The 144,179-nt window shown below is 46.2% G+C and overlaps 1 protein-coding gene across 1 annotated transcript; it reads left to right on the top strand.

Moving 5' to 3' along the window:
* Positions 1 to 65,664: 65,664 nt before the first annotated feature.
* Positions 65,665 to 126,567, top strand: LOC138580036 (beta-1,3-galactosyltransferase 5-like). The gene is made up of 2 exons (XM_069650279.1): positions 65,665 to 66,169; positions 125,951 to 126,567. Exons 1-2 carry the CDS (start codon positions 65,665 to 65,667, stop codon positions 126,565 to 126,567), a joined length of 1,122 nt encoding a protein of 373 aa, XP_069506380.1.
* Positions 126,568 to 144,179: the final 17,612 nt, after the last annotated feature.

Genomic DNA, 144,179 nt, shown 5'->3' with positions numbered 1-144,179 from the left:
GAGGGTGGGGATGTGGCAGCACCTCAAGGAGTCTGCGAGGCACCGGAGGGCCGTGACATTCGTCAGCATCTCATTGATGCATGCTTCTAGCACTCACGCCTGGTGGCTGATACATGGACACGGGACTCGTGGCACTGTGTGTGTCTGGTACATGCACAATATGGACTGTACGCCTATGATGGCCTAGTACACAAAGATCATTGTCCACACATCTCATTGGTTGATCGTGCACTGTTTATGGCATATGTGATATCATGTTGAACACCCTATCGACCCGCCACCCAAGTGAGCCCAACACACACCCTCCACCCTCCTACCTCCCCCCCGAACACCAGTGTCCAAAGATGCTCATTGTCAGTGGGATGTCGCTATTGCAAGCCCCCTCTGCGGGTGTCAGGGGCACCCCTGCCTGTGGAGCGCAGGTTCCTCCCAGATCTACGTTGGGGGCTGCCCTGGACGGAACTTGCAACGGATGATGTGTCTGCCTGCTCACGTCCATGCATGTCCCTAAGGGTTTGTGAGAGCTCAGTGAGCACACGGCGCACTGCAGCAAGTTCGGCACATACGTCTTTGGACGTCGCATGCAGTTCCCCCCTCAGGCTCTCGGTGCTTCTCTCCATTTGGACTCTCAGGCTCTCGGTGCTACTCTCCATTTGTGCCCTTAGTGTCTCTGTACTTCTCTCCATTTCTGCCCTGAGTGTCTCAGTTGATGTTTCTATGTCTGCCTTAGTGCGCCCACATTCATCGGCATGGTCCTTGAGGAGCGTGGCCAGTTGCTGCTGTTGCACGATTAACTGGTCGAGGGACTGTTGCCTCTGCTGGGCCATGGCCATTTGCGGGGGTGTCACAGAGGGGCTGTTGACCTCATGTTGCCTTGCCACAGGGCTTGTGGGGGATGGCCAGTCGTCGTCTTGTGGGTGCCCCTGCGTGGTATCCTCATGTTGTATGGGATGGGACAGACAGGGGGAATGGGACAGGTCATGGATGGATCTGACTTCGACATCCCCGTCTTCAGTGTCAGAGCATGCTGCCATCAATGGGGTGTCACCTATGGTGCTGCTGCCACCAGAGGCAGTGCCTTCTGTGGCATCCGTTGGGGGGACCTGTGGTGGTGGTGTTGTGGGCATGCTGGCTGCTGGGGTGCCTGTTGATGTTCCCTCCTCTGTGCTGCCACCTGATGTGTGCTGCTGCCGTGTCTTGATGCGTGCAGCTGAGGTGGAGGGTCTTTGGCCGTTGGTCTTGGCCCTCTTTGCAGGTGCGCTGGTAGGGGTGTCCTGATGGTCGTCGTTTGGATCAGACCCTGTGGTGGAGTAAAGGAGGGCAAGGGTTATTAATGGGTCTGTGGGTATTGGAATGGCATTGTATCACATGCATTGGGGTGGTACCTGAGGGTGATTTGGGTCGGGGCCTTGGAGGTGCTTTCATTTGTGTGTGGAGTGAGGGTGCAGTTGTTTGGCAGCCTGCAGTTAGGGTGTGCCTGCTGCACGTGTAGTGGGTGTTTTAGGGGTTTTTAATTATTTATGTATTTATTGTGAGTTTTAAAGTGCGCGATCAGGGCGATGTGTGTGGACGTTCTCCTGGACATGTGTTTCTGTTGCACTATGTGGACACATGGTACTTCACATGATTGGACATTGTGGATTTAGCATTGTTTTATCTGGCCCACCTACCTGAATCTTCGGATGTCTGCACTCCTTTCTCCATCCCTCCAACTCCCTCTATGCTCTCCATTCCGATGGTGGAGGCACAGATTTCTTCCCAGGGGGTCAACTTGATGGGTGATTCAGGACCTCCCCCGGTGGCTGTGGCAATGTTGCGGTTGGCAGAGAGTATGCTGCGGACGCGTATCCGCAGGTCGTCCCATCGCTTTCTGCATTGCTGTGGGTTGCGGGGTGCGGTCCCCACCGCACTTACCCGCTGTGCCACCAGAGCCCATATGGCCTTCTTGTTCGCAAGTGCCGTCCTGGTCATTTGCGTGGAGAAGACGACGGCAGCATTCTCCTGGAGGGTCTCTGTTAGCACGGTGAGTTCCTCACGGGAGAAGTGGACCTGCCGCTTGCGGTCGCACGCTTTCTTCGCTACTTTTCCCATTTTTCTTGGTTTCGCTAGGGTGGATGACGGGTTGGGGTGTGTCTCGGGGTAGTGTTTTTAGTGGTTGTGTGGTTTTTGTGGTTTTATAGGTGTACGGCGGGATGTTTCCCGTTCCGGGCCCATGTTTTTACTTCCGTTTCCGTATATTTCCGGTCACCGTACTTTCCGGTAGGCGCACTCTGCGGTGTCCGCTGTGATGGGTGGCGGTATTGCACCTAGGGCGCCGTACCTCGGCGGTGTGGGCCGTTTTGGGGTCATTTCCGCCATCGCGGACTTTGCACTTCCGCCATGCCGTGGTGCTCGTGCCCGATGGGTCGGAATGGGCCGCACTTTGCTCCTTCGTGCAATGGCGGAAACGCTATTTACGCTGTTGCGGTCCGGTCAGTCACTTTCCGCCAGGGTCGTAATGAGGGCCTGTCTATGAGAGCTTCCAGAATTCGTTTTCTGTGGTAGGTTTTAAGGGTTGAGAGTGATTTCTCTCCTGTTTTTATAAGGTTCTGAAGGACTCTGTGGGGGAACATTTTTTGTAAAATCAATGTTTTGGTAGGCTTACTTGTGGCTACATCAAGATTTATAGGTGCAGTGTTAGCACTAGTGGTAGCTGCAGTCTTTTTAATAACTTTCTGTTGAGTTTTACATTTTGAAGAGGATTCAAAGTTTCTTTACTGGAAGCCGCTTTTGTTTCCTTGATGACTGTATTGGCTGTTTTGTTTGAACTTTTTGTATAATTTATGCTAGAGGTGGATGCTTATCTTGTACACTTTTATTTTGATTTGCTCTACTTCTGCGTTGCTTTCTATGGAGTTGCTTTTTGATAGGCATTCTTTGGAGTCTGGTGGAGAAAAAAGAAAGTGTGGTTTGGGATGTTGTGCAATATATTTGTGCATTGGGCTTCAGAGTCTGAGTATGATGGTAGGCATGTATGTAGAGGTGTGTGATTGTGGAATGAGCTCTTTCTTCAGGTTGGGAAGACTATTCTCGTATTTATGTGTTACTATACTGGTGTTCAGATGACAATACAAAGTGTGCACCTGCTGAGGTGCAATCCGCAATACTGAATCTAATTGTGTAGGCTTAATAAATACAATTGTTTTGTTTTACAACACTAGCAAAGATAATTTTTTATACCACCTAGAACTATATGGATGCCTTGTCATGTATTGAATCCTCAACAAGACATAGCAAGATGTCTTGTTAATAAAGGAATATCTTGTTTTATGTATTCTGTGGGCATGTCATCATTCCAAAATGAGAACCTTTTGGAAGATGGTGCAATTTTTCTTTGTGATGGAAAGACTTTCACAGATTTTGGGCATGCAATATTTCTTAGTAATATGCAGAACTCAATCAGGAAGTTGTTGTGAAGTCATGTAACAAACAAAATCTGAAAAAACCCTCAAGAAAAGCCTATACAAAGCTCCAAAAAAACCAACAAAAAAGGCTCTTTTCAGAGCCAACATGAAAGGGGAAGTGGAGTACACTATTTACATTTTCATTCCCCACTATCATATTTTACAATATGTCAGAGGAAACCACGGCTGTTCGCGGAGTGTGCGTGTTACATATGGGGATTTTGAGGCTGAGAGGCATGTAAATGAGATTTTTCAGGTCCAGTGATTGGTCACTAAGGTTTAATGGGTGTGATGGATAAGGAGAGACTTTGGCAGAAAGTCTTTTTCTGAGAGGAGAGCAGATAGCTATGGCTGTGTTTTTCAGAAGGCAGATTGTCTAGATTTTGGGTGACTCATGGATAAATTGGTTGGAGGTACATGCAGATCACTGTGGAGTGGCTGCACATCTTGGATTCCCTCATGTGGTTGTGCACTGGCATGGAGTTCGTGGAATGAAGTGGCTGGACTTGGTTCCTCTTTGTGCTACTTTGGTGACACAGCGTCATGCAGACATTATTATTCATTGTGTCATTGTGGAGGGAACAGTTTAGGACACGTCTCTGGAATCTCCTTGCAATTTGAAATGAAAGAAGGACTTGGAAAGGTCATACACATATTTCCAAACTCCTGAGTAATTTTTTCTCGTATTGCACAGAGACAAATTTGGCTGCGTTCTTATTCATTTGGTCCACAAATGGAGAAAGCGAGGCGCAATGTCAACAAGGCTATTTGTGCCTTTTTGAGAGATGTTGGCATGTCCTCTTTCCACAATGAAAATTGTGTTTTGTAGTACACACATTTTTCACAGAGATGGAGTACAACGTAATGATGCTGGTAATCAGATTTTTCTGTGAAATATACAAATGCATTGCAACCCTTTTTGGAATTATAGCAATGCTTTTTCCAGTAGGAGTTGACCATTTAAAGTTTTTGAAACAAAAAAACACCACAAAAAGGCACTTTGTAGAGCCACCACTAATTCCCTGAGAAGATGCTATAGTTTTGATAGTGGAGCACCCCAAACATTTTAAATGTCTGTGGTCTGTCTGGGGACTTTCTAAAAATTCACAGGGCCCTGCAGCATTTCATTGGCACTTCTATTTTTAAACTGTGAAAGGCAGCTCTGAAAAGAGCCTTTTTTTGTTTTTTTTAACAAGACACAAAAGGAAAGAAAGGGAAGGGAGGATAAGGAAGGGACACCAACTACAGGGATAAAAAAGGGCATTTCGAGAGAGGAAGATATTGAGTGGGCCTTAATCAGGTAGTGGGCAGCCCTTCTCATGCTCCCGGACCACAGCCTCAAAAGCACTTCGAAGGGTCTTCCCCCTGCAGAGTACTGTGTCACCGTACATACACAATACTGCGACCATCGAAAGGTAAGCGTCTACTGGGTCGCATATGGCCCGTGAGGCACCTGGAGGTATGCGCTGCCCCACAGGAGTGCCCCATGGGGTGGCAGGAGCAGAAACAGAGGGTGATGCAGAGGAACTAAACCTACTACATTTATCGCAGGGGACAACCCTATGAATAGCCCCAGCTTGGAACGACCTTAGGTGTTGCTTCATGGAGGTAGTACCGTAACTGTAAAAACCTGGTTTGCCACAACTGAGCATCATCAGGCACTGCACCTTGTTCACACAAGCCTTGAGTACTCCTTCAAGAATGGGAAACTAACTCCAAACCCGAGATTCACGGGGGCTGCTGGTAGTAGGGATTTCCACTACCTCATCCTCGTCATCCTCTTCATCCGCCTCTGCATCCTCACGCCTGTTCCCCTCTCCAGGCCCTTGGGAAGGTGGAGGTGGTGGAGGGGAGGTGGTGCTGAAGTCGAAGCAGACATGGTTGCCATCTGGAGTGTAGTTCAGCAGGCAGAGGAATGGCACAGCAGACACAGCATGCACAAGATAGCAGGCAGAGGTCAGCAGCCAATTCAGTCTATAAAAGTCCGTAAGCACAGCACACTTGTAATGAGTTTATTTTAAAACATTGAGGTCTTGGAATATCAACTTATGTTGCCCTGCACCTGTGATGGTGTTGCATGCTCATGAAGGTACGGAGACTAACCCTTGCTCCGTGCTGATAAATAAATGAGAACACCTTCATCACTTGTGTAGCAGCGCCACAGTAAATGATACACGATACTTATAGATGTTATCGAAAAACACTTGATCTTTATTTTGATATATCTTAGTAGCCCTTTGGGGCATGGAGAAGGGGTACAGGTGCACGTGGGACAGTGATATTTTATTTTTTCTGTGATATTATTTTCTACAAAGTTCTTTAAAATAATAAAATTGGTCATTAATTTATCCATTTTTTGTTCTAAACGTTGTAGACGATTTTCCACAGCGCTTGTTTGATCTTCCATTAGTACATGATGTATTGTTTCAGTATTATTCGCATTTATTGTATGTTCTGTTAAAGAAAAATAAATGTGTTACGTACACACAAAATAATGTGTATTAATTAGCTTACTTAGAAAAGTACAGTGTCTACCATTACTATCACTGTTTTCACTCATTTCGTCCTGGGGGAAATCTGCTTCAAGCCATTGCAAAGTAATAGACATTTTTGTGTACAAAAAAGATCCATTATTTTTTAGCGTATCCTACTACAGAAAGTTCATAAATATAGGAAGTAATGTAGTGTACTTACCAGTTTCTTTTTTTAGTTTTCCTCTGACAGCTATGTAGGTGTGCTGTTGATATTTGTTGTGCATTGTTGTGCACTTGTTGAATAATGCATCAGTGAGGTAATTCTGTTGGAGGCATATGTACATTATTTTTTGGTATGTTCCATTATGTTTCATATGCTATGTAATTGCACTGTTGGTGTCTTACATATACAGTTTGCACTTTTTATTTATTTTTGAATGTGATTTTTTTTATGCTGCTCGTTAACCATGTTCAGTGTGTTTATTGCATGATCCAACAATGTAAGATACCCCCTGAGTTTTTGGATATTGTTGAGGTGGACCGAGTCTGTCCGCAGACATGTGATGTCATATTTGATGTCATGGGTGTTATTCTTAGCAGTGCACGGTGGTGGCGCAAGTTATGGTTGTTTAGCTTACCATAACTGGCGAATTTCAGGGGTTTTTGGTTTTACTTGTAACCATAAAATCCCTTTAACAAAGTTTTTTCACTGAATATCATAGGTTTTTAGTAGGGCAACTTAACCATAATGTCCCTTTAGCAAAGTTTTTTCACTGAATATATATATTCCTCATCAGCATTGCATTAGTAGTAGGGATCACAGCATTGCTAGGCTTGGACTGTGAATATATATATATAAATATATTCACAGTCCAAGCCTAGCAATGCTGTGATCCCTACTTAACAATGGACCAGTTGCCTCGCAACCTGAACACTTCACAGACATAGAAAAGGTACTTCTACCTCTGCTCCGATCCCTACCACATGCACGTGCTACCACAATACCTCTATTCTGCACAATTTACACCCCTTTCCTCCCACAAACATAAAAACCCACCCATACGTTACATTGGCAATTTTGTGAACCACGAATCCTCTTCTGCTCTGCGTCAGGCGGCGCTGCACAGCCACTGGCTCTCTGTTATTCGCTCATCTCTCCCCTCTGGACTGCGTGGACACCTCACTGACTGCGGGCGGAATAATTTTGAATCCGGCTCCCGACGTCCAATCTCCAGTTGCGCTGTCTGGTTGTCTCACAATTCCAGCGAGGTTCCTGCAGTCTTCTGGGTACCACAGCTAAAGAGGCAGCATCTGGCGGGGCTGACGTCACAAATGATCTCAGCAGTGCCTCAAACTTGTTAGGGAGGACCCCAGACAGGCAGAGTCGTGCTAGGGGTCCGTGGATACCCAGCTCACGGAAGGCCCTAACTCCTTCCCTTGTCCCAAGAACACAAGGTCCACACAAGTAGAAAGGTGTCACTGAGGTCTGAGGTTTATTACAGCCAACAAACCACAGGGAATACATGCACAGATAGAAGTCCAGGCACATCTCAGCAAACTCTGGCTCGCAGGCCAGTTTTCATACCTTGTGACATCACTCGCTAGGCTCTTTTCCAAACTCTATTGCCACTCAGGGTAGGCCACTGAGTGCTAGTTACCATATATGACTAATGCCATGAGAGCATTCCACTACCAATGGACAAGAGTGGCGGGAGAGTAACAATTTTTTCATGACCATTGTCTGGTCATGAGACGACTGCTCCTTCCCAGCCTCTGAATCTTAGCCCAGTATCAGTCACTTGTTTGGAGACCACATTTGCGAACTCAATTGCTTCTAATTGTATTTGCAGGGAATATCTTTTGCTGCAACTGGTGTCACCGTGGCTCAGCATGTGGAATGTCATTTTATAACATGGTGGCCTTGGCAGTACCCTTGTTCCTGCCACGGTAGTTCTGCTTGCCCAGCATCTTGTGAGGCCTGGGATTTCTTTCAGACGATCATGGCCGGCTAGATTTCCTAAGGCCTATTCTGGCCTCTATTACGTGTCTTCCATGGTCTCCATAGGCTAGTGTGTCATGGCTGCCAGGTCTCTCCAGTGCTCCTTGCATACCATAGGGTTATTTGCATGTAAGTATCTGCAAGCATATACACAAGCTTTTCTTACTTCTTGCATTTCTACGTTGCTGCAATGAGCCTGGTGGCAAAATAATAACAGGCCGATTCATGGAATTAATGTGCGCCGAAAATTCCGGCGCAGAGGTGCCAAAATGTGCGATTCACAGTAAAAGTGCGAAAATCGCAGTGCAACTGCGAAAATCGCAGGGAAACCAGTGCACATCGATTCATGGAAGCCTGTGCGCGAGAAAAATATTGGATGTGCGCTGAAAAAGTGCGCGGCGCACGCCGGCGCACAGGTCATCCAAAGGCGTGCGCCACGGCCACTGCGAAATCGCACATAGCGCAGGCGCACATTACAAAAGTAGGCGGAACACGGGGTGTAAAACCCGGAATGGGGAACAACGCGTGAAAATATGGGCGTCACGGGGTAATGGGGGCGTCACGCGGAACACCCACACGCTCGCCTACAACTCATATCTATGGAATCGAATAGGGCAAACCAGCGCACAGTCAAAGACGCGCACAGGGCCAAACAAGTACGCCACAAGAAAGCAGGCGGTAGCGTCCCTGCGCCTGAAATGAATGTGCACCAAAATGACCGCTAACAAAAAGCACCCATATACAGCTATGATGAATGATCCATACAGTGGCCCTCTAGGACAAATGAGGTGCAAAGGAGTACCGGCAAACACGGACACCCGCTGTGTTAAAAATAGCGTGTGCGTGTATTACGGGGTTCGCGGGAAGTTCCACCCGCGATTGGCCTGGGCACGTGTATTCCGGGGGCGGGGGGGTGTGAAGTTTCCCACGCGAATTAGCAGGGTACGTGTATTTCAGTGTGCGTGTGAAGTTCCACACGCAATTTCAGCAGGGTACGTGTACTCCGGGTGCGCAGCAAATTCCACAGGCAAATCCAGCAGCCTACGTGTATTTCGGGGGTGCCGGGGAGTCCCACACGTGAATTGGCCATGTGGGTCCTCTCAGCTGTTCCCTCTACACCCTCCACGGCCCCTGCAGGAGGCCCACGCCACAGGGGACTACCCTGCACCCCTGCACATGTCCTGCAGGCAGCCCATCCACCATGGCCATGCCCCCAAGCCAGCCCACATGTCACCTTGCACTACTGCCCACCAACGCATGTCTCCCAGCACCCCCACCCCCCAGCATCCAGGGGCACCCTCCACCAGGCCCCCACTCATGTCGCCCAGCACCCCCACCCCCCTGCATCCAGGGGCACCCTCCACCAGGCCCCCACTCCTGTCTCCCAGCACCCCCACCCCCAGCACTGTAGGGAACCCTCCACCAGACACCCACTCCTGTCCTCCTGGACCCCCACCCCCCTGCATCCAGGGGCACCCTCCACCAGGCCCCCACTCCTGTCCCTCTGCACCCCCACCCCCCTGCATCCAGGGGCACCCTCCACCAGGCCCCCACTCATGTCCCCCTGCACCCCTACCCCCCAGCATTGTAGGGCACCCTCCACCAGGCCCCCACTCTTGTCCCCCTGAACCCCCACCCCCTGCATCCAGGGGCACCCTCCACCAGGCCCCCACTCCTGTCTGCCAGCACCCCCACCCCCCAGCACTGTAGGGCACCCTCCACCAGGCCCCCACTCCTGTCTCCCTGCACCCCCACCACCCAGCACTGTAGGGCACCCTCCACCAGGCCCCCACTCCTGTCCCCCTGCACCCCCACCCCCAGCACTGTAGGGCACCCTCCACCAGGCCCCCACTCCTGTCCTCCTGCACCCCCACCCCCCTGCATCCAGGGGAACCCTCCACCAGGCCCCCACTCATGTCTCCCAGCACCCCCACCCCCCAGCCGTGGGATTTGCCTGGGTACGTGTATTCCAGGGGTGAGCGGGTAGTCTCACACGCGATTCCATAAGGGTACGTGTATTATGGGTCCGCGTGAACTTCCACACGCGATACCAGCAGGGTACGTGTATTACGGGGTTCGCAGGAAGTTCCACACAAGATTGCCCTGGGTACGTGTATTTTGGGGTACCCGGGAAGTTTCACACGTGAATTTGCAGGGTACGTGTATTTAGGTGTGCGCGTGAAGTTCCACACGCGACTGGGCCTGTGAGAGTGGGGTACGTGTATTCCAGGGGTGGGCGGGAATATTTACTCGCGACTGGGCACGGGAGAGCGTGTTACGTGTATTCCTGGGGTGGGCGGGAAGATTTACACGGTCGCCTACAACGCGCCAAAAATAAAAGGTCCAATCCTGAAACACGTACACCAGCATGAAGCAGTCGCACGTCCCGCGCAGCATAAAAGAGTGCGCAAACAACAAACAAGCTCAGACGCCAGGATGTATATACCGTTCCTAGCAGTAGTGGCTGTGGGATACCGCAGGAGGAGAAGAAGGATAGTCAGGGCCAGACTCTTCACACCCAGAAGCAGCCTATTTGGTATGCCTGATGACCAGGTGTATGGGAGGTACAGGTTTCCACCACACATAATACTCGACCTGGTTAGTGAGTGGGAGGATGACCTCACATCACCCACCCTGTGCTCCCAAGCACTCAGCCCCCTGGAGAAGGTCCTCAATGTACTGCACTTCTTGGCTACCGGATCATTTCAGCGGACAAGTGCCATAGTGGGGGGGTGTCACAGGCCACGCAGTCACGGTGGCTACACCAGGTGTTGGCCATCATCACTGCACGCCCATCAGTCCGCAGACACATATACCTGCCCAGAACACCTGCAGAAAGGCAGGCTGTCAGCCAGGACACAGCCAGGAGGGTGGCACAATTCCCCAAAGTGCTAGATGCCATTGATTGCACCCATGTGGCTCTACGTCCTCCCAGGGCATCTGAGCACATCTATAGAAACCGCAAGCACTGGCATTCCATCAATGTCCAGGTAGTATGTGATGCCAAGGGAATCATCACCTCAGTATATGCCAACTATCCAGGGTCCACCCACGACAGCTTCATTTACAGGATTCTTTTTAACTGCACACTTCCTTGGAGTGCGCTTCCGGTATTCCTTTTCTGAACTTTTAAATCATACAAAAATACATCTTTGATTGGTTATACACATCTTTGTTTATTATTTCCTTTCAAACATTAACTTCCTTCTTCAAATAACCATATCCCTTTTGTCTCTCAACACGTGTTTCTCCACGTTTAACGCACGTGGTTCATCAGGAGAGTTTTAAATTTTTTCGAATTCGGTAATATTTTCAACTTATAAATCCTTTTTTAATGTAATTTTTTCCATTTATAGCAAAACATTTATCCTTTCTTATCTTCCAGATGAAACATATATGGGATTTCTTATTTATCCATTTATCCGTAGCACGGATTGAGAAGGATTGAAGGCAATCGCACCGGGATAAATAAGAAATCCCATATATTTTTCATCTAGAACATAAGAAAGGATAAATGTTTTGCTATAAATGGAAAAAATAACTTTGAAAAAAGGATTTATAAGTTGAAAATATTACCGAATTCGAAAAAATTGAAAACTCTCCTGATGAACCACGTGCGTTAAACGTGGAGAAACACGTGTTGAGAGACAAAAGGGATATGGTTATTTGAAGAAGAAAGTTAATGTTTGAAAGGAAATAATAAACAAAGATGTGTATAACCAATCAAAGATGTATTTTTGTATGATTTAAAAGTTCAGAAAAGGAATACCGGAAGCACACTCCAAGAAAGTGTGCAGTTAAAAAGAATTGTTTGTTTAATATTGCAGCATCCAGGTAACAAAGAAATTATTCACTACTGCACAGTAAGAAATCGCCAATTATAGGAAAACAAAGCTGCAAAGGACTGCAAAATGTATACAAAAATTTCATTTACAGGATGTCAACCCTAAACCGGGACATGGAAGCTGGGCGGCATGGCGATGCATGGCTGCTTGGTGAGTAAAAATGCCACAGAACACGCATGCATGACAGATACAGAGTAATGCCAATACCCCACTAATGATCCCCATCACCACCTCCCCAGGGGACAGTGCCTACCCTCTGAGCACACACATGATGACGCCAATTCGGAACCCCATCACGCCTCCCGAGGTAAGATACAACACAGCCCATATTGCAACACGGGGCATAGTGGAGCGCACATTCGGAGTGCTCAAGTCACGCTTTCGCTCGCTTGACCGTTCTGGTGGGCAGCTGTTAAACGCTTCTCCAGTAGTGTGCAGGATCATAGTGGCAGCATGTGTCCTGCACAATGTTGCAACACGCCGGGGCCTGGCTGTGGACATGGTGGTGCCCCCACATCCCCAACCACATGCACTCCCGCTGTGCATGGGAGTGGAAAGGGCACTGGGTGAGGCAGCCCGTTCGCATTTGGTGGCTAATTACTTTACATAGAAAGCACACCCCTGTGGAGTGCACACAGCCCTGGCACATACCATCTGACAATCAATGATGACTCAATCTGACAATTCTGATGAATTAAGGGACAGTCAACTGTCAGAACCATAGCAGCCTGAGATTGTTCATCTGGAAGTGTCACAATGTGTGCATCCCTACCTACACAAACACCACCAATGCAGTGTCATCAAAAGACACCCTTCCATGCAGCAAAAATGAATACCCACTTGCAAAATACAACATGAGAACAGTGCCATGTCACCCAACCCCTCCCCGGCACGGCCACACAACACACCATGGCATGTCATGCAATGTGAGAGCAAACAAATTAATCCCCACAACATGACCCAAGTGTCACCAACTACAGTGTCCCTAATGGAAACTGGCCACACATGAAATGCTCACAGTAATGCAGGACCAACAACACTCATTACCAAATACTTACCAATAATACCAATCACCTACACAACCTCCAACCTACCATAAACATGACAGTACGGACTTAAAAAATTGGTAGCCTCACTACCTGATAATGCCAGCACTTCGAACACTTCCAACTATACAGTGTTAGCGCCACACAAAGTGTAGGTGCACTGCTTAAAACATGGACTCCAGTTCCAAAGTAGACCGCCTTGTGAAGACATGAGAAATGGACCTGCAAATTAGGAGGATGAGATGGATGCAGAGGCACATATCAATACACCATGCAGTGTACAATACAACAACAATATGCACTAGGAATGTATACACAGTATTGACTACAGACTGCCCACACATCAAATGGGAGTCCAACATCACCGTTTAAGTCAATGTCACTTGGGCACACCCTTTGCAAGCCCGTTGAAACGGGAAGCAGGAGGGGTGTGTGTCACACAAACCCAAGCATCTGACCCAAATTCAGGACAAGCCTGCATGTGCCCAGCCACAATACAGCGTATGCCCACGGGAGCCACACAAGGCAACACACTGTCCAAAAAATCAAGAATCAAAAATAAAAAAATAAAAAAAATGGCCATGAATGGGCCTGGTGGGGGGGTGGGGGAGGCCACCAAGGAGGTCCGAGGACAGGATGCACACCAAAACCCACCTGTGTGGATCTTGCGAAAAAAAACACCTCCATGGGCTCATGGCCTGCACAGCTACCCTATTGTGGGAGAATCGCTGCTGTCGCTCTCCTCACCCTCTGCAGCTGCATCAGGAGGTGGTGGCACTATGGGAGGCAGCCCACGCAAAGCCCTAGTCTGGTCCTCCATGGCAGAAAGCATGCGGGTGTGGAAGGTCTGGTTCTGGAGGATAATTGTGCGGAGGTCCCCATGCAACAACTCACGGGATGCCCGGACCTCCTCCCTAGTTGCCTGCATCTCAGCTGAGAGTGTACGTGTGAGCCGCTCCAGCTGCTGTTCTGTCCTCGTGTTAGCTGAAGCCTCAAGCTCAACCAGAATTGCCCTGAGCTGACGGAGTTCCACCCTCAGGGCTTCCCTGTGGCCCTAGGACTCAATAGAAATGGCTTCCCGCAGCGTCTCCAGTGCCACCTGCCTGTCCCTGTTGGACGCCAACATGTCCTCCCTGTGTGACTGGCTAATGGAGTCTGTTGCCTGCTGTAGTTGTTCAATTAGCCTTTCTTGGGGGACAATGGAAGTGGCCACCCTATCCATGGCCTGAGCCATCATCTCAGTTGATGCTGCCTGTTGGTTTGCCATACCGTATATGGATTGCTCCCATGCGGTATTGCCAGGTGGCGTACGGCCTCCGCATCGGCAGGCACCACACCTGTCTGGGGCAAGGCGAACTGCACCTTGCTGTGCCGGAACTGCCTGAGGCTGCAGGACTGCATTCCCCCTCTGATCTGCTGGCCCAGGAACAGGATCAGATGTAGTGGAGTGTGACCCTGCATCCGTAACCACCAAAGGCGGACCTACCAACACTGACATCGCCATTGAGGGTTCTACCCCTGGTGCAGGTGGGTTGGACAGTACAGAATCCCTCCCAGAAACACTTACCTGCGACGGCACTTAGGTCTCATCATCTGAATCGACACCTGAATAGAGCTAGGGGGAGGTGCACCCAGAGACACCCCTTGCGATGACGGTCTGCAGCAAGTGTGGCTTCTCACCCACCACCACACCACATCCCTCACTGGTGCCCGGTCGGGCCTGAGACCCCTCCTGGTTCTGCACCATCTCCACAACCCCAGCAGTATCAAGTGTGTCATCCCCTGCAAAGACATGAAAGAAAAGAAATGGGAACAGGCATTAGCACCATGGAACACAATTAGGGCTGAGAAGCAACAGAAACAGTACTTCATTGACACATGTACCACATGACTATAACCCTCCCATGCATGCACTGTCACTGCGTATGAAGGGGAGGCAAATGGCACACATTGATGACACCAAGATGGAAGACCAACAAATTTGCTGCATGCTGCCTAGCAGTGCCAACACACATTGGCCTGTGATTGGCATGTCCAGTACACATACATGACACATGCCATCACAGAGATGGCATGTACCCTAGCCATGTCACACATGTGACAATAGGACTGAGAAATGCCTAATGAAAGTGGTGAAATGCAGCCAATCAGCCTGAATGAACACAGAATAACATGCAACTATGTTGTGGCAAGATGACACTTCAAGGGCAACTGGCGTGAGGTTGGGCTGAATGTCTACTGTTGCCAGAAGGGATACTGCAACACCCAAATCCTGGTGCGCAGAATGTATTGGATGAAGAACATGGGTGACCCAAACCACTCAGGCACACACCCCCTCACCTGGCACTCAATCAGAAGCACTCACACACACACCATGCACATGGATGACACACACATGCATGTGCACTCACCGGACAATGCCTCGTAATCTGGCAGGTCTCCCACACCTTGGATCTGTTCCTCCGTGACGTAGGTCCCAGCAACATACTCATGTGGAGTAAGTTCTATGTCCTCTGCCGGAGACCCACCTCCAGTCACTAGAGTTGCGGCATGACTTGAGGCCAGCTTTTTCTTTGCCCTGTGCTTAAGGTCATTCCAGCGCTTGTAGCAATCATTAGCTGTGCGCCTCACGAATCCAAGGGCACTTATGAGTTCCGCAATGGTCTGCCAGTGTGCCTGACGTTGTACAGGTGTGGTATTGCATCCTGCAGTAATCACCATTTCGCTGTCATGTGCGGACACATACTCCACAAGTGCATCAAGTTCGGCCTGATTGAAGCTGGGCTTCCTTGGTGGGCTGGACTGTGTAGCCGTGTCTGGGGCATCAGCCTGTACTGGACGAGCACTCTTCCTCTTCCGCTTGGAAGGTGGTGGTGATACTGAGTGTCCTACGCCACTCTGGACACTAGGGGAGGGAGGCCCGGTTGACTGTGGACTAGGAGTGTGGGAATGAACACTCACCATGGGACTTGGTGCAGGCATTAGCTGAAATGTGATGTAGTCAGGGGGAACGTCAGCAGGATGGACTAGGACCGACACTGTCCTGGCTGGGAGACTCAGAGCTGGGGTGGATGGAGCCGCAGCTGCCCCTGCAGCCTCCCCAACCTGCCTACTCGGGGCAGCAGATGACATAGCTGCCCCTGATCCACATGGGCTGGTGACACCAACGTGCACCGCCACACGTGGCCTAGACATGCTGTCCTGGAAGTCCGCCATGGAGTCACCCTGTGCCAGGTCTGGTGCCACAATGGGCTGGTCCAACAATGGCTGAGCAGGGATGGTGTCAGCCACGTTACCCTCAACCAGGGGGGGCATGGGTGTCCCTGACTGGTCATCTACACATGGGGGGGCTAGGGGCACCCTGCAAGTCCTGGCCACATCCCCTACCGTATCCACCACGACCACCTCTTGTGACTTGCCCACCTTTGCCACCCTTACCGCGTGCTCGCCTCCCAACCATGGCACTGATGTTGTTGTGCGTATGGGAGTTGCAGTAAACTATTGTCCTGGGCAATTGGGGGTCAAAGGGGTAGGGTACTAGATGGAATTCGAACCCTAGTGCTCTAGCAAGGCTGTATGTGACCCCTGGAGGAAGATGACGGGCCACGCAACGCACAGGCACCCCGAAAAAGGGAGATAATGTGCACACAACCCCTCCTAGACCACATGCGTGGAAAAAAAAACCTGCACTACGCTGTGGCACCCAGAAACACAAAAATGAACGTATTTGTGTCACACGCAGCCTAGACTGACCTCCGAAGGGGTAGGCAACACACGGGGCAAGCACAGATGTCAAATACGTGCGCGACTCACCGCCTGCCAGGAAAAATCACGTGAAAAATACACGCGTGGCGCGTTGGCAACACCCCCGCCAAAAGAAGAATTGTACGCTGTCTGAGGAGACAGGAGAACAGGAGAAGTGAATGCTGTTTGAGGAAACAGGCCCAGGAAAAAGCCAAGAAGACAAAAAGCTGTCAGAGGTAACAGGGAGTACGAACTTGGAACGCCGTGAAGTAAATTGCGTGTGAACCGACAAGAAGTACAGATTTCACCCACTCGCTCTCCACGAAAAGCACGTACAAGGAAATGGCGTTCTACACGTACCTTTTAAACATGCCCACACGTCCAGCGTCACTGCACCCGTGTACAGGGAAACGCCTGCGCATGCACGTCATAGACACGCATACGCGCTGGTGGCCTTTGGGCCAATGAATTCACGTACATGTGCTGATGCGCTTACGCGCTAAGGCCCTTTCCTCGAATTACACGCAGACGTGCTGGATTTTCACGTGCCAAATCACTCCGTATCAAGCTGGCAACGCGTAAGCACACGGAAGACCACGCTCCTGCCCAGAAGGGTGAATTACTGCCCCCCCAGAGCCCCGAGCACGCTCCCACATGCAATCTGCTGCTGCCTGGTTGCCTGCTGCCCACGTGTCCTGCCATTTGCTGCCTGCACATCAGCCAGGGGTGCTGTTGCTGTGACCACCCCTGCTGGAACCGAAGATTCCTGACTGGGATTCCATTTCTCCACAGCCCTGACCCAGGACCCAGTTGCCCACCCACTCCTGCCTCTGGGGTTGTCATGTCGGGCACTGCAACATCTGGCACCACTGACAACCCCCGGCCAGAGAGGCAGAGGGGCACCAGCTTCACTGCCACCGAAGTTGGTGTCCTGGTGGAGCAAGTCATGGGGCAGTATGATGCCCTCTTCGGAAGTATGCGTGCCGACAAGGAAGGATGGACTCGGATCTGGACAGACATCGTGACTGCCATCAACGCGGAGGGGGTGGCAGTCCGACTATTCCATCATGTCAAGAAGCGCTGGGAGGACTTCAGGTCCAGGACCCTGAGCAAGGCCCGGCGCCTCTTGAAGGCAGCGGATGCTAAGAGGCGCCTGGGCCACTTGTCGGACGATTGGATGAGGGTCCTGGAATGCATTTCCCCAGCGCTCCACGTCCAGGACCTTGAGAGGCAGACCCGTCTGGAGTCGAGCGGTAAGTGTACATGTATCATGATTGTAAACTGTGCGTGTGGTGATGTGCCAGTAGTGTGCAGGTTGCACATGTGTTTTTATGGGGCCAAGTATGGGTGGGGGTGTACAGGGCTGTGAGGCTAACACATGCGAGGGCTCTCATGTGTGAGACATGGATGGTGCTTGTGTGTGTAGGCTTGCATGCCAAATGCAGTTGTGTGGGCACACATGTTTGGATGAATGTGTATGTAAGTAGGCATGTTCGTGATGTCACACATGGATGTTGTTTTCAGCTGCATGTATCAGCACTGTGTACATGTGCATGTGTGTGCATTTGACAAGGGTGCAACAGTGATGCAACATGGATGCATGTGACAGCGGGATGTGGAAGCATGATTGGCAGATGTGACATGGATTCCGATCTGAACACTGCGACAGTTGGCAGAGGTGTACAGATGCATGCAAGTGTGGTGGTGTGTGTGCATGTGTAGTGCACTCCCTGCATGTGTTGTCTGGCTCACCTTTGCCTGCTCATGCTGTTGTATGTGTATGGATGGTGCTGGCTGTTGCGATATGGCTGTGGTATGGCTCATGTGTGCGAGTTGAAATAACATTTGTGTTGGCGATTGTGATGCCATGTCTGAGGTTTGCCAATGCCACTCATGTACAACTGTCATGTGTATATGTGTCCATTGTAGAGTGCCCTGATGCCTGTGTTTTATTTCTCCCTGTCTGCAGCGTCAACTGATGAAGAGGGCGGAGAAGGTGCTGTGGAGCACAGCGGCGGGGATCGCACCGTCAGCCGGAGACGTAAGGCCCGGCTCCCCTCCCAGGTTGTGATCTCGTCGGGGAGTGAGGAGTCCGGTGCCGCGTCCCATGCCGCAGCTGCCGGGGGAGGTCCAAGAGGCAGAGGTCAGAGTTGTACTTCTCGGCAGCAGAAGGGGCAGCTGGGACCCCACAGGGCCCAACGGGGGAAGATGGCACGGAGGCATCCAGGTTGGTGGGGGGTTTGGTGGAGGAGGAGGCTGTGCAAGCAACAGAGACGGGGTCTGGAGGTGGGGATTCCACTGGTGCTAGTGGTGCAGTGCAGGACCAGGGACAGGAGACAGCACAGGCCGCCGCGGAGGTGCCTGTGTGCAATCCTGTCCCTGATCCTGTCACTGCATCATCTTGCACCAGCAGGGATGCCTACGTCCAGACCCGTTTTCATGCAGGGGATGAGCTCACAACAACTGGCCTTCCTCTGCCTGCGGACGTGGCTATCCAGGTCCGGGTTGAGCCTGTCCTGACTGGTGTGGTGTTGCCTCAACGGGCCATGCGAGGTGACCTGCAGTCTTTTCATGAGGAGACTGCACGTCATCTCGAATGGCTCGTTGACTGCGTCGGCCTACTGGGACAGGTCACCCAGGCCGGATTCCTCCGTTTGATGGGGCTTGCTCCGACCCCCTCCTCAACTGAACCCCCTATGTGCCAGTCGTCCTCCGTGCCATCTTCCCATCCATTAGTCACCTGGGTGCCCTATGGAGCTGCCTCTGACGGTGAGGCCAGGCTGGTGGAGGAGGCATCCCTGCCACAGTCGGGAGTCGGACGTCCAGCAGGGGTGGCCACATCAACGACTGCACGCCAGCCGGTGGAGGATGTGCAGGCAGCAGGAGCCAGGGCACGGGCACAGGCACAGCAGCAGCAGCAACGAGGTGGGAGCCATGATGGCTCGGGGCCTTCGACATCGGAGGGGCAGGCATCGGCCGGAGGGCAGGAGGACCCAGGACGGGAAGTGTCTTCCATGTGGCAGCGGTTGGGCCACTCCATAGATGCGGAGCGGCAGCGGGCGGAAGAGGCACGGCTCACGATGGTGAGGGGGGAAAACGTGTTGGCTGGGGGACATGTGTGGGGGCCTGCTGGCAGGTGCCCCTGACTGGTGGGGGGTGGGGGTGCAGGGGGAAATGAGTTGGACATGAGTGGGGATCTGGTGGAGGGTGCACCACAGTGCTGGGGGGTGGGGGTGCAGGGGGACATGAGTTGGACATGAGTGTTGGCCTGGTGGAGGGTGCCCCTGACTGGTGGGGGGTGGTGGTGCAGGGGGACATGAGTTGGACATGAGTGGGGGCCTGGTGGAGGGTGTCCCACAGTGCTGGGGGGTGGGGGTGCTGGGAGACATGTGTGGGGGCCTGGTGGAGGGTGCCCCACAGTGCTGGGGGGTGGGGGTGCAGGGGACATGAGTGGGGGCCTGGTGGAGGGTGCCCCACAGTGCTGGTGGCTGGGGGTGCAGGGGGACATGAGTGGGGGCCTGGTGGAGGGTGGCCCACAGTGCTGGGGGGTGCAGGGGGACATGTGTGGGGGCCTGGTGGAGGGTGCCCTGCACTGCGGGGGGTGAGGGTGCAGGGGGACATGAGTTGGACATGAGTGGGGGCCTGGTGGAGGGTGCCCCTGGATGCTGGGGGGTGGGGGTGCAGGGGGACATGTGTGGGGGCCTGTTGGAGGGTGCCCTGCACTGCGGGGGGTGGTGGGGGGTGCAGGGGAACATGAGTTGGACATGAGTGGGGGCCTGGTGGAAGGTGCCCCTGGATGCCTGGGGGTGGGGGTGCAGGGGGACATGAGTTGGACATGAGTGGGGGCCTGGTGGAGAGGGTGCCCCTGACTGGTGGGGGGTGGGTGTGCTTGGAGACATGAGTTGGACATGAGTGGGGGCCTGGTGGAGGGTGCCCCACAGTGCTGGGGGGTGGGGGTGCTGGGAGACATGTGTGGGGGCCTGGTGGAGGGTGCCCCACAGTGCTGGGGGGTAGGGGTGCAGGGGGACATGAGTTGGACATGAGTGGGGGCCTGGTGGAGGGTGCCCCTGACTGGTGGGGGGTGGGGGTGCTGGGAGACATGAGTTGGACATGAGTGGAGGCCTGGTGGAGGGTGTCCCACAGTGCTGGGGGGTGGGGGTGCTGGGAGACATGTGTGGGGGCCTGGTGGAGGGTGGCCCTGGATGCTGGTGGGTGGGGGTGCAGGGGGACATGCGTTGGTGGGCTGTAGTGCAAGGTGACATGTGGGTTGACTGGGGGGCATGGGCATGGTGGATGGGCTGCCTGCGGGACATGTGCAGGGTAGTCCCCTGTGGTGTGGGCCACCTGCAGGGGCCGTGGAGGGTGTCGAGTGAACAGCTGGGAGGACCCACATGTAGGACTGCCCGGCACCCCCGGAATACACGTAGGCTGCTGGATTTGCGTGTGGAATTTCCCTCGCACCTTGGAATACACGTACCCTGCTGAAATTGCGTGTGAAACTTCACGCGCAATCCAAAATACACGCACCACGGACAATCGCATGTGGAACTTCCCGCGCACCCTGAAATACACGTGCCCAGGGCAATCGCGTGTGGAACTTCCCGCGCACCTTGGAATACACATACCCTGCTGAAATCGTGTGAAGAACTTCCCGCGCACCCCGAAATACACGTGCCCAGGGCAATCGCGTGTGGAACTTCCCGCACACCTTGGAATACACATACCCTGCTGAAATCGCATGTGGAATGGGTTGAAAGGGTTTTGTAACAAAGTGCAGCAGCAAATGTATGAAAATGTTTTGAAAACCAAGAGAAAACAATTGTCCTACCTTCCCGCATTCCCACAGGTGTCCCAATGAAAATGGTACCTCACGTGTGAGTGTACCTACTTGGGCGCAAAGGGAAAAGGCTAAACCACTGGTAACCCCAAGTGTTTCCGCAGAGCAGATTTTGTGGAAATTTGCTCTTGTGGACAACATAGAGATTTGGGCCTGGGGTGTCACAGCCACCAAGGAAAATAGGGAACCCTTTGCATTTTGAAAAAAAGGACACCCGTGAGAATTTACAGAGATCTGACATGCGCAAATTGCCACAGAATGTATTACCTACAAGCCCCGGAAAAAGTCCACAATTTGGTGAGAAAAACTCAATTTTCAGACAATCCCCACCGCCAAACCACAGAAACACACCACCACCAACACATGTCCTACCTTGCTGCATTCCAACAGTTGTCTTGATGAAAACAGTTCCTCACATGTGTGGGTACACCTACCTGGGTGCAAAAGGAAAAACCTAAACCACTGGTAACCCCAAGTGTTTCGGGAGAGCACATTTTGCAGGAATTTGCTCTTGTGGACAATCTACAGGTTTGGGCTTGGGGTGTCGCAAGCCATCAAGGAAAACAGGGAACCCCATGCATTTCCAAAAAGATTACCTGTGGGACTCCACACAGGTCTTACTTGTGCGAATCGCACCAGAATGTATTACCCACAAGCCCCAGCAAAGTCCGAAACTGGGCAAAAAAATACATTTTTCAGACATTTCCCATCACCAAACCACCGACACATGCTGTTAACAACACATACCCTATCTTCCAGAATTTCCACAGGTGTCCCGACAAAAATGGTACCTCACATGGGTGGGTGCACCTACCTGGGCGCAGAGGGAAAAGGCAAAATCACTTGCAACCCCAAGTGTTTCGGCAGAGCAGATTTGGCAGGAATTTGCTCTTGTGGACAAACTAGGGATTTGGGCCTGGGGTGTCGCCGCCACCCAGGAAAACAGGGAACCCCATGCATTTCCATAAAGAAGACATCCGTGGAAATCCACAGAGGTCTGACTTGCGCAAATCGACCCAGAATGTATTATCCATAAGCTCTGGCAAAATCTGAAATCTGTCAAAAAACATACACTTTTCAGACGTTTCCCATCGCCATTCATTAAGGTTGTGCAACATGGTTGCAGATTGTGCACATATGCATCCACGTGTATGAAATCTGGAAGATTTCATTTATAGGTATATTTTTTCTTTCTAGGATTTTCAGTAAGTACATTAGACATTCTTGTGGATCTGCCTGTGTGTTTATGGTGCATTTGCCCATTCCTGCTCAGTAGTCCAACTATTGACTTATTTCTGAGACACTGTGGGGGTAATTCATAGAATTTAGCACACAAGTGGCGCACGCGGCTGGTGCAGAGTGTGCATGTGCAAATCTCTGTGCCAGCCGCGTTTGCTTAAATCCATTTCCGCGCACAGCGTATTCATGGATTTTAGCTACCAAAACCAGCCGTGGAGCACAGTGGCGCAGCGACCCTGCAGCAGCGCCAGTTATGCCCCCAAGAACGCCCCTCACACAGGGAAAAGCCATCAAAATCCCCAATCCAGCACAAAGGGCTGCGCTAACCCTGTACCAGTATATATGGCCGCCATACAGCACACGGCAATCGGGGAACGTGTATAACTGGGGTGCGCGGGAAGTTTCTCACACGATTGGTCCTGTGTGAGTGGGGTACATGTATTACTGGGGTTCGTGGGAAGTTTCACATGCAATTGGCCCTGTGCGAATGGGGTACGTGTATTACTGGGGTTCGCGGGAAGTTTCACACGCGATTGGCCCTGTGCGAATGGGGAACGTGTATTACTGGGGTTCGCGGGAAGTTTCACATGTGATAGGCCCTGTGCGAGTGGGGTACGTGTATTACTGGGGATCACAGGAAGTTTCACACGCGATAGGCCCTGTGCGAGTGGGGTACGTGTATTACTGGGGATCGCGGGAAGTTTCACACACGAAAGGGCCTGTGCGAGTGGGGCATGTGTATTACTGGGATTCGTGGGAAGTTTCACACGCGATAGACCCTGTGCGAGTGAGGTACGTGTATTACTGTGGTTTGCGGGAAGTTTCACATGCAAAAGGTCCTGTGCGAGTGGGGTACCTGTATTACTGGGGTTCACGGGAAGTTTCACACGCGATTGGCTCTGTGGGATTGGGGTATGTGTATTACTGGGATTCGCGGGAAGTTTCACACGCGATTGGCCCTGTGCGAGTGGAGTACGTGTATTACTGGGGTTTGTGGGAAGTTTCACACGCGATTGGCCCTGTGCAAGTGGGGTACGTGCATTACTGGGGTTCGCAGGAAGTTTCACACGTGATTGGCCCTGTGCGAGTGGGGTATGTGTATTACTGGGGTTCATGGGAAGTTTAACACGTGATTTCGCTGTCAGAGCGGGTACGTGTATCTAGTGGGTGCACGGGGAGTCCCACACGTGAATTGGCACATGTGGGTCCTCCCAGGTGTGCCCTCCACCCCATCCACGCCCCTGCAGACAACCCACAACACAGGGGACTACCCTGCACCCCTGGGCATGCCCCCAGCCAGCACACATGTCACCTTCCACTAGTGATCACCAACTCATGTCCACCTGCACCCCCCAGCAGTGAGGGGCACCTGCCAGCAGGCCCCCACTCATGTCCCACTCATTCCCCCCTGCACCCCCACCCCCCAGCAGTGACAGGCACCTGCCAGCAGGCCCCCACTCAGGTCCCCCTGCACCCCCACCCCCCAGCAGTGAGGGGCACCTGCCAGCAGGCCCCCACTCATGTCTCACTCATGTCCCCCTGCACTCCCACCCCCAGTAGTGAGGGGCACCTGCCAGCAGACCCCCACTCATGTCCCACTCATGTCTCCCTGCACCCCCACCCCTCAGCAGTGAGGGGCACCTGCCAGAAGGCCCCCACACATGTCCCACTCATGTCCTCCTGCACCCCCAGCCCCCAGCAGTGAGGGGCACCTGCCAGCAGGCCCCCACTCATGTCCCCCCCTACACAAAATAAAGAAGCACAATCATGGGCCACTTCTACACCAAAAAACCACATCACGCCACCCCATTCTTGAGACGCAATGATTTCCCATTCCACCCCACACTCACATGCCTATCTCAAGACATGTACATCAACACATGTCCGTCACACAGATACACTGGTTGGCATTGATTGTGTAAACACACATTTTCACATGCATCAACCCAATGAGCGAATCCCACACATGGAAATAAAATATGAATATGTATTATGTACAAAAATAAATCAATGAAATGAAATCATGCAAAAATAGCAAACATGAAATGAAAAGCATGTGCAAAAGATGAGTGAATGAAAATTATAACCAATCCAAAAACATTTGAAAGAAAAACAGTCCTCCACCTCTTGGACCTACCCTCGGCAGCTGCGGCCTGGGATGCGGCACCGGACTCCTCACTCCCTGACGAGATGACAACCTGGAAGGGGAGCCGGGCCTTGCGTCTCCGGCTGGCGGTGCGATCCCTGCCGCTGATCTCCACAGCACCCTCTCCGCCCTCTTCATCAGTTGACACTGCAGACAGGGAGAGATAGGACACAGGCATCAGGGCACTGTACAATGGACTGATACACACATGACAGTTGCACATGAGTGGCAGTGTCAAACTTCAGACATGGCATCACAATCCCCAACACACATGTCATTTCAACTCACACACATGAGAAATTCCACAGCCATATCATAACAGCCAGCACCATCCATACACATACAAGAGCATGAGCATCCAAAGGTGAGCCAGACATCACATGAAACACAGGGAGTGTGGTAGACATGCACACACGCCACCACACTTACATGCATGTCTACATCTCCTCCAACTGTTGCAGTGATGAGATCGCCATACATGTCAGATCTGCCATTCAGCCATCTACATATCAGTTTTACATGCATCCATGTTGCATCACAGTTGCACACTTGTAAAATACACACACATGCACATATACACAGTGCAGATACATGCATCAGGAACCATCATCCATGCCACAACCATGCCAATGTACATACACAGAAATTCAAACATGTGTGCTCCCACACCTGCATTTGTCCAGCATGCTTACCAACACATACACCATCAATGTGTCTCACACCTGAGAGGACACACATGTGGCAGCCTTACGCCCATGTTCATACACATCCCTACATGTCCCTACAAAAACACATGTGCAACCTGCACACTACTGGCACACCATGACACGCACAGCGTCCAATCACCCTGCATGTACACTTACCGCTCGACTCCAGACGGGTCAGCCTCTCAAGGATCTGGACGTAGAGTGCTGGGCATATGCGCTCCAGGACCCTCATTTGGTGGTCCTACAGCTGGCCCCGGCGCCCCTCGGCATCCGCTGCCTTCGCGAGGCGCCGGGCCTTGTTGAGGGTCCTGGACCTGAAGTCCTCCCAGTGCTTCTTGACATGATGTAAATCGCGGACTGCCACCCCCTCCACGTTGATGGCAGTCATGATGGCCATCCAGATCCTGGTTCGTCCTTCATTGTTGGCGCGCAAACTTCCAAAGAGGGCATCATACTGCCCCAGGACTTGCTCCACCAGGACACCAACTTCCCTGGCACTGAAGCTGGTGGCCCTCTGTCTCTCTGGCTGGTGGTTGCCAGCGCTGCCAGATGGTGTTGTGCTGAACATGGCAACCCCAGAGGCAGGAGTGGGTAAGCAACTGGGTCTTGGGGCTGGGCTGTGGAGTGATGGATTCCCAGTCGGGACTCTTCGGTTCAAGGAGGGGTGGTCACAGCAACTGCATCCCTGGATGACGTGCAGGCAGCAAATGGCAGGGCACGTGGGCAGCAGGCCATCAGGCAGCATCAGATTGCAGGTGGGAGCATGCTTGGGGCTCTGGAGGGCAGTCATTCGGCCTTCTGGGCAGGAGTGTGGTCTTCCGTCTGTTTTCGCATGGCCAGCTTGATACGGAGTGATTTGGCACATGAAAAAATTTCACGCCAGCGTGTAATTGGAGGAACGGCCCTTAGCGTGTAAGCGCATCAGCACACGTATGCGTTTTCATTGGACCAAAGGCCCTTAGCGCGTAAGCGCTTCTCTGATGTTACACGCACGGGTGTTTCCCTGCCCGTCTGCGTGTGAATGCGTGTAATCCGAGGAAAGGTCCTACGCGCGTAAGTGATGTGACGCGCGTGGGCATTTTCCTCAGCACGTGTTAAAGGTGAGCGGGGCCAGCAGTTCGCTGTACGTGCCTTTCATGGAGACCAACGTGTGTAGCTGCTTCGTGTTGTTTCGCACGCCATCACATCTTCACAGCGATCGAGGACGTATCTCTTCTTTTGGCGGGGGTATTAGCTACGTGTGTTTTTCATTATCACGCTAGTCAGAAGGTGAGTTGCGCACGCTTTTTTTCCCTCTGCGGGTGCCCCGGTGTATCGCACCCGTTTTCGAGGTCATAGTAGCCTGCGTGTCCCACGCGTACGCGTTTTTCGTGTTACTGGGTGCCACCGCATACTGCGGGAGGTTGATTCCACGCACGTAGGCTGCAGGGTTGTGTGCACGGTTTTACTGCAGTTTTGGGGTGCCTGAGCGTAGCATGACCCGTCACTACATCACCGGGGTCACATACAGCCTTGCAGGTGCAGGGGGGCTGTTAACATCTTGCATCCCACCCCCTTCACCCAGGTCAATTGTGGTGTACACCTCCCATTGGCACTACTCCATCTGTGCCGGCACTACTCCATCTGTGCCATGGTTGGGAGGCCACGAAAGGTGAGGGGCGCCTCAGCTGGGCGTACTCCTCCTGGCAGGCGTGGTCAGGGATGTGGCCGGGGTGACCAGGGAGTCGGGGGACTCCACGGTGTCCAGGGTGGCCGCAGAGGGGGAAGAGCAGGATGCGCCACTTGAGCACAATGTTGTGCCATAAATTGGTGCAGTCATGCCACCACCCCCTGTGGTTCCGGGAGATGCAACTTCTGCATCTGGCACTGGAGCCCGTGGGACCTGGCAGTCCATTTCATCAACTGCCATGGGCCCAAGAGTAGTGGTAGCTGCAGGTGCAGCTGTGGACACCACCACCCAGGCTCAGGGTCTGCCAGTGCAGGGTGCGTTGGCGTTTGAAGAGCCCTTGGAAGATTTCCAACAGGACAGGAGGGAAACCGCAAGGGCACGCAGGGCTGCCCTGATCAAGACACGTGTCCCTGGGGCAGTAATGTCATCTGCTGCCCCGAACATCCGGGTGTTGGCAAATGCAGGGACAGATGCAGCCAACAACACCCCGGTTGTGAGTCTGCCAACCAGGACACTTGCGGTCAATGACCTTGCCACAGCGGATGTTGATGTGCAGGGTCCATTAGAGGGCACCCAGCTGCCACTGACACAAGTCAGCCCTTTGGTCGTCCCTCCACCTGCCACTCCCTTGGCTCAATCCACCAGTCCCACTGGCCATACTGATCAGGGCGGCATCAGCTAGCCAGGGTCTGCGCCACAATCCAAGAGGAGGAAGGTTGCACCTACAGCACAGGCTGGGACCCCACACACAGCCACAACCTCCTGCACATTGAGGAAGAAGCCTTTCTGCAACCAGGAACTGGACTTCCTCGTGGGCTACATGCGGAAACACAGCCGTGACATGCTAGTGGGTGCTAATTGTCAGACTACGGCTGCCCACCGTTATACCGACTGGAAGCAAGTTGCAGAACATGAGAGTGCATTCGGCCATGAGGAGCCCACGGCGAAGAGTGCAAAAAGCATTGGAATTACCTCAAATGCAGCGCTAAGGCTAAGCGTGCCTCAAATTACAACTTGACTCTGGTGACTGGCGGTGGGCCTGCACCGGAGGAGGAAGACCTCACTCCGCATGAGTCACTCGTTGCGGAGTTCATACCATCTGAATCGGTCGAAGGAGTGGGAGAGATGCCAGACTTTGATGCCCAGTCCGGTGAGTGTTGATGCGTGTTTGTCGAGGACGTGTTTGTTTTACTTGTGTGATGTGTTGTGCATGACTGCCACTACATGTCACGTGAACATGTTTATGATGTGTGAGTAATCATCCTGACGCATGTCTACTCTGCTGGATGGTGGACATATGGAGCAGACAGGGACTGTCCACATCACCACTTTTGCACCATAGTCACATGCTGGTTACCAGTATGCCCCTCCGGTCCATGTTCCAGCTCACCGGCACTTCTGCATGTAGCGTGGGGTGAGCTTCCTCTCAGCCCAGGAACTATGCTTAGCATGACTGACGTGCATGTGTCCTCTGCCTGCAAGGGGGTAGCCAATGTAGGCATGCTCCCTTGCCCCTCAACCCCCTGCTGTGCACCCCAATTCCATCTTAGCACTAGTCTGCTACAATGTTGCCGTTGGTTACTTCCCTGGTCATGCCTCCTGTGTACATTCTAACATCCAGCGGCCAATCTGCCAGACATATCCATTGTGGTACATCCTTAGTACTTGATGCAGGGTGTCTCACTTGGACTGTGAAGAGGTCAGATGCCCCGCAGGGACATGAGTGCCCATTCGTGCTGCATGTGCATTCCACACATGCCCATATCTGTCCATGACTGGATGATCACTGTTACACAAGTCCATGATGACCCAAATTGCATGGCATTTCATCTGCCTTCCCATGTCAACTGTGGCTCAGTACTCAGCCATGTGTCGCCATGCTGCCCAGCTTCCAGGGCCCGGCTCAGGGCGGACATTCTGCATATGAAACTGTCATGGGTCGAGCCGGGTAGTTTGCATAGACAGAGGTGATGATTCCGTTTGCATCGCATACCACCTGTACGTTGATGGAATGCCAGTGCTTGCGGTTTCTGTAGATGTGCTCAGTGGCCCTAGGTGGACTTAGGGCCACATGGGTGCAATCTATGGCACCGAGCACTTTGGGGAAGTGTGCCACCCTGTAAAAGTCCTAGACAACGGCCTGCCATTCTGCGGGTGTTCTGGGCATGTATATGTGCCTGCGGGCGCGCTGTTATGATTGCCAATACCTGGTGTAGGCAGCGTGACTGCGTGGCCTGTGAGACCCCACCCACTATGGCAGTAGTCCGCTGAAAAGACACAGTGGCCAAAAAATGCAGGACATTGAGCTCCTTCTCCAAGGGGCTCAATGCTTGGGAGCAGAGGGCGGGGGATGTTAGGTCATCTTCCCACTCCCTGACCAGGTCTAGGATGATATGGAGTGGAAACCTATACCTGCCATAAACCTGGTCATCAGGCATCCCAAAAAGGCTTGTCCGTGGTGAAAAAATGCATGCCCTGGCTATTCTCCTCCTCCTGCGGTTTCCCATGATCAGTGCTGCAACAAATGGGGCATTCGTCGTAGCTGTATATACCTGTTTGTTGTTTGCGTGCACTTTTATGCTGTGCGCGGGGACGCTTTCGCCTGCCTTCATGTGGCAGACGCGTTGACGCCTGTGTGCGTCTTTTGCCGTGCGCGGGTTTCCCGTATTCAAATCCATGAATACGGCTTGTTCGCGTGTGTGTGGGCGTTCCGTGTAGTTCCCTGCAGTACTTCCCCAGTTACGCCTTCTTTTTCACACATTGTTCCCCATTCCGCGTGTTATGCCCACTGTTCCACCCACTTTTGTTGTGTGCGCTGCGCTATGTGTGCTTTTGCTGTGCGCGAAGCGCACGCCGTTTGATGACGTGTGTGCCCGTGTGCCCCATGCAGGGCTTTGGCACACAACCATTGGGAAAGTAGTGCAGCTCCTTCCTTAAATCGCACGCATGCACGTGCACTTGCTTTCTCACGCTTGCGCCTCCTTGCGCCTGCTTGTGCTGGGATTTTCGACGCACGTTTGTTCCATGAATCGGCCCCTGTAAGTGTTGTTAGGATTATTTGTCGCATTTTTATGAAGGACGAGCATTTGTAAACACAAACGGTCTGAGCCATTCAAGTAAATGTTTTGAACAATTGGTGACAATTGGAACAGCAAGTTGATTGTTACATTTGCATAGCAATATACACCAGTTGTGCTGAAAAATGTAAATGGACCGGAGAGTTCTGTCCCTGTGCCATTTGCTGGAGCTCAACTTGGTTTTTTAGCCAAAATATTTGTCTTAATATCTGCTGATGGATGTGAACTTGCATTTGCACTAGTTTTGTGGTTGTACTACTTGATGGAGCAGCAGTTGTTTTTAGTTTCTTTGGTGGTATTGTTGGGAGATCTCTTATAAATTATGTTTGCATTCATTTTCTTTTAAAAAAGTGATCTTTTTCAGGAACAGGGTACATATCGAAAAGCGGTGCGTAGAGTGCTGTTGTATTATATGATGCAAGGAATATCAGCCTTGACTTTGTTAGCATCAAAATTGACTAGAAATAGTCCTTTGAGCGTACGTAGATGTGACAGTGCTGCATAACTCATACCTTCTTTAAATAATGTGCTGCCAATGTCAACCAATTCCTGATCTAGGGTTAGACCTTGTTATTTGTGAATAGTCACTGCATACGCTGTTGAGCATCCTATCCTTTTAACTTCTGAAAGTTTGTCAAAGTGGATGTTGACAAACTGAATGTTGGTGCGATGTGAATACATCTGGAAGCCAACAACTGTACCAATTGCTCCGTTGACTAAACCTTGCTCCATGTCAAGGTTACATTTTAGAATTATACTGCAGTTTAAACACTTTTCTCGAAACCAGCTGTGTTGGAGATCATTTTTTCTAAGCTATTTAGTCCTGCTGTTGCTTGCTGACAAATAGGGAGTGTCATGCCGAGCACTTCCAGTTTGTCTGAGGAGCTTACGTGTACTATTAGATGCATTTCTTATTTTAACATTGTCTCATTGAATTGGGTTGGCATTAAGGACATATATTTTAATTTTTTTGTACTAATTGTTCCATGACATCAGGAGCAGATGTGTCATGGTCATATTGCTTATGGATGAGTCTACTATTTATGATAGATTGTGCATCTTTAGAAAGAAAACCAGTCCTAATGCTTTTTAAAATGCTAGCATAGGTGAGGTCTGCAGACTGACACATGTTTTGAGTTCATTTTCTGTGTTGGAAATGATGCCAGAGATTTACATTTCCTAAGATGCCAAGTGTGTTGCAGCACTGTTTTTGACCTAAGGTTTTATAAATAGGTTCACCTTTCACCAGTGTTAATTAGGAGGTCTCCAAAAACAATAATGTGTTTTCCTCCTCTTTGTAGTCCGTTTTAAGGACTTCTTGTAATCTGAGCTGAATTAAAACTAATATTAGGTTGGAGACCATTCTTACCTCATCTATAAGGAGCATTTTCATTTGTTTGAGAATTATGCGTAGTTCAGTAGCAGCTTCTGTTGATAGTTTATAGTACTCTAATTTGTTTTGGTGTTCTACTGGAGGGAGCAGTAGTCGGTGTAAAGTAACACCTCCTATGTTATAGGCAGCTAAACCTATGGTGGCTGTTACAACACCTGAAAGGTTGTTGTTTGTTATGTTTTGTAGGAATTTACTGATGATTTTTATTAGGAATGTTTTTTCAGCTTCAGCACTTGCATAGAGGAGTAAGGGTTTATAATTTTGACAGCTACAAGTTTCACTTTCATGCTGCAAACCATGTTCAATTTCTTTAGTCACATCTAGGAAAATTCTAAGTTGCTCATTATTTAGTTGGGATTAGAGCAGTGACAAGTTTTGTTCTGATTGCTTATATTTATACATGGGGTTCTCTACTTCAGTCATGGCTAATTCTGCTTCATTTACTATGAGTGGCTCTCCAAGTGGTTCTTGGCTCCCTGTAATAGAAGGTCGACTGCCCTCAGGAGTGTCTTAATTTAGTTGTGCTTGAACTTACTTCTTCCTCTTGTTGGCATTCATTGTCCAACATCTTTTTGTATTACTTGAAATTGATATTTGTTACACTGCTTTCATTTGCATAGAATGCAGCTTTAAATGAGTCATGGGTGCCCAATAAATCTTCTTCTTTTATCCATTGTTATAACAGTTCCAGTAAGGCCATGAAGTTCTCTATGTTCTCTATGTTGAGGAGTTGTAAATGATAACTTCATGTGATTAATCAGGCTGGGTTTGGTAAGTTTGATAAGTCTGCCTTCACAAGCTGAAACCACGTATTTTGCCCTTTTTTCATCTGGTTTAACATTATTCTTGTAGGGCGAAATGTTGTGCTATGTGGTACAAGCACATGTTTTCCAAGCAGTACTTCTGTTGGGCTAGTATGTGTCTAATAAATTGTTTTTCAAACTGCCCTGGCTGTTGGGATCATTTTTGGCTATTGTTTATATGTCTTGGTATGATTTCCGCACTCTCTCTGGATGAAACTGGACCAATGCTCAGCCAGACTATGGGCCTCATTATAAGTTTGCCGGTCTGGGAACTACAGTACCGGTAAGCATGCCAGTACTGTAGTTCACAGACGGGCAAACTACGAGTTCTGCACGCGGGTGCCATTGCGGCTGCCATTGCGGCTGCCTGGTCTGACCTGACGGCCGTACCGGTACCCACAAGCAGAGCATGTCAGATGCACTGGCACTGTTGATAACGAAATAATTTTTTCCAGCGCCCAGGAATGGGAAGATACCGGGACCGGCAAGAGCATAATGACCCAGTAATTGCCCATTTCTGTGCACTGAAAATAAAAAATACCGGCGGCAGCCTACCGCCTGCCTCGTACTGAGGACCAAAGTGTTCAGATTTGCCATATAAGGAAGTGCCTGTTAAAAGGTCTGCAGCTTTGTAGCATCCAGATTCTCTATTGGAGAGCATTGTTATGCCAAAGTTGTACAATGTTTATGACAGTGTTTTGCAAGATGTTATGTCATCCCAGAGGTCTTTTAGCTCTGTTTTCTCAGCTTTGGCTAGATAGGCTGTGACATCTCTTGCAACATCAGTGGAATTGTCTGCAATATACTGTATATCTATGTTTGCATTCCAGAAGCGGGCAATGATTGCATTGTAATCATTGCTGTAATTTGAAGCTTAGTTTCTTTTAACGCTGTGTGTGCTTTTAGGCGATTTGAGCTGTGTCTAAGAGAAGGCTGAACCTTGTCTAGGGAAACCAAAGCAGCATTTGGCGTAGAATGTACCTTTATTTTCATATCTGTGTCAGCATTATTTGCCACACTTATGTTTTTGAAAGCGTAAAATGTGTGTATGTAGCACACTATGTGTGGTTTCTGAAGAGATGTCGCAGGTTATGTATTTGTGAATAAATTGCAAAACAGTGGCATCACTGTCATGAACAAATTTAGGAGCATCTTTTAACCACAAAAGCATGTGGATGTGTAGTACTCCTCTGTATTGATATTCTTTTCACCAAAAGAAGTGTTCCACTTCTCTGAGGGGAGGAATATTTTTATTACAGATGAAGTGCAGCATGACAATAAAGTGATGGAGAAGATATCTTGATACATTTAAAGGGTGAAGAGAGCAGAGTTCTGCCAGTGTATTTATGTATATCCCTTCTTTGTTTTGGTTTGCTATGCGTAGGAAGTCGTGCAAGTTGTCCTATGGATATTCTGCACAACTTAATGTGACAAACCATGTGGGTGGGTATTTTCCCCCGTTTCCTGAAGGAAAGAGTAGAGGACAGGCTCCTGCCTCCACACCTTTCTCCCATATACTGGTTGGAGATCCTTTGGCTTGATGCATTTGATATTTTTCTAATGCATCATCTATGGTGTCTTTGGAGTGTAGTGGGTGAATTGTATACTGGTCTAAAATATTGGGTTCTTTAATTGTATCCACAAGTTCAAATTGGCCTGTTGGTGAGGAATCCTGAATTATTTCAGTGGTTTCCCTTAAGTTCTGCTTGAAATGGGTGTACTGTTTGGATTATAATGCTCTCATCCAAATTAAGCTGCTTGAGAGGTTTGGGAAGTGGGATTAGTTATTAGTGATAGCCCGTGAAGGCATTTGCTTATTATCAAGCTTTGTATTGCAGTATGTGCAAAGTACTGAGGGGTCAGTTATTTTGTATTTGTTTTCTGTTATGAGATATAGAGCTAATTGGAACAATTGTGATTCCCCAGTGTCTTCTATTTTGTAAGTGATAGCTACAGTTTTTGTGATATGATAGGATATGTTATTTTATTTGGATCGTGCTCATACACATTTTTCAGAGCACGACGAGGCACAGGAGGAGGACAAGAGAGGCCAAAGCAACAAACTTACTAGGCTCAGTGACATTGAGAACTCGCAAGTGCAGGGGAGAGGGATGGGGAAAGTGCAAGAGAGAGGGGAGAAGTTGAAAGTGATGAGCAAGGGATAAAAAGAACACGTGATAGTGCAGCAAGCAAGGTGGCAAGTGCAAGGTTTAAGGTGCTGACGAGGGGTGTCTGATAAGTCAAGGTAAGGTGACTGTAGGGTTACAGACACAGTCCCAAGTGCGATGGTTGCCGAGAGGCAATGCGGGTGTGTGGCTTGGTTGGCAGGGACCTGGGCCCGAAATCAGGGGGTAACCAGGTCAACAGTACCGAAGCAGACAGATTATCAGGGGAGAGGAAAAGCAAAGGCAGAAGCAAAGAGAAAGGTCTTCAGGTGCTTCCGGAACTAGAGATGGTTCTCCTCAAGTTTCAGATTGGCAGGGAGGCTGTTCCAGAGGGAGGCCTCAGACTAAAGTTCTGCGTCAACAAACACCTACTTGGTTTGGTAGTTCAGCAGATGTGCTTTTAAAAATTGCTATTACTTTTGTGTATGTGTTTATTAGAAGATTGGAATTTGGAAGGTTTTTGCTTATGTTCTCTGCAGTTACTGAATTCTAAGCGATCTTCACTTACCAGCATATTTACTTTGCATGTGGTCTATTTGCTGAAGGAGTTCTTTGGCTGTCCCATGTAGGAGAATGCTATTAAAATATTGCAGTTGTAAAGCAGGACTTTTTGCATAGTACTGTCTCTACAGAAGATTCCTTATAGTGGATTGGTGTGTTGCTAACATTTTGATGTGGTGGAAGGTGCTTTTGCAAGCAGCTCCTGAATGTCCTCACAGTCCAGTGTAATTGCGCACTGGACAGGAGTCATGGTTTATAAAGTTTTTATTCTGGTTCTGTGCTGCTTGTGTGAATCCATTTGCCTGCACAGAAGTTCGCAAAGGTATCTATGTTGACATTGGGCATGTTTAGAAGTACTTTATGTAGTTTACGGATTACATTTGTTAGTGGTTTCACTATGGTTAAAATTAATCTAAACAATTTTCTTTTTAGGAGCATTGCACTGTCAAGGAGAGCTTCCAGGATTAGTCATCTGTGTTAATTTTTAAGGGTCGAGTGTGACTTTTCTGCTGTTTTTATAAGATTTTGAAGTACGGCTATGTTAACAGACGGCTGCCACCAGATTACTAATAATTTTTGTCGCCAGCTAGCTTCCCAGTGGCACCAGGACATTACAGGTCATGTTGGCCTGGAAAGTCAGGTGGTGGAAAATGTTAATGCCTATTTCTGTGGAGTTGCATAGCACTGTATGGAAATGGGAACATGGGAGAAACGGCAGTGTTGCTAATGGGGCTGTTGGTTCTGTGATAAGTATGCCCCACATGGCCGTAGGAAGAAAGTTTACCATATTTATACAATTGCAAATGGAAAATGTTGAGTGTTTAAAAAGCTGTAATTTTTTGTAGGTTTCGACATCAAAGGTAAAAAGTAGTTTTGTGGCTTTATAGCAGCACTGTGCATACATTTTTTTCTAAAAAAAAAAGAAACAGATATTGAAAACATTTGCATGCATACTTGCGAATGGGATGTACTGTAATGTGTACTTGCTTATTAAATTATGGTTCTTTTGGTTGTGTTGTGGGAGTTGTGGTTGCAGTATTTGCATTAGAAATGATGTACTGCAAGTTCCAGATTGCAGAGAAAGATCGAGAAGGCCATGAGCATGTACAGATTAGAAAGCAGCATGTTAACAAGTATGCATGGTTGGGAAAGTTAATGAAATTGGACATACAGCATTATTTCAATATGTTGGAGAAATTGTTAGCATTTTCCTTCATTTGTTCATTATAAATTACACACCTTGCTGTTGCAAATGTATACATGCATTTATTTGTTTTACTTGTAATAGTGCAGATTTGCCATTTTTCATTCCATGCATTTGCCACACTTTAGTAATATAAATGCAGTTTTCATTTTCAGTTTGCAGTTTGCATTGTTGTTGTGTGGAGTTTTAGTGTAACTTTGTTAGGGGGAGAAGTGGTTTTAAAAGTGACAGTATCAAAGAAGAAAATAACAGTTTGTACATTATAATAGGTGATATGGGCAAGTATGCATGTCCTGGTAATATATTGAACTTTCACACAGGATCTGGAACTTAAACATGCTGTGGAAATGTTTTAAATGTGGCTTTCTTTTCCCGTCACAAAAGACATAAACAGTGCTGCTGAAATTGCAAATATGTGTTTTGAAACTGTTATGAAAATCTTCAGTAAAAGAAAACTTTGCAACCACACAGCATTGGAAGTAAGTGCCATTTGATGCCAGGAGGTGGGACAAACAAAGGTATGATTATTGAGTAGGTTAATGCGTGGTAAGTGGTAGGAGCCCTGTTTATATGCATTTGTAAAAGATTTGGAAATGTAATTCAAAAATAAAATGCATACCTGTACTCTGTGGTGATATATACAGATGTGGATGAATCTGCAAGTAGAAATCTTGAAGAGTTTTAGAGTAGTTTGTGATGCAGGTGCTTGGGAATGACAGGACACATGTACCCTGCGAGTTCAATAGTATATCTGAAGTGTTGAACTGAGATGACAGAGTTAGATGTAGAGTTTTTGGATGTGATTGGTGGATGGGTGTGTGACTGCTTGACAGTAGCCAATGAGGAAGTGCTGCACAGATTTTGAAGTGGAAAGGGAAGAAGGGCTGTCCTGTGTTACGGTGTCCGTGTATACTGCGGTAGTCTGCTGACAGGGCGTGCCACATCTAAGTCTTTCAAGGATGCCTGGCATGGAAAGGGGACTGTGGCCATAAGCCAATCAGGTCTTCTGGTAGTGCTTTATAGGAAGAGAGGGTAATAGTTTGTTTCATTGCTGTGTGTAGGGAAGATGGTTGTGGTTGCAGAAAGAAAAGGCTCACTGTGTGGATGGTCAGAGATTGTTTTATGATTAATTAGCAGAGGTCCACAGAAATATGTGGCCTTTCTGCCAACCTTGGATTGGAGAGAGTGGAGGCTTTGTGGTTTGGTGTGCTGGCTGTTTTCAACACTCCATCATTGTGGTGCATTGTGGAGGACTCTATTTGGGGTGCATTAGTGCAATACATTTGCAGTGTGCAGTACAATAATTGCTGAAGGCACTAAAGGAGCTCTTTCCATGTGAAAAGGTGATATTTTCCCATATACCACCTAGGGCACCATGGACCTGTCCCATTGTGTTTTGTCCTCAACAAGACACAGGAATTGTTGTTACATATTGGGATGTTATTGTTCCCAAATGACAACGGTCTGGAGGATCGTGAAAGTCCTTTCTTTAGTGATGGCATCACTTTAAAGGATTGTGGCAATGCAATCTTTCTTGCTTATATTCAGAATGCACTTAGAATGTTCTTGTAAAATGATATAGAGTGCATGTGAGTTGGTATAGAAAATAAAACCTGAAAATCCCCAAGAAAAAAGAAAAAAAATGATCTTTTGAGAACCACTACTAAAGAGTATATTACTTACCTTGGGCCTCATTACACAGAAGGCGGTAAACCATGGTGCTCTTAGCACCATGGTTGCCGCTGGTACCATACCGGTACCACCATGGAGAAAAGGGGAATTACCATCCCATTCCAAGGTTGGCGGGGCGGTAATTCCCCCTTTCTCCATAGCCCTTCCCCATTCACATTTTTGACCCATAGGGCATAATGGGAATGGGGAAGGAGCTAATTACGGTACCGCAAATTGCGGTACCGTAATTAGCACCAAGATCCCTTTGCGGGACCCAACTTTAACGGCTGGTCTACACCAGGCGTTAAGGTCGGGTCCCGCAAAGGGACCTCATAGTAAGGCGGTAAGGGTTAATGGTCACCGGTACCCTTACCGGTGACCGTTAACCCTTACCGCCTTCCATATAATGACGCCCGTTGTGTTTCATTTTCCTTCCCTCCTCCTTGAATTGGATGATATGTTTGCAGACACCGCGGTAATCCATCCATGTCTTTTGATGATGGCATGGAAATAGGACTGTGCAGTCCAGGGGATTAGCCAATCAGGTTTCCTGGGTGCGGTTTTCAAGGGGAGTTTGGGAGAAGGTGTGTTTGCTGAGAGGAGTGCAGATGGCTATGGCTATGGCTATTTCTTTCAAGAGGCAGGGTGTGTGGATTCTGGGGGACTCTTCAATTCACTCATTGAAGGTACTTTCTTGAAATGATGGTATTCTTGGAGATATTGGATTTCCAGAAGGGGGAGCTTCCTGGCATGCAGTTTGAGGCTCAAACTGGGCAAGCTTGCTTTCCTTGTGTGAGAGTATGGCGTATTTTAAAAGTCTAAGTATTATGATTGTCCACTTTGGAGGGTACAGTTTAGGGTTTGTGATACTAGTGACTCTGCAATTTGCGTTGTAGGATTTCTTTAAAAGCCTTATACGACTGTAAGGATTGCATTGAAGATAAAGCAAAACAAAATAATAAAAAAGGTCTTTGTTTACAAGCTCCTTAAAAAAGAGATTCTTTTCAGAGCCACCACTAAAGAGTACATAACTCACCTTGCTTTTAATTTCCCTCCCTGCCCCCTTGAATTGGACAATATGTCCACAGACACCACGGTGGTCCACTGACAGCATGTGCCACATCTGGGTCTTTTGAGGATGCAAGCCAGGGTCTTTTGAGGAGGCAGAGTATGTGGATTTTGGGGGACTCATGGATCCATTGTTTGCAGGTGTATTCAGAGCAGTGTGGAGTGGCTGAACATCTTGGATTTCATCATGTTGATATGAAGTGGTATGGAGTGCGCGGCATGAAGTGGGTGGACTTGCTCCCATTTTGTGTCAATTTGGTGACACTGCAACATCCAGACATTATCATTGTTCATTGCGGAGGGAACAGTTTAGTGTATTTCACTGTAATGTCACTGCAGTTTGCAAAGAAGGAGACATTTGGCAAATTGAAGCAAATTTTCTCGAATTCTAGACTGATTCTTTCTCACATTGGCCAGAGACAGATGTGGATGTGCTCAAGTTCATTTGGTCCACAAATGGAGAAGGTGAGGTGCAATGTCAACCAGGCTGTGTGTACATTTTTGGGAGATGTTGGGATGATGTCTTTCTATAATGATAATCTTAAAATTGACATTGCCAATATTTTCCACAGAGATGGAGTACATTGGACTGATGCTGGTAATCAGCTTTTTTTGGAAAATATTCAAAATGCTTTGAAGCACTTTTTGTAAACATAGAATGCATTTGTGCAGTATGTGTAAAAAATGCATGGAAGCACAGCAAAACAGAATGCCTACAGTTTTGAAGTTGAAAGAAAAAGTTTAATTCAGTAGAATGTTGCTCAGTTTACTTCAAAACTTGAAAACAAGTTTTAAAAACAAAAAATTCAAAAAAGAGGCTCTTTCCAGAGCCACCAACTTCCCATGCAAACGAGTGCAATGGTTTAAGATGGCATGTACCTTTTTTCTGGTACTTCTATTGTTGAACTGTAAAAGATGGCTCTGAAAAGAATGTTTTTTGATTTTTTTGGTGTTTCATATTTTTTTTGTTTTTTGTCACAGGAGACACAAGGGAAGGGAAGGGAAGGGGGAAAGTGACACCAACAACAGGGACGAAGGGGCAGGTGGAGAGAGGAAGATGTTGTGTGGGCCTTAATTATGTAGGGGACAGTGTTTCTCATGCTCCCTGACTGCATTCTTGAAAGCACTTCAAAACTGTTCTCCCCTACAGAGTAGTGTGTCACAGTACATACAGAGCACTGTAACCCTCAAAAGATAAGGGTCAATTGTGTCATGTATGGCCTGCGAGGCTTCTGCAGGGATCCTCTGCCCCACAGGAGTGTCTCTTGTGGGGGCAGGAGTGGATAATGAAGGTGTGATAGTAGATGTCAACCTGCTCGCCCCTTTAACAAAGATTTTTCACTGAATTGAATAGGTTTTTATTAGTGCAACATAACCATAACGTCCCTTTAGCAACATTTTTCACTGAATTTGATACGTTTTTATTAGTGAAACTTAACCATAATGTCTCTTTAACAAAGATTCTTCACTGAATATATATATATAAACATATATATTCAGGGTGAAATGGGTCATTTGAGTTGAATCCCAGTTTTGAAGATAGAGGTGGGTATGAACCAGCCGTTTGTAGAGCTAGGTGACATCTAAAAGGCATGGGGCATCTGAGCAGAGCTGACCATGTGAACGGCACTCACATAGTCAGCAGAAACTTGAGATCAGGCATAGCTCTCCTCTTGGCCATCGTTTCTGCGAAAACAACCAGAAAAGGGGAATCGTCCTTCTCTGTCCAATCATCCACAATATGGAACTATATCCCTCTTAGCATCCGCTGCATAGAGAGGATTACCTCACCTTCCAGAAGGCACTCAAGACATGTCTCTTCCCACCTGCATCTTGACTGACCTAATCCCCTTGTCGGGTGAACTTCGCCGCCAGACAGGTAGTAGGGGGCATTGATGAGTCACCTGAGGAGAGTCCAAGACAGTGCCAAGCAGGCACAGAATAGTCTACCGCACAACAGGACCGGCAATCCATCAACAAAACAAATAATCAGCATTGACTCTCGTGTATGTATAAAACTCCATCCCGATGGACGATAGATGTGTCCCTCCCAAAGGCACGGCTTCCAGCAAACATCTGAAATCACTGACTACTCGAACTCATATCGCACATCACCTCTGCTACTAGAATGCAGCTAAGTCCCACAGTAAAAATGTGGTCCAGCTGGACACATGATCAGCCACCTTGACGCGCATAATCCTCTGACAGCCTTCACAACACCCAACCACAAACAACATAAGTCGCTTGCAGGAACTTAGCCAATACTGCCTACCTTCATACTGGATAAATCCATACACACATTCTGAATTCCCCAGACCAATCTCTCATACCTCGGGCGTTCACCTACAGCGCTTTAAATAATGGCAAGAGGTGCTTTTCAAGTGACATATTACATTACATAATACATTACATACATCAGGTTACGGCCATTTTCAAAGCAAGTACGGATTCCCCAATATGAGGCAATTCCCCTCTCACTCCTGGCCTGCTTTTGTGGCAGACAAAAACCGCTAGATACCATTTTTAATGCGGACACAAAGGTGATAGCCAGATATTAGATATTTGATATCTTTTACATTTTTCGCAAAGTGACAAGTGGTCAGTGTCACAAGTGCTGGCTTCCACCCCGGCTGCAACCAGATTGCTTTCGCTATTTTACTGAAGCTGTTTGACCATCCTTTCATGACTTTGGCCTCAAGGAAGGGTGGAGATTGGATAGTAGTTTCTAAAGGATGGCTAGTCTGCAACTTGTGTCTTGAATAGGGGAGGGATATCAGTTTTGGGGGCAGTTGTTTGGGCACCAGAAGAGAGGGATGAATGGCACAGGGCTTCTGGGGTTGGTGAGGGGGTCAACCAAACTGGAAACCAGCTCTTTAATCAATTTAACAAGAATGGTGATACTTCAGGCTATGAATCTCACATCTGTTTCATGGTTTCCAGTGCATCCTCAGGGAAAAGACGGTGAAATGCTGAGAAGGAGGAAGTCCATTTATGGCCCATTGTTTGAAGGGGTGATTGGTCTGGGTTCCTCATGGCCTTTAATTTGATTTTATTTTATTTTATTTATAAAGCGCAAAAAACCAGGCCCAGGGGCAACCGGGCGCACACTCATAACATGTTACAAAAAGCAGTAGTTACAGAAGTTACACAAATATACAGCATATATACATGTACATACTCTTAAACATGTTACAAAAAGCAGTAGTTACAGTGAGTTACAAAAATATACAGCATATATACATGTACCGAAGGGTACCATTAACAGCGTATAATACAGGGACACATGGAGTCTGGACTGTGTCAAGGTCTCATGAGTCTTGGGAGAGCAGCCATGTTTTAGCATTGTTCTTGAAGGAGTGGAATGATGGTTTAATTCTGATAGGCGTGGGCAAGGTGTTCCAGAGTTTGGAGGCCAGGACGGGGAAGCTCACCCAACCAGCTTTTTGGAGTTTGCATCTAGGCACGATGAGGCTGTGAGTTTGGGCTGCTCTGGTAGGTCGAGTGGAGGAGTGGCGTGAGAAGCGAGCGGAGAGGTAAGGTGGGGCGTTGTTGCTCAGACATTTGTGAGTCAAAGCTAGGGTTTTCAGGGCAATTCTCTGTTTTACCGGGAGCCAGCGTAAATCCGATCTGATGGAGGAGATATGAGAGCGTCTCGGGATGTTTAAGGCTGCCCTTAAGGCATTATTTTGTACAGTTTGCAATTTATTAAGGTTAGACTGACTGGTCCCTAGGTAGAGAGCACTACAGTAGTCGATTTTGGCCATAACAAGAGTTCTGGCGAGTGTGATACAGTTGGTGGAGTTTAGGAAGGGTCTACAGGCAGTGATAAGTTTGCAGGTATAGGCCGAAGCTGACCTAACTGCATTTATTTGTCTGTTCAGAGAAAGCGAGGAATCAAGATAGACCCCTAGCATCTTAGTATCTTTGGAGACTTTAATGTCATTGCCGTCAATAATGAAGGACTTGTAGGTTTGGTCTAGTTTGTTGAGCCGATGATTTGATCCTAAAAGTAAGAGCTCAGTTTTATCATCATTAAGGCAAAGTTTGTGCTGTGCCATCCAGGCCTGGATGACCGAGTAAATATCGTTAAGGGCTTTGGTGTCAGCTGTGTAGTCTCCTGTGATAGGGATGAGTATCTGGGTGTCGTCCGCGTAGTTAGTGTAGGAGACACCCAGATAGTCAAGCACATCGAAGAGGGGCTTGGTGAATACGTTCTACAACGTAGGGGATACACACGAGCCTTGAGGAACGCCACACTGAATAGGGGAGGGATCCGCTGATGCCAGCGGTGAGAAGACCCTCATGGATCTATTGCTCAGGAATGAGTGGATCCAGGCATTGGCAGAGTCGGAGAAGTGGGCTGCGGATTTGAGATGCTGGCAGAGTATTTGGTGGTTGACCAGATCAAAAGCTGCGGAGAGATCGAGGAGAAGGAGAAGAGCTAGCTTCCCATTGTCCTTCAGTGACTCCGTGACAGAGTTTTCAAGTCGATCAGAGCTGACTCCGTGTATTGTTTAGGGCGGAACCCTGATTGTCTTAAGCCCAGGAGATTGTTTAGTTCGAGGTAATCCTGAATCTGCAGGTAGGCTGCGCTGTCCAGGATCTTGAGCAGGAATGGGACTGTAGTGATGGGTCTGAAGTTAGTTGGGATATTAGGGTCAAGGGAGGGTTTTTTGAGGAGTGGGATAACCCATGCATCCTTTAGGTTGTCAGGGACAATACCCGTCTTGAAAGAAGCATTTATGAATGCTGTAATGAACGGGGCTAGTTCATGAGATGCTTCCTTGATAATAGGTGCTGGGCAGGGGTCGCCTTGGCAATTGGAAGGTTATCAATTGTTTATGATGTTTTCTACTTCGAGAGTAGTGAGTGGGCAGAAGGAGAAAGGTTTATGCGGATAGGTTAAATGTGTATTAAGTGTAGGTGTGGTCGGTAGTTGGTCAAGCTGTAGGGATTTCTGTTTGTCCCTGATTTTAGATTGGAGGGTAGCAATTTTACCCAGGAGTGCTGACTGAATATTGGGACACCAAGTGTTGTCTTTGGAGCAAGAGTCCGGGGGGGCTGCAGGTGTCTCGAGTTCCTTAAGGATATTAAAGAGTTCCTTAGTATTGGACTGGGCTGACATAATGCGGTTATTATAAGAATCTTTTTTTGCCTGGAGTACAGCTTCTTTATAGTTAAGGGTGGCTATCAGAAGATTGTCCAACTTCAAACCTATCGGTGGTCTTCAATGGCTAGTATTCAAAAACTAGCTCCATGCCTCTTCTTAGCCCACCTCCTCTACACGGTTGACCTAGGGTAGCTGTTGACTCTGCCTCTTTCCTTGTTATGATAAAACGCCTTTTCTGAGTCAAGCCCCCCTTAAACAAAAAAGAAGGCTCCCCTTGCCCCTATATTCCTTAGGACTATGACAAGTCAAGCTTGGTCACTGTGCTGAGGCCAATGTTAGTGAAGCCTGTTCAATGACTGTATGTCCTTGTTAGTGCTGCCACAAGCACAGATTGCCATTGTGTTGGGGTTAATCCTCACATGGCTCCAGTGCGAGGCATAGCCACTTTTAGTAGTTTCAGTGGCTCCACCGCCAGAGCACATTATATCACTGCTCCATCAATAAACGTGGAGCAAAGTGGATCATGGCCCTGGTGATAAGACAAGCACTGCATGCATGCCACGAACAGGTTACCAGAGGGAAGTGTTGTCTGAGACATGTCTGCTTGCAGGGTGGCAGGGTCAGCCTTCCCCACTTATCCTACAACAGTGGACATTGCAAGAGGTGTTGCTAGGAGGGTGGGGCTGGGGGAGCTATAGCCCCGACATTAGCCAAGCCCCAAATTATTCCATACCTAGCAACACCCCGGGTGCAATGCAGAGGAGCAGAGTCTCTACTGCTGTGTCCGCTCTTGGTGACAGCCTCACTGCATACCAGATCCCTAGACCACCATACAGGTGACGGGGCTGTGATGTTTCTTCTTTTAGGCACCAACAACCCAAGATAAAACCTCCTGCGGGGTTGTTCAGGCCATGCAACGATCGAATTATGGCAGCATGATGGAATGGGAATAGTCAATGGTGTGCTGAGTGGGGGTAAGCATGTGGCATACCTTAAACCTTAGGATATGCAATCTGAGCATCACTGAACATGACACTGATTGGCCGAGTGGACATGATGCCAATGAGCAACCTCATCAATAATGGGGTCCGTAGAATACCCGAACAGTATCTACTTAGGGCAAGCAAAGTATCAGATTCAGAGACTTCAAGTCCTTCAGAATGTGGCGGGACGACTCGCTCTCCAAGTTCTGCGACTGACCTCTTCTACTGCTCTACTGTTCCAGCTCCAATGATTGCCGGTGGGAGTGGTGATTCAGTTTAAGATCTTGAGTATTGTGCATCACGCTGTCTATAATATGGGGTCTCATTATTTGAGGAAACTAATGTTGAGGTATTACTTCGCTAGAAACCTCCGGTCAGAAACGCAGATCCTACTGAAAATTCTGACATTTAGCTGCAAGCACTTAGGTGTTCGATCCTTTTAAGTACTGGCCCCCACCCTATGGAATGCTCTGCCATTCCATTTGAGAGTCCAAACTGCATATCTTCCCTTCAGGAAGTTGCTAAAGACCCATCTTTTTGGTTCTCTCACTGCTCGTTAGGCTGCGGTATCTTATTTTGTTAAACTGCTCCCCCCTCAGCGCCTTGATGCCTCCGGGCCATAGTTTGAGCTTTATAAATCATAAATAAATAAATAAATGCAATTTCATAACTGGGCATAATGTAAACTGTCAGTGACTTGTATATTGATTTGCGAGAAACCATGTTACCTAAGTTCAAATATACATTTGCAATGCAACGGAATACTGTTTTTTCATCAAAACATGTGTCACCTGAGTGGCAAGGCAGAGTCAGGGTCTCCGGATTTTCATAGGAAATAAGGATGAGGGTTGTTTCCATGAAGAGAGGAATGCATTGCACAGGAATCCTGAGCCAGGGGGTGGGTGCAGGGGGAATTTGATGGAGCTCATTGGAATAGCTGTTAGCTCATTCTGGAAATCTGGGGGGATTCTGGGAATTCTGTGGGTTGATTGGCCCATTCCTTATTTAGTGGTTTCGAAACTGACATTGATTTCCCTTGCAGCTTTAATGTAGAATACATTTCACCACCTGTTCAGGATGTGTGTGATGCTGCTATGCACTTGAACTGATCAGAGGCTTGGTGGTGATCAGAGGCCTGGTGGTGATCAGAGGCTTGGTGGTGATCAGAGGCCTTGTGGTGATCAGAGGCCTGGTGGTGATCAGAGGCTTGGTGGTGATCAGAGGCCTGGTGGTGATCCGAGGCTTGGTGGTGATCAGAGGCTTGGTGGTGATCAGAGACTTGGTGGTGATCAGAGGCCTGGTGGTGATCAGAGGCTTGGTGGTGATCAGAGGCCTGGTGGTGATCAGAGGCTTGGTGGTGATCAGAGGCCTGGTGGTGATCAGAGGCTTGGTGGTGATCAGAGGCTTGGTGGTGATCAGAGGCTTGAACTGATGAGGTTTGGTGGGGATCTGTAGAGCCACTGAGGAATATGCAGATGCTCTTTGGGCATTGCCCCCTTGTCCAAATAAATGCAAAAAGCTAACATAGGAGCATATACCATATATCGATCCTTGTTTGAGGATTTTGTCTGGGGACCCTTTGAATGGCATGATGGGGATGAAAGCAGATCCCGGCATTCCTACAAGGCCATCTGGTGACTGACTCTCACTAGGTTTTTGGTCAAAGCCCAATCTATGAAAATCTCTATCAAATGCTTCCATGCCCCTTTGGACATGAACGGGAGGATCCAGTCACTGCTAGAACCTTTGTGGATCCTTGTCTGGAGGGGCCCGGGCATCCCCTTTGCCCATTGACACCCTTTCTCCCTTGCATTATGCCTTTCTTGTGAATGAGGTGGATCTTGCAGATGGCGGTAATCATTGATCGGCCTGGAAAAGCCTGCGAAATGTTAAGTTAGATCTTGTCTTGATCCCAGAAGAATCCAACCACCGTTAAACTGTTGCATCAGAAGAAAGCGATGATTGGTCAAAGGTATTAGCATTCCAGAACCATTCCTGCTTATTCAGACCACCAATCTCCAATTCAGGGGTTGATGCTAAACAAATGTCAACTACAGACCGTCTTCTGGAACCTCATGTATCAGACCTGATGGAGTTGCACATTCTGTGCCTGTCTAACTTTGGGGCAGGATGGGATTGCAAGGGGCCTCTGGGTTTAGTTGACTGGTTTGAGGTGGGAGACGGCCAGATTTAGGCAGTAGTGAAACTATTTTCTTGGTGTACCGCATGCAACCGAAACTCTACAAAGCTCTATGAAAAGAGATGCAAGGTTGTGTTCTGTGTGGTGGAGAGAGGAGATAATGAAGTGTCCTTTGAAAACTGTCTGATGGCAAAAGAAAAGTTGAGCATATTGACGCACTGGCGTGGTTCCAGATAAGATCTATCAATTGAACGTAAGTCCCTTTGGGTAGCGTGCATGCAGTGGATGGAAGCAGAGTAACTCCGACATGAAATAATCAAACCAACTCAGGAAGATGGCAAAGGTTTCTGTTTCATTAACAATTATCTAAAACAGGGAATTTCAACGGACATCAACAGATGTTTGCTCGAGCTCTTGGTACATCTTACAAATAATATAGTAAAAAGTTGTCATGCGTGATGTCATACTACGTGGCAAATATGAAAAACCTATGAGGGATTGTGATAGCCCCAGTGGAACATCTAAGTATACTCAGTTGTGATTGGATCTCTACTGTCAGGTGGACAATGTATGCACACAGTATATCATTGGCTCTCAAACTATAGGGCCCTTTGTCATAGGCCCCTCTACAATTGGTTGGCATGCTCGTGCCAGTCTGGAACATTCGGCTCACTTGCAGCACGTAAGCTCATGTCCCAGGTGCCAGAAGGTGGACTTGACTGTACCTTTCCACCCAATTAGCCCAACATCTCTCATCACCCATGCTATCTGCCATGAAGATTGTCTTTTTATGTGACAAAAATCTACAGGATCCACATGAAACTGGTTTTGTAGCAGGCCTGGGTACTTCCGTAATTCTTTACTCTTTTTGTCCTTCTGTTTCTCCTGTTTCACACTCTCTATCATACTGTATCTCATTCAGGTGCTAGAATGTAATTGATGAATTAAATTCAAAAGCATTTCAGGGCATCCTGCATCCTTGAGTTTGTTCATCAATTTATTGCTAAAGATGGAATCAAATGCAGCCTTGAAATCAATATAGTTCATTTAGATTGGATGCTTAGTAGTTCAAATTTGTATTTGTATTGCTGAGATTGTCATTAAATTGACTTCACATAACCAATGGTTAATGTCGCTCATAATGAGTCTGACAAACAATTTACCCAGGGCATCCAGCAAGGCGATTGGTCGATAATTACTCGCTAATTGTTGCCTGTTACGGAGAATTTTCATTTTATGGCTATTTTCCCTACCTATACAGTCCTCCAGCAGCTTTGCTGGATTTGAAGGGTTTCTTTTTTTCTCCTGCTAAGAGTGAGTCTCTTTCTCCCACTCTTAGGCATTTTTGCTATGTGTATTCTAGGGTATTTTTGTCTTTAATGTCTATGGGGCTTCTCTCACCTCCATAGGAACCATCTTCACTCACATGGGTTTACCAGCACCCTCCGTGCAGTGACACAGGGGTGTCGTAGTGACCCCCAAACATAGACTCCATACCCTGGGACTGACTACTGTCTCCCAGGGGATGTAAAGTCCCCTTTAACTTTACTAGTCAATTTGTGTGAACTAAACCAGTACAACCCATCTTACTATGGAGGTACTGGGAAGGGTTAATAGTTTTTCCCTTATGTTCATTTTCGAGAGGGTACCGTACAGTCCCTCTCTCAAAAGTTTCTGGCTGGTGGCAGTGGTTACTACTGTAAATATTCAACCACAAATATTTTCTATGGGGTTTTCTCATTGTTCGAGGCTACCACATTTTTTGACAGTCTCTTACATACCGCCAGTGTATTTTAATATTAACTTTACTCCGGTAGGTTTTATTTGCCAGAACTTTAATATAACTTCTTTCTCGAGTCTTTCTTTAAAATCCTAACCCAGGTCGGGGATCCTTTGTTCGTCCTTTTGGTGGGCTTCTGCCGAGAAGCCCTCCTTTTAGCACCACTGAGTCTAGGGTGGGTCCATTGTGTGGGAGGGGGAGTAGGACCCCTGGACAGGGTTGCCTCAGCAACCCACATCACACTTTATCCTGATAGGCTGGAGGGTCTCCCGCCAAGATGACCACTCCACTGTGTGGGTGACAGCTAGGCTGTATGAATGGGGATCTTTTTGCACAAAAGCAGGGTCCTGAGGACTGGAAGTGCAAGACATCACCAATGGAACTAAGAAGCCGAAGAGAAGAGAAGCCAAAGACATCTGCAATGACTGAGCCTCCAGTGAAGCCCTGCTGCATCGTCTCACCACTTTTCTCCACACGACGAGAGAAGATCTTCATCTGCAAAAGCCTTCTTCCCTTGAGCTTGTGGGGCCAACCAATTTTCCAATCATCTTCCCGGACCTGCCTTGGTCGAATCGCCAGTATCCTGTACTCAGAGACCTGATAGCCAGGCACCAGTCCACCCGGACCGCGATTTAAAGGAGCGTACCTTTTATTCGCCGGGCAGCACAGCGGCTGGTTTCATCCCTGGATACTGCAGTAACTCGAATCTTCCTCCACGACGAGAGCCTCTCTTCCTCTGCTGGATCCCCCGAACTGCAGGAACTACCAGGAACAACCACCACCGCAGGAGCCACTTCTTTATTTATAAGGTACATTGTTCCGCCAGGCCGCCCTTTCTGCGTGGTAGTGCTAAAGGTGTTTTAAATTCTTTGCCTACCTGTTGGTTTGGCCGTCCATCTCTCTTAACATTGTCTTTCAACTTCTGCATCCACCTTTTCAAAATCGTTAACCAAAGACTTGACTGCAGCTACAAGAACATTTTGCTCCTGGGCCCTTTCCCTGTACCACTGACTCTGGCACGGGCCTACTGACTCTGGCTAAATCTGTTAGAACTGCCTTCTCTAGATTGCTTCTCAACTGGAAATGTGTTGGTGCACCTACTTCTTATAACCAACGTTTCCTCCCCACTTTTTAACCTTGTGAAATGCCATTTTGCTCAGTTTTCATTTAAGTATTTTTTATACTGATGCACTGCTTTGCTTAAACTGGTTCACAAACTTATGGGAAGTGTTGCTAGGATGTATAAGAAGGAATTTCTGTATAACTTGTGCTTTCCCTCCCTTGTGAGAAGTTGCTAGAGTGCCATTTGTGTTTGGTTTGCACTTTGCCGTTTAGCTCAGTTTTCGCTCTTGCTCAAACTTGTCTACAATTTAACTAGGGAGTTGTGTATACTTTCTTTGACCGAATTTAACTTGCTTTAAGAACTGTGATAGATGTGTTTAACTAGAAGTGTGTAAAATAAATATATATATTCTTTTACTACAAAGCTTTGGTCAGTGTTTCCTTGTTCCATAGTACTGAAGGCCTATTTTGTAAACCCTGAATACTGCTCATCTCCCTCTTGAGATAAGTCTGACTGCTCAGCCACAGCTACCAACTGAATATTTGTGGTACAGACTGATACCAAAAGGGATTTATTTCTCTCACTGTAGTCCTAATATTCTGTAGTGCTTCCTAAGGGAACTGCACAGGATTCTGCCCAACATTGCCTTTTTTAAAGATGGGAATAATCACAGATTTTTACCATGATGATGGTATAATCTCAGTAGATATTACTTCTTGGAAGATTTTGTAAAGTATTTTAGCCCATTGGTCTGTTTTTTTTAAATAATTTACTTAGTTAGGCCATCAGGCTCTGGAGCTCCAGATGTACTCAGTTTAGAAATGCCATATTGTATATCTGCAGAGTCAAATTTTAGTGGAACCATGGAGTTAGATTCCAATTCATTGTTATATTCACAATGCTCAATTGAAGCATACAGAGTTGAGAAATATCTTATCCATTCTGACTTGTGTGTCATGTCATGTGTCATGTGTGGCTTGATTGATCAGTTGCCAAATATCTCTCCATTTATTGTTGCTAAAGTCTGTAGCATAATCTCGCTGTCATTCTGATACATCAAAGCTTTCTGCACTAGTAGTCAGTTTTTCTATTAGGATTTGAGTTGCCTTGTTTTGTTTGATCATTCTTGTAAGGGAAACTTATGAGTTAGTTTTGGTCATCGTGACTTCTTGGAATAATTTCAAAGCAACAACATAGTATCCACCCATGCCTCTCCATGACTCTGATTTAGTCATTATGATCTTGTCAAGATTTGCCAGTTGGCTATTGGACCAGTGCAGTGGATTGCGTCCTCCTGTTATGGTCACTTTAGTGCCATATTTGGAGGTCTTATCAATGCTTGACGGGCGTTGCCATTGCCAAGTTAATACTAGCTGGTTGTGATCACTGACATCTTGATATTTGATTTCAAAGGTGTCTGCTGATATGAAAAATGGTCAATCTGTATAGATGTTATCTATGATAGCATGTTGGTCAAGCCTTTTCCACGTGCTGGCTGGTGGTATGTCACTTTCCATTCCTCCGTTTAGCATTATCAGCTTTCTGTTAGCCATAAGAGCGGTCCATCGCCGAGTTATGGGCGTATCATTTTTCTCAATGTCTGTCAAACAGTGTATATTTAGATCACCGACTATGATAGTTGTGGTTATAGTAGGATCCAGTGTGATTGCTTCTAGAAGTGCCTCAATGTCTCTGAAAAAGACGTCTGCCAGGATAGCATGGTGGTTCCAGTAAATATTCACTAATGCGATGACTCTCGCGTGAATGAATATTTTCACAAGTTGAAGATATTTGTTCGGTTCTTCCCATCTCTGCAGCTTACATTCTGTCGAAGTTTTAGCAGCTATCATCAATCCAGCCATTGGCCTGCCGTTAGCTTGAGTTATGGCTGGTAATAGAAGGACAGTGAAGTCGTCCTATACTGGTACTTTGAACAGCCATGGTTCCTGTAGAGCTATGATGTCACATTGATGATGTCTAGGCCACTTGTTACTGAAGTGAGTAAGTGTTTATGTCCTTGCGTGTTCCAGCTGATCAGGCAAAAGCATTGAAATTGTTGATCCGTTGATTGCTATGCATCTGTCCGAAGTCAATTTTGTGAGAGATGTTGCTGTTTAATCGCTGACTGTGTCTGCTCGCGGTCATACATAGGTTTTTGCATAGATGTTATTCTCATGTTAGATCTTGACATTTCTCCCTCATACTTCTTCATAAGTACAGCATTGTTGTTGAAACAAAACATGTCATCACAGGTCGGAGGTGGTCTGTATTTCTTTTTGGATGTATGTTCTCCTTGTTACTAGATACATGGAAGATGTCAAAACCAAGACTGTGAAGGGCCTGCTTTGCTTGCCAAATGGTATTTAAGACTATTCCAGACTGTATCCATAATCTAGCCGCTGGGTGTTCGGGATCGTAAAGGAATTCCACTTAATTTATGTCAGTGGTTGTTAGATCTTCAAGGCAAGGGACGTCGCTGAATATGTTTAATATACTGTTCTATTTAGATCATAGGCAGGGAATGGCCTAGCTCTACATTGAATGATTACGTAATGGCAGAATGGGTTTGTTCTACTGCTCGTTTTTGATTTAGCAGGCTGTGTTGATGAGTCGGTAGCAGAATGCTGTTTCATCATTTGCAAGGGCGTTGTTGAGCTAGCTGATAGCTGGTTTACTGAAGTGATGGAAGATGAAGGTTTAATGTTAACAATCCTGTGGGTAGGTTGTGAGTTATGGAAATGCTGGACACGTTATTTTGCTGTTTGAATTCCCTGTTGTTCTAGTGTTTGAAATGCTATTTCTTTATGTAGATGATTCTGCTGGGAAAGCTTTGAGCAGGAGTCCAATATTTTAATCTTTTCAGTAGACCTCTGTTTACCAGTTTATTATTCTGCTTCAATTTCTTCTAGTAACATGCCGGGAGGCTCTTGTTGATTGGTGATAGAGCCATTTGTTGGTTCAATGTTTATTTTTTGTTGCGTTGGATCATGCTAATTTTATATATTTCTTTGTGATTGCCATGCTAGCATTTAGTTGCCATTTATTCAGCTTTGGTAAAGGATTGATAAATATTTTTGAGGTTGCGTGATTATGCAGTTATGTTGACCTAATGTTCTTGCTTTTCTTTTGGTCTTGTTGGCCACCATTATTTTTTGTTTTCTGCTTGGCTTTTTTAAGGTTGACAAAGTTCATTTTCTCCTCTTTAGCTTTTCTAACAGACAGTTCAATTAATGATAGGTCCGATGTGGATGGAACAGCAGGGTTTAGGGGTGCAAGCTGGAATTATATAAACATCCTTAGTTGGAGTAGCCAGTTTGGATGCTTGTTTGATTTCAGCCATTACTGGTATTTTAGTTGTGCTGTCATTGCTATGTTTGTACGGTTCAGTTGTTTCTTGATGTAGGAGTCTTTCGAGCAGGATGGTCTGAGCATTTAGCATTACATCCATGGCCTCCTAAAGTTTGGTGAAGGATTGGATAGCTAAGTTAATAGTCGTTAATGTCACCTCTAAAAGAGAGATATTAGGGTGAGGCAAAGTTACGGAGTGTTTAAGGGTCCAGTTTTGTCAGTATTTCTTTGAAGTAGGGTGGCTGAAAGACAATGACAGAATGACGAGTTATGTATTGACCTATCATACATCAACAGGGATTGCGATAGGAGTGAATCAAGCCTTGAACTCAGTTGAGGGGTCGAGGTTATCGGTGTCTGAGGTGATGTGGCGGATTTACAGGATCACGGCCCGTCAAGGATATGGCTGTTTCTCCAAAGATTTCAATGCAGCTACATTGCCATCTTTTATCGTTGCACTAATTATAATGGAGGTTTGAGTCCAGGGAGAGAGGTCACTGGTTCTCTGAATGGGAGCCTGTGTTAGTAAGTCAATTATCAAGTCGGGTGGCGGCTTCACTTCCTTGCGTTGTTCTTTTGGAAGAGAAGTGTCAAGCAACATTTCCTTTCAGTGTCTCAGCAAGGTAAAAGGTCCTTATATCAGTGTTCATTGAAACGGCACGCCTCCGCCTGTAATGAAAGTATGATCACCTTTAAGCAGTGTTTGTTTAAGGAGTTCTATTAGTTACAGTGTGTCAACTTTTGGAGGCATTCCTGTTTTCTTAGTGTATGTAGTCGCCAGGTTTGTTAAACTCGCAAATATACCGCGATGCAGAGATCAAACAGCTGAGGGTGCCGCGGTTATAGAGTAATTACTGGGGGAATCGATGGCTAAACCCTCAGCCCAGGTGAATAGGCTTTATCCCTCAGCCAGGTGAATAGGTGTTTAAGAAACTGGCAGCTTCAACATTTAAAACAAGGATCAAACAGAAGCGAAGTCTCTTCATGACAAGATGGGAGCCGGCAAAGCTGGGTGCGCAAAGCTTTTCAAGCAGCCAGATCCCTCAGCACCCGTGAGGAAATATTTCAGCTGGAAACATTTCATAATTTAATACATGGACCAAGTAAATGCAAGTTTCGCCTTAACAGTGTGGGAGCTGGCGGAGCTGATTGCGCTAAGGTTTTTGAGCAGCCAGATCCCTCAGCATACGTGGAAAAGTAGTTCAGCTGTGAACGTTTGACTATTCAGTCCCCGGTCCAAGGAAATAGGTGTTTCGCTTTAACAGTATAGGAGCTGGCGAAGATGGGCGCCTGAAAGTTATCGAGCAGCCAGATCCCTCAGCACACTAAAAAGAGGTACTTCATAAGTCACGGGCAAGGCTGGGCAGTACCTTCAGTCCCACAGCCAAAAAAGCCACAACACCACTTCAGAAAGCACTTCCTTGAATGCGTGCCCGCTCCAAATTAATTGCAAAGTGGGCGGCGCTTAGCTCTGTTGAATTATAATGCAGATTTAGATGGTATGAATTGCCTGGAACAACACCAAATGCATTTATAAATATATAATGGCGATAGTAGTCAGCAATCTATCAGTGTTAGAATTAAATGAGGACCAAGTTCATACCACAATGATTGTTATGAAAAACGAAGAGTCCTGGAGCCACAACTCGCCACAAGAGCACTTCAGAAAGCACTACTACCGGTCTTATTTCTACTATAATCTAAAAAAATTCTTTTACACTTGCAATTGTAATATCTGCTCTAATATCGCAACAAGAAGCCTTCAAATCACAGAGCCATTTTTAGGATCCTGTAAAAAAGTATGACTATCAACATCTCTTCTGACAAGAGCAGGATACGCTTGAAGGATAAATACAAAAACAGCAAGCACAAGCCGATGAACATCACTGTCAGTCAAAACCATGGGGTTGACTACTTAGAACAGGTATGCACCAAGGAATGAATCTGGATACTGAGCTAATTTCTCATTTCTGATGCCATGTAGGCATAACTTTTGGTACATCAATGGGCCTCATTACGAGCTTGCCGGTCCGGATACAACGGTACTGGTAAGCTTGCCGGTACCATTGTATCGGGACCGGCAAACTCTGAGTTGTGCTCACAGGTGCCTTTCATTCCCCAGGTCTGGCCTGGTGGAATGAAAGGCACCTGCGAGCACAGCATGCCTGTAGCACAGGCACAATATTGATTGGTGCCGGTTCTACAGGCATCCCCATTCCTATTGAGCCCTATAGGGCTCAAATGGTAATGGGGATCACCTGATTACGGCACCCGCAAAAGGACAATTACCGGGTCTGGCGGGGCAGAATACCCCAGTAATTGCCCATTCGCGGGTGCCGGATTTTTTCACAAGTTTGAAGGTAGCCTGCCTGTATTACGGGCATGACTACCTCCAAACTTTTAATGAGGCCCAATGTCATTCGAAAGTTCATTTTTCAAAGAATTTCTGAAATTATCAGCAAGGGGTTTACACTCCTGCTAAAATATCTATAAGGAGTGTTTGTTTGAATCACAGTTCAAATGAAAATCTACATCAGTCACTGGGCGCTTTATCATACTTCTTCTTTGTCATCGATCGAGTCTGCACACACTGAAATTATTCTTATCTTGCTTCTGGACTGGCAGTGGTGGGAGGGTGGTTCTCGCCTTTATATGCTTTCACGTCACCTAAGTGAAGCCAAACTCGCCTGCCTTGGACCTTCATTGCCGAAGGAGTTATATTTTCAATGTAAAAGGGGCCATGAAACTATGGCTCGTGCCACTTTCTGGTGAAGTTTTTTACTAGAATCAGATCACCAACAAACAACTTTGGTGTCGATAAAAGTTCAGATGATCCAGTTGTTGAATTGTCTTCATCTGTGTTCTGAGACTGACCCCCTGTTGCTTGAGTTGATCTGAAATGAGAGATGTGCTAGAGGTCATACATGTCAAATAGTCATTCAACTCATTACTTAATGTTTTAGCTACACTCTGGGCATCACTTCTACTTCTAGGCAGAGGTGTAAGAGGCGTTCTCATACACCGCCCCATCACCAGCTCGTGAGGGGTGAGGTAATGGTCTGAACTAGGCTGATTCAGAAGGGCATACAAATCTAAGGGTTGGCAATATAGCCACCCCTTCTTCAATGTCAATTTTAATCTTGGCAATCCTTCCTTTAAGGAGGCCGCTGAGTCTCTCACATATCCCGTTTGCTTGCAGGTGATAAGCAGAAGAAAACTTGTGTTGATATTTAATAAAACCCTGTCTTTTCAATCACGTCATTAACAAAATGTGGATCATTGTTCGTTCTCAGCACTTCACACACACCCCATCTCGGAAAGACTTTGGGCCTCATCACGAGTTTGGCGGTAACCCTTAAATACGGTGGTAGCGCTGTTACTTCCGGATTTAAGGGTCCGCCAAATCATGGCCTTGGCGGATCTCTACCGCCCAACTTGTGATGAGGCCCTTTGTGTACTAAAAACTTTGCTGCACAAGTGGCATCAGGGCATGTACACGGACCTGCTTCGATCCACCTAGAGAAGGGACACAACACCACTATCAGATTCCTATCCCCATTACACACGTGCAGCATATCAAAAAAGTCAATCTGTAAATGGTGAAACTGACCATTCAGTCGAGGTATTACCCCTCTAATTGTTCTCAGTATATGCCCAGCAGTAAACCTTTGACACACAATGCAGTTCACTATAAATAGTGCAACGTGCTCCAATAAATTCGGAATGAACCAGTCTTCCACAATCATTGCAGCAAGACTCTCTCTAGTTACATGAGCGGGGTAATACAGCTGTTCAAGTGCAACATTTAACAATGCTACTGGAATTACCGGCTTTCCAGTGCTATCCTGTTGCCATAATGCTTCTTTGGGGGATAAACAACACACCATTTGTTTCCATAATTCCTGCTATCCTGTGGTGCACTCCCTTGAATCTCCATTAATTGGGTCATCAGTCATTTGTTAAATATTTCTTGTATCACCATGGTCGTGGCTACTTTCACTTTGATACTCGGAGTATCAAAATTCAAAATTTCTGGAAAATATACAACCATTTTGGCTTCTGCGTCTGCAGTTTCATTCCTGCAAGAGATACAATCTGTTTGCTTAGTGTTCACTGCACATTTAATGACCGCTATGGCCACTTGGAGTTGTAGTGCCTTAATAAGCCAGTCAAATAACTATACGTGCTGCACTGGAGTGCCATCTTCTCGGAGCTAGCCCCTACTTTTCCAACGTGCTAGCCCTGCATGTATGGCTGACGTCATGTAGGTGGAGTCACTGTATACCATCACTTCCTGCCCCCGGTGATTTTTGAGTGCAACAATAAGCGCTACCAATTCTGCTGCTTGCGCTGAAAAGTGAGACGGTAGCATGGCACTTGCTACAACTTCAAATTCTCAATTTAATCTATGCCTCACTACTGCTGCCCCAGAATGCCTTTCCCCACTAGTGTGATCAATTTTTGAAGAACCATCAATAAGGGGAATACCACCTCGGCAAAGAATTTTCTTTCACATGGGGTATATCATCATTAAAATCAACATAATTAGCACAGTCATGCACTTGATAAGCTTCTGCTATTGGCTCAGCTATACACGTGTCAGTATTCACTATTTTACATCTGGCAATTTTAATCATTGGGTGCAAAATCATTACTGATTTTAGGCTGAAGCTCTTTGAGATGTCAATTTACCTTTGGGTTTCTCTAAAATCGCAAACAGAGCATGCTCCACGAAAAGAGTCATAGAGCAGCCCATAACAATACTTGTAGACTTCTCAAGGGTGAACCTGGCAGCTGCCAATGACTGTTCGCAAGGAAAGTGTCCTTTCATACCTGGGTCTAGAAATCCCACTGTAATATGCTAGAGGATTGTATCCCAATGTAGTTCTCCGTGTAAGCACTGCTGTCATGACTGTCCCATTTGAGTGTAAAAATAAATAAAGCTCCTCAGCAGAATTGGGGATTCCCAAAACAGGTGCTGTACAAATAGCTGTTTTCAACTTCTCAAACCCTTCCTCTATTTCCTCGGTCCATTTTGTTTTTACGTTGTCCGCTTGTGCTTTCTTTAAAGCTTGCAAAAGAGGTCTTGTATACGAACTGTAATCAAACACCCAGGCTCTAACATAGTTGCATCTGTTTCACTCTTTCTGGCTTTGCGATTTTCATAATTGACTCACCTCTTTCAGGTGTCACCTTCTTTCCTTCAAGTGAGATCAACTGCCCTATGTATAACACCTCTTTGTGACAGTATTGTAACTTCTCCTTGTCTACCGTATATCCCTTTTCTGTAAGAATAGTCATCAACTGAATAGAATCTTGTCTGCACTCATCTTCCGTCATGTTACAAATTAAAATGTCATCTATGTACTGTATCACTGCACTCTTAAGATCAATATTGCCTAAGTCCATCTTCAAGACTCTACTATAGAACAATAGAGTCTCACAGTACTCCTGGGGCAAACAAGTATGTTTCAGTCGAGTTTGGCAAAACGTAAAGGAGGTCAAGTCTTGTGAATCTTTGTGCAACAGGATCAAGAAAAACGCATTCTTCAAATCGATCACCGTGAAATATTGAGCTTCCACTGGGATACTACATAGTATCGTCGCTTGATTAGGAACTAAAGGAAATTCTGCATCTATAATCTGGTTAATCAGTCTCATACCTTGTATACATTTCCATGACCCTCCTTTTGATTTTTCGATCGGATACACTGCAGTATTACACAATGATTCCAAAGGCACCAGAATTCCCTGTTTCATCAGTGCTGAAATGGTTTTAAGTATACCCTCATCAGTCTCTCGAGACATGGGGTACTGTCTTGCTCGAGGTAAAATTGCTCCTGGCTTCATATTTGTTTTGACTTCCCCTATCCCCTTTAACAACCCTACACAATAAGGTCCTGTAGTCCAAGAATGCTGGACTCCTTCTCCAAGTCCTCCTGAAGAAATGCTGGAAGCTGCCACATTATAGCCATTCGCTGTGGGGCTTCCCTTTTCTCTATTCGTATCCAGTATGTGATGCCTATAAAGAATAGCACTACATCATCTATTCGGTCTTCCCTAAACATGTCATCATCAGTTATATCAGTCAATCTGTACCCTTCTTCGAGAGCTATTACTTTCCTCCATGGTCTACCCTCATCTTCCATTCCTTCAAGCATTGCCATTTCCCGTCATACTAGGACTGCTTCCAATTATATAGGGATAGTCTGCCCCCCCTCTTCATCCATAGGCATTTGTGGCCTAAACAAAAAATCATCAGTTATTCTCACAATTGTTCCCATTACGCCAGGTAGCCGTGTCAGTAGAATTCTCACCCCTCTATAGGAAAACCTCTAGCTCTACTGGAACGCCACGCAGAGCCACTTGCCCTGGGAACGCCAGTATAAATTTGCCCACATATAAGTAGTGTATTGCTGGAGTGGAACACACTATTCCTTGATCAGTAAATGAAATCGTCAAATTTAAATTTGTCATCAAATCTCTTCCCAAAATGTTAACTGGTGTCTGCCGTGAGTGCAACAAAGGAACAGACATGTCACACTTTCCTATAGAGACGGCAATTCGTCAGTAAAAGGAACTCGACTTGTAGCTCCTGAGAACCCTTGTGCATTCATGACAATTTACGACATGGGATATTTTCACACTCATGTACATGAACGAGTAGACCCAGTGTCTACTAGAAAAGATAAAGATTTGCCTCCTATCATCACAATGACCCTTAGTTCCTCTTGGGGGTCTGGTGTCACAGATAGTACTGAACACATGAAGTCACCCTGTGAGCTGTCCTATTGTGGGTACAGGCTCATCCCCGTTCCTGTGAAAGGATTTCCTCCTATCACAGTGACACCTCCTATTGTGGGTGTCAGCACTTGTCCTGTGTTTGCATACTGTTGTGTCGACATGGGGGCTTGTTGCACCTGCCCTTGCAGTGGATTAATTTGTCCTTGATCTGGTTGCTGTGCTTGCTGTACTCAGGATGCTTGTTTCTGATACTTAGCTTGGGCAAACCCTTCCCTCATCTGTGTGCTATATGGTGGAGGGTAAGCTGTCCCCCCACTTGTGAATTGGCCTACATTCCCTTGGTTCCCACATATGCGCACAATGTGCCCTGTCATCCCACAAGTCCAACATACGAGGGGGTGCTCTTCTGACAAGACCCCCTGGTTAAATCCTCCCTGGTATTTTGGAATCCACTTCTTCCTCTATAGCCCATACCTCTGCCTCGTGGCACAAACCCCTAACCACCTTGGTTCATGGGGTGCTGATTATTCACCTGCAATATACCCACTGCCTCATGTATTCCCATTCCTTCTCCACTTGTCAATACCACCCCTTCCTTGGCAAACTTTGACAATTTCTTCTGAACTAACTTGGCTTCCTCAATTTTTCTATTCTCATCTTTCTTCTTATTTTTCTCTTGCAACAACCGACAGTGATGCACTATTGTCAAACTGTATTCAGCCCACGGTTTTGCTTCCATTCCCACTTGTTTCTTCATCCTCTGCACTGGCCCAAGCAACCTCTGACATAAAATGTGGTAAAATAATGCCAATGTTTTTTCCCATGGCTCACGAGTTTCAAGCTGTCATTTCCCTTGAATATCCTGAATGTAAGCAATAGGGTCATCATCTTCCTTCATCTTACGTGTCATAATTGCACCCATATCAGCTGTATCGGGATACTGTACCCTGAGACCCTCCAAATATCTGCTCTGAAATTATTGAACAGCGCTCCATCATGCGCTGTGTTTGGTGCTGTCACACTTGCATACCCTGCTCTTCTCCATATGTCATCAGCTCTCTCTCATTTACTTGAATTCATTTATCAATTTCCCAGCGCCGAATACAAGCCCGGGAGTTTACACCTTAAATTTTCCTTGTCCATCTGCAGCCATGGAATATACTGTGGTCTCGCTCCCCCTTTTACCAATAAGGGAAACTGTGTAAACCCTAACCCGCAGTTGGCTCCCATCATCAGCCTATGCATGGCAGGGACGATTGTCTCTGTCCATCTCATTGTTGGTAGCAACCTTAATCTGCTCACATATGGCAGTGACTCTCCCTTTTTACTATGTGATCATCCTCTGGGACGCTCTGGATATGCTATAGGATCAGGCGTTCTACCCTTAGGTTGTGCTAGATCAGAACATCTCACGTCATTGTCTATCTGCAGATATCCTTCGGTGGCGCATGCACCCCCTCCTCCTTCCCCAAGGAAGGATTCGCTTTTCTCATCTGATATGTCTTGTCCCCAACTAGTGTGACTGTCATCCCCTTCACCCTTGTCTATGTTCAGTCTGCTTAAGGACAAGGCTCTATGCTCAAGACTGAATGGATTTTCTTCTTTGCTTCGTGATTGAAATGCTAGAGATGTATCCCTCCTCCTTCGACTCCCATACTTGCTACCTTCCTTTAATTCTTGATAGGCCTTATCGATCATGTCTCCAACGCTTCCCACATCAAAGTTTTCTTCTTTCAATGCTATTCTAGTTCCCACTGACATTGCTTCCTTTATTGGAAGGAACTCTTCTGTTCTGTCCCATCGTATTGCTGGACTTGGCCCTACTGGTTCCTTGCGAATAAGGCTAATATCAAGAACCCGCTGTCACCTTCTTCTTTCTAATTATTCATCTAATTCTCTTTGCTTTCTCACCTCCCTTCTAATTCTGTCTGCTACTTGCCTTCATTCATCTCTCCTCACTCCTCTTCTTCCCTTCATCTCTGTATCCTTTTGTCTGTTAATTTCTGTGCTTCCTCCTCTTCTCTCTTCCTTTCTATTTTATCCCTCTCTTTTATTGCTCTCTGCCTATTGTCATACTTTCTTTGCTCCTCTGCCCATTCTTTTTTCTCTTGCTCCTCCTCAAACATCTGTTCTGGTTGCTCCCTGCTCTTTCTTTTGGCTCATCTTCCTTCAATCTCTTCTCTTGTTCCCTGTCTTTTCTGTCTTGTTCATCCTTATCTACTCTTTGCCTAACTTCCTCAATGCTTTTTCCCATCTAACTTGAGTAATGTCTGTCCTCCCATCCATTCATGCTGCATGAGCGTTACCTCATCAGCTTTATCCTTCTCCCCTTTCCATCTTTTAATGTCCCTTTCTATTTCTGTTGATACATTCGACTGCTCACTTGTCTCCTTTTTCTCTTGTATGATCTTAAATTTGTCCTCTTTTCTCTTATTCTAGTGTGGATTATTGTCACTGCTATAAGAAGGCGGTTTGTATATCGGACTTGTGCCTTTCACTTCAGGCGAGGTAAAGGAAGCTGAAGGCTGAACACCTCCTCCTCACACTGTCTAAGCATCCACTCCTCAGGTGGCGGATCTTCCCTCTCTTCCTGGTAAATTTTCCAGAGCTCTAGGATCGCTTGTCTTTTATCTAATTTCTTCCAGCGTTCAAGTATGTCACCATATGTTGCAATACTGCTTTTGACAGTGATCCCCTTGTGGCCACGGCATGAACATTTTATCTGCTGTGCCTTCCACTCATTCCACACTATACTGTTTGAGCTTGGGCATATGCTTTGGCAGTGTCTTACATAAGTTCATCAGAGGAGTGTCTCCCATTATGAGAAGTCTCAATTGACTGCCAATGCTTACCAGACTTTATGAAATTCCCTTAACCTTTGCTTAAATCACCACTTTTTCAACACCTTTAAAATAACAAATATGAGCCTGCACCATCAATTGCCGCTCAAGCCTCTAATTTCTAAATTAGCTATATCTACTTCTGGATTGGTACCAACCACTTCGCTAGATAGTCACTATAGCTCCTTAATTTGTTCTCCATTTCTTCCCAATATTTATCGCTCTTCGATACTTCTTGTTAACACACAACACACGGACTAGTCAACGTAACACATCAATAAACACCCTGTGATCACCTTATTCTTTCGCCTTTTCTTAATACCCTGTACAGGGTTTGAGATGTCACCTTACACGCACCTTTTCATGCGTTATCTATTTCACTCTAATCCCATTGGAGATTGAGACATCTCCCTTGAGCTAGGATTCTAGGCAATACCTTCTCTTCACACAACATTTCCTGTTACTCAAAAATCATCACAATCCCATCCCTTAATTTGCCATTCCCCTTAGTCTACTCACCATTCGTTCGGTAATCGAATCGAGGCTGTCGGTATTGTCTCCTCCTCCAACTGACCACTTTTCCTTCCGTCCGCAGAGCACCCATGGAAACTGAGCAGGGATTTCAACAAAGGGGGACCAGCCTACCGTCTCGGTTCTTCTTGCAAGATTACTATTTGGCTGCTCTCCAGAGGAAACCCTGCAATCTTCTGGCTTAATGGCGAAGGATGCCAGATCGTCCAAAATTCTGCAGCTGAACTAGTTTTGATCAAGAACCATCCGACAGTGCTACAACGTGAACATAAGGCCCTTTGAGTAGCGTGCATGCAGTGGATGGGAAGCAGAGTAACTCCAACACCAAATAATCAAACCAACTCTGGAAGATGACAAAGGTTTCTGTTTTATTGACAACTACCCAGAACAGGAAGTTACACCGGACATCAATGGACGTTCGTTGAGCTCTCAGCGCATTTTACAAAATATCACAGTTTTATAGTAAAAATTCATCATGCGTGATATCATAATATGTGGCAAATAAGAAAAACCTACGAGGGATTGTGATACACCCAAGGAGAACATCTAAGTATACTTTCAATAAGGGGTTGGGTTGTGATTGTATCTATACTGTCAGGTGGATAACTTATGCCCATCTCTAGTGCAAGTCATCGTCATTACTATTAGGTAAACAGTATATCATTGGCTCTCAAACTATAAGGTCCTTCATTATATGCCCCTCTACAATTGGTTGGCACGCTCGTGCCAGTCTGGAACATTCGGCTCACTAGCAGCAGGTAAGCGCATACCCCAGGTGCCAGGAGGTGGACTTGACTGTACCTCCCCACCCAATTGGCCAAACATCTCTCATCACCCATGCCATCTGCTATGAAGATTGTCTTTGAACTTGACCTTGCAGTGTATTCTTGTCTCATTTTTCTAGAACTTCTCGCCCAACTCTATTTCCATCCTTGGCTCACGTGACTGGAGACCACGATTTGGTCCATTTTTTAGCATTTAATTGTCTTAAATTAATAAAACTTGGCACTCATGATGTTCTTTCTTTGCACCTTAACAAGGGATGATTCAGCATCTCACGTTCACCGCCTTCAAGAATAGATAACCAGTCTTAGCTCCTTTAGCCTTGACACCAGGCCAGACAGCCCTTCCAGACTCTTCCACGATTTCAGTTAATTCATGCTCCAACACAGCTCACGGCTCTTCTCTCCATGGGTCCGAGCGTACTAAATTTGTGACACCAATGACCAACTTCTATACAATAGCATCTCCGCCTGCAGTCTATTCACTACTTATAGCCAGCACCTAAGTTTACTTGATGTACTTGCGTTACGTTATCTGTACAGTTATTGAACGGTTTACATTTTCTGCAGTGCTTCTCACAAGTGCAATCCTCTCTTCGCATATGAAAGTTTACTTGATTCTTTACTTCGTCATCAGTTTCTATAAGGTCAATACAGTCTTTTCTTCAGCCTGTCTTCTCTGTGCATCACGCTCGTCTTTTGTGACATCACCAGCTTCTCTTTCACTCTTTTTCATATTCCTTCAGGGTCCTCCTCCATGTCATTGTCATCTCTTCAGGAATACATTTAATAGGGTTTTCTCAATGGATACCTTTTCTCGAACATTCGCCACGGAATGGTCACAAATGCTGGTGTCAAGCATGACACAATTTTAGGCTTCCAGCATACCGGTGGGAGGGGGGCGGGACTTCCTGCTTAGGCATGTGGCTGCTTCTCTACACGATGGAGACTAATGCTGACAGAATGGTCGCCTTTGGATGCAGGGTTGGGATGAGTATATGGATTATAGACCTGAGGCATGCATGCATCGTAGGTTAATCACAGTGTAAGTGTAAAAAAACAAATATAAGACGATTTGGGTCTACAATGTGTTGGAAGGCAGGGAGACCAACAGATGGGGCAGCCTTGGCCGTCATCATCTGCTGTCATTTTGTTTATATGTATCTCACCCTCTTAATTTCTTTCCCACCAGGTGAGCAAGGAAGCAATGAGACTGCAGCGGGGGTGCCTGAAGGGTTGCATCTTTTGCCTGCTGGTGTGGACCTCTCTGGCACTTTCTTTGCTGCTATTAAACCGGCAGCAGTATGCAGACATGCCAAAAGACACCCACTCCAGGTTCTTCACTATTACTGAGTTTACAAAATTGGATTGGGTTGGTAACACCTCCATTGAGATGTCTGATGGGCAATTTGTCTACAACTTCAACCTGCAACAGTATGATGTGGAGTTTCCGTACATGCAGCATTACAAGTGTCGCTTGGAGCTGGACAGGCCAGACTTTTGCCATGTGCCTGGGAACAGCTTGCTGCTCATGCTGGCAACCAAGTCACACCCAAAGGCCTTCGTGAGGAGAGCGGCCGTGCGGCAGACGTGGGCCAAGGACAGAGAACTCTCTGGATTCGTGGTAAAGCACATCTTCCTCATGGCCCAGTCCCCTGATCCGGTGACGATGCAGCAGGTGGTGGAGGAGGCTGCAGAGTTTAAGGATATCCTGCTGTGGGACTTTGCTGAAAGTCACCACAACCTGTCGCTGAAGGAGCGCTGCTTTATTGAATGGATGCATCACAAGTGCAAGGAAGCAGAGTTCATCTTTAAAGGTACGTCACATGCCTGTATGATACCTGCACCATGGGTGGCAGTGATAGGTTGGTGTGATTTCCCAGGGCCTGCCGTCAGCAAAATAAATTAGGCACCAAATTAGGTTTGCTAAGACGCTACCTCCTTTTACTCCTCAGGTGATTACCAATAACCCAGGGCATGCTTACCAACCTGCAGATAGGAACCTTGTTACTTTAAGGCCATTGCAATGCTGCAGATTTCGCCATCTAGCTGCACTAAAATTCTGAATGGCATTGCATAGGCGCCATGTTGGGTGGGGAGGCAATGCAACCTCAAAGGCAGAATTATACATGGATGTGTCTTGGTGGGCAGACGTGTAAAGCGGAATGCAGCATTTTTAGGATTCAACTGCTAGGTGTCGCTAATTGAGCTAGACACTAAAAAGATGGCGGACATGTGGGTCCTTGCACACCACCTCATGTGGTATCAAGTAAGGTCCATTATTGATGTTACGGTATTTATTAAATGTTCAGTTTCATAGCTGAAGATCAGTAGGCTAATATTAAAAAAACAAGTGCCAGAACTGTGTTTAGTAGAATTGAATATCAGTAGAGGCGGCCATGAAACTGCTGGAGCTTTGCCAGTCTTGCTGCAATTAGTCCCTTTGCTATCTTTCACCTGAAAGATCAGCGTCTTTGTTTCAATTGTTGAGGATTTGCAAATGGGTTCTATTGGACCCAGTTGCTTCCATGTGGGTTTTTGTTCATCTCTTTCACTGCAATGAAGACAGTTTTGCTAGTGTTATTGACTAATTGGACCCTGTCTCTTTAAAGGGGATGGACCAAGGGAACAAGGGAGGGAGCTTGGGAGCTAAGAGGAGGGGACACAGGGAAAGGAGGCAGTTGGAGTACGATGAATAAAGGGGAGGGACGTGGAAACCTGGTGTCCGTCATTATTGTATGTGTGCCTCTGAGAGGAACTTAACAATTAGCGATGAACCAAGGCCCACGCCCACTGTATCGTGGAGGAGGAGACGCAGAGAGGAGGACAACCACTGCTGCCCACGTGTAGCGAGTCTCAAGGTGGAGCCATCACAAGTGCAAGGAGGCAAAGTTCATCTTTAAAGGTACGTCACAAGCCTGTATGATACCTGCATGGGTATCATACCTGCATGGGTGGCAGTGATAGGTTGGAGGAGGACGACGACTGCTGCCCACGTGTAGCGAGTCTCAAGGTGGAGCCAGAAGAGGTGGCCAGCACAGGGTACGAAGAGGAGCAGATCAGCTGTACGGTGCAGTGAGAAGGGCTGCATGGTCACGCAAAGAAGAGAGGATCAGCTGTAAGGCAGTCAGGGAGATGGAGAAGGGTGCACGACCTGAGGAGATGGTCGATGACAGTGACCTGCCCGGCGGTGAGGAAGACTGCTGAGGACATAAGAAGGGTGCCGGAGGAACCTGAAATCATAGCGGATGACTGCTCACCGTAAAGAGGTCAGCCCTGACACCACGCGTGGCACCAGAGCAGAGAGACACCGCCACGCGGGGCACAAAGCTACCTGCATCTCCATGGCAAGGAGCAACATTGGAGAGGACACACCCGCTGATCGCCGCATGGATTACAAACACCACCTAAGAAAAAAAAAAGGAAATCAGTCCCTATCACACGCACTACGCGGTAGCCACTGCAGCCATACCCACTAGAACGCGAGTAGCGCAACCCAATAAAGGCGCCGAACCTGCTGACAAATACAACCCAGAACAACGGTCACATTCATGGGGAACCAAGACCAGTGCTCCCCAAACCCCACCAGAGACTGCAGATGCGGGAAGCCGCCTGCCACACACGCTACCTGGTTCAAAGGCAAACAGGCTCATGCAAGTCAACGCAGTCTGGGACTGCCTGAGAAATTAGATGAGAGTGAGTATCAGGGGCGAGTTAGACTCATGGGCTATTGTTCCCAATGCGGGTCACCATCCCTGCCTGCGCTTCTAATAGCTGTTGTAATTACCTGTTGGCAAGAATATCTTCACTGCTACAATGTTGGAATTTTGACAAAGTTTACATTCACAGTCTAATCTTCCAGCCCCCCAGAAAAAAATCGAAAATGTAAAAGTAAAGTTGCCCAGTCACTTGAGGAATGCTTACATTTTGGGACAAATTGCTCTAAAAATGCATTTGAAATGTAGATTTGGCTTGAGACTGAGAAAGCGATACAACGATAGTGCCATAAAACCTAATGTTTTTAACAATAAGTCTAAAAATAATACAGGTACCAACTGGTTAACGTAATGTCAGATACAGTCTTTTTGCTTTCAACTCCGGTTACTTTTTACTCAGAACTCAGTTTTATGGTGTTTGTTCAGTGTGACTCTCACTATTATGAAGCTCCCTCTGACACGTTTCCCATGCTCTCCCCTTTTACCTAGCTCAGCAGGTAAGAGGTAGACATGGCAGTGTGCGTGTTTCTTTTTTCCTTTAAGAAAAAACAGACTAGAAAACTACAATGCAAAGCTTGCTGCAATAATGACACACATGCTTTACTATTTGATTCTAAACTATTTTTGAATATAATTGCTCCCAGCAGAGTAATAATGATTCTGTCTTTTTAAACAATTTCTTAAAATTGTTTAATATAGAATATAGTAGTTGGCCCAACCACACACATCCTGTGCCTCTCAGAGCTGCCTGCCTGAGCTAATCCTTCCATACTGTTTGTTCAGAGCTCCGAGCCAGTACTCTGTCTCACTGCAGACCGAAATTCTTCTGAACTTCCCAGTGTCTGTCACTGTGCTGTATACACACAGCTGCAAACATATCCAATCTCGGAGTCAGGTAAATTAGTTCATTATATCAAATATTTGACAATTGTTGTGTCAAGGGCAGGCACAGCAATCAAGCCTTTCCACTCTTTCAGTTGAAAGGGGCCATGACCCTCAGGGGGGACCCCAGCAATTGCTCCATGTTGCCCGTCCGCAGTCTGATGACACAGCAATATATTTCTCTCTACATTACTTTCGGTCTGAGGCTTTAAATGTGCGCTTTGTAGTGCTCACCTTACAAGCTGCATTTGCAGGAGCCCTTGAGGCCATCACTTCCCTAGGGTATACAGAAGTGTTATCACCTCATTGTATGTTTGAAGAGGAAAACATGTGTTAATGAGGAAGAAAAAAACCCCTCTCATCCAATTCTCGCCCGTATACCCCCCTTCTGTTTCCCTCCTCCTTATCCTCCTCACCCCTCCCTGCTCCATCTCAGTTCTACTGCCCTAACCTCCCTCTTCCCTTCAGTTTAATTGTTCTACTTACTGTTTTGTTGGTCTGATTCATATAATAAATTGCTTCTACTGTTATAATGTTATATGTATTCAGTTGTTAAAATTGTACAGCGTTTTGGAGTAAAGCGCTTGATAAACTTAATAAATACAAATACAAATACAAGAAGATGGTCACAGTGCTCACAGGTCACTCATTTGGTACATTCCTTTCTCATGATGGCCCAGAGGACAAGCAGTCCTTTCCTGCGATCTCTTCAAGGCCATATGTCAAGTGAAGTAATGTCATAAGGTCAAAGTTCTCATGACATTTCTTGTGATGCTATGTCCTGTCATTTCATTGTGCCAAGTTGATGTGACATAATTTCCTGTGATGTCATCACTATGCTAGTTACTATTTTTGAAACATTAAGATTCCTACAGATTTTTGGTCACAGAATGTTGTCATGTATGTGACAGTGAGAGGAATGTAACACCTGGTGACCTCCCATCCCCCAACCTGTACATCTTCAGACAGCCCCCCACGAGCTACGCTCTTTCACTTCCTCCTCAAGCAGCTTTTCCTGGCTACTTGGCTCCCTTCTTCCCCTTACTTCACACCACCTTCATTCCCTCAAGGCCCACTAATCTACAGCACCCAAATGGCTTTGCTGATGCTTTTAATGCTTGACACTATTTGGAGCGAGCAGATGTGATTGGCCAAATGTGTGTGTGTAGGAGTAAACCCGCTTGATTCGGGTTATAATTAATATTCACCCATCTCCAGCAAATCTAAATTGGTCCACAACATTGTGAAATAATTAAATAGGCATTTGAATCACGTCAGTCATTTGGTTAGTTGGCTCACACAGGTCTGCAACCGGAGACGTCCACATGCTTTGGGTTACAACTCCCACGATTCCTCTCAAGTGACTGTAATGGCTGGGGATTCTGGGAAATGTAGTCCAACAGATCTGGAGCGCCAAACGCTGCAGATGCCTCTGGCACTCCAGTTTATTAGCTGGCTAAACGTGGCATGTCTTCCTCACACCCCTATGTTGTGTTTAAGTATCTTTTGCGCTAGTGCGTTGTTGTGTAACACATCATGAAAGGTCACATTTCAACTGTGCACATTCCATCTACACACTATTTCCATGCACAGTACATAGGAAGCTAGAGGGCAAAGCAACCTACTGTGCACATTTGCAAGTGCAACCTATATTAATAGTTATCTGATGTCTGTATATTTAGATACCAATGCTAGGAAGCAAAGGGGGTCTGACAACATCTGCCATGCTGGGAAGCAGTGCAGGGGGGACAGCACCTGCAAATCAGTAGAAACCTCACTAGCCTGCATTGCAGAGGATACTACTAGCGCCAAGAGGTGACAGAAATGCTAGATTTTGTGCTATTACATATTGAAGGGCAGAGGGGAACATTTAATACAAGCAGTGGCAAAGCCAGCATGGTATTTTCTTATCTCACTGCGTGTCCTCCCACCAATGCAGATAATAACATAACAGCTGTAGTATTACAAGGTTCTACAAACGACGCGCCACTCTTCTTTACCTTTTCTTTGTTAAAGAAAATGAAAGACTACAGTAACCTGACACTACTAGTCTACGCATAACCTATAGAAAATGAAATAAAACAGGAAAAGCTAAGTACTTGAGCTTAGGGATGTGTGCTAGGGAATTGTACTGCTTAGAAACAAAGTCCCTGAAGGTAAACCTGGTTAAGACATTTCGATTACGGCTGCAGGCGCTTGACAGTGGCCATTAATCTGTTGTCTTTCAGGCTCATGCATCACCCCCTGTGCCAAGAGATCAGACCAGATGATCCCAAACAGTTGTAATGAACCCTTTGCGGATCAGATATCTATTTTTGGAGCAGAAATGCATTTGTTAAATCCCTTAAATGTGACAAGAGTTGTGTAATAGATAGAATTTGCTGTTGGTCATTGGCCATGTTGTTCATGGTACTCGTTTATGTCCTTACACAAATGCCGAAAGTGCCAAACCCCCACATACTTTCTATTTCCACAGGCTTTTCCTATAGTGGGGCGTTTGCTTCCTCCGTGGCAAAACTAAGCAAGCATTGGCAATGCCACCATTTTGGCTTTTGTGTAGGCATGAGAAAAAGGCACTTGCCAGGCACAGCCGTAGGGGTATTAGCTGGCTATTGTTGGTAGCAGGTGCAAAATGGTGCGGGTACTGGGGAGTCAACTGCCTAATACCTATACACAAGCCAAAACTGTTGGCTTTGCCAGTGCTTGTTTTTAACAGGACTCTAAAGAAAGAAACACATAGTGCTTATACATCAATTGGCTGAAGGCAGACCTGTTTAATTTATTTATTTATTTATTGGATATTTGCAAGGTACCTATACTTTATTTTTTTATTTAATGTGTTGAAGTTAATTAAAACCTTAAACATTCATAAAATGGTGGGGGACAGAGGGTGGTGAAGGGGCGAGTTTAAACTGTTGTAAAAACAATAAAGATACGTTTAAAAAAATAAACATCCAGTTTCATTACGACTACATACAATACCAAATGTACAAATATAGCAATTAAATACCAATCAATTTGTCAAAACACAACAAATGGTGTTTCAAGCAGCAACAAGACCAAAATGGGGGGAGGTAAGGGGGAAAGATAACAATAATGGTCCTACTAGGCCTTGTGACATTCAAATCGTGCAAGTGCAGTAACAGGAAGTGTGAGGGAGAGGGGGGAGAGTGCAGTTTGCGCAAAATGTGAAGTGATAATATGGGAAGGGGAGTGCAGGGCAAGAGGAGAGAGTGCAAGTGAAAAAAGGTGGGGTGAGGGAGGGAAGAGGGCCACATGGCTATGGGACTGCTAAGGGGAGGCCAGGTGGGCAAGTGGCAGGGATTGTGTGGGATGCAGGGACTGAGGGTCCACATGCTAAGTGCTAGGAAGGGGGTGGACTGGTTAGGGGTGGCAGGTGTCCCGTGGAACTCAGAGGGAGACCAGGCAGCCAGTCACCTCGACAGATGGGGGTGTTAGCAGGGGAGGGCGAGAGGGAAGGATGAAGAGAAAGGAGGGTCTTGAGGAGCTTCCGGAAATTAATGAGATCCGGCTCAAGCTTGAGAGGGGCATTGAGACCATTCCTTGGGGAGGCTACTGTGGTAGAGAGACATCTATCCCCCACTCTCTGCTTGGAGAAGTGTCTGATCTGCAGAGAGTTGGAGCTAGAAGACCAAAGTGCTCTAGTGGGGAGGTATTTTGGGACAGGGAGATGGATGTAGCAGTGTCCCAGGCCCCAGAAAGCCATGTGGATGAATCAGAGGGTCTTGAACTTGATCGTAGCAGCAACCGGAAGCAAGTGGTGAGATTCTCGGGCTGGAGAGATGCAGTCCCTGGGCTTGAGTCCAAGGATAAGTCTTGCAGCCTATTCTGGATTAGTTGAAGGGGGCGAAGGGAGGAAAAGGGCAGATTGAGGAAGAGGCTGTTGCACTAGTCCTGCCTAGAGAGGACCAGAGCTCTGTAGACATTGAATTTCTGGGGGAAGGTGAAGAAAGGGATAATACCTCCAGGGTGGTGCAGCTAATAGTGGGCCTTCTTGGCAAAGTCTGTGATGTGAGAAGAGAAGGAGAGAGAGGAGTCAAAGATGACACTAAGGTTTTTTGCCTCACAAGAGGGTGAGGGGAGGCGACCCATAGAGGGCAGCCTGAGGTAGGACGGAAGGAGGGAGCTGGGGTCCCAATGAGTAGGATCACAGTCTTTTGGGGAATTAGGCAGAGACCATTGGCAGCACACCAGTCAGGCAGTCAGGACTGAGAGAGGAGGAGTAGGAAGCAGTGGAAGGAAGCTTAAAATAGATGTTCCTATTTAATACATTAAAAAGTGTTTATTTTTGATAGAGTATAATGTTTTCCTCGCATGATATATGAAACCTGCCTTTGTCAAACATTGAAACACAAACTGGTAACCTTTTCAAACATTTTCTTTTGGGATGAGGCTTTAAATCTTGAAAGTACATTTGCTAAACCTGAAGGCCATTTCTATGCCATCCTTATGATGAATTGCATTTTGGTATTTGTAGTCTTCCATTCAAGATGGGGGAACATGACACAATTGGACACATTTTTCCTAAGATGTTTATATACGGATGTGCTTCTGTGAGTACCATACAATGGTGTGTCTACTTTACCGGTCCTCTTTATAAACTAGAGTATCTCTGAAAGCCAAACATAAGGGGCAAAATGAGTCATGAATATTTTCCCAGGATGTGACAATAGAGGTTACAATCATGGTGACTGGCGAGGTTATTCTCCCTAGTTGTGGCCATGTGTTGCATTTCAGGGCACGAGTAGAGGTTATCTGTGGGTGGACAGCATCTGCCCACTTTTTTCGCAGGTAGGACATAATCCCCCTCGGGTCTTTTTGAGGGTGGCAAGCTTGCTGAAGGGTTTGGCTACCAGGATTTTACCCAGATTGGCATGTTCCCAATGTAGACTCTACCCACAAGACCACATAAATGTTATCAAAGGACATGTTTCGTATTGGGATTTTGTCTTCTAGAGAATACCTTTTATACTTTGCAAGCATAGTTAATTGACATTCCCTTCTCTCTGGTTATTTTTCAGGTGTTGGTTAATTTGTTTAAAATGCCAATCCTCTTTTGGCTTGTGCACTTTCTTCTAAGGGGAAAGGTCAATTGAACGAAATTGGTATATTTCACTTTAAGGTATGCTTACTTACTGTGCATATATTAATAGGTGGCAGATTTTGATTTTCACTCTGGAGGCAGACATTCTCACACTGAGTGAAGCGAGGGAGCCGTACCCATTCCCAGGACAAAACACCACATTTTACAGCATGTTTTTCTGCAGTAATACGAAAAATGCCATATGATTTACAGGAAGATAAAAACATATAACATATCAGCAACAGTCGCATAACCTGCTGAGTTGCTTGTGCAAAATTCTGATACAGGATCCCCTGCTTGCTCTTGCTATTCCCCCACCTGCCAAACAGCTTTGAACTGCTCACCCTCTCCAATTGAAGCTCAGGGGGTACATTGATGAGGCTCTGAAGAGAAGGACCTAAACATAGCCCTTGTTACATCCATCCTAACCCCATCGACAGAGAAATGAGAGATCTACTTTGCTCGTCGCCCCCTCCTCTCTTCATCGTTGATGTATCATAAATTTTAGAGATGTTACTCACTCAGACAGCCATTCAGACCATATCCACATGACGTCAAAGAAAATAGTATCCTGCAATCAATCGAGAAAGTCGACTGACCTCAGCTACAAGGAGCAGACTGACATTATGACATAGATACATTAGACATGAAGTACATATGCATCCATGCACGAAGCTACACGGACATTTTAGATTTTTGCCGGTAGACATGTAGGACATGCTTATGGCTCATATAGCTAGAGGACTGACACATGTACACTCTAGGAACACCTCTAAATGTTACAATTACAAAGTTGCAGGTTAACAGGAAAATTATTGGCCACTGCAACATAGTGGGCCTCATTACAATTTTGGCGGTAGCCTTGCCGGTAAAACCGGCAGGCCGCTGCCAAACTTGAGAATTTTTCTGGCCCCTGGCAATGGGGAAATACAGGGCCATTACAACCGTGGTGAACCCTGTATTTTCCCATTGCCAGGGACCAGAAACTTTTACTCCCCATTTCCATTTGAGCCCCGGTGGGCTCAATGGGAATGGGCAGGTCAGATGCACCGGCATCATTCCGAATTTTGCTGGTGCATCCGACATGCTCTGCTCGCATTTGCCGTTCTGCCTGTCAGGTCTGACCTGGTGCGTGAAAAGACACCCGCGAGCAGAATTCGTAGTTTGCCGGTCCGGTAACAATGGTACCGACAAGCTTACTGGTACGATAGTTACCAGACCGGCAAACTTACAATGAGGACCAGTATGTCTTAACATGAAAGGAAGCTAAGGATTGGACAGACCGTGTCTTCCCAGCCTTGGGCTCTTGAACAGCTACCAGGATGAGTGAAACTATTCAAGGAAATGGGAACGGTCACAAACGTGCTGTATGTTCCCATCATGTTTCCATCTCTGATCGTCTAAGCCTTGAGAGCGTCCATCCAGCTTTGAAACTGTGTAGCAAATATATCTTCCACCACTGGTTCCATGGGAACAACTTTCCTCCATCTGCCTTCAATGAATAGGCACTCTCCTAGTCTTCAAGGTCACGTGTGTGTGGACTACAAAATGGAGCTCTCCTGCTGGGAATTATGAGGCGTTTAAGCTATATTCCTCGCAGGTGTCTTTTCACCTTGGTAAACTGGAACCTTCCTGCCCCTGCTTGTCCTTGGCTAGGATGTGCACCGTGCGTGTGCTGGAAGATCTATCTTGTCTGCCTTTAGCTGAATCAGGTTGTCAGCCTCTCCATGTATTCAAAGTCTGCCTTGCCTTCCCCATTCACTTCAATGCACCTATGGCTTCCATCGTTGTTCGTATGGCCGTCCATGTTAGTCTATTCAATTAAGCAAGTGCAAGACGATTGTACGTAGTTTTGGCATCTTGCTGTTTCTGCTTAGCAAAGGATATATATGTAGGTGTATGTGTCAGTCCTCTATCTGTGTGAGTCATAAGCATTTATTTTGTGTCTATCTGCAATAAACTAAAAAAGTGTTGGTGTTGCTTTGTGCATGGATGCCTATATGCTTAATTTCTAAATGCATGTACGTTGTGATGTCAGTAGTGAAGTCATCGGATTTCAAGGTTATTGTTGTATCGATGACCACTCTATCTCCTCCATTTTATTAGTCGGGTATGGTTTGAATAGCTGTCTGAGCGAATAAGATTCCTAACATCTGTGATACATTGACGATGGTGATGAAGGGTGTAAAGACTGGAGGAGGTCTGTACTTCTGCTCTCTATATGGTAGAGGAGAGGCACAAGATTCTCTATTACTGGTATCGTAGTCGAGCAATCAAGGCCTAGCTTCTCAGGAGGTGATGCAGGCTATTTCTTAAGTACAGTGTAGTCCCCAAGCCCCCAAAAAGGAATGCCCACACACTGTATTAGTTAAAACACAGTCTTTATATAATTAATTTCAAGGTTATACACAACCACAATAACTCACTTTGCGCTTACTTAATCTATAATGGCAAATATATATAGTTCTAAGTGGTACCACAGTTATTATCAGATCTCATTAAAGTGCATCAACTATACTCTGGTCAAATGTCAAACAGATCATTCAATAGAGGAAACCAACAATAGAAATAGGAGGAAAGCAGTTGGTTAGAACAATTGGCAGAATACTGGCCCCTACCACTAGACACAATTCTGTGTGGAGATCCCCCCACCTGGGCAACTTGTAAAGTAAAGATATATCACAAGCCCAGTCCATATATTGTTCTATAAGTCTTATTTCCTTCTAAAATAGTTCTACAACCCCAAAGTACCTGGAATAGCAGAGTTCGTCATCGGCTCGTCGACAGATCCTTCTTGAGCCGCTCCCTTTCAGGCAGGAGCCACGGATCGTCGAGATCCCATGAGGAAAAGGGTTGAACAACGATAGTGAGGTGGCAGCTTCATTCCTATCGGTGCTCGTCGATGATGGAGCGTTGTAAGGAAGAGGTGTGTGGGGCACCTTGGTGACGATAGTTCAGGACCGTAAAGAGATGGTGAAGAACTGTGGCCCAGCAAGGGCGTTGAGTCGTCCGGCATCTCTACAGTTGTCAGGTGGCCGGAAACCCACCAGCGGATGCTCCTCGGTGTGTCAGCGGCCTCGACTTTCTCCGGTGGGACAAAGCGGTCGACGGTGCAGGTGAGAGCATCCTTCGATCAAATGTTACTTAGACAAAGGGAGCACAGCAGCTCCGGTCGGTGACGACGGTCATCGACGGTGATGGACAACAGCATACGGGTGCTTCTCCTTGTGATTCTGCGGCAGTCCCCGTCTCCGGTCGGCAGCCTGTCGTAGGTCTGTCTACCAGGAAGCTTTGACAAAGATCAGCTGGTGCACAATGGTCCCTCGTAGCTCAGGAAGAGGGCGCCTTACCAGGTCCTCTCTGGGTTAGTCCTTGGAGACACAGCACCTTTCAGATCAATGAAATAGAACAGCAGCAAGACTTCTCTTCCAGCAGGGCTTAAGGTTAAGCTTCAGTTTCAACTCCAGTTTCTCTTCAGCTTCTGAACATGAATTCTAGCAGTGATATGTCCCCAGATATACTAGTTGATCTCCCATTCATTCTGCTGGGTCACACTCAGGCAACCAATCAGTCAGAAAGGCATTCATGCAGGCAGGCAGCCAATCGGGTGCATAGTGCATTCAAGCCATTCACTTCTCTCCAGACATTCACAACAGGTTTTGTGTATTGGGACAAGTACCCAGCCATTCAACACTCCACACTGCATTCATGCCAGTTTCGGGCAGTGCTGTCTCAGTCATTGTGTCAAACACCAGAAACCAGACATCCACAAGTGCATATTGGTCACACACTCCATTCACCCAGGTCCCACCCACAGGGTGTACCCACAACATACAGTCACTGGGAAGGCTCCAGCCACTCTGGCCTGGACTTCACAACAACACAATGCATGGGACTTCGACCCAGCAGTCAGGGGGAAGGGACAGAGTCAGGGCTTCCCAGGACTTTGGGAAAACAAGGTCATACGCAATAGAACGCAAGAGCCCACAGGGGCCATCTGCGAGTCTGGTGGGGGTCACGAGAGCTGCACTTTGACCTCCATCTTCAATCCCCCTCTCATTGACAAGTCGACCACACTCACTGTTTGTGTATAGTTTCGGGACACATACATTTGTTACTTCTTCTAGATGTCCATGATACTTCGCATGGTCATCCAAACTCCAAGTCATATAGCTGCAATCTCCATCAGGGCTGTACAATACCCATTTTAACCAATAGTCACGAGAGTTGGAAGGAAACTTGAACATTGCCTTGCAGGAACAGAGGACACTGCATCAGCGCATTACGTTTTCCTGTGTCCTTGTCTTCTTCTGTCTCTACGTCCAGTAATACTTTCATCCCTATAGTCTTTTTAGTAGTCTTCCTGCATTGTGATATTGCTACTCTGAAGACACAGAAGGCAAATAACACTAGTATCAATGCTGATAGCAATACCTTCAATCTATGTGCCACCCATGATAGTATCCAGGAAAAGATGTATCATAATGAGTCGTCATCCTTTCCTACAGCTTTTGTCTCTGCTTCCATTTTAGCATGCAGTTCTGGTAGTGATAGCCTCTGTCAGGGTCCCGTTCTCTTCTTCATGGGAGGGTGTGAAAGTACATCAAGAAGGCCCAATCTTGGTACAAACTCATCCTTCCATAGCCTTGAGATGGTCTAGAACACATTTATTCTTTAGGGCCATTAGTCTGACAGCTCTCAATTCTTCTTTGATGGCCTAGAACCCCTTAACGGTTGAGGTTATTGTCTATATCAGCTCCCATAATGTGATTCTGAACCACTTGGCATTCACATTAGACTGGACTGCTGGAATAATGGATGCAAAGAAAATCGCAGTCCTGCTGAACAGCCTATGTTCTGGTGGTATTTCGTCCAGTGCTCCTTCCATCTTTGATGATGCATAGTTCCCTGTCTTCACTCTTGTCAGCTGTAAACATCTCATCATCCTTTGATGAGTTTCCATTTTAGGCAATCAGTCTACCTGTATGTCTTTCTTTGGTACTACTAGTGCTAGTGTATGTATCTGTACTAGCATATTCCTCCCCAATTTGGCAGTAGTTGCACGTATGCCTTGAATCCGCTGGCCCAGTGGCCCATTAGCACTGCAGTGCCAACCTTCATGCTAGGTATCTTCGATTTCTGCTAATATCGTTTATTCTCCGCAACCTTCACCAGACCATCATTCTGGAGACACAGTGAAGTGAGTGGTAGAATTGGCATAGGACCCGCTTCATTCTCTACCCACGTGAGTCGTTTTGCACTTGCTTCCCTTCCTTTAAAGCAGTTGCCATTTTCCTTTTGTACCACTTCTACTGGAACTGTTAGGAGCGCATGTATCTTGCTCATAACCATTTCCTCTTTCCATCTGTTAAAAGATTAATTCTCAGCCATAATTCTCTTGCAGCCAGCCAACGGCATTAAACCCCCTTCTTGAGTAAGGGGAGAGGCATCAGGCGGCTCTAGGATTAAATTAATTTCTTCACTCTTATTCACAGTCAAAAAATTGCCATCTCATATTATAATACATACATCATGGATTTTTATGCCATGGCAAACAGATTGTGCAACGATTTATGCTAATGTGGACTTGGTGACTTGGTATCCCCTTCCTTATGACATCTTTTCCCCATCCTACCTAGTAGGATATCTAGAAACTCGAAACCCCACGTTCTTGGCACAAACACTTTCTCACAGACAGATTACCATGAAAGACAACGGACTAACAACAGAGCCGTATACCTGACATGTCCCAACACAAGGGTTAGAAAGAGTCAGGCAATTGCCGATAACAACACACATCTGACTTCATTTTCACTTCCCCATAGGGATAAAAGGAGGAGCACAAAAACACACTCTGAGTAAGGCCAAATGTATGAGGAAGCAGCTTTTCCAGGACAGCAGTTCAAATGGAGGAGAAAGCCGGTGAGACCTGAAAGGATGACAAGCCCTTGCCCTTTTCAACCCAGACCGGTGGAGCCTCCAAGAAGGGAAACTTAAGACCGGGAATCGGAGCTGATGAATGGTGAAAATGATGTCAGCGGTACATGGGTCGCTCCCGCACTGATAGCCAGGGTGGAGTTGCCAACGTGGTACCGTCCTTGACTCGAGAGGCAAGAGACACCAACAGGGTTCGGCACAGCCAGTGAGTTCAAAAGAGCCGACAATGGGCTGCACTGTGTTGGGCTCAAGGTTTCCGAGAGAAACATTGTATGAAGAAAGAAGACTAAGGTACAGAGGAATTTTGTGAGCCAAACTGGTATCAGAGTTAGAGTGGTCCAGCGCCACGTGCGCGCTTATTCGAAGGACTCTGACTGATACCCTACTCCTGAATAAGGAGAATGTGTTGAACTGGGAAATCGAAGTGGCCCTGGAGCGGGTTATTTTGAATCCTGTGCATAGTCGAAAGTCTTCCCCTAGGTCAAGAGGCCTTAGGGGAGGCTGGCATGAGGTGTCAAAGTGGTCCTACGAGGGTCAAGCCAAACCTCTTGTACAGTTGAAAGTCTGGCACGTTGTGGAGGCAAATGTGAACCCGGCTGAGGGATCCCTGCGAACTATGGAGAGCAATAATACACCCGTGAACATGGTGACAACCAGTGTGAACTGTAGGGAAAGATAATGCATTGGTTTCATAAGGACAGTAAACTGGAATTTGAATGGAAGCAGTGGAATGAATGCAAAGATAGCAAATTGAAGTATTTCACTATTATAGTGAATTTGCCAGCTGTCATTTTGCACTGAATAAACTAAACCCTAATATAATTAACTAACAATTTCCCATTAAATAACCTTTCCCCCGTCATTAATTAATGTACCCTTTAACATTGCAGTGCAAAATGGTTCAGACAGCAAATTCCGTTTTCATTCAGTAGAAGTAAACGTGCGGGCAAAATGCATGGGCAGTCTTTTCCATTCAGAAGGGCATTGTCTGTTTGAGGAAGAAAAGTTGATACAAGTAGGCTCAGGAGCTGGGCGTTGGGAGAAAGAAATGCCTGATTCTAGAAGGGAGATGAGATGACAGGAGATGTCAGGAAAAAGAGGCAGGATAAGTAAAGATTGACAGGACTATGGTATAAATTTAGCTAGAAGATGGGGTGGAGCATCAATCATTTTGCGGAGAGAAGAGATGAAGTGCAGCCATCAGCTGTGCTGTTCATGGAGGGCATAACTAAGCGGTGCAGAGAGAGAGAGCAAGATACCAGGCAGTAGTCTGAAGGGTTGAATCGAGGTCACGGGCTTTTCATTGTACTGCCAAAAGCTGCGACATTTGCAACATTCTGCTTGCATATGAAACGATCCAGAGACTGGCTCCTTCAGCACAGAAATTCTACACATTAGGAGTAAGTATGTTTGTTTGTTTGTTTATTATTTATAGCGCGCACCAAACCCGAGGGTAACCGGGCGCGTTGTTCAAGGATACTTTAAACTTTACAGGTTACGCATGCTTACAAATGGTGGTTAAACATAGTAGAAATTACATAATGCAGGACAATAGAGTATACATTGTGCATAATATAAACATATAACATAATATATACAGGAAATATGCAGTAGGAAAATAGAGAGTATTTGGTTATGTACATAGTACGAATGTAGGACAGTAGTTATATTAGTGTAGGGCGGGACTATAGGTCATTTTCTTTGATCCAGTTGATACAGTTAGATCTGAAGAGGGCGTAGGATTGGGTAGATCTCAGGCCGGGCGGGAGGGAGTTCCAAAGCTGGGCAGCTTTGACCGGGAAGCTATTTCCTCCGGCCGTACTTAGTTTGAATGGGGGGATCACTAACTGGTTAGAGTATGCTTCTCTAGTGGGTCTAGTGGAGATTTTTCTGTTGAATCTAGCGGCTAGGTATTTGGGTGCTAGATGGTTGATACTTTTGAAAGTTAGAGAAGCTGTCTTGAGTTTGATTTTGTCCACTGTGGAGAGCCAGTTGGATTGTCTTCTAGCTTCTGAAATATGCTCCCTTCTTGGAATTCCTAAGGCTGCTCTAAGAGCATTGTTCTGTAGTGTTTGAATTTTTTGCAACGTATGTTTATTGGCTCCTAAGTATAGTGCGTTGCAGTAGTCCAATTTCGACAGCACTAATGCTCGAGCAAGGGTAAGGCAGTTGGCTGTGGATAGGTATGGTTTTGCGGCTCTAATCAGCTTGCAGGTATATGCGGTGCTGGATGCCATTGCGTTCACCTGTTTGGTTAGGGAGAGGTGGGAATCAAGGTAAAACCCTAATGTTTTTACTTCTTTTGCCACCTTGATAATATTGCCGTCTATGATGAAGGAGGAGTATTCTTCTTTTAATCTATTGATGTTTTGTTTGTTCCCCAGTATGATAAGTTCCGTTTTGTCATCATTCAGGCATAGCCCGTGGGTGGCCATCCATGCCTGAATGATGAGATAAATCTTGTTCACCAAGGCCAAATCTTGTTCATAATCCCCTGAAAGTGGTCTGAGAATCTGAGTGTCATCCGCATAGTTAGTGTAGGTAACACCCAGATCATCTAGATCATCGAACAATGGCTTCGTGAAGATGTTGTACATAGTGGGGGAGACACAAGAACCTTGTGGGACTCCAGTATGGTGAAAATGTGAGGAGCGTGCAGATGATGGCATTTGCATTTCCCGTCAGTTAGGCAGTCAAGAGTTAAATGGTTATTTTTAACACAATTGTTGTTGTTTTTCTTTCGCATGTGTAATGGGGAATCACTGAAGTGTGATGAAGGGAAAAGTTTACGTGTTGTGCTGTGTGCATTTTATCTTTTCTCTTAGACAAGTACACTCTGTAACCGCATCACATGTCAAGGTCTTGGTAAGGAAGAACTAATGTTTTCATTGTGAACAAAGACGATTCATGTATCTGCTGAAAGGTGCATTGCGAAACCTATTTTTACATTATAACACATACATAATAATTGCAAAAACTGAATGAGTGGGATTGCATTCTTGTATCTATGTGGATTATTTTAAAAAGGGGAATAATAGGAAAGTGTCATAGTGTACCCAAAAGCGGTAAAATATTTACCTCATGTGGTAAATTGGGAGGTGAAGGTTGGAGAACCAGATAGCAAGCTCGAAAACCTATGATGCATGTGTGTGTGTGATTCAGCTGTGCATGCTAATAGCTGAGCAGAGCCATTAAAGACGGTAGGCCGGTTTCTTAAATAAACTACCGGCTGATGCTGCTATGTCCCTATAAGTGCAAAGTCCATTAGTCTGTACTTACAGTCAACCCTAAACAGAATATAAATATAAGGGAGGGGAGACTTGTCTCATTATATAGGGCCTTACCATGAATAGGCTCATTACTATTATACCACGATACTAAAATACTGCTATGCTACCACAATACGAAAATTCCACCCAAATTATGGAATAGTCCTTAGACAAAACCCCTAACACCGACTGAGGGATGTCCACAGTGAGTGGTTGGTCTGAGCCCGACTGAGGGAGGCTAACGTTGAGAGAAGTATTGGAGCCCTGCTGATGGGGATCCAATGGAGTAATCGCCCGACGTGAAGAGTAATAGAAGCAACTTTTGTTTGTTGTTTATGGCACATCAGGCCCTCTGAAGCAAGAGACTTTATGAAAGAGACTTGGGCACAGAAGGCCCTGATATTGAGAAAAGGAACTGTAACCTTGTGTCGCAGAAACCCATGAGTGTGCTGTGCTCAAGAGCCCCATCTTGTCCCATGATTTTCTTGTGAACATTATCCCACACTATTTTGTATAATAGGTTTTTTAGTAAAGGCCCTCTTTATTTGACTAGACTCCACTTAGACTGTATTATTAGTATTCGAAGGTCGTAGCTTTCTCCCATATTAAATTTAGGTTTGTGTTTATTTCACCCATTCTTTAGTTTAATAAACACCCTTGAACTCTGATCACGTGTGTCTGTCTCACTTGACCATGCGATATATGTTGCAATTTTTACACTGAACAAACCAAGTTTCGGAGAATGACGCATTTGTTCCTAACTTCTTAGCACATTTTTTCACAGGCATCTCGGCCTGCTTATGTACGTTTGACTGTATGCCAGGTTGACTTGCAAAACAGCACCGTGGAAATACTGTATATTCTCTCATGTAATGCTAAATCACCTCATCCTGGCTTCTGTTCAAAGGCACTCCCATTTCTACACAACACTTAATTTCTGTGTTCTCAGTTTTTCTAAACACTTTGTGGGATTCAGAGATTTGCAGCCAATTTAGCTGAGTATCCATTTTAAAAGAATGGGTTATCTTGCTAATGTACTATCTTGTATGTCAGGGAGCTATATGCTGTATTTATTTAAGCACTACATATTGCACATACATTATTCATAATATATTTCTGTAGTATCTATTGAGTATGTGTAATATCCTCCATATCTTAACATAGTTTGGCCTATTGTCTGTGTAATATATGTTTGTACGAAATGTAAGGATACTTTTTATATCCTACACTAACCTAAATAGGTGTGTGCAGTGTTCCCTATTTCCAATGTACTTTTCCTCGAATAAGGGCAGCTTAACTACCAAAACAGACAATAATCCTGATTTTTTACAATGTTGACCAGGAGAGTAGAGTATTGGCCGTAGCTACCATATTTATTTGCCTACCATAAGAGCGGCGGTATAGACCTCATCTACACATCCCTCAGCTGTGTAGATTTGTCCATATAGTAGAAGCTGTGGTCTTTCCCAGCATCCTGGCATTCCTCCTATTTCCTTTTTTTCCTGTCTTGTGGCACTGTAATTCCTTTTGTGTCACTATTTTTGCTTCTCCTTTGTGTGGGCCATCGGAGATGTGATCTTTTGTCGTTTCAGCGCTCCAGTAGTAATCTATCGAGACTTCCTATAACTTTACTTCATAAACATATACCACGAACCTAGGGACCTGGGGTCATATGGGTTCATGACAAACACAACCTGGGAAGTACCAAAAAGGAAGTTATAAAGAGCATAACCAGATACCGACAGAAGCTGGATTCTCTAAAGAGCAAAGTCTTCTGTTTCTTCTGCCAAAATGTCTGTAACATTCTCTTCTCTAAGATCAGGTGTAATAGCATTACATGCCTTGGGGGCTGCAACAAAGAAGGGACACTTGGTGACTTATGAGAGCCGACATATAGGCTCCTTTAACTTATATTATTTGATCTAAGAGTTCTTGCATTCACTGTCTTACACAATGCTTCCCTCAAATAGGTGGGACTTGTACCAATTAGGCATTTATGTGAGTTTAGAAGAAAAAAGAACACAATTCTAGCCTTAATTGGCAACCAATGTAGTTCCTTTTTTGCCTTGGAAACATGGCCTCTCCATCCAAGTACAACAATCACCCTCACAGCACTACTTTGAATTACCTGCAGTCTGGCACACTCTTCCTTCTTGATACCAACTAGTAAGCTGCAGCAATAATCACTCTTGGACCCTATAATAGCTCTTGCTATTGTCTCACAATTTGCCTTTGAGATACAGGGACGATTGGTGCTAACAGCTTAATATAATATGCAGATGTAGAAACCAAGCTGTTTACTTGTGTGTTCATATTTAGATTCTGATCCAGATCTGTCTTCATACGGGAACGTCTTCTGTGACATCCATCTTAATGTAACCCATTTCCCTTGAAATTGGCCTCTAGTTGTGCAGAGCAACAAGTGCATGAGGCATTGTGCTCTAGCGGTTGGAATTGCAGCTGCTACAATGGATGTACTTATGGCATAGGGGATACGATGCATACATAACAGCTCTCCTTCGTAGTTTCTTTTCCCACCTTGGTCATGTGCTTGTACCACATGTTGTTTGGATTTCTGTAGCACCAGATGTCCTCTGTGTTGTTCTGAAAGTCCGTAAGAATCATCTGAAAATCCTACAAAATGTGTGATTGTTGTTTTAGTGTGTTAGTTAAACTCTCTGTCTAAAATATTGGGCGAGTGCTGCATAAAACAAACGCTCCCACTCCAAACAAACTCTAGCACTACTTAGTAATGTGATGACAGATGGATCTCGGTGGGTCAACCGTAGGTAGGTTAAGGTCACGTAAAGCAGAAAAGCATGAAAAAACAATCTAGGTGGGATCATCCGTTAAGTCTCGGTTTCAATTATGAATCTAATACAGTGCTCCTCAAAGGGTGTGTGCAGGTATGGAATCATGTATTTTAAGTTATCCTTTTACTTTCACAATTAATACCTAGGGAGCCCAGTCTAGTTCATGGATTGAGTCAATCTTTGCTGTGGTGCTTTTCCTTTATCTTGTTCTTTTTCTTGCATCAAATCATCTTCATACTGGCGGGAGGGTGTTTCACCTCGGCAGGGCTTGAAGTCTCCAATGTAATTTCAGGCTTTTACCAAACCTCTGTTTGAACCTTGTTTGAACCAAGGCCTGACAGAATTTGTATAAATCCCAGATAAAGTACTGGCTGCTTTTGTAGCTTGGCCTTCGTTTCTGGTGTGCTGTCTTAATCAACCTTCTTCAACCTCTCCCGCCAGGATTGAAGCTGTTGAGAGATAAAAGAGGCACTAGCCCTCATCGAAGCAAGATAATCATGCATTTCGTCACTTAAGACAACAAAAGATCTGTGGGCGTATGTCAGTGCTCTAGTGAGAGGAGCAAGTGTGAGTCGCATGCAGCGTCCTGTTAACACTACATGAGGGGTTACGTGGTGGTCGGATCCAGATTTGTGCAATGCAAACAATACTAGTGGTATGCAATGGAGCCATTGGTTTCTAAATGCGGGTTTAATTTTTGCTATTTTCTCTTTTACCAGGCCATTGAGGAGCTCATATATTCAATTTGCTTGTGAGTGATACACACAGGGAAACGTGTGCTTAATCACCAGTAGAGCTGTTATATGCTCGGTCTCATTTACAAAGTGAGGTCCATTGTCAGACCGCAGGACCTCGCACAAACCCCATTGTGGAAACACCTCTCTAACGAGGACTTTTGCAGCTCTGAAGGCATCAGGGTGTGAACACAGACCAGCTTCGATCTATCGGGAAGAAGGTCATACAACTATGATCATATAGAGATAGCCTTGACATGCCTGAATCATGTCTACATGATAATCAACGAGAAGATGTTGCAAAGGCCCAATTAGGTGGGGTATTGCTCCTCGCACTACGCGCAACATATGGCCTGTGTGATACTTTTAACAGACAGCAACATTTTCTATTAATGAGGCTATTAGATCCATCATATTTGGACAAAACCACAGGAGACTAAGCCATCATCCTTTTGTGTGCTTCGCACTTCATGACCTATGGCTGATAGGATTTGTAGCACATCTATAAGTCTGCCTAATAGAGACGCGTGCTGTAGTGGTGTGCAGTCAGCATGTCAGAAGCCCCTCCTTTGCCATCGTAACAGTACAGCATGTACTGTAGATGTCCCATAGGCAGAATCGGAATACACTGTAACCTCCGTGTTTTTGTGTGCTTCTAATGCCATTATGAGAGTCACTAATTCTGCTGCTTGCTCTGAAAAGTGTGAAGGCGATCTTGTGCTTGCTACTACTTCAGCAGTCCTGTTTGATTTCATTTTCACCACTGCTGTCCCAGTATGCCTTTCTGCTGTCATCTGGTCTATAGATGATAACCCATCAATAAAAAGTATTCCCCCCCCATCAAGGGCATTCTCCCCCACTCTAGGAATGTCATCATATTGTTCCATGTGCATAGTACAGTCCTGCAAATAGTCTCCCTCCTCCACTGGTTCAGTAATAAATATTGCTGGGTATACAATTCTGCATCTCACTACTTTTACCGCTGGATTCAAGATAATCACCTACTATCCAGATACTCTATGGGTAGTCAATGTGCTCTTGGGCGATTTGAGGATCGTAAAGAGGGAATTCTCCATGTAAAGTGTGGTGATGCACCCCATGATAATACTGGCTGACTTTTCTACTGTGAACGCAGCAGTAACCAAAGCTTGTTCGCAAGGGTAATGCCCTCTCATCACTGTATCTAAACATCCACTGTAATAGGCCATTGGTTCGTTTCCTAAGGTTGTCTTCTGTGTGAGTACTGTGGTCATCACTATTCCATTGACATGTGAGAACAAGTTGAATTCATCATTGTAATTCAAAATCCCTAACAGTGGAGCTGTTCATATTACCTTCTTTAGCTTAATGCTTCAGGCATTTTGTTTGTCCATGATAGGTTACCCTCACTGTCTGTGGCAGCAGCTTTCTGAAGATCGCCTTCCACCCTTTCTGGAGTTACCTTTCAGCTTTCTTGTGATATCATGATATCAACTGTCCAATGTGCAAACTTCCTCCTGGCAATATTGTAGTTTAGCCTTGTCTACCTTGTAACCCTTTTCTGCTAGTACTGTCAATAAGTGCACTGAATCATGTTGGCACTGCTCTTCAGACCTACTACAAATCAAAATATTGTCTATGTAGTGAATGACTGTACTCTTCATCTGTATGTTTCTGAGGTTTATTTGGGGGACCCTATTAAAGATACAGGGTGATTCACAGTACCCCTGTGGTAATATCATGTGTTTTCACTTCCGGTTTCTATATAGGAAGGAAGTCAAGCCCTCTGACTCCTCGTGAAGAGGTGTCGAAAAGAAGGCGTTCTTCAAAGCCATTACCGTAAAAATGGGCAGTGTAAGGAAGGCATGGTAATAAAGTAAGACAGGCACAAGTGATCGCAGTTCAAGGGTGTTTATTAAACTGTAACATGGGTGAGATAAACACCTAATCTAAACGTAAATCTAACAAGGGAGCAAGCTACAGCCATCAAATAAAAACAATACAGTCCTAGTGGAATCTAGTCAAATAAAAAGGGCCTATACAAAAATACAACATTGCCAATCCTTATCACTATGCTACAAAAGAGTACGGGATAATATTCATAAGAAAAGAAAGAAGTGTTCACAAAATGGTAAGTCAGGATGTTATGGCCGGGGTCTCCCTTCGCCACGTTTTTAGCATGGGACAGGGTGGGCCTCTCTGGCACGAGCTTACAGTTCCTTTCCACGATATCAGCACAATCTGTGCCCAAGTCTCTTTTCATGCAAAGTCTCTTGTTTCAGAGAGCCTGATATATCAATCACAACAAACTAAAGTGGCTTTGGTTGATCTTCACAGTGAGCAATTACTTTTCGTCCGTGAAGTTTTTTCTCGATTCAACACAGTATCTTAGTTCAGGAGCTGGGTATAGGTTAGAGTCTTTCAAATGAGCACCCACTTGGTGCCAAACCATTCTAACCCTGATACCTTGTTTGTTCACAAAAATACCTTTTTCTATTATCTTCTTTTCTTTATGTGAATGTTGCCATTGCAACCTTGAGCCTAACACAGTCTGATTCAGTATCTACTTCCTCCGACTCACCGGCTGTGTTGAACTCATCAGCTCTTCTTCTGCATCGAGAGTCAAGGACAGTACCACAACAGCAATCACTTCTCCCGACCCTGGCTATCAGTGTGCGAGAGCCCTGTGTACCGTTGACATCTGTCAAACCAGTCGTCGGCTGGGATTTCCGGTCTTAAATTTCTTTCTTTGGAGGCTTTGAGGGTCTGGGCTGAAAAGGGTAAGGGCAACTCCCTCCTGGTCATCCTCTCAGGTCCCACTGCCTTTCTCCTCCGTTTAAACTGCCGTCCCGGAATGGCTGTTTCCTCGTGCATTCGGCCTTCTTCAAAGTGTGCTCTTGTGCTCTGCCTTTTATCCCAGTGGGGAAAGGAAAGGGCTGTCAAGTGTGTGTAGTTATCAGCAATTGCCTGACTCTGCCTGACCCTTGTGTTGGGACATGTGAGGTAAACAGCTCTGGTGTTAGTCATTTTTCGCTCATGTAGTGAGAAAGTGTTTGTGTCAAAAATGGGGGGTAGAGTTTCTAAGTATCCTACTGGGCAGGATGGGAAAAGTGTCATAAGGAAGGGGATACCGCGCCTCACCCTTCGGTGTCCCACTTCCACTCCCTGAAGACACCCCATCCAGGTGATCCTACCCCACTGGTCCACCCCCAGGAACTGGATCCAATAGCGATAGCTGTGTCCTGGCCACCTGGATGACAGATCCCCGGGGACCAGCGAGTGAGACACCTTCAGGTTTCTCACAGTAGCTTTCGGTGGAAAGCTACAAAGAATTGTTGCTGGATTGGGAACTAACAGAAATTCTGCCTCAACAATTTGGATCAAAGGATGTAAATCTTGGATAAAATGCCATGATTCCCCTGTCACCTTCTACACTGGGTACACAGATGCATTACTCTACGACTATGAAGGGTCTAGAATGCCTTGCTTTACTAAAGCGACGATCGTCTCATAAATGCCAATGTCTGCCTCTCTAGTTAGGGGATATTGTTTTACCCTCGGAAAAATAACTCCTGGTTTGAGCTATATTTTGACAGCTCCTATCCCCTTTAACAGGCCCACATCATATGGACTAGCAGGGTACTCGCACCAAGTCTTTCTTGAAAAATGGTGGCAGTGCCTATTTCAGCAAAACCATTCTCTGTGTTACTTCACTGTAATATATCCTCAACAATGGGTAATACTCATGGAAAACCCTGTCTCGTGATCTGAACGGTTGCCTCAAAACAGTTCCTCATCTGTCAAATGAGTCAGTCTGTGCCCGTCCCTGACCGCAATTAATGTAATCCATGATCGTCCTGTCTTGTCAGTCCCATGCAGTTCTACTCTCCCGTTCTTTACTTTAACCGCCTCCAGTTCTATTGGAATCACCTGTCCTTCCTATTAATCTATGGGAACCTCTCTGCTGAACAAGCACTCGTTGGGTATTTGTAAAATTTTGCCATGCTATCAGCACTTTCCCTCCATATTGCAATAGCTCAAGGTTCGCTGTTTCCCCCTTCTGTATAGTCTGCCTGCAAGATGCCTGGATAAGCTCCCTCATGTTCATGTAGTGAATTCCTGGAGTCAAGCACACTATCCCCTAGTCAGTAAATGAAATGGTCATGTTAAGTCTGCTCATCATGTCCTTACTGAAAGGAAGACATGGTATCAAACAGTGGAGACAGACACAAGTGATCACAATTCAAGGATGTTTATTGAATTGCAATGGTTTGGTTGCCTATCTAAACCTACATCTTAGGATGGGAGCAAGCCACGACCATTAAATAATAATAATGCAGTCCTGGCTGAGTCTCTATCAAAATAAAAGGGCCTATAATAATAAACCTATTGCCAATCCTTACTTCTAAATACAAAATGGTGTAGGACAATAGTTTATTCGAAAAGAAAAGTGTTCAAGAAATAATATGTCAGGATAGCACGGGGCAAGGTGGTACTTTCGTGCTTCACACACACTTTGACTAATCTGCCACAGGAATACAGCTCAAAGCATAAGTATCAGGGCCTTCTGCTAAAGCCTCTTTCCCAATAACAGTCTCTTACTGCAGAGGGCCTGTCGTAACAAACAAGAACCAAAGTTCCTTTCTTATTAGGATTTTCACATTCAAGTTCTGGCTCTCAGTATTCATCATGGCTCTCTCTCCTTTGGGCTCGGACCCTTTTATCACAATGTTCAAATTTGGTCTCTCTCATTCGGGTTCAGACCCCTTTAGCACAATATTCGCAATTGGACCACCTCGTTCGGGCTCAGACCATGTAATCTCACTTTCTACATTTTCCTCTTGATATCAAAAATTGAAGACTTTCGAATATGCAATGGGTTTTGTTTAAACCATTGAAGACCACTTCGATTCACTTCACACAATGATCTTGCAAATCTTCCACTTTTCGTTTCTGCCACTTCTTGGCTGTATACCTTACACAGACCTTCGATTGAGCACCCTCATGGTGCCGGACCACTCTGTTACTGGTATTGTATCTTTTTCCTTTAATGTTAAAACATTCATCACCAATTAAGCTTTCCTCGCGTCTTTCATCACACGTGTTTCAATCTTTGTTCTTGCGCTCTTTATACAATGTTGCTGCTTGCAACCTTGACTTCAACACAGACCAGTCTTGCACCAGTCTTGCATCGGTCTTGCCAACTCACCGACTGTGTTGATCTCTCTGACGCTGCTTTAATCGTGGAGCCAAGGATGGTACCACAGCGGCTGCTTTTCCTCACCGACTTGATCAGACATGCAGGAGGGCCCTGGGTATCTCTGAAACACTATACAGGATTCTTTAGTCTGGTTTCCTGGCCTTACACTCTCTAAACTGAAGGGTTCTGGAAAGTATTGGATTCTCACCGAAAAGATCAAGGGTATTTTCCTTCTTGCGTAACCTACTTGGTTTGCCATCTTCCTTCCTTTGTTCAGTTGACATCGTAAAGTTCTGTTCCTTCATGTGCTTTGCAATGCTTAGTGTGTGCTCTTGTGCTCTGCCTATTATCTGTGTGAGGAAGTTTAATGCAATTTAGTGATTACCAGTAATTGCCTGACCTTACCTGACCATAGTAGTGGGACATGTCAGGTACAATGCTCTAGTGTGAGTTTGTTTTCTCTCTTAGTGGGCTGTCCATTTGAAAGTGTCTGTGAAGGGAAAGGGAGGGTAGAGTTTCTAAGGGCCTCATTACACGGATGGCAGCGAACCATGGCGCTATTAGCGCCATGGTTCATGCCGGTAAAATACGGGCACCGCCTTGGTGGAAAGGGGAATTACCGCCCCATTCCAAGGTTGGCGAGCGGTAATTCCCCCTTCCACCATTGCCCTTCCCCATTCCCATTTTTGCCCCATAGGGCATAATGGGAATGGGAAAGGCGCTAATTACGGTACCGCAATTTGCGGTACCGTAATTAGCTCCCTGGGTCCCTTTGCGGGTTGGTTTTTAATGCCTGCAAAAAGCAGGTGTTAAATTCCCCAACCCGCAAAGGGACCTCGTAGTAAGGTGGTAAGGATTTACCAGTACCGTTAAAATACCGGTACCGGTAAATCCTTACCGCCATCCGTGTAATGAGGCCCTAAATATCTTATCGGGTAGGATGAGGTAAAGGTGTTAAATGGAGAGGGATACTCCATCTCGACATCAGGTGTCCCACTACCACTCCCTGAAGACCTCTCATCCAGGTGATTCTCCCGCACTGGTCCACCCCCAGGTGATGGCCGTGTCCTGGCCACTGGAGAGAGATATCCCCAGGGATTAGCGGATGAGACACCTTCTGGTTTCTCACACTACCCATTAAGTTTACTGTTGTCTGTCGGGAATATAATAATGGCATAGTCCGGTTGTGTTCTCCTATGGAAATCAGAAGTTCGTCAGTGAAATGATCCAAATCTGTAGTCCCAAAGAATCCCTTTGCATTCCTGGCAATGCCTGACATTGGGTATCTCCCCTCCCTAATACAGGATCCAGTCGCCCCCACATTTACGTGAAAAGAGAAAATCTTGTCACCTATTGTCACCCCTATACGTGGTTCCTCGCTCGGTTTGGGTGTAACGGATAGGATGGAACACATCAGGTTTGTCTGTGGGCTGTCCTATTATGGATATAATGACATTCCTGTCCCGGTAAAAGGATTGCCTCCCACTACAGTCACCCCTCCCAATTTTCATATGGGAGTCTACATCGTGGAATCTGTGTGTGTTGTGGCTACAATGTTCTGCTGCATCAGTGCTTGCTGTGCTGGTTGAGGTGGCTGCACATGTTCCTTGGCTTGCAGTGCATGTGTCATGGGGTGATATGGCTGCATTGGCATGCTCTGTGTTTGCACCAGTTTTGGCGCATGTGTCTGCACATGCATGTGATCTTGAGCATAATAGTCGGTTTGTTCTGTCTGATATATTGGCTGATGTAGCATTGCCCCACTCTGTTGCATTCTGCCCCTGTTTCTGCAAATTTGAGATATATGACCTATCCTTCCACATAGCCAGCATTGTCTTGAAGCCCCCTTGGTCTTGGCTGTCCCCCAATAAATCCATCTCCACCCTGTTGCATTGGGTATCCGAACCCTCTTCCCCAGGGCACTCCTCCCCATCCCCTTGGCCAGTGGTTTGCATCGTCCCTGCCTACAAAGCCTCCTCCTACTGTCTGCAGTCAATTTTGCTTACTGTGGGTAACTACTCCCTCTCCGCTCGTGAACATCGACTCTTCCATTGCATACTTTGATAGTTTTTTCTGCTCTAACGTAGTTTCTTCCTGCTTTCTCTCCTCATACTTCTTTCTCACATTCTCCTGCATTAATCGACAATAGTGCACTATGGTACATCCCCACTAATTTCTTCAGCTGTTTCTCTAACTGGTCTGGCAACCCTTTATATAAAATATGGTAAATTAGCACCACTATTTATTCCATAGTTATCTCGTCTCAAGGCAACAAAGCTCTTGAATCTCCTGAATTCATTGGAGTGGGTCTTGAGTTTGCCTTCATCCTCACGCATTTTGTGTGCCATAATTGCACTCATGTCAGAAGTGTCCAGGTACTGTATCCTCAGAGCTTGCCATGGCAAGCACGGCAGTTATTGAACGGTGCATCATTGTGCGCCGTGTTCTGTGCTGTCACTTCAGGGTATACTGGTCTTTTCCAAACGTCACACGCTACCTCCCCTAGAATGACTGAGAGTAGACTCTTCATGTCACCCACTGCCACTGTAGTCCCTGCTGTCAGTCTTTCTATCTTATAAATCCATTTCCCAGACCCTGCAGTCAACAATGGTGGCTTACATCTCAAATTATCCTTATCCATCTGTTGTCACAGTATATACTGTGGGCGTCCACCCCTCTTGTCTAGTAACGGAACCTGTGCCAGTCTCATCCCTCCGTCATGTCTCTCCATGCCGTTAGTGGCTCTGAATGCCCTTGTCATCTCTGCCTGTTTACGTCCTGGCAGGGCTCTGGGCCTCTGCCCATATGGAGTAATTTCTTCTGCACTATGTGATCTGTCCCTGGGATGCGCCTGTCGTCCCTCTGGTTCTCCCTCATCTCATCCCATGTATTCCCCTTCTCCCCACAATGTGTCGCTGTCAGGGCTTACTTCCCTGGCCTCTCCCTCTTGCCATTGTCGCTTTCCTGTTGATCTTCATTCGACCCCATGGTTCCAATACTATTGTAATTGTCTCCTTCTCCCTTTCATCCTCAAAGCTGAACCTCCTTAACATTGGTTTCTCCTGTTGTTTCCCCTTTTATCTGAAGAATCGTATTCCCCCCTCAACGAGGACCGTGTTGTATTCCAACTTGCCTATGGGGCAACTGAATTGTGCCTTCTGCTCCTATAGAGTTCCTCTATTCTTTTACGTATTCCCTCTCCGTCATCATCATTTAGACATGTCAAGCCCGTCTTGGTGTCTGCTGTTCTCTTAGAATGCCTCTCTTTGCTTTTGTATCTTTCCCGCTTACGTCTCCTATCCTCCTCTTGTATTCTCCGTCAGTGCTCTTTAATGAGTTGCTTGATTTCCAACCTTTTCTTTTCTCTCTTTACTTGCAATTCCGTCTCCTTTTCTTCTTCGGCCTTCTTCATGACTGTCTCCTCCAGCTCTCTCTGCCTTTTCTTCTCACTCTCCTCTCTTTCCCTCTCTTCTGTTCGCTCTTGTTCTCTTTGCAACCTGTCCCATTCCTCCTTCTCTTAATTTTCTTCTCTGTACTTCCCTCTATTATCTCTGGCCATTCTGTAGCTTCTTTCTCTGCACCTTTACAATATGGAGCTACCTCTCCTGTATGTCCTAGCTCGCTTGTGGTCTTCCCATCCATTTTAAGCAGTATCTGTCCACCTACCCATTCATTTGTCTGGACTATCGCCTCATGATCCTTGCTATGTCCTGTCCATCCTCATTCCTCATCGTCTTTTCTCAGTTTCTCTTGCAAGTCGCTGCGCTCCTTAAGCTCGCCACTGATAACATATGCTTTTTCATTCACCTGCATCGCGCTTCTATGTGTATCTTTGTGTTGTGTCTTGACTGTCGTGTAGTCGAAGAGTACACTGTCCACAAGTGCTGCACAGAGAGAATCTAAGCCACTCTCTGTACAAACTTTGAGGCCACAGGTGGGAGATGTTCTTCCGGAACTGCGGAACTCGTGGAACCCCGAACCACTGTAAGGGAAACACTGGTTAAGTATTAAGCCAAAACAGCATCAACAACCAATCAACAAATAAGTGGAACGGTCTTACCAGGAGGTGTCTGTGGAGAATCAGTTGTACCTCTAGGGGAGGTTCCGAGACCCAACAAGGCTGTTCCTTTAGCAGTGTAGCGATCCCAGCAGTGTTGCAAGAGCCGGGCCCACCGGGTACCAGAATCCGCACAATGAAGGCAGAACGTAGTGGATAGGAATCCGAGAGGCAGTCTGTGGTCGTAGCAATGAATCCAAGAAGTAGAAACCAGAGCCACGGGTAATCCGATAGCAGTCCGTAGTGAAATCCGAGTCCAAAATCCAGAAGTGACAAAAGACAAGAATAGCGCCGTACAGAAGTCCAAGAGAACAGCTGTGAAGCACCGAAGCCCTACGATGCAGCCGTTTAAATACTAGCGCTGCTATTTCCTCCCGGTCACATGAGCCTTGACCGCATCACGTGAGCGTAGGTTAGAAACACGCGAGCGGGAGGCGGTGGTCATGTGACGCGGAAGAAGCCGGTCTCGCAAGCGCCAGCGAAGACGCCAATGGAGCGGGCGTCTCAGTGAGCAAGCAGCATGCCGAATTTTGCGCTGTGGCACTTGGCGCCGTGGCACCTGAGGATTTGTGGAAAGCACATGTGAGTCCCGGAACTGGGCCAGAGGACGGGGGGAACTGGAGGTATAGGGGCAGGAAATGGGAGCCCTAGAAGAAGTGGAGGGAGAGTGAGTGGAGTGCGTGACACTTTGCTGCCATACGCTGGTGGTGCAAAAATGGGGTTGGTATATCCTGCCTCTGCTTTCAACTCTTTAAGGGGCAAAATCCCTGACTTTCTTTTATCCGACCTGCGTCTGCAGTTTGAGAAGGAGGGGGTGGCCGTGGGTGATTCGCATCCCACATCACATTGACTCAACATCCATTGCTTTTGGGTCAGATGCCCTTCCTCATCTTGAAACATTTTCCATAGATCTAATATAGCCAGCCAGTTTCTAAATTTCTTCCCTTATAAACTGCATGTAAGTACCTGGTCATTTGTTGCAGCACACATTTGGAAAAGCTGCTGGCTTTGGGCCATGGCTTCGTCAACTTTCCCTCTATATTGTGAGTCCATTACACGCTATACTTCCATATTTTGTCTTGATATCACAGGAGGGACTTGCATAAATGTTGAATGGGTGTATCCCTCATGGTGACACGTTGTTTTGTAATCGTCAACACTTACTTCACTTACTTCACCTCGAATTGGGATTTGGACACAGAAGAACAACTAAAAGAGCGTAAAAAGGGGCAAATGACCACACATCCTGGAACTTGTTAGCTGCCACTCTTGCACCGAAACATCACAAATAGAGCCAGAAGGAAAGTCATGACGGTATCTGGAAAATTGGAAGCTGGAACACACGAGGATCAAGCCATCTATTTAATGATCTATGTCCAGAGTTACTTGAGGTGGATGTAATCTGCTTGCAGGAAACTTGGCTAAAAGAAGTTCCACAAATGGATGGCTATAATATTCAGTTTAATCCAACGAGGGGATGGAAAAAGAGGAAGACCATCTGCCGGTCTAATGATGCTGGTAAAAAATAAGTGGAATTTTAAAATAATGCAAACAAAAAGCCCCAATCCTTAAAGTCAGATAATAAAGATTCAAAATACAAATATGCTTAGCATGGAAAACGTTTTAATCATAATGAATTTGTATTGGAATCCGGAAGCAAAAGAAGGAACCACATTCGTAGAGACAATCACAGATTTGATTGATCAAACCCTAGAAGAACACCCCAAAACACCATTTTTTATTTGTGGAGCTCTAAACTCGAACTGCCTTACAAGAGTCCAAAGCGCAGACCCAAAAAGAAATGCAAGAGGGATGTTGAAAGACCGGAGAGGGAAAGAATGGATGGAGGAGATAGAATTATGAGATCTACACATCCTAAACAGCAACATCCAAGGGGATATTCCTGCGGCCCCAACATGGACAAACGGATCAACACAAGCAACCCTTGACTACTGTTTTGTGTCAGGAAACTTCTTGGCAGATATTGAAAACATGACAGTTGAGAAGTTGATTCAGAGTGACCACGATCCTCTCATAGTAACACTAAACGGAGTGGCAAGCAGCTTGAAACAGAAATGGTAGCACAAAATAGAGGCCGGAAGAGGAGCGAACAGAGTGTGAATGTTCCCGGGAGACATTCCACATGTAGTGAGAAGTATAGGGGTAGCGTTCATGCTTGACATGAAAGGGAGTGGAATACGAACACACTTTTACAGCATACAAAGAAATAAATAAAGGGGCCCTGAAGCCGAAATGTATACATTTGCATGTGCATAATAAAAAAATAATTGAACAGAAAAGGATGTTAAGGAAAGACATAAGAGAAATAATTTAATCAGAAATTTTAGACAAGAAAGAACTCATAAGGAAAAGAAAGCAAATGTATAGAAACTGGCTGAAAAGTGAAAAAGTAAACATGCTTCAAAATGATGCAGAAAACATGCTAAGGGTTATCTCAATTGCCAATAGTATGAGAAGAAAAAGGAGAGTCCACAAACTCGCTCCTAGTAAATCCAATTGCTGAAGAGATCTGACGACACACTTTGAACAATTATTTGGAAAACTGAAATTAACAACCCGGTAGAGGGATAAAGAAGAGCCACCCAAAGGAAAAAGCTGGAGTATTACATGTGAGAGGGATGAGATCTTGACCTTAATAAAAAATTCCAGCCAATCAAGAGCACCTGTCCCTAATGGTATATCAAACGCCCTCATGAAAGAAGCCCCAGAACAATGGGCGTCATTTTGCAACACTTTTTTTTCAAGAATATTTGAAAGAAGGAATATCCCTGAGGCATGGAAGGCCGTGATAGTCATCCCGATCTTCAAACAAGGTGATAGGCAAGTACCTAAGAACTATAGCCAAGAGCATTATTAGATGTAGTAGGAAAGATATTTGCCATGGTGATCCTAAAATGGCTCAAAACCTGGATAAAAGAATCAAATTCGATAGACATTCGCCACACAGGCTTTGTGGAAGAAGTGGGGTGCAATTTAAATATGCTGATACTAGATCTCATCCAGCATCGTGCTATGGAGAAAAAAATAAAAATCTACAAAGCAAGTGTCGACCTAAAACAAGCATTCGAAAGCATAGACTACAGCTTTCTTTGGGGAAAAGTAAGAGCAAGAGGCTGCCCTGGTGACTTATTGGAAATCATCCAAGAACTATATTCCAACATAAGCTTGCAAGTAAAACTAGACAAGCAAGTAAATCTGTTTAAAAATATCGAAACATCAATGGGGCTAAAACAGGGTTCGCCACTGGCCGCAAGTTTGTTTAACTTCTTTATTCATGATGTTAAAGAGGCCCTATTTGGTAAACCAACATTCCCCCCAAAATTAAATGGTACCGAAGTGGGATGGCTTCTCTATGCAGATGACATCATTCTTCTGGAGATTACCAAGATTGGCCTCCAGAGAAACCTCTTAATACTTCAGAATTACATCGAAAGAAACCAGATAAGAATCAATGCTTAAAAAACAGTCATCATTGTGTATGGTGAAACAAAAAGAAAGAAACACCTAAAAGATTCCTGGTGGCTTGATGACGTACGACTACTACCAGTCAAAGAACTAAAATATTTAGGAGTACAAATAAACACATATCAAAGTGAATGTCCTTGGATAGAAACATTATGGAAAAAGTTCAGACAACTGACCGCTCAAGGAAGAGCAATGGACAGAAGATTTAGCAAATTCTCAATCACTCCAATTCTAAATGTTTACAAGCAAAAGGTCAGACCGGTACTCATTTATGGAGCTGAAGCCTGTTCGGGAATACGAGATGGGGTATGGGACCGCCTAGAAGGGCATTTTTGGAATAAGATTTTACAATTCCACATGCAATACCTGTGGCCGTAATACGTCACGAGCTAGGATTAAATGCCATACAGGCCATAATCCAAAGGACCAAAATTGCATTGTTCAGGAAAGTAATCCTAAAAATTGGAACTCCACAATTTGATGTTCTAAAGAACAAAGAGAATGGAGAGGGCGATAGGATCATCAAGATTTAGAAGAACGACTGTGAAACTGTCCTCACCAACCTGGATTTATCCAATGAAACTCTCTGTAGAAATCCAATGGTAGTAAAAAAGAACATATGGGAAGCGGATTGGAAAACCACAGTTGAAATAAGAGCGACCTCGAATACTCACTCGTTGGGTAAGAACAACATCGCCCATTTAAATCTAACAAGAAGTTATCTAAAAATATTCCTCAACAGCCAAGACCGGAATTTGCTGATTAGATTCAGACTAAATGTGTTACACAACAGAACTACTCTGAAGCGGTACAAAAAAGAAGAATCTGACAAGTGTAGGCTCTGTGGCAAACAAAGTGAAACATTAAAGTGTTTGTCTCTCTTCTGCCCTAAACAGAAGGAATTAAGATCGATTCACCTCCTTAATGTTATGCACAAAAATGTATGGTTGGAAGCCGAAAAATGGTGGGATCTGATCTATGGAATGGAGGACCAAAGAGTAAATTATGCAATGGTGAATTTCTTAAAAGCTGTGATGGAAAGACGGGAATAGAACTAGTGGCCGATGTGAGAAAACGAAGCCAGAGACATTGACAGAAATCTGGTGTGGGAAGTGATTAACTTGATCTTGAAGGTCTTAAAATTGTTTTACATTTTATATCTTTACTGTAAAGGGGTGATATGAGGGATGTTGGATGCCACGAGGACCGGGCAGTCATTTCTACAAGGCGGCTCCTGATGACATCTTCAATTATTCCCATGCGTGGTCTTGGGGTCTGAACCTCGCGGTTCGGTGGGCATCACTTCTGGCATGCGACGGGATGAGACGGGCTTAGTGCCAAAAGGTCTTAGCGACCATCCCTCTGCTACCACTTGTAAAGGAGTGGCAGCGGCACTCTTAGCAGCTACCCTGATTACCAGCAAGAGGGTACTTGTGCCTTAACAAAATCCTTGAGGCAAGAACAAAAGGCTCAACCATAGGGCAAAGTTTACTGTCTTTATTATCGAACAAAGTGACAGGGATCACACAAGAGGATACCCCAGAGTGACAGCACAGAATACGGTGCACAATGGTGCACCATTTAACAACTGCAGAACAGCCAAATGGCAGGCTCTGAGAGTACAGTATCGAAACACATCCGACATCAGTACGATTATGGCACGCAAAATGCATGAAGATGAAGACCCACTTCAGTATTTTCAGGAGATACAAGAACGTTGACGTTTTGAGATGATAGAACCGTGGGATGAAACAGTGGGTTTATTTTATCTCATTTTGATCCAAGGACTACCAGAACAAGTACAAAAACAACTGAAGAAATTGGTGGCAATGGAAGCAAAACCATGGTTAGAAATTCAGTTGACCTTAGTACATTATTTCCTTTTAATGCAAGAAAAAACACAAAAGAAATGTGAGAAGAGAAGAAAGAAGAGGCAAAATTAGTACAGCAGAAGCTATCAAAGTACATAATAGAAGGGGCTATGTTGGCAAGTGGAGAGGGAGTAGTTACTCAAAGCACACACACCGACCACAGATGGCAGGAGGACATTTCATGGGAAGAGGAGATACTAGTCAGAGGTCATGGGGAAGATGGATGCCCTGAGGAAGACGGTTCGGATATCCAATGCAGAAGGTTGGAGACAGGTTCAGTGGGGGACAGCCAAGAACCATTGGGGGTCCGCTGCATTGCTGGACATGCGGTAGAGTAGGCCATGTGGTGAGATCGTGCAGAACTGGATGCAGAATACAACCATTTGGGGCCGCAACGCACCAACCAACATACCAGACTGAACAGTATGACTATTATGCCCAAGATCAGTTCATGGTGTTTGTGCCGCAAATGGCACCAGTGCAGAAGACACCGGGACAGTCACACAAACCTATGGCATACAGATATAAAGGGTATAAACAGCCAACACAGACAACTCCACATGCACCAGTACAGCAGATTTCCATAGCAACAAAACGCACAGACACTAGAATACAGACTCTCTTAAGGAAATAAGGGTGAACCACAGTGATGGGTGGGCAACACCTTTATGGGGACAGGAATGACCATGTACCCACAATAAGACAGCCGATAGACAGACCTGATGTGTTTAATCCTATCTGTTTCACTTGACCCCAATTAGGAACCACGTGTAGGTGTGACCATAGGTGACAAGGGTTCTCTTTTCTCGTGAGTAAAAGGTCAACTCGATCCTGCATTAGATAAGCGCCAGCCAATGTCAGGCATCACCATTAATGTGCAGGGAGTGTCTGGGGCTACAGATTTGGTTCTCTTTACTGGAGAGCTTCCAATTTCTATAGAAGAAAACAACCTTATGTGCCACTATTGTATTCCTGCCAGACACCAATCAACATAATGGGTAGAGACATGATGAGCCAAATCAACATGACAATGTCATTCACCGAGCAAGGGATAGTGTGATCAACCCCAGGAATTCACTACATGAACGCACGAAAATTCATTTAGGCATTTTGCGGTCAGACTGCACAGAGGGGGGTGCCAGTGATTCCAGAATTATTTAAATATGGAGTGAAAGTACTACTAGCATGGCTTCCAGAGATGCAAGGTAAATTGCTTTGCATACCTAATGATTTTCTATTCAGAACAGAGGTCCCCTTAGATGAAAAGGAGGGACAAGTGTGCTCACTAGAACTAGAAATGGTTATAGTGAGAGACAAGCAAGTAGTACTACACGGGATTGATGACTCAGGATGGGTATGGAGAAGAATCATCGCAGTAAGAGAAGGGCACAGACTAACTGACTTGACAGATGAAGAACTGTTCAGAGATGACTATTCGGACCTCGAGACAGTGTTCCATATGAGCATCACTTATTGGCTGAGAGTCCATTACAGGGAGGTGCCATAGAGAATGGCTCTATTTAATAAGGCACCATTGCCATTTCTTGAGGTAGATTTTAAGCGAGGGCCGAGTTATTCATGGACCAATAGCCTGTATGATGTGGGCTTGTTGAAGGGAGTGGGTGCTGTTAAGATCAAGATAAAGCTAGGGGCAATATTACTAAGGGCAAAGCAATATCCACTGAATAGGGGGCCCCTGGAAAAGCCCTCATGTCCCCTATGCAAATATCAACCCACAGAATGAAGAATGAAAGATGTAACTCGCTGTTCGGTTCAGCACCAACTTCACCATTGTCCTACCTATGCAAAGAGATATTCTCTCAGATGACCTTTCAAGGAGACAGATGTCCCATCAATGGACCAAGTGGACTGATGGTGAAGTCCAACCATAATGACGTTACTAGTGACAACACGACATAGCAGCGTTAGTCAAGAAGCAAATTTGCATTCCTGCATGAAGATACACAGACACACCCAAGTATACATGAAGAACATGCTTATACCTTCTGTAAATAGAGGACAGATATATTTACATAATGCCAAAATCGTATATTTTTCCTTTGCCAAATTCAGAAATGCAAGAAAGCCAAGCATACGTGGACCAAGCTTGCAACTGCTTTATTGCAACTCATCATAAGGAGCTACGGGAACATACACATAACCTATAGGGTTCTATTGCAACTAATCTCTAAGAAGACATTGGGCCTCATTACACGGTAGGCAGTAGCCATGGTGCTGTTAGCACCATGGCTACCCCTTACCGCCTTCTGGGTCCGGGTTGGCAGTATGGGGACTTACCAGGTCATTCCGACCCTTGGGGACCCGGTAAATCCCCATGCCAAATACCATTCCCCATTCCCATTTGAGCCCCCATAGGACTCAATGGGAATGGGGAAAGAGCTAATAACGGTACCGCAATTTGCGGTACCGTTATTTGCTCTGAATTCCCTCAGCGGGTCCCTTCCTTAACGTGTGGTCTGACCACACGTTAAGGACGGGACCCGCTGAGGGACCTCGTAGTAGGGCGGTAGGGGATTACCGGCACCGGTGCCCTTCGCGGTGCCGGTAATCCCTTACCACCATCCGTGTAATGAGGCCCATTATAACACATAGGGACACTATAGAATGACTGTAATAAATACACATGAGAACATAAGTCTCAAATACATGGAGGGAGAGATACAGGCTCTGCAGCACAAAGCACAGAGACAGTGTTCGCAGCCAAGGACAAGGGTGGGTGGAAAATTCCTGATACCCGAGGCAGTGAGTCACCTGCAAAAATTTAGAATAAAATACTCATAATTACAGACAGAAGGGCTTCGTCTTGCGGTCCCCGCAAACGTGACCCAGCAGTGCTGAACAATTGCTATTTACTGGTATTCAGCAGAGAAGCAGTTCCCAGCGAAGTAGGGAAGACTGATACACTTGTTGCCCACCAAAGCTTGCAACCTGAAGGCACTCTCTCAGGCTACTGATCAGACCAGTGGAAATAATGGGGACACATAGGCCTTCCCATTACCTTGAAAAGGTACTCCCGAGCGCTTTGAACAGAACAGGGTCCCAGGCCTGGGAGGACCCGCTGTAGCCAATCCATATGCTCTGATCATGGGGTGGTGTAGAATGTTGCACAGGTGAATGGTCTTTGCGCTACTCAGCAGCAATGTAACAGATAGTTTTTAGGTAAGTCTCAGGTGAAGCCCCTGGCATGCGGGACCAATGAGGATTCAAATGTATACTGGCTGTATAGGTAATAGACTTGAGCTAACTAATTGGGATACCTCTTAGGTTCTTTGGGATGGGCTTGATGTTTGTGACATCACTGGGGTGCAAAACATGGTGACACCAGCTCTGGAGCTGTGATTGCTGGATATTTGTGATTTCTTGTATGATCCATGTCTATTGGACGATACAGACAGTAAACCTTCCCCCATGGCTCAGTCTTCCGTTATTGCTAAGGGAAGTTTTGAGGGGCCTTAGACACTCTGCTGACTTGTGATATCATTGATGTGTGCCTCCTTGTCCCAGGAGGCAAACAAAGGCATTTTTGAGACAATCGTTGCTATAGTACAGCAAGGAATTTTGGTATCATCTGAATCTCAGTGTAACACAACGGTGTACCCAGTGAAGAAGCAACAGGGGGTTCATGGCATTTTATTCAGGATCTGCGCCCTTTGAACCATATTTTCGATGCAGAATTTCTGCTAGTTCCCAACCCGGTGACAGTACTATGTAGCATTCCTCCAGAAGCTACCCATTTCACTGTGATAGATTTGAAGAATGCCTTCTTTTCTATTCCACTTCATGAAGAGTCACAGGACTTGGCATTGTTTGTATATAGAAACACCAAGTACAAACACATGAGATTTTCCGCAAGGGTACTGCGAATCACCCTCCATCTGCAACATGGTACTCCAAGTGGACCTAGGGACCATACATTTGGACAGCACAATTATTCAGTATGTAGATGATATCTTGATTTGTAGCAAGTCTGAGGAACAGTGCTGGGAAGATTCTATACAATTACCGACTGTGTTAGCAGAGAAGGGTTACAAGGTGGATTAGGCAAAGCTGGAATTTTCCAGAGTGATGTTCTGTATATCGGACAGCTGATATCACAGGAAGGTAGGAAGGTAACCCCATAGAGAGTAGAGGTGATCTTCAGAACACAACTGCCAAAGACTATAAGAGAGATACAGCAATTTTTGGGCCTCTGTAATTACTGCAGAGCCTGGGTGTTTGACTACAGTACATATACAAGACCTCTTCTAAGCAGGCTCAGGGAAGCTCAGAGAGGAGAGGGTAGCTTGACATGGTCAAAAGAGATGAATGAAGCATTTGAAGAACTTAAAGGGATAATATGCACAGCCCCAGGCTTGCAGATTCTCAATTATCATGAGGAGTTTAGTTGTTCTTGCACTCCGATGGAGCTGTGATGACTGCAGTGCTCACACAGAAAATGACCTTAGGACATACACCAATAGTTTACTACAGTGGGTGATTATACCTAGTAGTAATGATAGGACACTACCCGTGTGAACAAGCATTGGCTGCTTCTTCATTTGCAGTAGAGAAGTCAGCAAGTCTCACAATGGGCCGTAACACCACACTTTACGTGGAACATGCCCTTTTTACAAGTCTTGAGAAACCCAAAAGCACAAGAGGTCAGGGTACAAAGTAATTATTTCAAATCCAGCAATAAAAGAAGTAAGGTGCAGAATTGTAAATGCAGCGACATTTATAGCAGAACCAGTAGTGGGAGACTATGCACACGAATCCACTACATAGAACTATTGCCACATTCCATTTGGTCTAGCAGTAGCTGTGCTAGTATTTTAGGGAGAGTGGAGGGCCCTGTTTTACCAGGCTGCTCCGGGTTCCCGCAAAGCACCCTTTATTTGCTATCTGTCAAGAGGTGCCATCCGTGACTGGAAACAGGCAGGAAATATAAACAAAGGCATGCTAAGATCAAGGAGCAGAGGAGTTGGAAATGCGTCTGGGGCATAATTAAGAAACTGTTTAGGGCCATTATGCGTGGAGGTCCCTGAACTGAGACAGACCACCCTGCCCCCATGGCACTCATGCTAGAAGTGGCTGGCCTTCTCACATTCAATAAGCAGAAGTCTGATAACATCCACGCCTACAGCCCCCAAAGATAAATGGGATTCCCATGCTGTACTTTTGAATGCTCCTTTCCTGACACAGAGTTTGCAGAAAAATCAATTCACGAGACAGACAAATGTTCACTTTAAAGCTCACCTTTTTCCTTTTTAACTGTCTCTTACCATTACATTGCTCCATGGTATTATTGATGGTTCGTCAACCTTCTCTTTTGTTCCTGACACAGCATCCGCTCCGCCCCCTGCCTCCGAACTGAGTTGTTTTATGCAGCCAAGTCCTGTGCTCGGGCCATGGTGGGTTCCTAGAGCCAGGCCTGACCCCCAGGCTCGGCCCAGGATCGGCCCTACCCATGAAATCAATGGCCCCACCACCTCTACTATGCATGTCCAATTATGCTGTTGGGCTTTGCAATGCATCTCCACCACTCAATGTTTTGTGTCGGATAAGTAAGTATTCATATAGCTGACTGGTGTTCTACTGTTTCCTCTCTCGAAGTTCATTTGTGTCATCTTATAGTTTTTAAAACTCTCAATTAGAACCACGTTTAGCAAAGAAAATATTAATTTATTCAAACTTCAACTTTCCCAGCATATCGGATCCCTGCTCCCACAGTAGCCGTGTTCTGGACCATAGTTGTCACAATTGTTGAAAGGCCAGGATCTCTTGCAGTGCAACCCATGTCATATGTCATTTCTGAACTAGTGACTTTGCATTGCTGAACATGCGCAGGTGGACTTTTCATTGAGATGGAAGGGGTTGCGCCATCTTTTTGTGGGTCATCTTTCTGTGGTGTTCTATATCCCTTCCCAAATAATTCCTGCTGACTTTGTTAGTTGGTTCGCTGCTCACTTATTGGTCACATTGCATGTGAGACCCACGATAACAGTGAAATGTAAATGACCCACGGGACAGTCCCTACTAATCTGCTGGTTACACACAGATGTAAAGTGCACTTCTTCTTAACACTGACGCTGAATATGATTTCATAGCGAAGTTCACCGGCACGCAGAAGAAACATTTAAGGAACCCTGGTCTAAAAGGCTTACTTTAAAAGTCAACGTGGAATATTTTGATGATTTTTTGATTGTGTATGTGGGGGCAGGGGTGTGTGTGTGTTGGGGCAGTGTGTGTGTGTGTGTCTGTGTTGGGTGTGTGTGTGTGTGTGTGTTTGTTGGGGAAATGTGTGTGTGTGTTGGGGGAATGTGTGTATGTTGGGGGAGTGTTAGTGTGTTGGGGGAGTGTGTGTGTAATGGGTGAGTGTCTGTTGGGGGGAACTGTGTGTTGGGAGGAGTGTGTGTACGAGGAATGTGACTTCCCGCATGGTGGGTATGCGCTCATCTTGGCTTTTTTAAAATTTTAAATGAAATTGAATGATGATAGATAAAACTCCGGAAAATGTGTTGTGCTAAGCTACACCCATTTTCCTATGCTTACCGAATGGCATACGCATAGACCCATGTACTCTGAGTGGAAACAGCCTACAGGCGCAGTTGCCCCTGTCATATGTAGTTGGGATATGACAGGTGTAGTACACAATGCATCTCTAGAAGGGGCAGGGCCAAACCTCCCCCCTGCCATGGTCAGTCTAATTAACTAACAAAGGGCCTATGGATTAGCCCTGTCCTCTTGTTGAGCCCTGTGGGTGGTGGCAACATTCACATACTAATGAGTTTAATTCAAATAGGCCCACATGGGGCCTGGCTGCAGAGGCTAACAAAGGAGACAGGACACCCCAACACCCTTTCATATGCACTGCGTCAACCTGATGCCAGCTCATGCCCACAGTGTTGATTGACATTGAAATGTCATGTCTGGGACTGCGTGTTTACAGTAGTCATCCCCGCAGGGGTACCCCAGTCAGTATGTACGAGTATGTGGTTTGACGGAGGCAGAAAGTCTGGTCTCCCTCCAGCTTGGAGGGAGACCTGCCGCTTTAATCAAGAACCACACAGAGCTCCATTAACCATTGAGACCCTTTGATCCATAACCAACAGGAAGATGGGTGGGAAATAGTATTGCATGTTTTCACCCCTTTACCGTTTCTAGCACTCTGGTTATGACCTCACACATACAGGACATTGCTTTTGGGGACCCATTATTGGTTAATTAAGGTAGGCTTAGCCTACACCAATCCCTGTGGACTATTTGGCTTTATTTGGCAAATCATCTGAAGGCTTCACCAGAAGCAGCGAGAAGAACGTATCAATGGACCCTGGCTAAAGGTACAGACTGCCTTGGTATGGTATGGCATGGTATGGTATGGTATTGTTTATTTATAAAGAGCCAATACACATGCAAGTGTTTCAAAGTGCTTACATCTTCCTTCAGTGAAAGAAGGCCAGGACATCGAGAGGGAAGCACGATCCCTCCCCTAAACATCTCCCAGAGAATCGAGGAAGATATTGTATTCAGGGGACGATCCAGCAGCTCCAGAACTGGTACCCAGCCAACACACAGCTTGCCCTGCTAGGATCTGCAGTAAGCTTCCTAGGTGGGAAGTGCCGAAGAGTCTCTGAACCAAACCAAGGCAGCTGCCTGCAACATTCTCCTTAGCTTTGGGGCGTCCGCCTCAAAGGACAACACAAACACAATGAAGAAACTAGGAGAAGTGCACCGACAAACAATTACCAATGTCTGCCTTAAAGGACTTTTTTGAGCTAGTCGAGCCCGTAGAGCTGCATCCAACTGCACCACTGACTGACTGACTGTTGTTACGCTGCAGTCACTAAAGCCGTCTGTCACATTTTCGATCAGTGCTTCAGAACTGCAGAGCAGCAGTGAGACAATGATTCCTGACCCCAAGCCACCATGTAGGCCAGCCTGCAATCATCCGCCCAGCTCCGCTCTCTGAACTGCCTGCCGCCTGATACCTGCATCTGTCTCCCATCCTGAACTCTGTTGCAGAAGCTGCAAAGCGCTAAGAAACTGACCCAACCCCGTCGAGCACCAATAACAACTACAGCACACGGTACATTGTGGTTCTGTCCCCCTGGTCCTTCTCCGAAGGCCCCTAGTGACTTTTTATGACCCATTGCTCCCTTTGTGCTGAAACCAAGTAGGCTTGAACTGTAAACAATACCGACTACCCTCCGGTGAGTATTCACGGTGCCTCCCTTTTCCTTCTTTCAAACTGTCTGTCCCTTCCATTCCTTCAACGGGTGAGTTGTAATTCAAAGATGCAACTAACCAATGATCCACGACCTTTCGGAGATCAGTCTGCCATTCTGTCCACATTACCAAAATTGGACAATGAGATTTATAATTGACTTGTGCTTCCGATCTGTTTGCATCCCTTCTGGTGTACTAGGGCTGTGAGGCTGATTGATGGTTTAGAAACCGATATTTATCCCTGGACCACTGGTGGCCCGGAAGTTGATAAGTCACAATGTGTGTGTGTTGGGGGAGAGTGTGTGTGATGTTTGTGTGTGTGTGTGTTAGGGGTGTCTGTGTGTTAGCTGAGTGTTTGTGTCTTAGGGGAGTGTGTGTGCTGGGGGAGTGAGTGTGTTGGGTGAGTGTGTGTTGGGTAGTGTGTGTTTGTTCGGTGTGTGTGTGTTGGGGGAGTGTGTTTGTTGGGGGAGTATGTGTGTGTGTTGGGGTGGAGTGTGTTGGGGTAGTGTGTTGGGGGAGTGTGTGTGTGTTGGGGGAGTGTGTGTGTGTGTTGGGGAGTGTGTGTGTTGGGGTAGGATGTGTTGGTGTAGTGTGTTGCGGGAGTGTGTGTGTATGTTGGGTGAGTTTGTGTTGGGAGTGTTGTTGGGGGAATGTGTGTGTGTTGAGGGTGTGTGTGTGTTGGAGGGGAGTGTGTGTTGTGGCAGTGTGTGTGTTGAGGGAGTGTGTATGTTGGAAGAGGGTGTGTGTGTGTGTTGGGGGAGTGTGTGTGTGTTGGGTGGAGTTTGTGTGGGGGTGTGAGCAAGGGTGCAAGGTAGGAGGTAAAACAGGGAGTGGGAATTGGAGAGGGAGTGGAAACATCCACTGTGTTTATACTGTGTTTAATATCATATTTATTTAGACAATTTTAGAACCTACATGAAATTCAAGCTGTTTGTACAAATGTTTTGGGACTTTTCAGTGTCATTGAGTTATGTGAGTATTATTGTTAGGATTTTTTCACATTAGAACTGTCTGTTGTGATAATAATAAAGTAGATATTTATATACAACATTGACTGGACAGTCCCTTTTATCGTTGGGTAATAATTTTAAGTTTGCTGTGTTGCAACTAACCAATGATCCATGACCTTTCGGAGATCAGCCTGCCATTCTGTCCACATTACCAAAATTGGACGAAATTCAGATTCCGACCTTAGAAAGGATACGGCAATGGGGATATAAAGATATGCTACCTAACCAAGGATTCATCGATTTTACATGTCGATTTTGCGGGGATACTAGGACGCTAGAGGCTTATGAGCACCTTGTACTAACCTGTAATTATTTTGAGCTTAAACGTGCACTTTATCTTAAAGATAGATTTAATAAGGATCTCGTAATGTCTATCCATCTCTTTTGGAGCCGTTGTATGTGGGGTGTAAACATTTCTCTAATTTTAGCATTGAATTTATTAATCCAAGATATTACGGAGGAATTGGTCAAAAGGAATCTAATACGCAATGTTTTTATATTGGAAAATTAAGGGTTGTGATAGATGTTTTATGGAGGATGATTTGATTTTTGGATCTTTTTATCTTTCATCTTTTAACTTCTGTATGTGTATATGCTGTGTTTATAAAAATGAATTGTATTTTTTACCATGTGTAATATGGTGTATAAGGTTTCATGTAAACTAATAATGCAACAATAAAAAAATAAATAATAATAAAAAAATTGGACTAGGAGATTTGTAATTGACTTGTGTTTCCAATCTGGTCAGATCCCCTCTGGTGTACTAGAGGTGTGGGCCTGATTGATGATTTAGAATCCGATATTCATCCCTGGACCACTGGTGGCCCGGAAGTTGATTCGCCACAGTGTGTGTGTTGGGGAAGTGTGTGTGTGTGTTGGGGAGTGTGTGTTTGTGTGTGTGTGTGTGTGTGTGTTAGGGGAGTGTGTGTGTTTATGAAGTGTGTGTGTGTGTTATGAGTGTATGTGTATTAGGAGAGTGTGTCTGTTGGTGGAGTGATTGTGTTGGGGTAGTGTGTGTAGGGTGAGTGTGTGTTGGGTAGTGTGTGTATTTTTGGTGGGGGAGTGTGTGTATGTGTTTGGAGAGTGTGTGTGATGGTGGAGTGTATGTGTGTTGGGTTTCTGTGGGTTGGGGTCGAGTGTGTTGGGGTAGTGTGTGTTGGGGGCAGTGTGCTGGGAGTGTGTGTGTTGGAGAAGAGTGTGTATGTTGCAGGGGGTGTGTGTTGGTGGAGTGTGTATGTCTCTAACATGTTGTGTGGGGCTAAACATATTCTGAATCATAATCATGCAGTTTTTAACATATGCATTATTTCAGAAATACTGCATGAGGTTAATACTCCGTTTCTATACTTTAAAAAACAACTTCTAGCATCCTAATAAATCATGGCAGGATGCTAATAGCAATAAAGCTCTCGGGCGGGGCATTACTTAACCCGGTAATTCCCCCATCAGAGTTTATTATTTAAGTAAATAACACCTGATATGATATGATATGATATGGCATTTGTAACGCGCCTATACACAAGTGTTTCAAGGCGTGACGAGGCAGGGAGGTGGGAACAGGGGGGAAAGACAGACAACGATCCTACTAGGCCAGGTGTCATTCAGATCGTGCAAGTGCAGGGGTAGGGGGAAGGGAAAAAGTGCAAGGGGAAGGGGAGAGGGGGAAGTGATGAACAGGGTAAGTAGAATAAAAAATAAATAATAAATAGGGCCAGCTGGTGGCAAGTGCAAGGTAAGTGCAGACAAGTGCTGGGAGGGGGGGGGGCTGTAAGGGATGCAGGGACAGTCCCGCAGTGCAGGGGTTGCCAGGGAGGCAGTGCAAGTGGAGAGTGGCTGGGCCAAGGACCGAGGTCGGTGAGAGTGGCCCAGGTGCAGGTTCAGTGCAGTTTCAGTGCAGAATTAGCAGGGGAGAGGGAGAGAGAAAGCAGAAGCAAAGAGGAAGGTTTTGAGGTGCTTCCGGAACCGAAGATGGTTCTCCTCAAGTTTCAGGGAGGCAGGAAGGCTGTTCCAGAGGGAGGCCCCTGCCGCAGAGAGGGATCTACCCCCAGCTCGTTGCTTCGAGAAGCGGCTGACCCTGAGGGAGTTGGAGACAGATGAGCGAAGGGCTCGGGAAGGAAGATATTTAGGAAGAGAGAGTTGAAGGTATTTAGGCCCCAGGCCCCAGAAGGCCTTGTGGACAATGCAGAGGGTTTTGAACTTAATCCTCGCAGCCACAGGGAGCCAGTGTAGAGATTTCAGTCCTGGAGAGATACGGTCCCTGGGCTTGAGGCCAAGGACAAGTCTCGCAGTCCTGTTCTGGATGAGTTGCAGAGGGCGGAGAGTAGAGGCAGGCAGATTAAGATAGAGGCTGTTACAGTAGTCCAGCTTCGAGAGAACCGGGGCTCTGGAGACCGTGAGCTTCTGGGGGAGGGAGAGGAAGGGAAGAATACATCTGAGGAGGTGCATCTGGTAGTGAGACTTCTTAGAGACGTCAGTTATATGAGGAGAGAAGGAGAGTGTGGAGTCGAAGATGACCCCGAGGTTTTTTGCCTTGCAAGTAGGAGCAGGAAGCGGGCCAAGAGAGGCTGGCCAGAGCGCTGCAGGGAAGGAGGAAGTGGGTGTGCCGATGAGTAGAATCTCAGTCTTACTGGCATTAAGGCAGAGGTCATTGGCGGCACACCATTCCTGGATAGCAGACAGTCAGTCGGAGATGAGGGAAGGAGAGGAGGAGGCCGAGGGTAGCCTGAAAATGAGCTGGGTATCATCCGCATAGCACTGAAAGTTGGGGCAGAGAGTGGCAATGCGGTGGGCAGGGAGTGCCAGATACTGGTTGAACAGCCAGGGAGAGAGATTAGATGCCTGGGGGACACCACAGGTAGAGAAGAAGATGTCAGAGAGGAAGGACCCCAGTTGGACCTGGGAGGGTCGGTTGGAAAGGAAAGAGGTCACCCACGCCAGAGCCTGACCAGTGATACCCAGGTTATCACGGAGACGGTTGAGCAGGATGGCATGGTTGACAGTGTCAAAAGCAGAAGAGAGATCGAGCAGAATGAGAACACACGGAGTGTTGGAGTCGAGGTTCGAGAGCAGGTCCTCACGGATGTTCAGGAGAGCAGTTTCCGTGCTTCTGGCAGCTCTGAAGCCAGATTGATGGTCATGAAGACTACCAACAGATTCAGCATGGAGGTTGAACTGGGAGATGGCCAGTTTCTCCAGGAGCTTGCCCAGGAAGGGAGTGATGGAAATTGGGCGATAGTTAGCTGGGCAAGCGGGGTCAGAAGAGGGTTTCTTAAGAAGAGGATGCACAAGGGAGTGCTTAAGGGGGAATGGGAAGACTCCAGAGGCGATGGGGTGGTTGCAAAAGTCAGCCAGGGCAGGAGCCAGGGAGTCGATGTGGTCCTTGATAGTTTTGGAGGAGCATGGGTAAACCTGTTTAGACGAGACTTTCATAGATCGGACTAGTCTGGATTCCTTGTCAGCAGAAAAAAGGGGAAAGGCAGAGAAGGAGGGAGGAGGGGTGGTTGCAGAAGGGCCAGAGGGAGAGCCAGGAAAAGATGGAGGGAGGTGATAGGAGGAGAGTGTGGACAGGATGTCTTGAGTTTTAGAGACGAAGTGAGAGGCCAGTGCAGTGCAGAGGGCCTGGGAGGGGACAGGAGAGGTAGAGACTGCAGCAGGGTTGGCAAGCTCCTTGCAGATTTTAAAGTGTTCGGCCGAGTTGTTAGATGCAGCAGAGATGCGGGCTTGGATAAGGGCTCTCTTCTTGGTGAGAACGGAGAGACGGTATTGCCTTTGGAGCAGGCGGCAGGCCAGTTTGTCAGAGGATGTACATGAAGCATGCCATTTCCTCTCTGCCACCCTGCACTTGCGTTTTAGGGTGACGAGATCCGAGTCATACCAGGAGTTGCATTTGGCTTTGGGCTTCAGGCGGATTCTCATGACAGGGGCAAGGATATCAAGACTATCAGATATAGCAGAGTGGAGTGTGGAGAGGGCTGTGTCAGGGTGGGAGTCAGCCGAAGGTGGAGGGGGGGCCAGAAGGTGGCAGCGAAAGCCTCAATTGACACGCGCTTCATGGGTCGGATGACCGAGAAGGTGGTTGGCAGAGATGAGGGTGGCTTTGCCTATGGGGTAGGGAGGGTGAGGTGGGAGGATAGGAGAAAGTGATCACTCCAGGAGAGAGGAGTGGAGAGAGGGACGGAGAGGGGAAGGTCAGAAGAGATCAGAGCATCAAGAGTGTGCCCTGCAGAATGGGTAGGCCCAGACGGGAGAATAGAGAGTGAGAGAGAGTCGCAGAGGTCACGAAAGAGTCCAGAGGGGGGACAGGAGGCATCCAGGTGGATGTTGAAGTCACCAAGGAAGAGGAGTTGAGTGGTTGAGGCCAGGAGTGAGGAGGAGAGGTCAGCCCACTCAGAGAGGAAGGAGGAAATTTGACCAGGTGGCCGATAGATAGTAGCCACTGTAAGGGAATGGCTAGGAGAGAGAGAGAGTCGGCAGACAAGACACTCAAAAGAGAAGTAGGTCTGCGTAGGAGTGACAGTGGCAGGAATCCACTCAGGGAAGATAAGGGCCACACCCCCCCTGCACGGTTGGGCCTGGGCACGGAGAGGATCTTGTAACCGTCAGGTAGGAGTGTGTCAAAGCTGGTGACAGAGCTGGCCGTGAACCATGTCTCAGTGAGACCGAGGACATCCAGGTCCAGTTCCTCAAGAAGGTGACAGATATCAGAGGAATGTTTGATGGCAGAGCGAGAGTTAAGAGTGGCAATGTGGAGAAGGTTGCCATCCTGGAAGGACTTCCGGGGAGGGGTACAGATCAGAGGTACGCCCTGCGGAGGTGAAGAAGGAGGTGAGGAAGGAGCAAGAGAGGGGGCAGGGAGGGAGGGTAGAGGCAAGGTAGCCGAGGACAGAGGAGGGGGGACAGCAGGAGAGGAAAGGAAGTTGATGAGGCGTGGGAAGCGTCTATCAAAGAGGTGAAGGTTGGCCTGAGGGCCTTGGACCAAGACGGTCCCATTAGCGTAGACATTAAGGTTGGCCTTAGAGGAGCGGAAGGGGGCCAAGAGGACATCCCAACGGGTGCCACCATTAATGGGAGAAGAGGAGAAAGGAGAGAGCACAGAGACCATATGAAGGGTCCATAGGTCAGGCGAAGGCACAAAAAAGAGGATGTCAGTAAGAGTATCCTTGGAGCAGGCACTAGTGTAGGTGTCAGTGATAGGGAGGCCTGGGTTGGAGACCAAGATGTCCTTTTTAAACTTTTTCCTACCAGATTTAGTGAGGAGAGCAGGATAGTCAATAGAGAAGCAGTTAGAGAAGATAGGCGAGATAGAGAGCACCATGGAGTAGGAGGGAGTGGGGGGGGAGACAGACGATATGAAAGCACGAGGACAGTGAGCGGCAAGGCCAAGTTGACCACTTTTCAGAAAAAAAAAAAAAACAACGGTAAATGCGTATTAGGTACACCCAGTGGAGAGGCCACCTAAGTTTCAGAAACCTGCGAGGGGAGAAAAACCCTAGTTTACCACATTTTAGAGAACAACAGTAAATGCGTATTAGGTACACCCAGTGGAGAGGCCACCTAAGTTTGGGAAACCTGCGAGGGGAGAAAAACCCTAGTTTACCACATTTTAGAGAACAACAGTAAATGCGTATTAGGTACACCCAGTGGAGAGGCCACCTAAGTTTGGGAAACCTGTGAGGGGAGAAAAACCCTAGTTTACCACATTTTAGAGAACAACATTAAATGCGTATTAGGTACACCCAGTGGAGAGGCCACCTAAGTTTGGGAAACCTGCGAGGGGAGAAAAACCCTAGTTTACCACATTTTAGAGAACAACAGTAAATGCGTATTAGGTACACCCAGTGGAGAGGCCACCTAAGTTTGGGAAACCTGCGAGGGGAGAAAAACCCTAGTTTACCACATTTTAGAGAACAACAGTAAATGCGTATTAGGTACACCCAGTGGAGAGGCCACCTAAGTTTCAGAAACCTGCGAGGGGAGAAAAACCCTAGTTTACCACATTTTAGAGAACAACAGTAAATGCGTATTAGGTACACCCAGTGGAGAGGCCACCTAAGTTTGGGAAACCTGCGAGGGGAGAAAAACCCTAGTTTACCACATTTTAGAGAACAACAGTAAATGCGTATTAGGTACACCCAGTGGAGAGGCCACCTAAGTTTGGGAAACCTGTGAGGGGAGAAAAACCCTAGTTTACCACATTTTAGAGAACAACATTAAATGCGTATTAGGTACACCCAGTGGAGAGGCCACCTAAGTTTGGGAAACCTGCGAGGGGAGAAAAACCCTAGTTTACCACATTTTAGAGAACAACAGTAAATGCGTATTAGGTACACCCAGTGGAGAGGCCACCTAAGTTTGGGAAACCTGCGAGGGGAGAAAAACCCTAGTTTACCACATTTTAGAGAACAACAGTAAATGCGTATTAGGTACACCCAGTGGAGAAGCCACCTAAGTTTGGGAAACCTGCGAGGGGAGAAGAAACCCAAGTAGCCACAACTGGGGAAGACAGTGAGGTGAAGGCACCATGCGCATGAGGTGAACAGGTGTAGGTGGTGTGGGCCGGCAGAAGCTGGAGATAGAAGGCTAAACTGGCACCTGGCGTCCCCTGTGGACCCCTGCAGACACACAGGGAGCCGCAGTCGTAGGAGCCGCCCTTTGCCTAAGGGGCCCTTAGCCGAGGGGGCTGCCGGGCAGGGGGGCTGCCCAGTGGGGGTGGGATATAAGGCAGGGGGAGAGGAAGGGGAGGGGGGATGTGGGGGGGAAGGGAGGCGGGAAGGGAGAGGGGAAGGAGGACCAGGAAGTGAGGAGGAGGGAGGGGGCAGGGGGCAGCACAAACGCGCACGGAGCGCTGGCTAAACTAAACAAACAAAGAAAACAGAAGGAGGCTTAACTGGAGCCCAACGGGGCTAGGGAGGCAGCCTCAGCAGCAGGCCACACGGGGCTACGGCGACCGCTCGAACCCGCTCTGGCTCAACAAAGAAGCGAGCGTGGTGAGCGGTCGTACCGTAGTCCCAGAGCGGCTGCGAGGACAACCAATCAGAGGGGGGGTGGGCGGGAAGGGAGGCGGGAAGGGAGAGGGGGAGGAGGACCAGGAAGTGAGGAGGAGGGAGGGGACAGGGGGCAGCACAAACGTGCACGGAGCGCTGGCTAAACTAAACAAACAAAGAAAACAGAAGGAGGCTTAACTGGAGCCCAACGGGGCTAGGGAGGCAGCCTCAGCAGCAGGCCACACGGGGCTACGGCGACCGCTCGAACCCGCTCTGGCTCAGCAAAGAAGCGAGCATGGTGAGCGGTCGTACCGTAGTCCCAGAGCGGCTGCGAGGACAACCAATCAGAGGGGGGGTGGGCGGGAAGGGAGACGGGAAGGGAGAGGGGAAGGAGGACCAGGAAGTGAGGAGGGGGGGGGCAGGGGACAGCACAAACGCGCACGGAGCGCTGGCTAAACTAAACAAACAAAGAAAACAGAAGGAGGCTTAACTGGAGCCCAACGGGGCTAGGGAGGCAGCCTCAGCAGCAGGCCACACGGGGCTACGGCGACCACTCGAACCCGCTCTGGCTCAACAAAGAAGCGAGCGTGGTGAGCGGTCGTACCGTAGTCCCAGAGCGGCTGCGAGGACAACCAATCAGAGGGGGGGGTGGGCGGGAAGGGAGGCGGGAAGGCGAGAGGGGAAGGAGGACCAGGAAGTGAGGAGGAGGGAGGGGGCAGGGGGCAGCACAAACGCGCACGGAGCGCTGGCTAAACTAAACAAACAAAGAAAACAGAAGGAGGCTTAACTGGGGCCCAACGGGGCTAGGGAGGCAGCCTCAGCAGCAGGCCACACGGGGCTACGGCGACCGCTCGAACCCGCTCTGGCTCAACAAAGAAGCGAGCGTGGTGAGCGGTCGTACCGTAGTCCCAGAGCGGCTGCGAGGACAACCAATCAGAGGGGGGTGGGCGGGAAGGGAGGCGGGAAGGGAGAGGGGAAGGAGGAGCAGGAAGTGAGGAGGAGGGAGGGGGCAGGGGGCAGCACAAACGCGCACGGAGCGCTGGCTAAACTAAACAAACAAAGAAAACAGAAGGAGGCTTAAATGGAGCCCAACGGGGCTGGGGAGGCAGCCTCAGCAGCAGGCCACATGGGGCTACGGCGACCGCTCGAACCCACTCTGGCTCAACAAAGATGTAGTGTAAGTGCATCAACTGGTTTCAGGGCCCATGAAAATTAGGTTTGCAATCATGTCATTTTTAGCCTACTTGTACTCCAGCGGACACCTTTTGCATCCATCCTGTGCAACACTACTCAGTTCTCCTGCACTATTGCTGCTTCAAAATGTATCATTATGATCTCTCCCTCTGCCAGGTCTATGGGCACTTCTGCTCTGAACAAAAACTCTGTAGGTAATCATAGCAACTTGTCTTCTATTCGTGGGAGCCATCCTAACAACACTTGTACCCCATAAAGAAATAATTCTGAATTTAAGGACATCCCTCATAATACTTTCAGTCATAAAATGCTGACAGGAGCTCTCTGGCATTTTCATGATGCATGCTTGGCGGTATCCCTTCCTCCGTAAATGAAACTGTCATGTTTAATTTGGCCATCTGGTCTCTTCTCAATATATTAACCGGTATCTTTCAAGAGTACAACTATGGCGCTACCATCGTACCTTCTCTCGCCATTCTAGGTAGCTCTTCTGTAAATGGAACCTTTGTCATAGCTCCAGGAACCCTTGTGCATCCATTGTTATTTGTGACAGTGGAAACCCTGCCACAAGGTCTTTTTCGACCCAGTATCAACCAAAATGGAAAACATCCTTTCTCCTACTTTTAACCCACTCGGGGGATCGTCTTCTGAGTCAGAAGTTACTGATAGCACTGGACACATCAAGCTTCTCTGTGGGCTGTCCTATTGTGATAAATGCTTTCCCTGTTCCTGTAAAAAGGAATCCTCCCACTGCTGTTGAACACCCTATTGTAGATACAGTAGTTTGTGTCAATATATAACTATGCCACTGTCCTGATTGTTGTGTTTGCATCTGTAATGAATTCAATGCTTGCTGCAGTTGTTAGAAGTGCTTAATCTGTGGTGTGTGTTTCTGCGGTGTCTGTTGCATCTGTGGCTGTTTCTGTTATTGTGTCTGCAATGGAAATAGTTGTTGTATATATTGAAATGTGCTCTGCTCTTGCTGTGTCTGTTCAGAATATTGCAGAGGAAATACTGGCCCCCCTCTTGGACTGGGTTGTTGCAACTCTCCGCTCACTGCCCCTTTGCTCTTACACGGCTATTCATAATGCCCAATCTTCCAGCACGTCCAACACTGTGCTCCAAACCTACAAATCATCATCCCATTCCACTAAAATCTCCTCCATATTCACCTCCAAATCTATGCCCTCTTCCCCCTCAGGGCATATCCTCTTCCTCTGCGGAAATAATTTATCCTTTTCCTGTATCCGCTTCCCCCTGCAGTTGATATTGCTGTTTATTATTTTCTCACAAATCGTTTGTAATGAATGCACCTGCTACGGTCCCTTCATTACATGTTACCTGTGATCATTTCTTCTGCACCAGTTTAGCTCCTACTATTTCTCTCTCTTCTCTCTTGTTTCTCCTGTCTCAATCATCAATAATGAACAATATTGAACTCTATCTCGGGCCACTGTTTCATTTCAATCCTGGCAATTTTCTTAAGCAGTTTCTGCACCTCATCGGGAAGAACTTGGTGTAAAATGTGATAAAATATATGTATTTGTCCCAGCACTCCCTTGTTTCTAAACGCCATTTCACTTGTATTTCTTGTATGTATGCCGCTGGATCCTCATATGTCCTCATTTTATGTGTCATCATGTCTGATGTATCTGGGTTTTTTGATGCATTCCAAATGCCTGCTCTGAACCATCATGTGCCTTATTTTGCACTGTCACACCAGGAAAACCTGCTTTTTTCCATACATCATCTGATTGCTCTCCTAATATTGAAGCAAGTAAGCTCTGCACATCCCGTACTACTAATGTCATTCATGCCGTCTGTATCTCCAATTCATAAATCCATTTCCTCTGCACGTGTTGTCAATGATGGTAATGTAGCCATCAAGTTGTATTTATCTGTTTATGGCAACGGCACATACAGAGCCAGCCCTCTCAATTTTTGGTGCAATGGTAACTGCATCATCTGGACATACTTTAAACCATTAATGAAACTCCTAGCAAAGGTATTTTGCAACTGTGATTTTAGTAAGGATATTTGACAAGCGAGGTAACTTTTTGAAAAAGGTGACATCTTGGCAAATGAGTCATAAATGACACATTTGCCAAGATATGATATGATATGATATGGCATTTATAACGCGCCTATATGCAAGTGTTTCAAGGCACAACGTGCCAAGGGAGGGGGAACAAAGGGAAGACAGACAACAATCCTACTAGGCCAGGTGTCATTCAGATCATGCAAGTGCATGGGAAGGGGGAAGGGACAGTGCAGTACATGGGATAATAGAATAAATACATAAGTAAAGTACAGCCAGCTGGTGGCAAGTGCAAGGGTAAGTGCAGACATCAAGTGTAAAGTGCTGGTAGTGGGACTGTAGGGGTACAGAAAACAGTCCCCTAGTGCGGGGTTGCCAGGACGGCAGTGCAGGTGTGCGACTGGCAGGGGAGGGGACCTGGGCCCGAGAACAGAGAGTGACCTGGTAATCAGTGCAGATTCAATTACAGCCACGAAGTCAGCATGGGAGAGGAGGAGAAAAAGCAGAAGCAAAGAGAAAGCTTTTGAGGTGCTTCCAGAACCGGAGATGATTCTTCTCAAGTTTCAGAGCGGGAGGACGGCTTTTTCAGAGGAAGGCCCCAGCCGAAGAAAGAGATCTATCACCAACTTGTTGCTTGGAGAAGCGACTGACCCTGAGGGAGTTGGAGGGGGATGAGCGAAAAGCTTGAGAAGGAAGATATTTAGGAAGAGAGAGTTGAAGGTCACTAATTCTCATGGCAAGGCTAAATATAGTTTTTGTGTCTCTGATGGTATTTGTCCATCTCAGAACCCACCAATGGTGAAGATGTAGTATCCTGCATATGTAGGTATCCTTTTTAGTTTGGGCTATTAGGTGATGCTGAAAGCACTACCTTAAAAGCCAAAGTATTGTCATTAACATAAGAGCTTGAAATATGGGCTTTGAATGTGGGTCTGTAATGCTTTTCCAATGGAGATGATATTTGAGGAGGGATACATAGTTGTAATCCTACCCATTCCCTGCCCCTCGCCAATATAATCTCCATGGCTAATTCCACCCATTCCTGCCCATGTCGGAACTCTTTGATTTTGAGTGAGCTCTTCCATGGAGGCAGCCATCTTGGGTGACTGTCTCTAAGGAAGCTCTCTGGAAAGAAGCTGGCTGTATTTAAATGATAAATATACCATGCAGCTGCCTATCTGGTGGGACACAAAGGCCAAAACTGTTGGCTTTGCCAATGAGTGTATTCTTTAAAGTGAATTCCTTCTATACTCTTATTTTTAAAAGTAACTGTTTCAGAATGGTCACCTTTTAAAAGAAATTTACTTTTGATGCACTGTGCAGTATTGTGATAGCCCTTTTAAAATGTGTGATTGACTTATTATAAATTGTGCAGCTTCTGCCAGGGCGTTGTGCTTCAATAGGTGCTCAGATCCTCCCCTTGGTGCTTTCCGGGACCGGCCCAGATTGGACTTGTCTGGGGTGTTCTCTGCTCTCTGGCCATTAGCTTTGCAGACAGCTGCAGCCTCCAGAGCCTCAGAGCTCCTGCAAATGGGTCATTAAGGCTTTAAATATGAGAAGATTGCTTTTCGATGCTAATGACATTTCTTTTCTCTACTGAAAGCTGGTACACATTGGGCAGGTGTCTTTTTAAACTAATTGTAATGCAGTGACGCTCTTTGTAATCTGTGTGCTCGTTCACCTCTGCTCTATGCCTGTCCAGCTGGTGTTCTGAACAATATCAACAAGTTACTGTTTCGGTATGAGCCGTGCCATGCTTAAAAGTGAGAAGGGAGAACAAAAACTTTAATGAGGGTGCATAACTGTTGCTTAATTAAGGTTAACTAGGTACAGATATGTGTGCTTCGCTCGAACCTGTACGTTTTCAAATTGAAGCAACATGCTCTAATGGGAGCGCGTGCAAAAGTGCCGCTGATTGACAGGCCGTCATTTAGCTCTGTGATTCTACAGCTGGAGCTGCGTTCTGCCTTTCCACGTGGTAATTTGGTTGGTATACACTGAGAGACAGCGCTCTTGACCTTGTGGGCAGCTCAGTGTTACAGGTGAGCCCCTGTACTGTTAAAAGGAACCAAGGTGATAACCAGTGAGAATTTAGTGTTTCATCTCCCTGCTGGCTGGAAGTCTCGTGATAATCGGTGGCTATTAACCACTGGGTGTATTTCTTTGTTATAATGTATTCACCCCCAAAGGGCGTCTGAGACTGTTTTAAGCTCCAAGTGGGGCCCCCGACAATTATGTTGAAATGGGCCCCTGCACATCTTCAGCCGGGCCAGATCGTATGTGAGACTGCCCCTAATGGGAAAGTGGGACATGTGATGCACAAACATCAGTCAAAACAGAAGGTTACCCTAATAGCCTGATCTTCGACTCAAGCCCAAAAAAAAGTGTTTTCAAAAAATGTTTTAGGACACTCCTGTTTATTAGAAGTAAACTTTAATTGGAAAAAAAATTGGTGGGTGCTTTTTTTTCAGAGACCTTCAAATGTGATACTTGCTCCCCAAGAGTTGGCTTTTTCAGGCCTGTAACTCGACCTCAGGTATTGACCCGGTAATGCCCCCGCTCGTCAGTGTTTATTGCTAAAATATATGAAGCATCTATGAATTTATGAAGGAGATTTGACAATCAAGGTAGCTTTTTCAAAAAAGTGACTTCCTGGCAAATGGGTTATATGAGGTATATTTGCCAAGATACCACTAATTCTTATCTCAAGGTTAAATACAGTTTTTGTGTTTCTGATGGCGTTAGTACATCTCAGAATCTGCCGGTGGTGTAGATGGAGTGTCCCGCATATGTATGTAACCTCCATATTTTGTAAACTTTAAAAATTGGAAATTCTAGTTTGAGACATTATTTCTCGGTTGACTTTTCAAGACTGTTTTGGAAACCTACCTCTGGACACACGAGTAGACATTCATTGGGCTTATTTAAACCATCAATTAACATCCTAACACATGTATTTAGCAACTGTGAACTTACTAAGGATATCTGACAAGCAAGGAAGCTTTTTGAAAAAGTGACATCTTGGCAAAGGGTTAAGCACGCCACATGTTCAAGACAGTCTGTGTCACCTACAAAGCAGTGACTACCAAAATGCTGATTTACCTGGCCGAGGAAGACATCTCAGGAGGTCAGTGCACCAGCAGAAGGCATGACATCGCCAGACTGGAAACTGAGAACTGCAAGAAGGAAAGAGAAATAACTAGGAAATATGCCTTTTCTGCACCCATTGGGCCTCATTATAAGTGGGGTGGTGCGGTAAAGGGTGACGGTAATACCATATAATTCTGCATGACTGCACCGCCCAACTATGAGTTTGGCGGTAAGTTGGAGGATTCACTTCCAACTATGAGCTGAAGGTAAATCTGCCACTTTCCCTCCAAATTTCGTCAGAATTATCGTTGATGGAATTACTGCTACAGTTATTCCACCTAAATCCCCATGGACTCCAATTAAATGGCGACTAATATCGTCACCACCACTTATAATGCAGCTTTAATACTGCCAGAGCAAGTGGTGGTAATGGTATTATAGTTCGGTGGTATCTCAGAGGATTTACTTCCGAGATACCACCAACCTAGTAATGAGCCCCATTGCCTCTGTGAAAAAATAGCTGTGTGATGCTCTCAGAATGCTCAGTACATGAGCTGGTCATTCATATAACTTTGTTTTAATTCTCCTTTTTCTTATTTCATTCATAAGATCCATTCACACTCTTTTGTAAATCCTTAGGTATTCAGCAGTTATAGCTTCAATTAATAGCCACCAAATCTTTTTGTAAAAATAACAGGAAGCACTTTATTCCAAATTCACGTATTGTATTAAATGTGGCTATTTAGCAAATATAGCCGTGATGATGGAGTAAAGCTCCGAAAAGCATTGGCTCATAGCTACATATAGACCTAGGAGTCTGTTCTGCCTAAAGTAACAGCCTTCATTGGCTTATAATTTGGAATAAAGTGCTTCCTGTTATTTTTACAAAAAGATTTGGTGGCTATTAATTGAAGCTATAACTGCTGAATACCTAAGGATTTACAAAAGAGTGTGAATGGATCTTATGAATGAAATAAGAAAAAGGAGAATTGAAACAAAGTTATATGAATGACCAGCTCATGTACTGAGCATTCTGAGAGCATCACACACCCTATTGTCTCTGTGAAACATTATAACAAAGATAAGTCTGCCCACTTCATCCTACAATGTAGGATGGACCCGAAGACCCTTATCTTCAAAGGACATCTACCTGTTTGCTCCACTCAATGCTAATTCTCCCACTCTGAAGCTTCCCTCACTTCTACCCCACTCCTCTGCTCTCCCTACTCATTCTAGCTCCTTTGCTAACCTCACACCCTACATATAACATCCTGAGTTCGTCCCTAAGCACAGAAATCTGTTACTTCACAGCTAGTTTCGCGTTTCATAAATCCCACACGTACATGCCCAGACCAGCCCAATTAGCTCACACTGCACTTAAGCCTCCCTTTAGCCATCAAACTAATTTAGTGTCCAACTCATTCTGGTCTTGATCGAGTCCTCGCCCTAGCATACCCTGGCCCTCAAATCCTCTTGTGCAGCCCCCAGATTAAAGGCTTCTTAGAACACTTCCCTCAGAAGTCCATACACCAGGACCTGTAGTAGAGTTCCTCCCATCCCACCTTCAAAGCAGGCCCAAAGAGCCACCTTCTCAAAATGTATGCCTTAAATGAACTCTGAATTCATACCATCTAACAGCACCATCCATGGCACCTCATTGTGCCATGGATGATTATTATTATTATTATTATTATTATTATTATTATTATTATTATTATTATTGATACTCCCATTGACAACTACATGGCTGCTACACATTGTTATCCACCTGTGCTTGCAATAACCACCCCTGTTTAGATTACCAAAACAAAGTGTGAAACAGAAGTGAATCATTGATTGTGACAATAATCACACGCAGAATACATACATGTGGGCATGTGATGCACTAAAGTTGGTCTTTATTCATGGTGAGCATCTACTGATTGAAAGCCATCCTTGCAGAAGTGACTGTCATCATTGATCATGATTTTAAGATTTGTAATATTTTTCCCATTCCTTTTTTTATGCAGGGGACGATGATGAATTTGTGAACCCCAGAGTCATGGTGAATTACCTTAAAGAGACTGCCAATGGCTCAATAGCCATTCATGGCTTTATCCACAGTGGCTCAGACAGTGAGCGAGATGGAAAATACAAAATTAGCAATGCCACGTACCCGAGCGACAAATACCCTATATTTCCATCAGGTGGTGGGTACATCATTCCTGGAGCCTACATCGCTGCACTTTACCGTGCCTCCACCTGGATGCCCCTCTTCCCACTGGATGATGTCTACTTTGGATTCTTGGGATTGGCTGCACAGGTGTCATACCGACACGACTGCCGGTTTCGTGTCAGTGGCATGGAGTACCAGAGGTGCGCCTACAAGGAGGCGCTGGTCGTCCATGGCATCGAACCAGAGAAAATGGTGTACATCTGGTTAGATGTCCAACAAGAAGATCCATGTGTCCCATCAACATCCTGGATTGGTTCCCTCACCCTTCTGCTATTGGTTCCTGCGATCCTGTTTATTAGTTTGTTAGTGTTTTTCTATTTTAACAAATACGGGATTACACCAAAACTACTTGAAATTTTGAGCAACAAAAGGACGGCCTGGTGGAAGACGGATGCTCTGTCTTCTTATTAGGATCTTCTTCTTCCACTTTAATTTGACCTTTTCATACTAGGAACCGCGGTGTTTTCATTCTCCCAGTGGATGGAGGAGTCAACCACAAGGGGTAGAGGCTAGGAAAGGCTACTTTGATGAAAGGACTGACCCGGTGGATTGATCTATTTTAACGGGTTGTGTCTGTCTTCTTTGGCCAAATGGGAAACTCTCCAGCTGCCTGGGAAAGATGTTGCTTCATAGGATTCCAGCTAAGGGCAACCTACTGAGTTCCACGAAAACAACCTCCTCTGTGATGAATTGGCTCGGAATCGAAAACAAGTCTGAATTGAGGCATTTTCAAAATATGCACTTGATTGGCTTTTATGACTGGCACATTTTGGCTCAACTGAGGATGCTCTGTATGTTCTAGAGTCATCACCAAACACAAGTGTGGTGTTAATCCTGAGCTGTGAGGTCAACAGATGTGCCAATAGCTTGCATGCATCCATCCATCGACAAGTGGCCTGTTCATGATAGCCAGCCACAATGTCCTCTACCACACCTACAACTTTACCTGTGTATCTCCAATGGGCAAAAGCAAGAACAGTCCCGGAAAGGGAGAATAGAATCTATCAAAGCACAAATGTCCAGAAGCAATGCCTCCAAAACATCTCTTCCACACCAAACCCGCATCCTGCTGTATATCCTCTGAACACATGATAACCGATCATCCAAAGCATGCAGGCCACTCAACTCTGCACTGGCACTTAATGCTTGTATTCTATCAGTGATCAGTATTTCATCCAGTTCAGAGTTCACACCTGGTCCAGTTTATCCCCAAAGGGAAAAGTGTGCCTCTACAATGGTTTACTGATGCCATTGCAGAAGCTGCCACTATTTGTGCCGGACAACACACCAAATATCCCAGTAACCTTATGCTTAAAATGCTGCAGTAAACTGGTGCATTGAAGAAAAAATATTCTTGGATCCAACCAACTACTTTCCTCCCACTTCCCTCTCTCGACTATCACTTTCTCAACCTGTGGTGTTCCCTGGGATCTAACCTATCACCCTGGTTCTTCAACGTCTATATGGGTGCCCTGGCACATCTGATTGCCACTTTCACCTCTAACTCCCAGTGCTATGCGGACGACATGCAACTATCTTCCAGGCTATCCCCAGCCGCGTCCTCCTCCTCACTCATATCTGACTGTCTGTCCACTAGTCTGTCTTAGTGTGTAGCAAACAACCTCTGCCCTAATGCCATTAAGACTGAGATCGTTCATATTGGGACGTCTACTCCCTCTTTCCCACTATCGCTCTGGCTGGCCACCCTTGGCCCTGCACCCACACCCACCTGCGAAGCAAGAAACCTCAGGGTTTTTCTTTGACTCTTTAGCAGTTGCCTCCCTCTGTAATAGCCTCCCTGCCGCCCTCCGTCTTGAGCCGGATCTCCTTAAATTCCAGAAACTCCTCAAGACTTTCCTCTTCTCCTCTTCCTTCTCTCTCCCTCTACCCTGCTAACCCAGTTCTCTGTTTACTCCCTGCCTGCCTCCTCTTCCTTACAGCATGCTAATTGGCTGCTGGGTGTACATCAGAGTTCCACTGGTCCCCAGCACCCCCGCTAGTCCTCTATCGCACTTACTTCAGGGCTCTACACCACACCCACACTCAATGTACTTGAGTAATTAACCCAAGAGAGTGGCTTTCTCTGCACTTACCCCAGTCTCAACCGGCCGGGTGCACTTGATCCTCCCCCTCCATATGACCCTCTGTGCACTTGCTTGATCCGCTCGCACCATGCCTGTAGACCGTCTGTCTGTCTCCTTTTCTTCACCACTTAATTGCACTGTTAAATCTGCAGAATCGCTGTCAGGCCTATTTGCTGTCTCCCAAACTGTTAAATGTATTTTTTACGCACTTACTCTACCAGTGCAGACTGTTATAGTCTCAGAATTTCAAGTGCTCTGAGCGACTGTTTGTTTTTTCCCGATGTTCCCACCCTCGTTGAGTGCTTGGAAACACTTGCCTGTGTATAGGCGCTATATAAATAAACAATACCGTACCATACCATACCACTTAGAAGGCTCTCCACTGGTGACACATAAATATTCATGGAATCTCTGGATTAGTCGTACATCAAGACTGCTCCAACATAGTGCTTTCACACAAATGAAATGTTAATGTTAAAGGTATTTGGCCCATGCAACGTCACCACCGGACATGGTCCCCAGGCGCTCTGGCGGATCTGAAAAAGGAGAGGTGGGGGGGCTAGTAGGGTGTAGTGGGAGTAGGAGAGTGAGAGCTCTGATGTCCTGTTGGCAGTTTTAGTTTGTTTTTCACTGTGCACTGTGCTTGAGTACAGTTATCGGAACGGTGAGAGTTCCTATGTGCTGTTGATACGGGTTATGTGTTGTTTGTCTGTTGTTGCAGTGTGGTGAAGTATGTGCGGATTGCTATGCAAAGAAGTGGTTGTATGGGTTTCTGTGTGAGAAGCGTATGGGGAAAGTTGAGGTTTTCTAGTTGAAGTTAGTAGTTGGTTTTTTTGGGTCTTGCCTTACCTCTTAGTCTTTGCATCTCTTTGTTCTACATCTGTGGGTATCCTGTGAGTTTGGTATTGCAGTTTGTCTGTCTAGTTTGCAGGTATGATGGGGTGGCAGTTTTCCTCTGTGCCACTTTAGTGGTTTGTGTACCTGGTTGAAGCAGGCGTGTTCCCCCACCCTGGTGTTGGCGAGCTCTAGTTTACAGGATTTCGCTCCCTTCCTTCTCATTTCCATGTTGGTGGCCCTTACCTGCCAATGGTTCCTCTGTGGACAAGCGGTATGTGGCTATGACGTCCTCCCTGTGCCCTCCTGGTGTCTCCTTGCCCATTCCCGAGTGAAATCCTAACCTACCTACGTTTCCTCTTTGGCTTAGCAGTATGTGGAAATGGCATTCTCTCCCCACCCTCTGGTTAGGGAAGACAAGTTCGGGAGTTAGGGAGGATGGGTTCCCTGGGATTCTTCTTTCCCGCTACGTGTATGCTTCCTGGTCATTTCCTTCTGGGTCTGGGACAAAGAGTCACATTTTGAGTCGTTTTCTGAATTGAAGATGATCTCTTGTGTTACGTATGTTTTTTGCTAGCCGATTCCAGGTTATTGGAGCCAGGTGAGAGAGAGATAATCCTCTGAATGTTCTTTTGTTGTATGGTTTTGGTTCAAGGCGGACGTCATTGTTTGATCGGAGTGGTCTTGTTGGGTGGTAGACTACCCAATGCCTCAGCTTGGGATGAATTGAATGTTTTTAACCTACCTAAGAAAGTATGTACTGTATTACGAAGCATATGACTAGGGTTTCCTGTTTCAGGGATTTATTTATTATTATTTCCAGGGGTGTTTTTCCAGTGGTTCATAATTTTTCAGAATCTGTGTTTATCAGTGTTTTCCCGTTTGACCCTTTCAGAAAATCACAGATAACTGTTTCTGTCAGTGTAAACACAGAAATGTTCTTTTATTGTTTCATTGCATGCATATGTAGGGTAATCCTTTAGCGCAAGATATCATAAACACTTTCATGTTAATCTAGTCATCTCTAGCAGTTCTACAGGCCAACATTATTGTAATACATCATGCAATACATTTTCAAGGACTCTTTGCCCTTCTTTGCCCTTACTTTTCTTCTCATACAGACTTTAATTTGGGAAAACAAACTTTCCACATTGGCACTGGACTCAGGCAAGGCCAAAATATCCAACACACAAAATGATAAATCTAGCCACTGTTGGCACTTTCCCATCCTATATTCATGTACCTGGTGATGCACATTCTTGGGCACAAGCTCTGCTAAATAGGCATTGAACTGGGTGCACACAGTCTCAGAGTAATTAAAAAAGGTAAAAAAATAAATGCATACTTTTCAAAGTTTGGACTAAATTCTGTTTTGCAGAAGGTATCACGTACTTGTACGGCATACCACAAAGAGGCTTCCCTCACTTCTATTGACATGTTGGCTGATGGGGTCTTCCTACACAGTATTGCTTGCCATTTGCCAGGCATTGTTGAGTAGAATATCCAAAACTTCTCAAAAATCCTTTGTTTGCCAAGCGGCAGACATTCCAGTAAGGCACATGTTACCGGGCTAAAGTCACTGAAAGTGTCACCCAGCTTTCTATCAAATAAGAATTTGATCTCCACACCAAAGAAATTGTACACTTGGTAAATATACGTATTTTCAGATTCCATCCTCTTCATTATATCGGCTACAGCCGTCAGGTTCTCTTGCAAAAATCTAAGAACACAGCAGATAGTACTTTTCTTCACCTCACTATCAATGTGCAGCCTCAGATCCTCACATTTCTTGCCTGAGGCATCTTCACGAAGGAGAAAATCATTGAAAGGTCACCACATCAATAGTCTGATATTCACTGCCTCTAATACGGAGAACCACCGGCTAAAGAAGACAGTCGGAATAACCTTTTCTTTCATGTCATACAAAGTGGAAAATGATAGGTATTTGCATTTCAGTTCACGTGCATATCTAAATAGTGCACCAGAATGGACCACAAAGTCAACTGCATGCCTAATAAAATCTGATGACTTTAAAGATGCTTTTAAAACTCCATCAAATAAGTGCATGGGGAAGGCCTCCAACTCGGCATTGCCCTTAGATAATATAATAATATAATAATGTTAATGCACCAGTCTTTTCGCTGAATTGTTCCTTCTCTCTTGCAGAGAAGCAGCCAGCAGCAGCCTTCTGTCTAATAGTAATAGCAGTTCTTAATGGCTATTATCTGGGAAATTGTGAGGGCGTGAGCTGTGAACGCAGCAAGGGGCATATTTATCAAATAAATATTTCAAATTCAGCAGAATGTTCAATGCTTCATTGCTTACAGAATAATGGTCGCACCATAATGCCTTTCTTTTTTTCTAGATATGGGGCGGCATTCAGAGTCTGTTATGAACGCATTGAGTAGTAAACCAACATTTGGTATTTTCCAACACACCCCTAACTCAGGGAGATAAGTGAACTGGGACACTTGGAGCTAGAGACACAGACCTTTCCTGGAACAAGTGGCCCTTGCACACCCTCGTCACTTGCGCCAGCAAGCATTGCAGGACATTCACAGCAGATATGAAAATGTGAGCATTTGTAATGTACACATTCACATCTGCTTTGTGAAAACATTCTACGCAGTAGGCAAATGATGCTGAGTGTGGAGGGAAAGGCATACTCCTATTCATAAATATGGTAAGCTTTTCTGTGTGTGTGTGTATGTATGGAACAATTATGGGGGAGTATGCAGCGCACACGCAGATTTTTCTAATCCTTCTATCCTTTCTTTCCCACTTGGTTGGTTCAGCACAGCTGTGGTCTTTATGGCTGTTGTATGGTATGCATTTGCAACCTTTAGTTTGTGGTACAAATGAATGTTCCTTATTTTTAAACTAGAAATAACTGAACAAGATCACTCCAGTGTTCGCTGGCACAAGTAAATGCAAACATTGCAGAATAAGCTTAAATAATGCATAAGTGCTAGAGCAGTATGAAGCAAAACATGTGTCTCAATGCAACAACCAGTCTCACACAGAGGTGCATGCATGAACCCGAACCCACCATAAGCAAGCCACGTTATAATCAAGCACAAAACCTACATTCCGGTTTCTGCAAAGTCGATCAGTAAAAGGAAGGATAAAAAAGTGACACACAAACCTGCAGAGCAATTTAGTTTTCCATTCAGAGTATAAATAAGTTGCAAGCTGCTTGGAGTTATTCACGCCTCAGTGACACCTTATACACCAACAATCAAATATCACTGTCAAACCAGTGGGGGTTGGGCGACGTTGACTTTACGCTATTCCGGGGAATACGGTTTGCTGTAAATACTGCATTACAAACCTCTGTGCATTATTCTAAATAGTACATTTGATCTGCTACTGTTCCATCCCCATCCCCCACACTGACTGGGTCTGGCATGGAATTTTTTTTGGTTAGCTAATACCTACATAGCATGAACAATTTCTGGAAAATCAGCATGTTTTAGCAGTGGCAGTTGGGCAGCAATCTAAGACTGCATGCACTCATGAGTCTGTACGGTGTATTACTACTGTGGAAACCAAGATCAGTGCACACATCCGCAAACTTAGTCACTGGGGAGCAGAGCACCCTCCTCTGGCAGCTGCACAAGCAAGAATGGTCTATTTTATTGTGTACTAGCTGTGGTCACTAAAAGGATTCTTGCGTACTGTTGGCATCTTTCGAACAGTGGAGTTGTCGCAGAGATATAATCAGGAGTAGAGCCATTAGTCCAGGTGGGCTTTTGCTGCACATTTTTTAGAATAAATTGGGGGAAAGCAATTGAAGCTACAGGCAGCACTGAACAAATATGTTAGAAACAGTCACTCAACCGACTGGGCTAGATTGAAAGCTTTCGTTTTCACTTGTGACTCAACAGTCAAATAATTCAATGTAGGCTGTATATCCCTGCCTGGCACTACTCAATAGAACTGCATTACCAAGCAGTGCAGTTTAGACATGTGACTTAAAAGCCAATAGAGTTTCATCTCCAGACTCCAGCAGCTCACCTTGCCCTGCGGAGTTGTGGGCATTGCTGAGCTGGGCTTTGTTTGGGGTAGGGAGTCGGTAGGTCAGAAACAGGAGGGGAATTGATGTGCCATTGGTACAGAAGATTCAAAAAAAGCAGGCTGCATAACATTTCACTTGCTGCCTAGCTTCTCCCAGTCTGTCTCAACATTGCCCTGTGAGATCGATACTGCCATTTCACCTGCTGCCTAGCTTCTCCCAGTCTGTCTCAACATTGCCCTGTGAGATCGATACTGCCATTTCACCTGCTGCCTAGCTTCTCCCAGTCTGTCTCAACATTGCCCTGTGAGATCGATACTGCCATTTCACCTGCTGCCTTGCTTCTCCCAGTCTGTCTCAACATTGCCCTGTGAGATCGATACTGCCTAAACAAAACGTCCAACATATGCTATGTTATGGGGGAGTTTTATTGAGCGCGGCAATTCCGCAGTGGGCATCTAGGTGCTCAGCGCTCTCAGTGTAGTCCTCGCCTGCCACCAAATACAAATACACTCACACAAACTGTGTTGCAATACACACACTCAGACACACACGCATTCACACAGATGCACACACCACATGTGTTGTATTCACAACATGCATGAACACATTTTTTCCCAACTTACCTTTCCAAGTGTGGGTCGCCTGTGCGAGCTGGCCTGGGTCAGGCTGGCTGCCTGAGTGTTGCTCTCTATGCCCTCCTGGGCAGGCTGGGGTGGGTGGCGGCCCTCTCTAGCTGCTGCTGCACTGCTGCTTTGCCTGCTGCTTTGTGCTGTGCTGTTGTCCTCAATGGTCTGGGGGCTCCTAATCACACATCCGCACCGACCTGCTCCCAACGACCTACCAGAGCCATTTAGTTCGCAGCATGCACTACGCACAATGCCACTCAGCCAGTTCTCATTGACACTTCCGCCCCAGACACTCAGAGGCGTTGCTGCGGGGGGGGGGACACTAAGTGGGCTATAGCCCCTGGTCTTTTGGTTGGATAGAATCTCAGGAGCTACAACCAAAAGGATGGCTAGCCCCCAGTCCCGACAGTTCCGACATTAGCATAGCCCCAGGTCTTTTCCAAACCTAGCCACACCCCTGAACATGCCACACATTCACATGCCACCAGCCCACTTCACAGTGCCGGCGTCCTATGTTAGATAAGAACAGGGGGTGTACACACACACACAGGACACAGCACAAATGTATGCATCATTTATGCAATAACAGCAGCACTTTTGTTTTTCATTGACTTCGAAGTTCCTACTTACTTTAGTGGAAGTGCACAAATTCTAGTCAGTCTCCTCGCCGCACCTCGGCGGACTGGGGCCTGGCCTGGGCTGGACCAACCAGCCAAGCAGCCAGCAGAAAGCAACTCCTCGAAATAGGGCTTAAATCGATCGACGAGCGGCCGGATCGCATATCTTCTTGCACTGCAGCATGCCTCGTTGACCAGGCCTGCAACGGCAGTCACAATGGCGTCTCTCAGCATGTGCTTATGTGTGGTGGTCTGGCCGCACCCAGCACAGACCCAATGCGCATGACGGGTGGCATGATGCTGGGTTGGCGGGACTCGGGAGCAGGACGAGTCAAGATTGGCTGCTGCCAGGGTGGGACTGGTCTTAAAATTGTCTGGGCAAAGTGGCCCACAGTTGCAAATGGTAATTCATTCCTTTTATCCAAATGGGATGTTTTTGGGTCGGTTTTGCCCTATCGGTCGTTCAGCCCCTGGCCGACCGACCTTGAAGACTTGGGGGCCGGTTTTCTGGGCTGACTGCCTGGGTTGGTTTTATGAAAAATTAATGTATCTTTCTAAGTCATGGACACAACTAGATTGCCATGCCGCGCTGCCCCGGCTGCCACCCGTGGACGCAGGCAGCAGTGTGCAGTCAGCATGTCACTCACTGACACTGCTCTTGTGTGCCTGTGGTGGCCCGCGGGATGGCCAGGGCTGTGTCACGGCATTGTGCATTCTGAACATCAGAACATTGTTTGAATAATTGTTTCCCTTTCATGCTCATGCTCGGTGAGCTCAGGCACGTGCCACCGCCCGCAGGCAAAGAACCACTGGGATGGCCGGCCTGTAAAACAGAGTGCACTGCCCTTGCAACTTGCAAGTTGCTTTTGCCCACGCTGCAGTCCGCGGCCATGCCATTAGCTAGGATGGGGTTGGCTGGCGGTTCGGATGAACTGTGTCTGCTATGCAGGGGCGGAGGGGTTGGGCTGACTGGGGCCGGGGCACCATAAATCATCAAAGCAATGTAACACTCATTGTTACCTTGCTTTGATTTGCAGCATGCACACATGATGTGTGCATCATAAATTATGATGCGTGCATCAGGCAGCATATATGCATTCCAATTATACAAACAACAAGAGGGCCGGGGGCAACGGACTGTCCGCACGGTGCTAGGCCCCGACACAGAGACGACAAGTGTTTCTTTGCAATTGCAAAGATGTGTCGGTGTGAGATTCACACCTGGCCTGGACAGGGCAGGCTGCTGGAGGAGCCTGGAGCCAGGCTGCCTGCAGGGCTGGGCTGGGGAAGCGGTGTGGACATGAAATTAGCTTTCAACTTTGCATTGCAGGAAGCAAGCAACAAATGTGTTGCACGCCCCTTTGCAAAGTTGAAAGCAATTAATGGCCAATGAAAATGCGGCACCACGAGACTCTGTGTCGCCACCCTGCCCGGGGTGCCTGCCCCTATATTTTGCTCTGACCCTGCTACCCTGTCAGACTAGCTAACAACAGGTGTGCGGAGAGGACTGGGCTGCAGAGAGCCACTCATCCATGCAGAGAGACAGAAAGGAGGAGGAGGACCAGTGCCAGGAGTCCAGGACAGACCACACCAGGGCCACGGCCGAGCGAGTCAAGGACCAGGTCGAGGAGGAGGCCGCTGTGCAGAGGAGGCCATGCCAGGCTGCTCAAATTCTTCCTGCACAATAAAGGTCTCTTTTATTGATTTGTTGCTACTTGGGGACTGCTAGCTATTATGGCCTTCGACCCAAGTATAGGGGCCCTATACATATTCTTTTGTAATGTATGATTTACGCAGCTCGGCCCAAGGAGCACAAAACAGTTGCAACAATCAGATTAAGACTACTGAAGTGGGCAAGAAGACACAGTGCCCAAAAAAGGGGGGTCAAGCTCAGGTTTTTTCAAGCCCTACAAGACAAGTGGGGGTATTTTTGTGCCTCCCCCTAGTATCTATCCATCTGACAACCAGTCGCCTACGCGGACAGGCTTCATGAAAGATTCAGCAGAATCCAGATATAAATGAAGTGAGTCAACCCCCTTAAATCATCCCATTCGGGAACTTTTTCAAGGAAACTTGGACTATACTCTAAGGGTGACCACGATGAAAAAGGTGATCTCAAATCATTTAGCGACAACAGTTACCAATGAACTGCAGTATGGATGTTCCATCTATCCAAGGAGAGTGTCCAGTAAAGTCTGGAGACCCTCAATTTCAGGCAGTTATTGATCTCAGTGAGCCAAGAGACGAAGATCTCTTGGAATTAGAAACGTCTATACCAGATAGTAGGCCCATTGAGCAAGATTGTATCACCAATGGAAAACAGCAGACCTATGATAAAGATTCTTGTGCACAAAAGTCCATTAATCTTTCAGCAGAAGTGCAGTCAACTGAAGATGAGGTGCTAAGACCTCCCTCGATCATGCTTTTCTTCACCTCTTCCATCCTATCAGGCTCTCCTGGACGCTCTGGGACCCTCGGTTGCTCTCTGGGGCTCTCTGTTACCCTCTGGGACACTCTGGCATATCAGCGAAAGCAATTCAAGCAACAGGCAGAAGGCAGAGTCAGGTTCATTATGTTTTATTTCATACCAGAATGAAACAAATAGCATTGTTATCAAGTACACAAACCCCTCTGCCAGCTAATAATGGAGCTTCCTTTTATATCTGTCAGAGAAAGAGGATTCAAACCCCTACCTTTTCTAAACATGTCGAGGCAAAACTCGTCGTTGAACATACTTGTGCACAAGGCAATTATTGCTTATCTGTTTAAACCTTCAAAATGAAATACATTCTGACACCCATCCTAGGACTTAAATATGGTCACGCAGCTGCTTCCCTTGGCTAAAATTTCAGACACAGCCCAATTAACTGTCTGGTTTCAGAGCGCTTATCTGATTCTTACAGGGCACTGCTGCCTTGAATTGTTCAACTCTGGGCTGACTGTGCTGCCACTTTCTACAGAGAGTCAAATACATTCTTTTTACTCATATCAAGGCATTGTCAATTATATAAATAGTAGAGTTCATTTCTGTCTGGTTATGGGAAAAAAATGTAATCATTTTCCTACTCAATTTATATAATATGCCTTCTGTACCTTGCCTACTTACTAAACCATGATACAAACATTTTCGACTTTATAAACATAACACTAGTAAAGGGACTAATGTCTTTTAACTCTATGAGTCTATTTTCACACATTTACGATACTAAATCATTCCAAACAAATATATCTGCCTGGCTCTAAGTGGGGGGGCTGTCCCCTACTGCATTCAGTTGTTGTTACCTCATCTTCATTTCGGTACCTCCATTACACTTCCCCGTATTTAAAGTTCTTGTTTGTTAAAACAATGACTTTCAACCATATCCATGTCCACCCTCCTTGATACTTACCAAAAAAACATCCTATCACAATCCTACAATTTGTCACCTACTAACGTATTGTTATTCTTAAAACAAAACATGTGTGTGTCTCTAAACTACTTTTATCTTCTTTCATTTAAACCCCACTTCCCTTCTCCATTTGCTTTAAACTAACGGTATGCCTTAGATAATTTCACAGCCATTGTGAGACTCGAGAGGTTGGTCAAGCTGTGAGATAACCCATTAGCCCATTGTCTCTGCGTATGTCATATCTTGTCTGCAACTCCCACCCCAGCAACATATAATCTCTCCTTCATATTCTTCTTCTGCCCATGCATATATATGTACAGTTTTCAACCTGTATCTTTCCCTCTTGTTCCACACATTTTCTTCTTCCGCATCTTCCACTTTACTCATCTTTAGTTTGGCATTGGTGGACCGTCTGTGTCCTGTCGCCCTTGTCCTTTCTTTTGAACTGTTTTCTCAGTCAGTCTCCCAGGTCCTTTTGATGCTTAGACCAGGAGTCCATTGTCTTGTTTTCCTTTTTCACAAAGAGTTCATTTTTGCTCAAGTGTCTCTCTTTCAATAAATACATTGTTCAAATGAGTCCAAAAGAGGGGACATTTCAGCATGGGGACAAAAGTTTTGGGGGAGTCTTTTGCAGACACAAGTCAGACAAACAACCTAGGCTGAGCTTCCACTGGGTTTCTCTACAACCTCCCTCTTTCCTCACACGGTTCGACGTTAATTTCCTGAGGCATACAGGTCCCTCGACGTATACCAGTAATATAAAACTGAATGAGTTTCTTTTGTAAAATAAACATGTCTCTTTTATCCGCCACATTCCCTATCAAACCATTTCCTTAAAATCCCTCTTCTTCACATTCCAGCTCTCATACCCTACCTCCTAAACAATTGCGAGACATTCCCTCTTATTTGACAACCCTGCCTCCTAGAAAAAGCTACAAGACATTTTCATTTAAACATTTCCTTTTTGTGAGTCATTCCTGCCTCAAAACAAAACACACTCCCATCTTTCGCTCTGTGTCAGCTGGCTAGAACCTGAGTTTGTTTTCAATAATATACAATACATGTCATCCTTCAGGTGACACATTTTTCCCTTGAGGGTGACACATGCAATCCTAAGGAGACAAAAATAACATTTAAAGAAAGACGTCTTCTTCTTTTCTGGTCTTCTAGGAACGTCCGTAGCAGATGACAGAAAAGTCCTTGGACCCGTTGTCTGTACAAAGTCAAAATAGGAACAAAAGTCATTTGGGCACTGGTAAGGGGTAAGGTTTTCTTCCCAACTTCAACCCTTTCCTCCTTTTCGGCTATCAAAAAATACTTTCTGGATCATTCTCCCCTATTCGTTGGTGCACATAAACAATTATTTTCCAACCACCTCGCAGGATACTTTAGTTTAGTCTTGGTTCTTTGCTCAGTTTAGCTGCACATGCTTCCTGGTTAGCAGTAAAAACTTCCTCAACTCAGCAGTAAATACTTGCTCCTTAGTAGCCATTCCTCTTCTTTTCTTCTTGTCTGTTGGACCATGGCCTTTGCTTGTGCTTTTGCATTCATCCTATGGAGACAAAACAGAGACGTTTCACTGCATACCATCCCTGCCTAACTTAATCTAGACTACCCCTGTGTTTCGAGACTATGGCACCAATTCTTACTATGTGCCTCTATTTTATATCGTACCCAACAATGTTTGCCTCTTCTAATAATTGCATTCCCCTATAACATCAACCTTCTTTGACATTATGAACACAAAAAATAATTACTCACCTTCAATTTAACTTCTGTTTTCTGTGGTTTGTCGGAATTGGCCATGTTGTCATCTATTTTCTACTCTTTCCACACCTGATTGTACCTATCTTGGGAAAAACAGCTAAACACTTGAAGACAGTGGGCCTCATTACAAGTCAGCCGGTCCAGAAAGAACGGTGGTGGTAAATCCGCCACCACCGTTCTTTCCAGACCGGCTGATTAAGAGTCCTGCAGGCGGGAGGTGTCATTCCCGCCAGGTCTGACATGGCAGGTTTAACACCACCCGCCTGCAGGTGGACATGGAAACACCGGCACCATTACAGCATGGTGCCAGTTTTTCCACTTCCCCATTCCCATGGAGTCCTATTGGGAATGGGGATCAACAGAATTCCACAATAGCCTTTATTGCCCTACTCTCCTTTTTTCTGTTGGCCAGGATACCTCATAAGTGGTATTTGTTTTCAATTTTTTTTATTTTTTTGTCTGTTTTATGCTTTTGAGTTTATTCCCTATCCTTTTATTCATTTGCTCAATTGTTCTCTTCCTCAGTTTTTATTTTATTCATTTTTTATTTAAGATAATCAATCATTTTTATCTTTCCCCGTTTTATTTTTTCTGATCCTGTTTACACAGAGGCCCAAATCTGCCTAATGTTTTTAATCCTTTATTTTAATCATCTCTTATTTATGTCGAGCGTTTATTTCATTATTATTATTTTTATTTTTTTTCATGTATACTAAAACACACTTCCTTTCTTTTTCTGCGTGATGCTGTGAGGAAAGTACCATTTCATACTCCATTAAGCCCTGTATGGCTGCATTGTCATCTATGATGTTGTTTAACCTAAATCTTTCTATCTGATCCATTACTGTCCTTCATGATTCTTATTTCATTCTGTTTGCTTCTTAATCATTTGCCATGTTTTCCTACGTTATGGCTGCCTCTAATTCCCTGGAGGTCATCTGTCTCTTCCTTTTGTTCACAAATGTTTATGGCCTGTGCCTGAATTCATTACATTTTTTCATCAAATCTTCACCAGGTCACACAGCTGGCTATATTAGCATGCTTCCTCAATAATAAAATCCTTTAGTTTTTACCCAAACAATTTCATTGGCCTTATGCCGTTTTTCATGCCCTCAAAATTATGCTTGTGTCCAAATGGTTCATATCCCAGATACACAAACTTGCTTTCCTTGATATCCTAAACACCATCATCATGCTTTCATGCTTTGTCATTCAATCCTTTCTTTTACCATCTGAATCCCATACTACTAGAATCTCAACTGATCTCCCTGAATCAAAAAGGTTTTTTCACTATTTATTTCAAAAAGTTTTCCCCACGCCAGCCGCCAAGGCCTCCAAAATTATAAAATACCACCCCTGGTATAACACCATTCAGGCTGTCCTATAACACAAGGTGGAGCTCCTGAAAAAAGACCTTTAGGAGCCCACATAAATCCCCATTCATTGCATTATACTTGTCCTCAAAACTCCCCAAAAAGCAGGCCACAGGGGATCCAATAACCCTCTTCAACTTCAGAGGGCTTCCTAAATCAAAAAATAATAGAGAGCATGAATAACATTAGACCATTCAGCTGCAAGGCGATGCCTGCCCCTGCCCGCACATTAGTTTAAAAATCCCATATAAAATCACTTGCTCCATATCTCTTGACGATCACCAATACCTCCTTCAATCCCAACACTATTTCTACAGCTATAAAAGGATGTGGCTGCATCTGAGAAGGCTCCGCAATCTTGAGGTGGTGGCAGAGGATTTGATGATCGACCAAATCAAAGGCTGCTGAGAGATCAAGGAGGAGCGGGAGTGCCTGTTTTCCCTTGTCTTTCAGATCCTCGATTTGGGTTTTCAAATCAATTAAGGCTGTCTCCGTACCGTGTCTGGGACGGAAACCGGATTGTCTAAGCCCTAATAGATTGTTGGTTTCAAGGTAGTTCTGGATTTGGAGATAGGCCGCTCAATCCATAATTTTGAGTAGGTATGGCACCGTGGTGATGGGGCTGTAGTTGGAGGGGTTACTGGGATCGAGATTAGGTTTTTTGATTAACGGGATGACCCACGCATCCTTGAGGTTGTCAGGTATGGTGTCTGATTTGAAGGAGGCATTAATGAAAGAGGTAATGAATGGGGCGAGATCATGTGCGGCTTCCTTTATGACCGGTGCAAGGCAAGCGTCACCTTGGCAGTTGGAAGGCTTGAGCTTCAAGATAATATTTTCAACTTCCTTGATGGTAAGGGGTGAGAAGCTAAAATGTTTGAAGCAGTGTTTGGGTGAGGGGGTTTTGTAAGATGGGGGTTACCTGTTGAGTCGGAAAGGTAGCTTTTTTTGGTATTGAATTTGGCTTGGAGCAAGGAAATTTTGTCCAGCGGTGGCTTTTGAATGTTGGAGCACCACTCAGTGTCAGGGGTGCACGTATCAAGCGGAGCAACTGGAGACTCAAGTTCCTTGAGGATCTTGAAAAGTTCCTTGGTGTTTGATTGGGCTTGAATGATGCTTTTGTTGTACACTTCCTTTTTTGCAGCTAGGAGGGCTTCTTTTTAGGTAAGGGAGGCTGTGGTAAGGTTATTTTTGTTGACTAGAGAAGGTGAGCTTTTCCAATGAGCCTCCGCTTTTCTATTTTCTTTGCGCAGGTCGCGTAAGTGCGGGATGAACCAGGAATCAAGGTGGAGCTGAGGTTTTTGTTTTCGAAATTTGAGGGCGCCGATGGTGTTGAGAGCTTTAAGCATGGCGCGGTTGTAGGTGTCTACTAGAACTGTGGGGTCCGAGCAAGTGGAAGAGGCCGTGTTCAGTAGAGGGAGGATAAGTGGGAGTAATTTCTCAGCTGTAATATCCTTCTTGTTACGTGTGAAAGTGGGAGGGGCAAGGTTGGGTTTATCTATAGGTGGACTGGACTTAATGGAGAATAATATTTTGTGGTGATCAGACCATGCGCATGGAGACACAGAGGTAACGTTAAGCGCACAGTTCATGTCTGAGACCCAGTCAAGAGTGTGACCCTTGATATGGGTAGGCTCACTGACATGTTGGGTTTGGCCGAAGTTGGCCAAAACACTTTCTAAGTCAATGGCTTTGGCATCATTTGTGTCCTTGTAGCCTATATTGAGGTCTCCCAGTATAATTATTTGAGAGTTGGGCTTGGTGCTAGTAGCTAGGATAGATGAGATGTTCTCTATGAATGAAGAGGTAGGGCTAGGGGGCCTGTAGATGAGATGCACTGTGGCCGTATGATTAGGTGAGATTGGCAATTTAATAGAAAGTAGTTCCACTGATGGCAGCCGCAGGCTGTTGACAGCTCTGAGGTTAAGCAAGCTCTTAAATATGAAGGCTAATCCTCCCTCCTTAGTTTGATTGGTGTCCCTGTCACACCTGATAATGGAGTAGTTGTTGGGGATGGCCAGGGAGAAGGCCGGGCCGGAGGCCGCATGCAGCTAGGTTTCCGTGATTGTGAGAAAGTCGAGGTTTTCCATGATGATGAAATCTGCAATATCTAGGGCATGCGCGGGGATGGAGCGTGCATTGATGAGCGCGCCTTTGAGTTTAGAAGCATGTTGCCATTATGAGCAAGAAGGGTAGAGTCAATTTTAGGAGCTGAAGTTTTGTTATTGCTAGAGTTGGAGATTTTATCGGTGGTGAGGTTGTTCAGGTGGTAGGACCAGTGATGACATCTGGAGGCTAATCTTTGGTTTCTAGCTAAGGTGGCACACGGTAGACTAGGTCGGTTTGGTGAGGTCGAAATGGTGTGGTGAGGCAGAGGTGGATTGTTGGCAGCGGTAAGGGCCTGAGATAGAGAGGAGAGAGAACTCACAACAGGATTAAATATGCCTATGTCGGGCACAGTGAGGTGTCTGGTAGGTCTAGATTGTTGTAGATTGGTGGCGAGGAAGTGGGCGCAGGTGTGAGCCGAGCCTGGAGTTTCTAATGGGAGTGGGGCATGGTTGATTAGGGGTGGGTGTGGTGTCAAAGTGTAGTAACCAGAGGCCCGGTGCATTTAGATAAGGATTTGGACCTGTCATAATGAAACTGAGAGGTCGTTCGAGAGGTGTAGTTGTACAGGTTGTGGGATAGGACGAGACATGGTGCTGTGTGGTGATAGTGAAGAGTGGTGACCAGGTTAATACCTGAAAGGTGAACAATAGATACGTGGCGAGATGTAGAGTAGACAGGTGTGCATGCTTTAATGCACTAGCATATGAGGAAAAGTGGTGAGGGTGAGTATCAAGAGTACAATATATTTTAGAGGCTAAGTCAGTGGTGGAGTGAAGTCGAGGTGGACCGGGAGCTAACAACCTAAACAGCAAGTCAGTGCCAGGTGGCCATGAGAGTGCAGTAATATGCAGGATAGGCTGGCATGCATCGTGCAAATGCAGGCATATAAAGGCAACCTATAGAAGCATAGTGAGTGGGCTGAGCAGGATGCGCTTCAATTAACTAGCAGGGGACATATGCAGCAGGCATAGAATGGAAACCGACCAATAGAGGCACAGTGAATGGGCTTTGCAGGATACAGTTCAATTAACTAGTAGGGAACATATGCAGCAGGCATAGAGTGGCAGCTGACCAATAGAGGCACAGTGAATACAAATTCAATTAACTAGCAGGGAACATATGCAGCAGGCATAGAGTGGCAACCGACCAACAGGGCACAGTGAATGCCACGTAACTCTCCTAAACACTTCTGCTGTCATCTTCTGG

Source organism: Ambystoma mexicanum, chromosome 1p (assembly GCF_040938575.1).
Source record: "Ambystoma mexicanum isolate Mex_15411 chromosome 1p, UKY_AmexF1_1, whole genome shotgun sequence".
Lineage (NCBI taxonomy): Eukaryota > Metazoa > Chordata > Amphibia > Caudata > Ambystomatidae > Ambystoma > Ambystoma mexicanum.
This window is presented reverse-complemented; position numbering and strand designations above follow the sequence as displayed.

What these genes read in the sequence shown, in the direction of transcription:
- LOC138580036 (XM_069650279.1), top strand. Translation starts at nt 65,665, where the DNA reads ATGCCAAAAGACACCCACTCCAGGTTCTTCACTATTACTGAGTTTACA. An exon ending in AGCAGAGTTCATCTTTAAAG is followed by an intron (nt 66,170 to 125,950) that starts GTACGTCACATG and finishes TTTTTTATGCAG; the next exon opens with GGGACGATGATGAATTTGTG.